This window comes from Urocitellus parryii, chromosome 2 (assembly GCF_045843805.1).
Source record: "Urocitellus parryii isolate mUroPar1 chromosome 2, mUroPar1.hap1, whole genome shotgun sequence".
Classification (NCBI taxonomy): Eukaryota; Metazoa; Chordata; class Mammalia; order Rodentia; family Sciuridae; genus Urocitellus; species Urocitellus parryii.
The window spans coordinates 67,680,113-67,824,291 of NC_135532.1; the positions used below are offsets into that span (position 1 = coordinate 67,680,113).

At 36.0% G+C, this 144,179-nt stretch overlaps 2 protein-coding genes across 7 annotated transcripts; one reads left to right on the plus strand and one right to left on the minus strand.

Moving 5' to 3' along the window:
- Positions 1–2,309: 2,309 nt before the first annotated feature.
- Commd6 (COMM domain containing 6) lies at positions 2,310–17,513 on the minus strand. 4 transcript variants are annotated; one of them, XM_077792873.1, is made up of 6 exons: positions 17,401–17,513; positions 9,244–9,376; positions 7,305–7,579; positions 7,205–7,216; positions 4,453–4,605; positions 2,310–2,505 (listed from the first exon to the last, which is right to left on the minus strand). In XM_077792873.1, exons 3-6 carry the CDS (start codon positions 7,473–7,475, stop codon positions 2,455–2,457), a joined length of 387 nt encoding a protein of 128 aa, XP_077648999.1. In that variant the 5' UTR covers positions 7,476–7,579; positions 9,244–9,376; positions 17,401–17,513; the 3' UTR covers positions 2,310–2,454. The 4 variants fall into 4 exon arrangements, with proteins under 4 accessions (XP_077648999.1, XP_077648996.1, XP_077649002.1 ...); XM_077792870.1 differs by having other exon boundaries at positions 9,244–9,416; XM_077792876.1 differs by lacking the exons at positions 7,205–7,216; positions 7,305–7,579; positions 9,244–9,376; positions 17,401–17,513 and adding an exon at positions 7,019–7,103.
- A 293-nt stretch (positions 17,514–17,806) lies between these two features.
- On the plus strand, positions 17,807–76,554 carry Uchl3 (ubiquitin C-terminal hydrolase L3). Of its 3 annotated transcripts, XM_077795214.1 has the most exons (9): positions 17,807–17,904; positions 29,353–29,481; positions 35,175–35,331; positions 35,696–35,781; positions 37,843–37,890; positions 59,768–59,959; positions 64,925–65,000; positions 72,955–73,013; positions 73,774–76,554. In XM_077795214.1, exons 1-9 carry the CDS (start codon positions 17,863–17,865, stop codon positions 73,855–73,857), a joined length of 873 nt encoding a protein of 290 aa, XP_077651340.1. In that variant the 5' UTR covers positions 17,807–17,862; the 3' UTR covers positions 73,858–76,554. The 3 variants fall into 3 exon arrangements, with proteins under 3 accessions (XP_077651340.1, XP_077651338.1, XP_077651339.1); XM_077795212.1 differs by lacking the exon at positions 59,768–59,959 and having other exon boundaries at positions 17,814–17,904; XM_077795213.1 differs by lacking the exons at positions 17,807–17,904; positions 59,768–59,959 and adding an exon at positions 18,023–18,030.
- Positions 76,555–144,179: the final 67,625 nt, after the last annotated feature.

Sequence of the window (144,179 nt, forward strand, 5' to 3'; positions counted from 1 at the left end):
ACATATCCAGCCCTTTATAAACTTTAAAACAAGATCTTACATTGCCCAGGCTGGCCTTGAACTTGGGATTCTCCTGCCTCAGTCTCAAAAATAACTGAAACTAGGAGCCAGGTGCAATGGGGCAGGCCTGTAATCCCAGCGGCTCTGGAGGCTGAGGCAGCAGGATCACGAGTTCAAAGCCATCCTCAGTAACTCAGTGAGGCACTAAGCAACTCAGTGAGACGCTGTCTCTAAATAAAATACAATAGGGTTGGGGATGTGGCTAAGTGGTTGAGTGCACAAAAAGCTGACTAAAATGGGGAGTCACTACTTTTTCTGCAACTGGAAATATCACAGTAAAAATCTCCATATTATAGGCTATTGTTTATGCTTACTTGCTGTTGTAAACTTCCAAAATCTCTCCAGCTCACCCCAACAGAAGTTTGTTTCTAGGGGCTGGGGATGTGGCTCAAGCGGTAGCGCGCTCGCCTGGCATGCGTGCGGCCCGGGTTCGATCCTCAGCACCACATACCAACAAAGATGTTGTGTCCGCCGAGAACTAAAAAATAAATATTAAAAAATTCTCTCTCTCTCTCTCTCTCTCCCCTCTCTCACTCTCTCTTTAAAAAAAAAAAAAAAAAAAAAAAAAAGTTTGTTTCTAGTTTACACTGCTGGATGATGCAAATTAGGCTAATCTTGTGGGGAATCCACCTCCAACAGTGATTTAGGGAACCATCTTTTAGTTTGCTTTAGAGGGTTTTTGTTGTTTTGATACTATAAGTTGAACCCAGGGGTGCTCTACCACTGAACTACATCCTCGGTCTTTTTTTTGAAGGTTTTGAAGTTCTTAATTGCAACACTTAAGCATAGGAGAAAACTTGGAAGATGTGAAGGAACAATTTATGACTAAGACTGGAAATGGCTTAGGATATTTCTATCCAGATCTTACTGGCTTCAACCTCACTATGTGGTTCCAGTCTAATTGCAAGGGAAGCTGGGAAATAGTCTTCCTGTATGCTCAAAGAAACTGGATAACATTAGGCATTTTTTTTAAATATTACATTTCAAAGGATATACTCCTATGTACAAGTGTTTTGCAGAAGAACTTTAATATTTCCTATTTCTACCAACAGAACAAAACTACTCAGCAAAAAATTCTTGCTTTTCTGAAGCCCAACTGACCAGATTCCTGTGTCAAATGGTTCTCATTTTCTCCCAATGCTTGTGTGAAATTAGGAAAGACCAGGAAAGCAAGCAGCCTTTATACTGCTGCATACACTTGACAGAAAGATGACTGAAGGTAGACATGGCATGTACAGGGGCTTCCAGGTGACATCCTGCTTTGTGCTACAAAAACCAGAATATCTGCAGTGGACTTTCTAAAAATACAGAATCAACTGAATCTAGGCTAATATAAAAGAAAGATGATCAATCTTAAACCAATTACAAATATTAGAGAAAATAAACCGTGCTCTTCTTTGCCTACGTGAATGCTATAAAATCGTATTTGTAACTTTTTACCTTAATGAAATCCTACTTTTCTGCTTTATACCTATTGATAGGACTCCATATAAGATTTTATTTAGAAAGCGAATTCCATTGCCAATAAGTTTCAAAACAGTGTTCTAATACATAAATTTGTGCCACCTTCAATTATGGTTTTGACTTTTTAAATATATATATATATATATATATATATATTTTTTTTTTTTAAAGAGAGAGAGAGGAGAGAGAGAGAATTTCAATATTTATTTTTCAGTTATCAGCAGACACAACATCTTTGCTTGTATGTGGTGCTGAGGATCAAACCCGGGCCGCACGCATGCCATGCTAGCGCGCTACCGCTTGAGCCACATCCCCAGCCCCAACTTTTTAACTATTTAACTCATATACTAGAGCACCCATTAGAGTGTGCAGTTCAAGCCAGGTGTGGTGGTGCACTCTTAAATTTCCAGTGGCTCAGGAGGCTGAGGCAGGAGGATTGCCAAATTCAAAGCCAGCCTCAGCAACTTAGCAAGGCCCTAAGCAACTTAGACCCTAAAAAATAAGGGGACTATAGCTCAGTGGTAGAGCTCCTGCCTTGCACACGTAAAACACTGGGTTTGATCCTCAGCACCACAGAATAATAAATATATTGTGTTCATCTATAACTAAAAATTATTTTAAAAATGACAATCATTTATTATTTTTAAAAAATAAAATGGGCTGGGGATGTGGCTTAGTGGTTAAGTGCCCTTAGGTTCAATCCCTGGTACCATAAAACAAATCATGAAGTGTGCAATTCAATAGCTTCTAGTACACTGACAAACTTATACATCAATTACCACTAATTCCTATTTATCTCACTTTTTATTTAGAAAAATGAAAGTATAATTTTCATTCAATAAATATTTGATCCTTATGTAGTTTTTTTGCAGAAGATGAAATCCATTATTTTAGATGATGATAGCAATTTATTAGTCAAATAACCAGTTTTCACACAGTTTCAATAATGGCAGCAATGTCCTTGAACTGTCTGTAGAAATTCTGGAAAGAAAGGGGAAAATATTAATTTTGTTTTTAGAGAAAATTTAAGTAGTTCCTTTAATTACATCTGACTAGTAGGGGCTGTCTAACATTGTTTACATTTTAATGTTACATACTCAACTAATAAAGACTGCTGTGAAACAAACAAGTGCAACTAGTTACTACACACAAAAACATTATTGTAGAATCAGATTAGTTTACTACTAAACTTTTTTAGAAAGCAGGAGAAAGTTTATGAAGATCACACCAGAAAGATTTATTAAATACCCAATACTATCCTAGACACTTAAGATAAAAACAAAATTGACAGATTCATTATGGGTCCCTAACCATTTTCAACCATTTCAGGGTCACAGGGGCTATTTTAAGATTGAGTTCAATTTCAATAAAAGAGACCCAACATTGACAATATCTTAAATGGTAGAAGTTTATTTCTCTATCATTTAAAAAAATGGTTGTGGTTTGGTTGATCTTTTGTAGAATTCTCTTTTAAAAAATCGCATTTAGGATCAAATTCTGTTTTCCTTTTTCTTCAGTACCTGCTAGAAACCTGGGAGGCAAATGTGAAACATAACTGCAGCAACTGGATACCCTCTGATTTACACATTTGCATTTTCATTATTATCTTGGCCTTAATTTGTGACTATTCTTTAAAAATACATATTGATGGTCAAAATCACTGCTAACAAAAGCCCAAAGATGGGGCTGGGTATGTAGCTTAATGGTAGAGCTATCATATGCCAAGGCTCTGGGTTCAATTCCCAGCACCAATAGGGAATGGGGGATGGAGGGGAGAAGCTGAAAGACTATTCCTTAGCTCTGTTATGTATTTGCCTGGTTACCTTTAGACCACATAAAGAATGTCTTAAAAACAGCTGTCCCCTCCTGGCAGCATGGGAGGCTGAGGCAGGAGGATCACAAATTCAAAGATAGCCTCCGCAACTTAGTGAGGACCTAAGCAACTTAGTGAGACTCTGTCTCAAAAAAATAAATAACAAGAAGGGATGGGGATGTGGCTCAATGGTTAACATTCCTGGGTATAATACTCAGTACCAAAATAAATAAATTTGTCCCCTAAATAAAATGTTATATATACCCACACCCCAGTGGTCCCACAGTATTCATGGGGGATTGGTTCCAGGAAGGATTGCCTATAGACTCCAAAATCTGGATGCTTAATTCCCTTATATAAAATTTACTATTTGAAATATAATGTTTATGCCACCAATATATGTATGTATTATGTATCATATTATACACAAACACACACTCAATGAAATATTATTTTGCCATAAAAAATCTTGCCATTCGTAAAAATTTGCATAAATTGGGAGGACATTATGCTAAGTAATATAAGATAGACACAGAAAGACAAATACTACATGATTTCACTTATATAAAATCTAAAAGAGTTGAAGTCAAATCAGAGTAGAATGGCAGTTGTGAGAGGTTATGGGGAACAAAGAGATGTTGATCAAAGAGTATATACTTTCAGTTATAAAAGTTCTAGGAATCTAATGTACAGTTATGGTGGGTATAGTTAATAACAGTATTTTATCTAGTTGAGGTTGGTAAGAGTAGATTTTAAGTGTCTTCACACACACACACACAAGTTAACTATTTGTGTTAATGGATATGTTCATTAGCTTCACTATAATAATCCTTATACCATGTATATTTTTATTAAATCACGACATTGTTCTTGAAATTTCCTAATTATACTAACAAAGGATACTGTCAAAAGTAATTAAATGGCACAACACATAAATTTAGCAATTTTATTGAAAATAATTTATTAAATTTTCAAAGAACAAAATCTACATCTTTTGTTTCTGCTAATACATGTAAAACACATCAATTTCCAAATATTGAAAATTTCCCTTAAGAAAGATTTTATACATTCGTAAGCAATAATTATACTAAAATTCAATGAGTTAAACTACAAACCTGAAACTGTGGAATTGTCATTTCAAAGGACTTGTTCTTTACTTGGCCAGAATGATCTGCCACTTTTAGCATCACTGCAACATAAGGATACTTAAGAGATCTGCAACTGTCGGAGCTCACAGCCATACCCAGTTTCCACTGAAAATCGACAAGCTTTAACAAAACAGTATAAAACAATAAATTAGTAACATCATTGCCTTGAATGCAAATATTATTCAATTTTACTGCTCTCAACTCAACTTTTAGTTTCAATGCAGGTCATAAAATACAGTATCTTCATTTAAGATCATTTCAGAAACAATTAACAAGGGACACAAATAGAGTTATAAAACAACATTGTCATATTTACAAAAGAAAAAAGCAAAAAGTGAAAAAAAAAAAAACCTCTACAGAATGGATAATATAAGTAGATGACACTGAAGTATTGGTTTTCCTTAAAAGGTTTAAATTTTGTTCTGGCAATTCAAAACACTTTGAAGCATCTTTTACCTCACTTTCCTGTTCCAGATGCTTCCTCATTCCACAAACAAAAAATCCTCAAATGCAAGATGGGTTACCTGATCTTCATAATTAGTTGAGGCACATGTGAGAATCATTCCGGTTTCTTTCCTCACCATAGTCCTCAAGCTCAAACCTTACATTAGCATAAATAATGATGTAGTTTTAAGATTTCATCAGTGTTCGTGATGGTCAGGTGATGTGCTCTGTAATTTACATGTATTAAATGCCTCAGTGAGTCAGCATAACATTATGGATTATTTCCATTTTGTAAATGACAAATCCCAATTTCAGAGAGCTAAGGTAATGTGTGCCAGGTCACACAGTTCTGGAATCAGAAGAGAAACCAATGTCTGCATGACTCCAAAGACTACATGCTTATAAACTACTAGCTGCTTCAATACTTTATCTAGTTCCTGTCAATGATTGTTCAGTGTTGTTATGGCATAAATCAGGACTGGACAAATGCAGCTCTTAATATTGACTTTAAAACATAAGGCTGTGGGTGGAAGAATTTTGTCTGTCTTATTTTGAAAGATTAGACAGGCGCATGACATATAGTAGGCATTCTAAAAACTCATGTCTGCTACCAAACTAACATTTGCCCTGTGTTCTTACTTCTCTGACAGATCTGAGAATCGTTGATTTTTCAGTAAGCTCAGCTTTTAGTTTCTACTAAAAGTTAATACTGTGTCCTAAAAGGGTAAATTTCTTATATACTGGTCCAGAAACTAGAAGCTCTGATTTCTTTTAATAGATTTATTGCAAGGTACTTTATAATTTATTTGTTTAAAATTATATTTCCAACTTTGTTTCTGAACTTTAAAAAAAAAACAATGGTGGGCTGAGGATATGGCTCAAGCAGCAGCGCGCTCGCCTGGCATGCATGGTGTGCTGGGTTCGATCCTCAGCACCATATAAAAAAATAAATAAAGATATTGTGTCCACCAAAAACTAAAAAATAAATATTAAAAAATTCTCTCTCTCTCTCTCTTAAAAAAAAGGAATCTCTTGATAAACTCATTATAAATCAAATGATGTTTGTATATTATCTTGGCTTTTCCTGCATAGAAAAAAAATCAGATAACCTATGAATGAATGTATGGATGGGATGTATAGCAGACTTAATGGTCACACAAACATGTTCATGTCCTAATCCCTGAACACTGAGTTACCCTATGTGATAAAACAAATATTAAAGACTTAACAAAATCAAGGATCTTGAGATGGGAAGGCTTTTCTGGATTATCCAGGGAAGCTCAATGTGATCACAGCGTCTTTGTAAAAGGGAATAAAGAAGGTCAGTCAGAGAAGAAAGCAGGGGTTGAAATGATGTGTTTTGAAGATGAAAGTAGAGTCCATAAGCCAAGAAAAGGAGGCAGTTTCTAAGAGCAGGAAAAGACAAGAGATTCCCGTACAACCTTGAAAAAAGAGCCATGTCAACATCTTAATTTTAGTTCTAGAATACTATGTAACTGAGCAAAGCCAGGTAGAGGACTGATTACTATCTCCCTGAGTTCCCCTATCTCTCAAGTATCCTCAAAAGCAACCGCAAGATCAGAGGGAGACAAAAGACAGAGCAGTCAATGGACACCTCTCTTGGCTCCTGTATTTGCATTATTTCTTATCTCAGCCCTTTTTCATATTTTATATGGATCTGGATAACTCTTGACCCCAAACCTTCTAGTTTTAGGACTCTTCTTCAAGGAGCATTGTAAGTAATTTGTCCAAAAATAGTTTATTAGCTGCAAACACTTGAAACAGAAACGGAACTAAGATGTTCTTGACAAAACTATTGTTTTTCAACATACATCACACACACACTCTGAAAGGTTAAAAAGTTATACTCCATCTTCAAAATAACCTTTCTCAAGTGCAAGAAACGTCCTCGGTGCTACCTTTGTAAATTTTAGTAATTTCTTATGTGCCCATCACATTCTAAAATAGTGTATTCCTACCTTCCAATACAGGTCGCCTAATTAAAGAAGAACAAGACTTTGTACACTTTGCACTAGCGCTGGCTGGAGAAGCTTAAATTGCAATGGCAGCGGCATCACCTCGCGCGCACCGGGGAAAGAGCAATGCAGGGTTGCGGGCTGGAGAACACCGGCTTGAGGACACAGGTTATGAAACGCAAGGACAGGGCACCGCACGCTGAGACGCCGTTCTCCAGCTGCAGGCCGGCCGGGAGCGGCCCCCAGCCCTTGACCAGCAAAGGCCGGCTGAGGACAAGGCAGGAGGGCCATTCACTCACCTGGTTGGTGACCTGAAACGGAAGCAGAAAACACAATTTATGAGACGATCTTGCTTGCTCAGGGGTCCTCTGCCCCTTCCCCTTCCGGGCAGAGTCTCACCTGCGATTTAGCATCCAGGATCGGCTCCTGAGACCCAGACGCCTCCATGGCAAAGGCGAAGAGTTGGTCCTGCAGCCTCAGGCGGAGGCTCTCTCGGGCCAACACTTCCGCTTCCGGCCCTTCGCGGACCAGCGCACGCAGCGGACGGTGGGTAGGGATGGAAAGAAACATCTTTGCGGAACTCAACTTTTGTCTCAAGTAAGCATCAGTTTTAAGTAAAGATTCAGTAATATGGAGGTTGATATGGATAAAAATGCCGAAGACTTAGGAGACATCTAGCGAGGGGAAGGATTAATTACATTCAGGACGCTCTTTCCCCATCCTAGGCTGCAGTTATGGGCTCTTCCAGTCGGGGGCGGGGCACAGAGTAGTCTCTAGGCTAGCGCGAACTCGAGACCGTCTCTTCTAGCCTAACCTAACTTGAAATCTGCACGACCACACCCACTACCTTCGATTTTTGTCCCGCGAAGGAGTTGATTATGGGAACCTTGTGCTTTCAACCCTGGGATTTACTTCACTGGAGGGAGAGACTGGAGGATGCGATTCTTCATCCTTCCTGTCATTAAACTCCAGGGCACAACATAACTACAGCAATACCTTCTCATCCGGTCTTGCCTCTTTCTCTTACTGAATTTGAATGAATTCTACACAAAATATACAGAGGGGTTTCTTTCCCCTGCCAACTTATTTTTAAAAACTTGAAACATATTTTTTCGAATGTTTCGAAAATAGTTCTATGAACATCCCTATATCCTTCATCCACATTCACTGTCAAGAATTTACACTCTTGTTTTATCACTGCTTATGTACACAGTAATGAGGCTGCTTCATTCCCCAATACTTGAGTGCATATCTCCTAAAACAAAGGCATTCTCCTAAATAATAACAATTCAGGAAATTTAGCATTGATAAAATAGGATTATCTAATAAATGGGCTAAGTTAAAATTCCCAATCATTTCAACACTATTCTTGAAAGTTATTCCTTCCCCCAACCAGAATCTAATCAAGTGCTGTGGTTGAAGTTAGTAATCAGGACTCTCTGGTTTCTAATCTAGAAATGTACTGGTGAGATGATGGAGGGAAATTCCTCTCTGGAGGCTAGAGGGGCGAATATGCTTTCAGATTCAAATTGTTATTTAAAAAGAAAGAAAGAAAAGAACCAGGTCTGGTGACACACTCCTGTTAATCTCAGTGCCTTGGGAAGCTGAGGCAGGAGAATCTCAAGTTTCAGGCCACTTAAGGCAATTTAGCAAGACCCTGTCTTAAAAAAAAAAAAAAAAAGCTAGGGATGTAGTTTAGTAGTAGAGTTCCCCTGGGCTCAATCTCCAGTACCAAAAAAAAAAAAAAAAAAAAATTGTTAGAAAAATTCAGTTTTGTACATTTGTTTTCTTGCTGGTTTTAGATGAGGATTCTCAGCTTTCTTGACATGTACTCCCTGCCTCTATCTTCAAAGCCAAAAAAACCTCTCCATGTTTTCTGATCTCTCCCTCTGCAGCATTTCTCCTCTGCCTTTTTTTTTTTTTTTTTTACCACATCTGATTCCAGCCAGAGAAAGTTCTCTATGTTTAAGGGTTGAAATGTTTAGTTCAGACATACACAAATAATCTAGAATAACCTTCCTAATGAAGCCAGATTTAAAGTTAGGTAGTCAGTTAAATTAGGTAAATCGGGTCTAATATTGAGTAAGATCCAAAATGGAGACCATGTTTAGAATGAATTCTGGGAAACATTGAACAACTCTTGGAATGTTAATGAAGTCCGGGAAAAGTCCAAGGCCCATCCCAAAGAAGTGTTAAGGAACAGCCCCCAGCAAACTTGAAGATGCTGACTCAGAAATCCTTCCTGACCAGATTACTTCTTTGGCCCACCTGTGTCCCATCCCTCGGGCCTTCCCACCTACATTCCATCACTGAAAGAACTATAAAAAGGGGAGACAACCTCACTTCTACGGATTCCATCTCTTGGGTCCCCTTCTTCCTCCGGGAGAAGTCTTTTCTGCTGTCCTTTAATAAACTTCTAATTTCCACTCTGACCTGGCCTCCGCGTGCTTCTCTGGTGTTATTCTTCAACACTGGGGAAGCAAGGACTCGTCGCGGTCAACAGCTGTAACACTAAGATACATGACTTTAATTACATCTGAAAAGTTCCTTCAGAGAAGTACCTAGATTAGTATTCATTGAAATAATCAGGGGAGGGTTCATGGCTCGGTGGTGGGGCGCTTGCCTAGCATGTGTGAGGCACTGGGTTCGATTCTCAGTACCACATATAAATAAAATAAAATAAAGGTCCATCAACAACTAAAAAAAAAGAAAGAATCAGAGGATGAGAATTATTGAGAGTTGAGCATTTCTGGAATCCTGCCTACTACAAACACCACTCATAGTGTTGTTGGAGAATTATGTTGGTTAATTCACGTAAAACAACTGAAACTATATCTGGAATGAAGCTCTCATTAAACGTACTAATTAGCTTGAGAACATAGTCCCTGAAATAATCAAAAGATTTTCTTCCTATGGAATTCAGATGAAAAGATAGAACGCTATTGCACATCCAGTTGGTCAGTGAATTTGTTCTATTTGTCAAGAAATCTTTCCCCTTAGCTCTTGGCTGCCATCATATTTATGCTCCACAGGGCGTGTGCATATAACACACAATACAAATTTTGACTGTAAAAATGTTCTAAAAAAGATAAAAAGATATTTTAAAAATTAATATTTATTATTTCTCTATTTTTCATTCATTCATTTAAAACTGTTGATTATTTTATTATTCAGTGTGAGTGTCCCTTTCCTAAAACCATGGATCTAATTTAGGGAGAATAAAATATCAGTAGTATTTAAGGAAATCTCTGCCAATTCTTACTCTTCATCTTGTGTTCTGGACATTCCAGCAACATATCTGATAAACTGTTTACTTTTAAGACCTTGGTCTTACCAGAGATCAGAACTTATACAAGTTTCACACTTGGAAAATATGAATTTTATGAATAGTGTTAAGGAAAATGCTAAAATTTAAGGTGCATGAGTATAACTTTTGTCTTATATTTAATACATATTTTGCCTTATATTTAATGTCATCTCATGATATGTAAGTAGGACACATAAATCAGAAAATATGGTGGTCTTGCAGTAAACCTAGTACTATTATATGCATAGGAGGAAGTCTACAGAACTATGTCATGAACTTTTTTGATCCAGAGGTTACAGTGTAATAGGGAAAACAAAATTGACACATGTGAAGCAAGAAATACTTCAATTTAAGCTTTTATCTTAGGGGTTTAAAAAAATTTTTTTTAGTTGTAAATGGAGACAATACCTTTATTTTATTTATTATTTTATGTGGTGCTGAGGATTGAACCCAGTGCCTCACACATATGAGGCAAGCGCTCTACTACTGAGCCATAACCCCAGCCCTCTTAGGGCTTTTTAATGCCAAGCGATAGAAATCCAATTCAAGCTAGTATAAGCAAAATAGCAGGAATTATTGTCTCATAGCTTCCATCTCTGAAATATAAGGGTGGAACGTGCTGCAGAGACAACAGAATTGTGAGATTTGAATAGCAAAGGGCCCAGTCTCTGTTTCTCAGCTATCATCTGCTTATCTTGTGGCTGCATTTTCTTAGATTTTTCCATGAGCTGCTGGGGAAGGGGAACAGTGCATATAAACATATGACCACCAGCATCTTTGGGATCAAATTACAGTTCATGATCCAAGGGAAAAGAAGCAGCCACCTACCCTTCAATCTCAATTTTCAGAGAAAGACTGATTAACCAGCTTGGGTCATATGCACAAGCCTAGGACAACTATTTGTTCTAGGGTGATGCATTACTATTTTTGCTCCATGGCTCCTATTGTCTGTAAGGGGTTGATCTGTGTCATTGGTAAAGTCACTAGCACCAGTAGAGGTGAAAGATATACCTATAGGAAATATAGGTAAGGATGAGGTAACACAACTTAGATTAAAAATGCTAAGGAAACAAAAACAAATATTCGCTAAACATATTTACATATTACTATACTATATGATACTATACTATCAATGAACACAGTAAGCAGAATAATAGCCTTCCAAAGATGTCTGCTTCTCAATCCCCAGAATCTATGAATATATTATGTTGCATAGTATTGAATACAAAAGGATACCAAGAGCCAAAGAATGCAGACAGCCTGTGGAAGTTGGAATAGGAAAGAAAACAGAGTCTTCCACATAGATGCCAAAAGAAGCACAGTCCTGTCCAACTTTAAGTATAGCCCAGTGTTAGCCATTTAAGAAGTCTGAACTTCAGATTGTAGAATGATACTTTTTTTTTTTTTTTTTGGTATCAGGGATTGAACTCAGAGGCACTTAACCACTGAGTCACATTCCCACTCTTTTTTTTTTTAATATTTATTTTTTAGTTGTAGTTGGATACAATACCTTTATTTTATTTTATTTTTTTAATGTAGTGCTGAGGTTTGAACCCAGGGCCTCACATGTGCTAGGCGAGTGCTCTACCACTGAGCCACAATTCCAGCCCACCCCTTCTTTGTATTTTATTTAGAGACAGGGTCTCCCTGAGTTGTTTAGCGCCTCGATTATTTGCTGAGGCTGGCTTTGAACTCACAATCCTTCTACCTCAGCCTCCCCAGCTGCTGGAATTATAGGTGTGTGCCACTGTGCACATTTATCTTGTTTTAAGTAAGTAGAGTTGTGGTAATTTTTCACAGTAGCACCATAAAACTAAGAGAGTGGAGAGAGTATCAGTGAAGTGCTAGGAGCTTTACAGGCCCAAATCTAAGTCCCTCTTTCATCACTTCTCTGTGTGACTACAGTAGTTAGTCTTTCGGAGCATCATCTTTTCATCTGTAAAAATAGAGCTATTATTATTTGTCTCAAGAGGTTTTTATATAGCATAAATATGATTATGTATGTAAAGCAAATAGCCAAGTTTCTGAACAAATACTGGCTGCTTTATCATCATCGTGATATTCAATCCTCCAAAGAAGCCCATAAGTTATCTAGATCATATATTCTAGCTATTTTAAAGATAAGAAAATTGGAGTTCAGGAGTGCTACATGACATCGGTTAGCTAAAAGCTAACTAGCACTTCAATGGTCTGGTTTAATTTTGTTTGCAATCTTATTTCAGAGAGATCCCAGATTCCTAGTGTACCTACTGAAACCCTTTTCAGCTGCTTTCTTTTTTTAAAAAATATCTTTATTTTACTTATTTATTTTTATGTGGTGCTAAGGATTGAACCCAGGGCCTCACACATGCTAGGTGAGCGCTCTACCGCTGAGCTACAACCCCAGCCCTTTCAGTTGCTTTCTGCTGACCGAATATGTTGTACACCAGGCTATTCAAGAACATGAGTGCTTGATAGGAGCAGTGATACATGCCTGTAATCTCAACTACTCAGAGGCTGAGGCAGGAGGATCACAAGTGCGAAGCCAGCCTGGGCAAATTTAGCAAGACCCTGTCTCAAAAAAAAAAAAAAAAAAAAAGACTGAGGTGCAGCTCAGTAGTAAAACACTCCTAGGTTTGATCCCCAGTATCACACACAAAAAAAATTTTGAGTGCTTGTGTGTGTTTTGTGATGGCGATAATAGTGATGGTGGTGGGATGGTAATGGCAATCAATGGACAGTATATGCAAAGATGTACAACTGGGAATAAACATGATCACTTATATTGCATCCTAAGGGTTTAAAGAGCTTAAAGTAAGGCTTAAAATTCTTAGCTTTTGGGCAAAGTCTGGCCTACTCACATATTAATAACAATAAAGAAAGCAAAATAGTTATATTAGAACCTCTAATGAAAATGCATTTAGAAAACTTTCACATGAAATTCATACTGCATTTCACCAATTCTTAAACGTTCTTGTTTTCACATTAACACGTCAAGAAATTTTACTGCATGTTGCATCAGATGGCTTCTTCACCCAAGCAGCACTTGTGACTCAGTTGTTTTTGCAGGTGTGCCTGAATGTGGTCATAGCTCTTCAACACTTCTACTAAGTCATGATTATTACTGCCTCTATACTTATTATGTATAATTGCCATTCAAATTATCTTTTAAAAGATTATGCTGTGATTTGGTATAACAAAAGGATCCATTGTAGAAATAGGCAAGAAAACAGAACAGTGTGCTTTAAATTGTATTGATGAAACAGATATGGATTATTGGAGGAAGGATCACAATTCTATGTTTTCTTGCAAAGCAACCAAATAATTTACAATTTTCAAAAGAAGTGGGTAATGGCTGGGGTTTTGCTGGTAGAGTGCTTGTCTAGCATGTGTGAGGCACTGGGTTTGATTCTCAGCATCACATATAAATAAATACAATAAAGGTCCATTGACAACTAAAAAACATTTTTAAAAAAGAAGTGGATAGCTTTGAGTAGTGTTAAACTCAGTTTAAGTTGGGCCTCAATTTGTCTCCATGCTTGGGTGATAAAGTTTGACCTAAAGTGGCCTCTGTAAATAGTGAACTATACTCTAGCTTGACCTGTAGACAAATTGTAACCTAAGAGTGTACCCTTGTAACCAAGCAATCAAGTATTAGCCAACCACAGGTGGCAAAATTATAAAACTATGTCCAAATAAAGCAAACGTCTCATCATCCTATAAGTCAAATGCCGATTGCAGCTAATCAGGTTGTTTTGGTATGTCACTTTGATTTTTCTTACAAAAAAATGTAATGTGCACATATGGTGATATGGGGCATTCTGAACCAACTGGTCCAGAATGCCTCCTGGTTGTAGAATCTTTTCTTGTTTAAATGAACTTTGTTAAATTTAACTAATCTCAGATTTTTGCTTTAATAATAGATAAAGCAAAATAGTTGCTCATTTCAGTTTAAGAGTGAAGAAATTACCAAATCCTTCAGAAAATAAAAAGTGAATTTATAAGGATGAGATAGCAGTTTCTAAGTTTCAAGTACTCTTGTTAAGGCATCAAACATTAATATGTCAAAACTTCTTTCTGTCTTTGAATGGAAACTACTGAATTCTGAGGTTGTATGTTTTATCAGTTACTGAAAAAAAATGAAACTGTGTGATAAAATGATGATAAATCCTGATGTTCTTTGGCAACCATTAGAATTATATTGCTACTGTCAGGTGTGGTAGCATACACCTATAATTCCAGCAACTCAGGAGGCTGAAACAGGAGGAGTGCAAGTTTGATCTTGCAATCAAACTTGCCATCCTCAGCAACTTAACAAGGCTCTCAATAACTTACTGAGATCCTGTCTCAAAATAAGGAAGAAAAAGTTTGGGGATGTTACTTAGTGGTAAAGCACCCCTGGCTTAAATTCCCAGTTTCCCCCCTTAAAATTATACTCCTAAGGCAACTGAAAGTGCATGGATTTATATAAATAAATGGCAAGTCTCAATGACAGTATGTATAGGCATGCCACAATATTTATTATAAAATTGTAAAATATTTAATTAAAAATTCCATTATGATGATATTATGCATACCAACAGAACCATTGTTCCTAAGGAAATAGTTTAGATTCTGGGAGCCTCTGTCCACATTTCATTAGCTGATCAATACATAACCTTATTTTATGGGCATTTCCCTTTAAAGTTACAATATATATTGTTGATTCATTAACACCAAACTATGGCTGGCAGCACCATAACTCAAAGCCTATAATAAGCTTATCTAAACAAACTTATTTTCTCTGCAAGGAACATCATAGTTTTCTTATACTTTGAAACAGTAGGCAATACTTCATCGTTATGCTTGGGAACTACAAGCAGGGACTTTATAAACATTGAAATCACTTACAAAAAGCAGAAAAATGAGGAAAATGTAACACTAAATAGATAAAAAAAATGGGCACTAGTTTCCGGTATGAAAAGTGCAACAAGAAGGCAGAGTATGGCCTTGCTTAACCTCAATTTTCATTTGCCACTCTGTGCATGTGTGGTTGACTGCAGAAGTTCTGGGAATGTTGATTCCTGAGTTTTAGATATATTTTAACAAGACAAATTCAAAAAGCAGACTCCACTAATAATGAATTTGTCCCCTAGTAGAAAAAATTCCAAAGTTATATGGCAAGGACTATGAACAAAGGGAGGGTTAAAAAATTGGCACTAATAATGGCAAATCTTGGGCCCCATCTCAGACTTATTGAATCTGAAACTTGCATTTCAGGCTCCCCAGGTGTTTGCATGTACATTCAAGTTGAAGAAACACTGCCCTTCATGTTATGGTAGGTACTTCAATGCCAGAAGGTGGAAGTTAAAGCATATTAAGATTAGAGGCTTGCTACATTTGTAAAGTTTTAGGTGTCCAAAGTTCTGGGGCATGCTAGGACAACCTCTCTAACCTATTTCTTTATTAATAGGAAAATGGCAGAGTACTTGGTGGGTCTCTTTGGCTTTTAGAGACCATGTATACCACTTTTGGGAAGATAGCTCCAACACATTCATTGTGTGACTTAGAAGATTGCCAGTTTCAGAAGGTTCCTGAGCAGGACAATCCATACTGAGATGAAAGTTGCCTCCCTATTTGACCCTTTGTCTCACTCCTTTGACTCAATAGTGTGAGAGATGTCTATAGTAGATAAGGATATTATGTGGAATCTTAGGCAAATCCTGATAAAAGAGTCATATAGTAGAACCTCAGCATTCTGGAGCAAAGCTTTTCTTATGATACCAAGTCATTTGAAAATTTAGCCCCTGATATGTTACTGGGCCCCAGTAGAGACCAAGAGCCTGACCATGCAACTCAAATGATCATGAGCTGGACATTGCCAGGTTTACCAAGTCACAGTGTTAAATGGATACAGCAGCAATCTATCAGATAGAAAAGGAGAAAGAGGAGCCGAGGACTGGAAATGCCAGTGAATGGAAGAACAGTAGTTATAGGAACATGAATGGGAGAGTTGGAAGTTCCTCAAGGAAGGCAAGCTCAATATAATAAAATTATCTTTATCCTTTTCCCTTGCTCCTTTCTCCCTGAATTCTCTCTTCTGGGTACAGAGTGGTAATATTCACTCAATCCCAGGCCAAATTTCTGGAATCATCACTGAGGGAGGACTCCTTCTCAACCAAGAAGTAGAACAAGAGCTTTGTAATATGCATCTGCTACTTTATAGCTCCATGACTACTGCCTTTATTCTCTCAGCATTAATCTTTTGCAAAATTTCACATTATTGACAAAAAATGTCAATATATCTAATTATGCTATTCATCCCTACATATATATGAATATATTACATAAATTCATATATATGTAATATATGTGTGTATATATACGTATATATGTATATATATAAGCACTGGGTTAAGTCCTGAGGAAATAACATGAAGAACAAAAAAGACATTACAGTTCACCTTCGGAATTTACAGTTCCATGGAGAAGAGACATTAAAAATGCTTCTTAAAATCCTTTGGTGTTTCCTGGCTGGGGCTGTAGCTCAGAGGCAGAGCGTTCTCCTGGCATACATGGGGCACTGGGTTTGATTCTCAGCATTACATAAAATAAAGTTATTGTGTCCACCTATAAAAAAAATTTTTTTTTTTTTAAAAATCCTTTGGCGTTTCCCTGCTGTTATAAGGATGTCTTGTTTCAGTTGCCCTTGCTTATTTCTCTAGCATCACCAATATCATTTATTTTAGCAGGCTCTGCAACCACAATGCCAATTCCCTTCTTCAGAGTACCCTCTTCTCTGCTGGGCTACTGTCTATTATTTTTTTAAGGATTCAGTCCAGGAATTCACTGTGTCCAGGATAGTTTTCTGGACACTCCTTTTCCCCTTTAACTGCACTTCTACCTGTAGGGCTAGCGAACTTTGTGCTATCATTGCCTTGTATTATCACGCTTTATTGTGACAATTTTCTTGTCCACCTACTCTACACTGTAGCATACTCAGTTCTGTGTCCCAACACTTAGTATAATGTCTGATTGAGTATGGTATTCCAACATTTTTTGTCAAGCCTAAGAGGATACACACACACACACACACACACACACACACACACACACCACTCTGCGTAGCAGAAAAGGCCAATGCATTACTTCTGTACCCTCACAAACAACAGCAACAGCAACCAGGCCACGACTCCAGGGCTCAAGGGCGTCGTCCTCTAGCCTACCTACCTTCAGATTCCTTGTGACCTGGTCCGGCCCTGGCAGAATAAGACTCATCGGCGCGCCCCCTAGCGCCTCTGGTAGACCCAGCAAGAATGGGAGGGCACCCGCGAACACGCGGTCCCAGGCCAGCACGTGGCGCATGCGTATAACACGAGCGCTCGGTTGGGATAAGGAGAATCCAAGTTTGAGGGGAGTACTCAGTGGACTCAGATTATGATTTTTTTCAAATAGGGATATAACACCTTTTAAAGAAATTAATTTTATACTGTATACCATTTTAAAATATAGTGCTTGGGCTTTTGCTCTTCCGGGAGTGATAAAGTCGCGAGAAGGTTGTCGAGCTTTTCTTCGTCCTTCGGCACTCCCCGGCGGGGCGGCGGATTGGACAGTCCCAGGTCAAGGCGCGCGGGGGCGGAAGCGGCGGCGGCGGTGGCTGTCAGAACTGGAGAGGGGCCGGGCAGAGCGGCCATGGAGGGCCAACGCTGGCTGCCGCTGGAGGCCAATCCTGAGGTGAGCACGGCTGGGGTCCAAGCCGGGGGGTCTCGGGAAGAGAAGAGGGAGGCGGGCTGCTGCAGCTAGTCCGCGCCAGTTTGTCTCTAAGTCGTGTTGTCTGTTTCGTTTCAGGTCACCAACCAGGTGAGTGAGGTGTCTGTCGCCCTGGACCTCGGAGTCCTTTCTGTTTTCTCGGCCAGCTTAGCTGCTAGACTTCACCTCCACGTTCCCCAGGATGCTGGGATTGAATTCCGCGAAGCCCCTCGTACTCGGCTGCGGGCGGGTCCTCCCCTTCAGGCCGTCTCCCTGCCACCTGGCTCCTGGAGATGCTCCTGGCGTCTCAGCCCCTCCGCTAGTCCTTTTCCCGGGCATCTGGTTTCCTGGGGCCTCGGGCTCAGGTTTGAGGGACTCACCTTGTTTTCCAATTGCTCTTCCTCCTCGTTTCGCCTCCTGCTAGTGCCGATTCCATAATTGTCCTACTCCGGTACTTTCTGGGTGACTAATTTGCCAACACTTCCTAACTCCAAGCTCTGTAAACTCGCCCACCCAGTCCTTGTAATTTCATCCACCTCCTGCACTATGAAATCATCTTCCAATCATCTTCTCTTGCCCCATCAGGTCACTTCTCTTTCCTGCCACGCCCCCTTTCCCTTCCAAGCTTTTGAACTGGACATTTAGTTACTTTTCATGCCTTTGGAAGCACAGTTCAATAGTTCCCACACCATTATTTGCCATCTGCCACTCTTGTTGAAGTCTGTTTTGGGTATTGATGAGTGGGGGTTAGGGAGGAAGAGGAAACATCTTCCAGCCACTCAATTAAAAGAATAAGTGCTATAAGGTAAAAAATTTTGATTTACTCAGATGTGTCTTCTCTTTTCCTATTTATTTCATTCTCCACAGCTTGTTTACTTTATATTACCCTCTTAGTTTATCATGTGCTATACTCTTCTTTACCCTTAATTTTTCTTATCACCAAGGAATAAAGATTCATCATGTACTTTAATAATTATTTCTTGTTTTTCAAAGCTTGCAGAAAATTCTTTATATAAGGAAAGTAGATAGGCTTTAACATAATATAAGCAGCAACCCTCTTTATCTTCTTATTTAGGTTTATTATACTCCTTTGAAGTGAGTATTACCACAATTTTTATCTTGTTAGTAACCTAGAAATATTGAAAACTTAAAATCTAGCAAATATTCTTTTAGTATCTTTTCCTATTGATGTTAATTTTCATTTGTCCCCCCAGCCCTCATTGAAATTTGTTGATCATTTTTTCACTAATACACTTTGTCCCCTTTGCCAAGAGAAAAATCCAAAACTTTTTTTACATCTTTGTGAAAAATTAGTTTACCGTGTATCTGGACATTTTTCTGCGCCATTTATATATGTATCTGTTCTTTTACCATTACCACACTGTTTTGATTTATAGCAAGTGTTCAAATCAAATATTATGAATCCAGCTTTGTTCTTTTTCTAAATTGTTCAGGCTTCTAGTTACTTCTCCTTTCCATATAAATCTTAGAATCAGATTGTCAATTTCTGTAAGAAGTCCTATAAAAAAATTTTGATGGTGATTGTGTCAAATCTATAGATGTATTTTGGGAGAAGTTAATGTCTTAATAATATTGAGTCTTGTAATCCATAAAGGAGGTGCATCTCATCTTTTATTTAGGTCATCTTTGATTTCTATCAGTGTTTTTTAGTTTCAACATGTTAGATTTATACTTATGCAATTAGTGATTTTTGTTGCTGCTGTTAATGGTACTGTTTAGAATTTCTATTTTGAATTGTCCATTGTTATATGTAGACATTAATTTTTTAAAATATCTTAGTATCCTGCTCCCTTGATAAATACACTTATTAGTTCAACCCTCCCGCCGCCCTTCCACTTTTATAACTGCCTTGGGATTTTTATGTAGATAATCATGTTGTCTATGAAAAGATTTTTTGTTTGGGGTGGTATTTGTGCTACTGAGCTACACCCCAGCCCATTTTATTTTTTGAGGCAGGGTCTCACTTAGGCTAGCCTGTAACTTGTGATCCCCTTGCTCATTCTCCCAAGTTGCTGGGATTATAGTCATGTGCCATCATGCCCAGGTAATAGATGATTTTATTTCTTCCTTTTCTGTATGTCTTTCTTTTTCTTGCCCTGTTCCATTGGTTAGGACTGCATGTACAAAGCTGAATACGATGGAGAAAGACACGTCCCTGATCTTACTTAAAAAACATTTAAACATTCATTAAATATGCCAGCTGTAAGTATTTAGTAGGTGCTTTTTATTAGATAGTGATGTTCCCAATTTTTCCTATATTGTTGAGATTTTTATTATGAATCAATGAATGTTCATTTTTTTCCAAATAATTTTTATGCTTTTCTTGGGATGATCATTTAAAGGAACAAATAATACTAATTCTACATGAACGTGAAAGTGGGGAGACACTTTTCAACCCATTTATGGCCAGCACTATCCTGACACTAAAATTAGATATTCCATAAGAAAAAAGTATACACCAATATCACTCATGAACATGGGTATAAAAGTTTTCAACAAAATGTTCCCAGACTCTCAAAATAATTACCAAGAGCATATCATCAGCAATAAAAAAGGATAATATATTACAACTAAGAGTAGCTTATCCTTATATTTCCAAGCCATTCAAAAGTCAATCAATTAATCGATTAAAAAACTATTAATAGATTAAATGACTGTTTCTAAATAGTGTTGTCAATTGTTTTAATGACATAAGCTTATATAACTGAAAACTCATTCTGTGATTTTAGTGCTAATGGGCCTTATTCCTAGATGACCTTCATATAACTATAAAATACATCTAAATGGCTAGTTTTAACCCAAATCTTTGTGATTCCTTATTCTCAAAATGTCCTGTGCAAAACAGAGAATAGAAAGTGAATAGAAATTGAATTAACTGACTTAAGATTTGAAGAATTAATAAACTCCAATAACAATATTCATCCCCATTCTTATTTTCTCAGCCTAATGGGATCAGGAAACTTACTTGATCTTACCCTATTACCTCTGGTAGTTGCATGTATTACTAACTCTTAGTTTCAGCAAATACTGTTTTATACTGTATTAATGCCTGGTGTTATATAGGAATGGCCATCACTTGTCAACATGTTAATTGTTAGACATGAGCTAGTAATCATGTATCTCAGTAGATGTGGTAAGCAGTGACTTCTCTTATTCTTTAGTATGCTCACAACCCCTTTTGAGGATATTTTGTCATGCCACATATGGGAACTTACTTAGAAGAAAATCAGTAAAGTGATAAAAAATTATAAACATTTTAAGTTCTACCTTATTTACATATGTATTTAAAGGGGTAAAAGCAGCTCGATGCTAACAAAAAATTACAAATGATTAAGCATCAAGAATTGTAACTCTTGGGGCTGGGGTTATGGTTCAGTGGCAGAGTGCTTGTTTTGCACATGTGAGGCACTGGGTTCGATCCTTAACACCACATAAAAAATAAATAAAAATAAACAAGATAAAGATATTGGGTTCATCTATAACTAAATTTTTTAAATATAAAAAAAAAATTGTAACTCTTTTTAGAAGTAGACTCTATTGTATGGACTATCATATGTCAGATACGGCCATACTAGATTTTCCATGTGATTTTTTTGTGTGTGATTTATGTATAGCGTAGCAAATTATATATAGTATATATCACATTTGTGTGTGTGTTCATATATATATATATAAAATACTGTTGTTTTAGAAATAATTATTTTTAGTATTGAATAATTTCTAGAATAATTTCTAATTGTGATTTTATTGAGAGGGTAACATTTCCTAGCATAATATCCAAAGGAAGATAAATGTATTTTATAGCACAATAATTTTATTTAGGGTAGAATAGAGGTCATTTCTTGGATTATTACCATAAACATATAGAATTCTCTAGTTTGTGGGTTCAATCTTTGGAAAAAAATTCTTGGTTGTCTTCTAGTTCCTGCTTGATCTCTGTTTCCCTGCTTTGTAACTTTCAACAAAGAATTGTTCAGGCTGTTGTTATTCCTCATCTCTCTCTCTTTTTTCCCCTCTGTATTCACTCTTATCTAGCTTCCTTCTATTCCCATCATTTCATAGTCACTACTGTTATCAGATTTACTAGTGATCACCACTTTGTCAGATCCAGTGGTCACTGTTCTGTCATCTTATTTCTTGGTTTATCAGCAGCATTTGGTAGAGTATAGCTCACTCCATTCATCTTGAATTAGCATCCTTTTTTTTTTTTGGCTTTTCTAATAATTCTGTTTTGCCTAATTCTCTTACTGCTTCCTATCTTCTTTTTTTAAATTATTTTTTTTAGTTGTTGATGGACCTTTATTTCATTAATTTATTTATATGCGGTGCTGAGAATAGAACCCAGGGCCTCACACATGCAACTCTACCAACTGAGCACGATCCCAGCCCTGCTTCCTATCTTCTTTACTAGATCATTTCCCTTCTACCTTTTGAGGAGCTACTCAGGACTTCAACCTTGACTACTAATCTTTTATATGTGCACTTTTTCCTTAGTGATGTTTTGTGTTATATAGCTTTAATACCATCAGTTATCACATTGACTCCATGTTCCTCTAAACCCTGACCTCCTCATTGAATTGGAAGCTGTGTATTTAACTACCTCTTTGATATCTCCATCAGGATGCTTTATAGACATCTCAAATTTAATATGGAAAAAAAAATCAGGATTTTAATCTTCCTACCTCCCTCTAAATCCATTTCTTCCTCAATCTTTTAAGTGTACTATCATCTCTTCAGTGTTCCAGTTGATGTCACTGATTCTTCTGTGACTGTGCTATTTTGAAGAGATCATAGTATATTGATTTGATTTCTTGGATTAAAATCTCTGCCTTATACTAATTCTGAGATGATAGATAGTTATTTAACCTCTTTGTACCTCAGTTTTTAAATTTCTAACAATCTCTCCTAATCTTGTAAGATTGTTATAAGGATTAAACATACTACTAAATATAAAATGTGCAAAACATTGTCTGGGTACAAAACATGCACTCCATGAATGTTAGCTGTTTTTAATTGTTTCCTTTAATTCTTCAGATCCAATTGATCTGTTGGTCGTATAGACTCTTCTTTCAAAATCTATCCCAAATCTGTCCATTCTCATTTCAGCTACCATAATGCAAGCCATCGTTATCCTTAGCTTAGACAATTATGGTAGCCTTTTTACTAGTTCTGCTTTTCCTTTTGCCTCCCTGTTCTCTGTACACATTTAAAACACACACATGGATTTAAAACACCCAAAATGGCTATTTAAAAATGCAAATTACATCTTGTGGTTCCCAGCTTAAAATACTTGAATGGTCTTCCCCACTGCTTATCCTTAGAATACAATGCAAGCTTATCGTGTGATGGGATGAAGTGGTACTCTCCATCTCTGCCAATGCTGTGTCGCTTGACTGAGGAGCTTGTTCCTGTTTCAGAGTCTGCACATCCTCATTCTTTTCTTGAATCATTGTAGTCTAGACTGATTCATGGTTGGTTCTTTTCTGACATCTGTGGCTCAACTTTATCTCCTCAGTGTTCTTTTCCTGATAACACATTTAAAGTATCCCCCTCAAATTTGTACTATCATCCATTTTTTATTTTCTTCAAAATGCTTTCTACTTTGTGAAATTATCTTGTTTGTTTATATATTTACTTGTTTATCTTGTTTACCACCAGAATACAGGGTCTTTGAGAGCAGGGACATTTCTGAAGTACCAAGAATAGTGCCTGGTTCATAGGGGGTTCTCAACAGGTAGATCTCATAAAGCTGCTTTCCTGCTCTAGAAAATCTTTCCCAGAATTATCTTAAAAAAATTTTTTTTTTGTAATTGTAGATGGACAGAATGCCTTTATTTTATTTGTTTATTTTTATATGGTGCAGAGGACCGAACCCAGTACCTCATGCATTCTAGGTAAGCACTCTACCACTGAGCTACAGCCCCAGCCTCCCAGAATTATTTTTAATGTATGAATTTTTGGTTGAATATTTTAATGAGCAGCATTCTATCTCCTAAGGTGGTTTAATTTTTTATTATAGTAATGAAAATAATATATAATTAGAAGAATTATATATTTTTTTTCTTATACTTAAACAAAATCTGCTTTACCATAAATTCCTCTAGTTGATAATCAGTTCTCCCGTTGAAACCATACAGAGTTAATCTAATTGCTCTTCTTTGATATTGCTAAAAATATCTGGTGTTATGGATCACAATAATTTAAGTGATGTCTGAACATGCCTATAATTTTCAACTCTGATGTCTTTCAAAACCTTTTTCCTGGTCAGCTTTCTTAGGGCTGCCTTCTCTTGGTCACTGACCTTTATAAAGTATGCCTCCCAGAACTGATATCATAGTTCATGCTGCATCATCTTTGTTCAGTATAGTAGGCTATTATTACATTTCCTTGAATGAAGCTTCTTTTAAAGCAGACTAGCAATGCATCATTCTTGTTGACAATTTGTAGTTATTCCATTGTAGCAGTAAACCTTTTTTCTTAATTCCCTCATAAAATATTTACAGTATTTCCTCATTCTGGGCTTAAATAATTTCCTTTTGTGTGTGTGTGTGTGTGTGTGTGTGTGTGTGTGTCTGTGTGTTTTACTCAGTCCATTAAAATTATTTTTTTGGGGGAAAGTGCTGGCAAGTGATATCAGCCAAATTATATTGTTATATTATATGCATGTACAAATATGCAGAAAACCCTGTTATATGTACAATGATTACATGCCAATAACAAAACGTGTGTGTGTGTGTGGGGGGTGCTAGTTTCCAAGCTGCAATTCCTTATTTAACTATTAGTTATTCTTCTTGTTCTACACTCAGCAGTTACTACTAGTATATTCTTACTGGTAGAAATATGAAACAGTTATTATATAAGTATAATTTTTGTCATAATTTAAATCATTAATGAATTAGTAGCAAGGAAGAATCTATGAGTAGACTAATAAAGACCAAAGAAGAGCAGAGGGTGAGTTCTGTGGTAGAAATGTGCTTAGTATGTGGGAGGCCCTGGGTTCAATCTCTAGCACACACAAAAAAGAAAAAAAAAAACCCTCCCTCCCCAAAAAAGCACACAAATAAAGTGGCTTTTGGATAAATTGGAAAGGAAAGTGAATTTTATTCTTCTACTTTTTAAAATTTTAAAAATCAGTTTTTGTTATTTAAATTTCACCCCCAAAATGAGGGGGGGGGACTAACAATTTTTTGATAGGTTGCATGTAAAAACCTGGAGGAAATTGATAATTCTTATAGAACTCTTAAGAGTTCATTGTGACTAAAGTTAGAAAATAGGGTACTGCTGTGCGTGGTGGCACACGTCTGTAATCCCAGTGGTTCTGGAGACTGAGGGAGGAGGATCACAAATTCAAAGCCAGCCTCAGCAAAAGCAAGAAGGTACTGAGCAACCTAGTGTGACCCTGTCTATAAATAAAATACAAAATAGGGCTGGGGATGTGGCTCAATGGTCAAGTGTCCCTGAGTTCAATCCCTGGTACCCTTCTCCACAAAATATATAGATGTCCTTCTATTTATTTTTTTGCAAACTGGTATTATTTTGTAAATTAAAATAGTTGTTAAAAAAAATACGGCTGGGGAATGTAGCTCAGTGGTAGAGCACTTGCTTACAATGCACAAGACCCTGCATTTAATCTTTATACCACAAGGGGAAGAAAAGTGGACTAAAAAAATTCCTCAGTGACACATGTTGTATTTTATTAATTATGTTTCTCAATTGGCTATAATTGTGGAAACATGAAAATTCAGTGAGCTAATCAGTCAAATTTTCTTATTTTATTACCCAGTATTTCAGACAGAAAATCCAGAAGACTAGTGTCATATATAGATATATAACTTACAAATTACATATAATTATTATGAAATAAAAATAGCACATTTTTAAAATATTAGAAAATAAAAAGTTGGGTTCACACCATTTTAGAAAATTTCCTTTCTTAAATTTTCACATGATAATTTTAAACACATGTTTCCTTTTAAATAACACAGGTTTTCAAGGCTGGGGCTGTAGCTCAGTGGCAGAGCACTTGGCTAGCATGTGTGAGGCACTGGGTTTTGATCTTTCGAACCACATAAAAATAAACAAAGGCAGGCTGATAAAAGTATAACATTTTCATGATTTTTTTTTTTTTTTAATGAGAAGTAAAAGTTGAATACTCTTCTCTACCTTTTCTTTCCAATTCCAGGGACAGTTAGTCTTGATAGTGCTTTTATTTTTTATTTTCATGATGACTTCCAATGTGTCTAACTTAAGGCATTCTGGAGCCTGAGGATGTAACTAATGTACTTAATAGATATTTATTGAATTGAATTTCTTTGATTGGTGATAGAAATAAAAAGTTTTTAAAAAGGTTAAAATTTATGATAAATATGCTAAGTAATTATTCATTGTGTCCTCAGTTTGATACTAATCAGTCTCACTGCAGTTGCTTTCTTTAGATCCTGAATCTTGCATACTTGTTATCTTTGGCTGATATTGAGTAGATTTATAGTGAAGACCCTTTGTTGTTCAATAATTGAACCAGTTTTTTCCAGGCTACTTTTTCACTAAAATGTTTGTTGTTTTTAATTTGCACCACAGATGTTAAATTATGCTGTCATGTGAACAATATTGTTTTATAACTTTATAATTGTATGACTTTGTGCATACAAAAAAATTAGCAAATAAATTTAAATTCTCTAATCAGGGTTTGTGATATTTTTCTTTAATGGTACCTTTTAGAGCCACTGCTCCTTTGTTGGTAGTATTCAGAGTTGATTAAATGAATGCTAAGTTTTAGATTAAGAGCCAAGTGTGTCTTGTTTACCTCTTTAATTAACATAAAATAAACAAATATATTAAAAATTAGTTATTAACATAAGCCTAACTGACACATGTTCAGAGATGACTAGCTAGGTTATCTATATTAAAATAGACATATATACTTTTTAGTTTAGTTCAAGAAATATAGTTTCAGTATCTCTGGTTTGTCCAGGTACATTATTAAGCAGTGGGATTAAAAAGAGTTCTTTCCCTTGAGTTGAAATCAGCTTTTATTCTTTTTGGTTACTAGATAAAATTGACTATTGAAAAGGACTTTAAGTAGGAAATTTGGAGAAGGGAAAGGAAAATAGTTTGGAGTGTGTTAGTGAACTTTATTAAATCTGAAGACATGAATAGGAATCAGGTGAAGAATGAATATAATATAGGTTATCCATTGATTTCCAGGGCCCAGACTATTGTATGTGACTTGATGCAATTATGAACGTAATAGATGTTGAGCATATTCTGCCAAGAGAGGTTCTTAAATTTTTTTTATTAGAGCATTACAGTTATACATAGTAGTTGGGTTCATTTTGACAAAATCTTATATACATGGAATTTGATTTCAGTCCCTGCTTCCCACCCCTTTCTTTCCTGGCTCCCTCTGCCTAGTCTCCTTTCTCTACTCTACTGATCTTCCATTTGCTCCTTTATTTATTTTTAATTGGTATTCTATACATATACATGAAGGTGAAATTTCCTGTGGTATATTTACAGAAGCATATAATGGGATTTTGTTATTCATTCCATATTTCTTCCCCTTTCCCATTCCTCCTCCTCCTTTCTTGATCTCCTCCTTCTCCATTGAGCGCTCTACTGCTGAGCCACAATCCTAGCCCCAAATTCTCTTGATTTTTTATTGGTTGGCTTGTTTGTTTTTTTGGTGGTAAATTTTTTTAGTTATTCATGTATATTGATGATATCCAGTCCCCTACCCCTTTCCTCCTGCCATCTTCTTTCCCTTATTTTGTTCTAGCTGTCATATATGAGAGGGAACATTTGACCCTTGATTTTCTGAGTCTGGCTTATTTCACTTAGCATGATGTTCTCCATCTCTTATTTACTGACAGATGCCATAATTTCATTATTCTTTTGAGACTGAGTAGAACTCCATTGTGTTTTTATATCACATTTTCTTGATCCATTCATCTATTGACGTGCATCTGGAGTGATCACATAATCTGGCTGTTGTGAATTATGCTGCTATAAACATTAAAGTGGCTGTATCACTATAGTATACTGATTTTGGTTCTTTTGAGTTGGACATTTGGGTCATATGATGTTTCCATACCTAGTTTTTGAGGAATCTCCATACTCCTTTCTAGAGTGGTTATACTCATTTGTAGTCCCACCAGTGATGTATGAGTGCACCTTTCCCCCCCTACATTCTCATCAGCATTTATTATTATTTGTGTTCTTGATAATTGATATTCTGACTGGAGATGAAATCAGTGTAGTTTTGATTTGCATTTCTCTAATTGCTAGAGATGTTGAACATTTTTTTCATATATTTGTTGGCTGTGTTTCTTCTTTGGGAAACTATCTGTTAAATTCTCTTGTTTTTTTTTTAAATATTGTTTTTAGTTGTAGTTGGACACATCTTTATTTTTATTTATTTATTTTTTAAATATTCATTTTTTAGTTGTAATTGAACACAATATCTTTATTGTATTTATTTTATTTTTATATGGTGCTGAGGATCGAACCCAGGGCCTTGCACATGCTAGACGAGCCACAATCCTAGCCTCCTTTATTTTGTTTTTATGTGGTGCTGAGGATTGAATTCGGGGCCTCGCACATGCTAGGTGAGCACTCTACTGCTGAGCCACAATCCTAGCTCCAAATTCTCTTGCTTTTTTATTGGTTGGGTTGTTTGTTTTTTTGGTGGTAAAGTTTTTGAGTTATTCATATATTCTGGATATCAATCTCTTGTCAGAGGAGCAGCTGGCAAAGATTTTCTCTCATTCTGTAAGTTCTTTCATGCTCAGAGAGATTCTTTAATTGACTACATTGCTTGTTAAGCTTATCTAGAGCTTGGTGTGGTGGTATGAGACCCTGTCTCAAAATAGAAAATAACAAGGGCTCGAGATGTATTCAGTGGTAGAGTGCCCTTGAGTTCAATTCCCGATATTGGGGGGAAAATAATCAGGGATTGAAAATGAGTTTAACATATCAGTCAAGCCAACTTGTACGTATTTGGTTAAGATTTGGCTTATTATATTCAATTTCAAAGTAATAGATTTTGAAAAGAAGTTTGTTTCATATTCTATGAATTTTAAATGTTTGTTATGTGATAAATAAATTGCTGTCTCATCCCACTCTACTCATGGAAAGAATGATTTACTGCTTTTTCCCCCCCTCACATTTGATATGGTATAATTGATAAGTAGAGACTACATGTATTTATGATGTATACTTGGTATTTTGATATATGCTGCTTTACCACATCCTTATTGGGCATCATTAATATTTGTATTACGTTCCCTTTTATGTATTTGATATGTAGTATGTACGTGTTGATCATTTCACTTCCCCGTTAATGCTATGCTGGTTTTTCTTTTACCAGTTAACATTTTAATGCTTGTTTGTTTTTTTACCCCTTTCTTTTATTAGTTTCTCAAACAATTAGGTCTACATCCTGACTGGCAGTTTGTCGATGTTTACGGAATGGATCCTGAACTCCTTAGCATGGTACCAAGACCAGTCTGTGCAGTGTTACTTCTCTTCCCTATTACAGAAAAGGTAATTGTTAAGTAACATACTAAGTTTCTGATAAATATAAAGATATAAAGGGTTTTTATTAATTGATGAAAGTCTTTTAAGTGTTGCCCTTCTTGCATACTACTGAGCTAAATCCCCAGCCCTTTTTTATTTTTGAGACTGGGTCTTGTTAAGTGCCCAGGTTGGCCTCAAATTTATGATTCGTCTCAGCCTCTCAAGTAGCTGGGATTACAGGTGTATGCCACAGTGCCCAGCTCAATTGTGTTTTGATGTATTATCTAATCACATTTTGATGTATGTACTTTAGAAATTTTAAGTGTTAGAGAAATCTTAAATCTGTGTAAAACAGTATGACAGCAGAATGCATTTTGATTCATTGTACAATTTTTTTTAGTTGTCTTCAAGTTTTTGATATATAAAATACATGATTTTTTCAGTATATTTTAAAGAAGAAACCTCCTTTGTTTCTTTTTTCTTTGCTTTTTTTGGTGGGGTGCGAGGAACCAGGGATTGAACTCTGGGGCAGTTGACCACTGAGTCACATCCACAGTCCTATTTTGTATTTTATTTAGAGACAGGATCTTACTGAGTTGCTTAGTACCCCGCTTTTTGCTAAGGCTGGCTTTGAACTCACAATCCTCCTGCCTCAGCCTCCTGAGCCGATGGGATTACAGGATATGCCTGGCTTCCTTTTTTTTTTTTTTTTTTTTTAAGGTGATAGGGGAAATTGATGACATATTCTTCTTTATTTTCAAAATAAACTTTATTTGGGAGGGCATTGCTAAGGTTAAATAGCTTAATCAGCAGACTTAGGATGTGTTGGGGATTATAAACAGATATTCTTAGATCTTTGTATTGAAATTCAAATCTCCATATTGCAGTCTTCCTAGAATGATGTCATGTGTCTGTGTAGGTGTGTCTATAGTGGAGTTAAAACTTTAAAGTGCAGTTTAAAACAATTTTTGCGTTTGTATTCTTCTGATATTTATTTTTAAACTTAGAAACAATCAGATGAACTTTGTAGTTATAAAAATATGAAGACATAAATATTTGGGAAAATGTGGAAGAAATGAAATGTTAATGATTTGGCATGTGCATGCTTAAGGAATCTTTTTCTCAGAAACAAATAGATCCAAATCTCACAGAAATTAAGAATTAAACTTTGCTCAATCCTAGAAATTCCTGAATCATTTTCTTTGTGCCATAAACTAATTAGCCTCAGTTTAAGATAAACATTGAATAAATTTTTTTCTGCATAAACATTTTACAAAACAAATTACTTAATAAAAGAAAGGCTATTTGTTCATATTATTATTTGTAATATCTGTAGGAATTTAGAGTAAAGAGTTTCTTAGTAATTATCTAGTGTTAGACCAAACTCTTGACTTTTTAGTTTTAGTCCAATGTGATTTCTTCCTTTTCTGATGACTAAAATAAATCAACAGATAAGTATCCCAGGGGCCCAATTGTAAAGAGCAGTAAAAAATTACAAAAAATATCAGATGCTTGAATCTTAGGCTTCCTTAGTTGGTGTGATATGAGCTCAAAATGAGTTTTGTCTAATTAGAAATTTCTCAGACCAGTGATTTTTTTTTTTTATTTGTCAATGGACATTTATTTACTTATTTATATATGGTGCTGAGAATTGAACCCAGTGTATCATACATGATAGGTAAGTGCTGTACTACTGAGCCACAACCCCAGCCCCCAGACTGGTGATTTTTATTAGCTACTATTTTGGAAAAAAGTAAACAAAAATTAGAGCTGGGGCTGTAGATCAGTGACAGGTGCTTGCCTCGCATGTGTGAGGCACTGGGTTTGATTCTTAACAACACATAAAAATAAATAAATAAACTAATTATTTTTTTCTTAAAAGCAAGATTTGATTTCCTTCATTTGGTTGAGTCATCAGTATTAAAAAACTGTATTATCCTTATCAACCCATTTTAGTGGGTTATCAAAACTGCAAAAATTAGTGCCTTATTCTAAAATATGTAAGGAAGTGATTTATATGTGAGTGTACTTTGCTGACATACTGATATAGAGAATATATGTTGTATTTGCCACTTTTAAAAAAAATCAATTTATTTATTTTAACTAGGCATATATGACAGCAGAAAGCATTTTGATTCATTGTACACAATTGCAGCACATTGTATACAATTGTAGCACCGCACCTTACATGCAGTCATACATGTATCTAGGGAATAATGTCCTTTGCATTTCCTTTTCTTTCCTGCCCCCATACTTCCTCCCTTTTGCCCTCCCCTATTATGGATCAGCATCAGCTTATCAGAGAGAACATTGGGCATTTGCCACTTTTGCCACTCTTTTTTTTTTTTTTTTTTTTGCTTTGTTATTGGGAATTAGAACCAAGAGTGCTTTACCACTGAACTATATCCCCAGTCCTTTTTTGTTTTTTATTTTGAGACAGTGTTTTGCCTAATTGCTAAGAGTCTCACTAAATTGGTGAGGCTGGCCTCAAACTTGTAATCCTCCTGCCTCAGCCTCTGGAGTTGCTAGAATTACAGGCCTGAGCCACTGTGCCTAGCTTTGATGCTTCTTAAAATTTTGTAGGGAATAACTAAAACATACTCATAGCAGGGGAATTGTCATGGATATTTCTTGCCCTTTAAATAAAGTCAGTTATGGTGTTTAAATGTGTGTGTGTGTGTGTGTGTGTGTGTGTGTGTGTGTGTGTGTATATATATATATATCTTTATTTTATTTATTTATTTTTAAGTGGTGCTGAGGATTGAACCCAGTGCCTCACACATGCAAGACGAGTGTGCTACCACTGAGCTACAACTCAGCCCTTGAATATGTTCTTTATAATATTGCTTGCCAGGCAGTGAATCATAAAGAAGTCATAAATTTATTTCTCCGTAGTATTTATGTCTCTTGCCTCTTTCCCCTATGTGTTCTTTTTCCTTTGGTCTATGATAACTTCTTTCTTTCTTTCTTTCTTTTTTTGTACTTTTTTATTATTTTAGGATTTTTTTCTAAACATTTAATATTTAGAAATTATCAGATCTTATTTTGTTTTGTCAGTAAAGAACATTATTAATCAACAAACTAAACTGTAGGACCGTATAAACATTTTGGTATTAAGACTTTAATATATGGAACCTTTCCACAGTTCTTGTCAATTCATTTCCTTTCAGTAAATTAAGGTTTACTTATTCTGAAAATGTAGCTTAAATCTTTTATTTAAAAACACATTCATCGGGGCTGGGATAGTGGCTCAGTGGTAGCACACTTGCCTAGCATGTGTGAGGCACTGGGTTTGATTCTCAGCACTGCATATAAATAAATAAAATAAAGGTCTATCAACAATTTAAAAAAATATTAAAAAAAATAAAAGCACATTCATGAAATTATATATATATATGTGTGTGTGTGTATATATATATAGTGTGTGTGTGTGTGTGTGTGTGTGTTGCTAGGGATTAAACCCAGGGCCTTGTGTATGCAAGGCAAGCACTTTACTAACTAAGCCATATCCCCAGCCCATGAAATTCATATTTTTAAAGCATACATACATTTGTCTTTAGAACCAGTTTTAATTTTATTTATTTATTTATTTATTTTTAATTTATTTATTTAGGTGTAGATGGACACAACACAATGCCTTTATTTTTATTTGGTGCTGAGGATTGAACCCAGGTCCTGCCCATGCTAGGTGAGCGCTCTACCGCTGAGCCACAATCCCAGCCTCTCAGAACCAGTTTTTAATATTTTTTAGTTATAGTTGGACACAATACCTTTATTTATTTATTTTTATGTGATGCTGAAGATTGAAACCAGGGCCTTGCATGTGGTAAGCGAGTACTCTACTGCTGAGCCCCAACCCCAGCCCAGAACCAGTTTTTAAATTCTTGGTTTTCTATAGATACCATTTGTGTCCTTTATTACAGGGATCATCAAAATTTTTCTATAAAGGACCAAATAATAATTATTTTGGCTTTGGAAGCTTTAGAATCTCTGTTCCAGCTATTAAACTTTGCCTTGAAAATAGCTACAGAACAGGCAGTGGGCAGATTTAGCATTTGTTTTGTAATTTGCCGACTCCTACCTTATTGAAATCTGAAAATTATAGAAACACAATAAATACAACAATAAAATTATCTTTATATTCTCTGCCTTTTTCTTCTCCTCTCCCATTTTTTCATTCTCTTTTATTATTTTTAAACCCTTTTTTGCAATCAGGAAATTGAGTTTCAGAGACATTAAGTAATTTGCTGAAATTGCATAGCTAAGAATGGCTGAGCCAGGTTTTGGGCCCAGGTACCATAAGCTGTAGAGTCCACAGTTTTGATATTTATCATTATGTGAGATTGCTTTTATAACCAGTTATTGTAGATCTCTGAGAATGTTAATTATGGATAGTGTATGATTGTTCATATAGTATGGTTATCAAAAAAGGGAATATGGTTTTGCTGGTGGTGAACAATAAAAAAATGTAAAAATTAGAAAGTAAAAAGTCTTTTAGTATTTTTTTTTTTTTGGCCTAAAGATAACCTCTTAAGTTTTTTATACCTTTCAGACTTTTTTTTTTGTAGTTGTTACCAGGGATTGAACTCAGGAACACTCGACCACTGAGCATATCCCCTGTACTATTTTGTATTTTTATTTAGAGACAGGGTCTCACCTTGCTAAGTTGCTGTGGCAGGCATTGAATTCATGATCCTCTTGCCTCATTCTCCTGAGCTACTGGGATTATAGGCGGATGCTACCACTCCTGGCCCCTTTCAGACTTTTTAATGCACATATAAAGTAAATATTTTAAAAATATAAATGGAAATCACATTAATATATTGACTGATAACATTATAATTATATATAGATTTTTGATCAGACTATGTAGATCTATAATTTATTCATCTTAAAATGCTTTATAGTATTCTATTAATATATACTATAATATATTAACCAAAGCTATAATTAGAATTTTTCTACTTTATGTTCTTAAAACTGTGTAACACACACAATTATATATGTACATACATATAATTGTACAAAGACATCTTAAAGTAATACAACATATATATGTTTCTTATGTAGAACTGGGGATCCAACCTAGGTCCTTGCACATGCTAGGCAAGCATCAAGTATTGAGCTACATTGCCACCCTTAATTGTACATTTGAAAGATTATGTCTTGAACCAAACTTCTATAAAGGAAATTGCTTGTTGGAGAATGTGTATACTTAATCCTCAAGCATGGCTGTACAAATGTCTTCTAATAATGGCATATGAGAATGCCTTTTCCCCATGTCCTATCATTACTGGATATTATCTGCATATTGTTATTCAATCTTTTGTTAGTCTGGTAGATGATAAATTAATTCTTTTACTTTAAACCTTTTATTTTATTTTACTGTATTTTTTTTTGTTCCAGAGATTGAACCCAGGAATGCTTTACCATGGCATGGGGTCACATCCCAGCCCGTTTTTCCCCCCCAGCCCCTTTTTTATTTGTTATTTAGAGACAAGATCTCTCTAAGTTGCTTAGGGCCTTGTTAAATTGCTGAGACTGGCTTTGAATTTGCAATCCTGCCTCAGCCTCCTAAGTAGCTAGGATTACAGGTGTGCACCACTGTGCTGGCCCTTTTCTTCCTTTAAAATAAGTTTCATCATTTCTATTTTTCCTTTATAGAGTCCTTTTTAATGTGTTCTTTCTTACATGTACACTATTGACCTTTTTAAAAATAGTATGAAGTTTTCAGAACAGAAGAGGAGGAAAAAATAAAATCTCAGGGACAGGATGTTACATCATCAGTATATTTCATGAAGCAAACAATCAGCAATGCCTGTGGAACAATTGGACTGATCCATGCTATTGCGAACAATAAAGACAAGATGCACTTTGGTAAATACTTTTCATTACTGCTGTTTTTCTCCCTTAAGATAGGTTAATTTCATTGAGCAGTAGAGGGTGCTCTAATTCTGTTTTTTCAAACTATAGAATAAAACATTTCCCTTCTCTCTTTTGTAATGGGAATTTATTATAGTGTTAGAAGAAATATTAGTCTTTGCTATTCTTTTATTTTATTAATCGAGGCTTTTAGCAAATGAACATATGACTTAGGCCCTATCATTTATCCCAAGATTCTTATATTCCTAACTTACCAATGAAAGGATTTTCCCTGAATGATAGCAAATTTCTATTATCTTTATTTACCAGTGTCTGTGATATCAAACATTTTCAATTTTATCTTTTTTGATATTCTCAGAATCTGGATCAACCTTGAAAAAATTCTTGGAGGAGTCAGTGTCAATGAGCCCTGAAGAACGAGCCAGATACCTCGAGAACTATGACGTCGGTACCTTCTTTCTGTCTTGATCTTATATATGGGCAAAGTTTTGTGGGATTATAGATTCTGTTGAGGGATTTGTCTTGAAACCACAGTGCTGACAAAGTATGAATTTATCATATCAGTTAAAAAAGTTTTGGGGGCTGGGGATGTGGCTCAAGTGGTAGCGCGCTCGCCTGGCATGCAAGCGGCCCAGGTTCGATCCTCAGCACCACATACAAACAAAGATGTTGTGTCCGCCAAAAAATTAAAAAATAAATTTTTTTTTTTTTAAAGAGAGAGTGAGAGAGGGGAGAGAGACAGAGAGAATTTTTTTTAATATTTATTTTTTAGTTCTCGGCGGACACAACATCTTTGTTTGTATGTGGTGCTGAGGATCGAACCCGGGCCGCACGCATGCCAGGCGAGCGCGCTACCGCTTGAGCCACATCCCCAGCCCCAAAAAAATAAATATTAAAAAAAAAAAGTTTTGGTATATTTCAGGTAACTGAAATATCCATAAGTATTGATAAATTGCCACTTCTGTGTCTAAAATTCAATAAATAAATAGAGTTTGCAAATTAATAAAGCATTTTAAGATTGAATATTCCTTACCTTTCCATGATTATCATAAATACATGCTTGGCAATATCCTATGTGTCTTTCACTGAGAATTTGGAAGAAGGCTAAACATGAAAGGAAAAAACAGGTTCCATGTTTTGTTTTAGAATAGCCAGGCCATATAATCTAGTTTAAATAACTATATCATTTCATAGATAGCATTATAATAGTGTTAGAAGAAATATCAGTTCTTGTCATTCTTTTATTTTATCAATGAAGGCTGAAGCAAATGAACAAGTTGGTTCTGGGAGTCAGTCCCTAGGACCAAAAATAAAAAATAAAAATAAATGAACAACATGAAAGTTATCAGTAATCCCTCCAAAGATAGGTACCATTAGTAATTTTTATAGGGAGCATATATGTATATATACAATATTTTTTTAAAAAATTTGAGGGCTGGTTGTGGCTCCGTGGTAGAGTGCTCACCTAGCATGCGTGAGGCCCTGGGTTTGATCCTCAGCACCACATAAAAATAAGTGAATGAAATAGAGGTATTGTGTCCAACTACAACTAAAAAATAAATATGTAAAAAAATTTGATCACACTGTGATATTGTTTTATAACTTGCTTTTTTAACTTATTAAAAATATATTACATACCAGTAAATATGTATTTGGCACTATCATTTAATTGTGCATATCTTTCCATTATATAGCTTTTTTTTTAAACCAGTTAAATATTCTTAGAAATTTAATAGTTTTCCCCCTCTTTTTCAGTATCTAAAAAAATATTATAAGGTACATCATTATAACTAAATCTTTGTAAACATCCTTAATTATATATTATAATGTATAATGTAAATATATAAATTCCTGCAAGAAAAATTGCTGGAGCATACAGTTTGCATATTTTTAAGGCTTTGATACTTGTTGCCAAATTGCCATTCATAAAGATTGTACTTTCACTTACAGTTTACTATTGTACCCATTTTCTCTGCATTTTTGCTGATCATAGGTATTACAAGAGCATTTTTTGTTTTTTAAAGGTCAGGGAACCAAATTCTCTAGCTTCTGATAAATGCATGCTTTTTACTCCACATTTCTAAGTTGTCAACTGAAAACTGCACGTTTAAGCATATACAGCTAGAGCTGCATGGAACTTGGAGAAATAGATAAGCTTCTTCAGATTCTGTCTGAGATGCTCACTTTATTCTCTCTCAAGTGAATAAAGTGTTAGGTGTTCCAACAAATAAGTTCAATAAACCCTGCTTACACCAAGGAAATTATACATAATCATACATTCTGTTTTCTAAGTCTTCAGAGATCTGTGGGTAAAAAGTTCAGCAGTTCATTTCTTTGCTCAGTTATCATTCTGAAATATCTAGTAATAAGCTATTCTTAAATTTCCTCCAATTTTTTGTTTCTTTAAAAGACTTTCAGTGTTAACCTTTAGCTTTGTTATTGTTTTCATTTTAAAAAGTGGATACAGTCATTTGTTTCTATAAATACCTTGTATTTTTATTACAGGCTATTCGAGTTACTCATGAGACCAGTGCCCATGAAGGTCAGACTGAGGTATTTCACATTTAAAAAAAATTTTTTTTTGCTCTGTTTAAATTTAATTGTAGTGTTATTGTGCAGTATGTAATTTTAAAATGTTACTTGATTTTTTTTTCCTTTTAGAGAATCTGCTAATGCAAAATCAGTCATATAGTAGTAACACAAGAAATGTTTTGACAAGCTGTTAACATGATACTTCAATATCTGTCTTCTCAGTTCATACAAGCATTTATACAGAATACAGATTGTGTGCTGTTTACTTTGGCTAATGGGTAGTCTGCTTCTTCCTTATCAGATTCCTTTAGCATTCATATATTTTGAAAAAATATATGTACAGTTAGACAGGCCATATGATATTCAACAGTCTCTGTCATGGTAGCTTCCATTACAAACCCATTTCCTTCCTTGTCTTTGCTTAGTGAATCTGTTTTGGGGCACCAGGATGGTATTCACCGCCTATACACTGTTAGCTAGCTCTACTGAGTTGCTTCGCCTTCCCTTTTCTTCCTTCCATTTCTTCTTTTCTACCTTTTTTCTTTCCTTTCCTTCAACCCTCACTCTATCACTCTTGAGGACAGTTTGTCAAAAAATATTTTAGTCAAAATGAATAGAATTTAATTGAAGCCCCTTGGTGTGTTTGCAGTGTAATTAAGTTCTAACACCATAGACTTATAGATTTTTCTTCTTATTCTGTGTGTGACTTGAGACCTTACTTTTGTGTGTACAGGATGGCATTGCCTTTATGCTTTAAAAATACTTGAAAAATTGCCTAATTTAAAAATGCTGATTTTCAAATATGCTGTTTTCAAAACAAATTTTTTTAGATAGTTTGATAGTATAACTACAATTATTCTTAGATCAACCTGAATAACTGAATGTTCATGCTAAAACTGCTTAGGAAATGAAATATTAATTCTCTATAATTACATCAATACCTTTATTATTTTCAGCTGCTTTCATACATGTGGATTATTATTTTTACTAAGCTTATAAATGCGTACACATAAGTGGGAAGTTGAAAATTAATGAAATGCCTTGTTTTTTGTATTGCTTTTTATAATTCTGTGCATGTTTGTGTTGCAGATTTACAGTGTTCAAATTAGCAATAAAGAGTCAATGTAAGATTATTGTAAGATATGAAAACAACTACTTGTAATAAGGCAATTAAGTGCTTTAAATGCATGCTCACCTCAAAAATATTTACTTGTACCTTCTTTTGACTCCTTTTTGGAGTTTCATCTAAATTATGAGTTTACCTCTTTTTGGATGATGGTCTCTTTCTAGACTTCAACTTCTTCATTCTTTACCATCTTGGATCCCTGTTGGACATCACCTGAGTGACTCACCAATATAACAAGAATGCACTTGTTCTTGTTTGAGCGTAAACTTTTTCATTCCTTTATTTTTTCTGTTTGTTAAAATAGTTCCACCATATCTTTTTCCCAGTGTAACTAATCAAATCTAGATATGTTTTATTTGGAGGGTCAGTTTCTTATGCAGATTCTTGGTCTTTATTCTAATTCTCATTTATTTTTGTACAATTCTACTGAATTATCTTTCCTAAAATATAACCTGAATCAATTGCTTTATATATATTATTGCCCTAAAATGTATTAGGTTGAAAAAAAGAGTTTGACAGAGATTCCTCCAACCTAATGTGCCAATTTCAGCCTCTTTAGCCTACCTACATTCAAGGTTCCCCTAATCCTGGTCATTCTGGCTTTTAACAGTGTATCTCTATAAATATTTCTCTGTAGCAATCTCTCATTTTATTCCTTCTAATCCTTACTGCTGGCATTTCCCTCATTCTGAAAATATTCCTTCCTTCAATCTCTGTCTTTCCATCTTTTTCAAAAGTGGACTTAAATATGCCCTACTACATGAAGTGCTCCCTGGTTATTAGACCTGGATATATTTTATCCTTTCTGTGAGCTCCTGTGTGACTTCTCCAACTCTTTCCATTTTAGCTATTTATTTTCATATTCTTTTTCATTTATTTAAGATGTATATTTTAAACCACTCATAGTGGCATATGCCTGTAATCCCAACAACATGGGAGGCTGAGGCAGGAGGATCACAAGTTTGAGGACAGCCTCAGCAACTTGGTGACACCCTGTTTCAAAATAAGAAATATAAAGCGCTAGGGATGTAGGTCAGTTTCAGAGCACTCCTGGCTTCAATCCCCAGTATCAATACACACACATGTATATTTTCCCCCTCCATATTTTAAGGTTTAATTATATCTTAAAATTGATGTCATAGTCTACTTGGTGTTATTCCATCTTAGTGGTATATAAAATGATGCCTTTAAAATGGTTAGTACTTTAATTTGATGAAATATGGTATCATGCTGGGCACAGTGGCACACTCCTATAATTCCAACATCTCAGGGGGCTGAGGTAGGTAGATTTCGAGTTCAAAGCCAGCCTTAGCAATGGTGAGGTGCTGAGCAACTTAGTGAGAACCTGTTTCTCAATAAAATACAAAATAGAGCTGGGATGTGGCTTAGTGGTCAAGTGCCCTGAGTTCAATCCCTGGTACTCCCCCACCCTCCCCCCCCCCCAAAAAAAATAGAAAGAAATGTGGTATCATATCTCTCCACTGTGACTCTTAGGCCTAGGATTAGTGTCTGATTCAATTGCATATGCTCCATATCCAACATCATTTCTTGCACATAGGCATTAATACATATTTAATTACCAGGATTAGGTCAGAACCATCTTTGGTTGTATAAGAACCACTAAAAAGAACTGAGGCTGTGGCTCAGTGGTAGAGCACTCAGGTAGCATGTGTGAGATCCTGGGTTCAATCCTCAGCCCCACATAAAAATAAATAAAAGTATTGCACCAACTACAGCTAAAAAATAAAAATGAAGTTAAAAAAAGACCACTAAAAAGGGCCAAATCTTACTGTTCTGTACTTTCCTGAATAAATAGCATATGTATTAGCCATTATTTTTCATTCAGTAGGGCACATTTAACAATTTTATTAACAGTTATTTGTTGTGTGGTACTGTTCATACATTCCATGGTGGACTATAGTGGCCTCTGTAACTGTGTTATTGACTTTCAGTCACTGGGAAAAAAAAACTCACACCAAATATTTTCAAGTCCATTTATCCATGAACTCAAACCTTCCTACCAGGAACTATTTTTTTATTATTTTATTTCAGGTTTATCTATCATTTGTGGGCTTGAGAGTCTTTGATGTATTATTATCTCCATTGCTCTTTACATTTCAGCATACTGGTTTTTATCAGTTCCTACAAAACACCTAGGTTGGGCTGTGATGGTGGCTCAGGGGAAGAGTGCTTGCCTAGTATGAATGAGGCACTGGGTTTGAGCCTTAGCACCACATAAAAATAAACAAATAAAGGTATTGTGTCTATTACAACTTAAACAAACAAAAAACTTGGGGTTTTCCAATTTATTCGGTGGCCTAAACAATAGAAATTTGTTTTCCCTCACAGTTGTGGTGGCTAGCAGGTGCTAGCAAGATTGTCTTCTTCTGAGGCATGTTTTCCTGGCTTGTGAACAGATTCCTTCTCACTGCATCCTCATATGGCCTTTTCTCTTTGTGTGTTGGGGGCAGAGAGTCAGATAGACATATGGACAGGAGCTCTGGTGTCTCTTTGTAAAAACTCCAGTCCTGTTGGATTAGGGTCCCATCCATATGATATAATCCAAATACAGTCACATTGGTGATTAGGGCATCAATACATGAATTTTGGGGAAACACAAATTCAGCCAATTATACTGTCTTTATGCTTTTTTATAACCCAATAGCCTTCTGGGTATATTTTTCCTCTTTATAGAATTGGTGCCTTCTGATCTTTTAGGTCTTACCTTATAAATCATTTTTCAAGGAAGTCACCTTTCAATATCATTGTTAGTAGGTCTCCCTGTCTTATTTTCTATAATAAAATCTTGTTTATTTTCTTCCTGGCCCTTTTTAATAGTCTATATAAGAAGCTTTGTCTTTGTTTTATTTATTCTGCTCACTTACTAGACTCCAAGTTCCATGTGAATGTGGACTTGTTTGTCATGTTCACTTTCTGTCTCCATAATAATGAATGTATGTAGCTTTCAGTAGGAAATTTCATGGCAAGAGCACAATATGTTATGTTTTAAACTGACTCTACCATTTATTAGCTTACGCAAGATATTTTCTTCAGTGTGAAATAGAGATAATACTCGACTTCCACGTGAAATTACTGTGAAGATTAGGGAGTTAATTGTAAAAACTGTGCCTGGCATTTAATAGGCATTCAATAAATATCAGGTGCTAATTTCATTTTATTAGGCATTGAGAAAAATTAATCTGAATGACAGGCAAGAATGAAGGCAGACAAGAAAAGCTTGGTCTTTATAGGGAATGTAAAGCCACCAAAGATAATAGGTTTAGTTTTCAGCATATTGAGTTTCTGGTTAGTTTATTGCATCATCTGTATCGGAGTCTAAAACTCAGGGGACATATCTGTAGTCTTTTGTGCTGGGGTAGTAGTTACATCCTTGAGAACACTATAGAAGAATAGTGGTAAAGTAACTTAATTCTTGGGTCTTACAGGACTAAAGAATGAGTAAAAGAAGAGGAGCCATTGATAATATAGTGTAATAGTAACAATATAACTTGTTGACCTCATTGACGACATCATTGGTACGTTGTCAGAACGTTTTCATGGAAGGGAGGCAGGTGCCTTATTGCTTGCTGCGACTTGTAGTCTAAATGAGAAATCAGTAAGTTGAGCCACAAAAATATAATAATCTTTTCAGAAAATTGATTATGGTATGCTGCCATAGAGTAACTACTTACTATATGTTTTTCCTGGTTACACTATCGCACCATGATTGTCTGGCAGACATTAGTAATCTAGAAATTTGGACAGAAGTCCTACTTCACTTATCTTTCATTATTTTATACTTAAGGAGATATTGCTTTTGGGCTGGGGCTATAGCTCAGCGGCAGAGTACTTGTCCAGCATGTGTGAGGCACTGGGTTCGATCCTCAGCATCATAGATAGATAGATAGATAGATAGATATGTTGTGTCCATTTACTACTAAAAAATTTAAAAAGAAATAGGTATTGGTTTTATCTTTCAATAACCTTGGGAAGATTAAAAAAACAATAGAGTCAGGCATGGTGGTGCACTCCTGTAATCGCCTGTAATCCCAGTGCTCTGGAGGCTAAGGTAGGAGAACCCTGTGTTCAAAGCCAGCCTCAGCCAAAGTGAGGTGCTAAGCCACTGAGTGAGACCCTGTCTCTAAGTAAAATGCAAAATAGGGCTGGGGATATGGCTCAGTGGCCGAGTGACCCCAAGTTCAATCCTCGGTACCAAAAACAAAACAAAAAAAAATTGGCTATGAAGAAATTAGTTTATTGGTGGAGGAGAGACTTTTTTTCCCTTTGATTTTTACTTGCTACAATCACCTTTTGTACTCTTCTAAATAATGAGAATAAAGATTGTTATTGGATTTGCTTTTCTTTAATAATGCTATGGAGATGGTTGAGATTATATGCCATTTAATTCCTATAACAGCTTTATGAGGAATAGGTATTTCTATTATCCTTCTTTTACAGATTAAGCAGTTTAGGCATAGAAAAGTTTAGTGACTTGCCCAAGGCTACATAAGTGTGGAGTATTAGAACCAGAATTTGAGTTCCGGTCCTCGCCCTGTAGATACCAGTTCTAGTCCCTCTTAGCTCGTACCGCCTATGTTCACACAGACACAGATAAAAGTTTGACAAGCTTATTTTGTAGTGCTTTGTAGCAGTTTGTTGTTTTTTTTTTTTTTTTCCTTGGTATTGGGGATTGAGCTCTGGAGCACTTGACCACTGAGCCATATCCCCAGCTCTATTTTCTATTTAATCTCTAAATTAAATAGAGTCTCACTGAGTCGCTTAGTGCCTCGCTTTTGCTGAGGCTGGTTTGAACTTGGGATCCTCCTGCTTCAGCCTCCTGAGCCAATGGGATTACAGGCATGCCCGATGCCCAGCTGTAGTAGTTTTAAGTGATCTTTATATCCCTTCTTGGGACAAGAAACAGATTGGTGAGAAACAGTAAATTGATAGCTTTTTGTTTACTCTCAAATTTCATCTCTCTTTAGTGGTTTCATTATTTGATTTACAACTGCTTTGTTAGAAAATTGATAATGTATAAGCTTCCATCAATTATGATGTTGATCTACATGTATGTTATGGAACTGTGTGGCCCTGCACTCTATACAGTTGAATGTCTTAATGGAAAGAAAGCTAATTGCTGATTTTAAAATTACTATAATTGTATATATGCATACTCAGTTAAGCAATCTAAAAGTGAATATCTGTATCCATTCAAACTAAGTCCTTTCAGAATGACATAGAGTAATAGGTTGACAGGAAGTTCCAAGCTGATATGATTTGGCCTTCTAAATTATCTAATAGATTAAAAGATCTTATATGAAGGCTTTTCTATTTAGAGAAGAAGATTCTGATAATAGGAGTGTTTTTAATCTGGCTATGGGTAGTGTATTTCCATAATCCTAGGGGCTCTGGAGCCTGAGGCAGGAGGATCAAGGGTTCAAAGCCAGGTTGAGCAACTTAGCAATGCTGTAAACAACTTAGTGAGACCCTGTCTCAAAGTAAAAAATATGGGAGGAATAGACGAACTCTAGATACGGCAGAGAGGTTAGAGGGGAACGGAGGGGGCATGGGGTTAGAAATGATGGTGGAACGTGATAATCATTATTTTCCAAAGTACATGTGTGAAGACACGAATTGGTGTGAATATACTTTGTATATAACCAGAGATATGAAAAATGGTGCTCTGTATGTGTAATAAGAATTATAATGCATTCCACTATCATGTAGGAATAAAAAATAAATTAATAAAAAAGAATCATATAATGACAAAAAAAAAAAGTCTGGGGATGTGGCTCCGTGGTTAAGTGCCCTTGGTTCAGTCCCTGGTACCAAAAAAAAAAAAAAAAAAAAAAAGGTGTTTTTTAAGTTGTGAATAAATGTCCATGATACAATAATGGGAAAAAAAAATCAGCAAGTCAAATGTGAAGAAAGGAGGAAAAAATCCAAAAATATATTTTATTTGCCTTCAGTTTCACTTTCACTTCATTGTTGCTTATCTAAAAAGTAATTATTCTAAGTGCTGGGTGTGGTGGCACATGCCCATAATCCCACTGTTTTGGGAGGATGAGGCAAGATAGTCATTAGTTCAAAGCCAGCAGCAACAATTTAGTGAGACCCTGTCTCAAAATAAAAAATAAAAAGGGCTGGGGATGTAGCTCAGTGGTTAAGCACCCCTGGGTTCAATCCATGGTTCCAGAAAGTAATAATAAAAATTTTAAAAGTAATTATTATAAAGTTTGTGATTTAAACTTCTTATCTGGAGTCAACCCAGAGATGAGTAGAAATCTCCTGATCATTTATTGTCTAACTTTTTATAAAAAGAATAAGATTTTTATCTGTGTAGAACTCTTCATGTAAATTTATAGTAATAATAATTATTTTAAAAAACCAACAGAAAGGACTATTTGTTTTTAAATGAATATACCAGTATTAGCAAGTATAGCAAAAAAAATAAGCATTTAATTGTAGTATTCAATTCCAATCTTTTTAAAGAATATTATAAACATTTGAGAGCAAGCGATTTTTCTTAACATTTTATCATGATCTTATTCCTATTTCATTAAAATCTTTTCATGAATTTTTTTGTGACCATGAATCACTCTCATGTTAAATAGAACCATAACTTACTTATATTTCCTTAACTTTTGATGTTTAGATTATTTTCAGTTTTTCACCTTAAAAATATAACTTCATATTATCTTTGTTTATTCAAGTATGCATTCCAGGATCCTTCTTTAAAAATAGGTGAAATTACTGAGTTAAAGTTAGAAGGCTTTTTAATTTTTTGTTATTATATTGTGAAATTGTCTTTCTTTAATTTGATCAATTAAACAACCTACTTGAGCACCTTTTGTGTCAGGCACTGTGCTAGGCGCTGTACATTACACAGTTTGTGTCTTCAAAGATCTATTCTAGAGGAGATGACTGCTTCATAAATTGCCATTGCCAGTGTTGAAGTTTTATTTTTAGATATTTGCTTGTTTGGTATATAGTAATGTTTGTGTGCTTAATTACACTTCAGATATCTTTAGTAAAAATTTATGAATTGAAAGCATGAATAAAATTGTATCTAATTTACAGTGGAATATGCAATTTATTTTAGTGTTGTTAACCTATAAAAGAAGGCTTAGTGGTCACTGGGTAAGCAATGGTTAACTTCTGACTTTAAGAATATAATTATAAAAGTCGGTTCTTTGAAAAAATAAATAAAATTGACAGACTCTTAGCCATCCTAACAAAGAGAAGGAGAGAGAAAACTCAAATCACTAACATACTCGATGAAAAAGGCATATCACAATGGACACTACAGAAATACAGAAGATAATTAGAAATTATTTTGAAAAACCCGTATTCCAGGGCTGGGGATGTGGCTCAAGCGGTAGTGCGCTTACCTGGCATGCGTGGGGCGCTGGGTTCAATTTTCAGCATCACATAAAAATAAAAAAAAATAAAGATGTTGTGTCCACCGAAAACTAAAAAATAACTATTAAAAAAAGAAAGAAAACCTGTACTCCAATGAAATAGAAAATATGGAAGGCATCGACAAATTTCTAGAGTCATATAATTTGCCCAAATTGAATCAGGATGATATACACAATTTAAACAGATCTATTTCAAACGCCATCAAAATTCTACCAACCAAGAAAAGCCTAGGACCAGATGGATACACAGCCTAGTTCTACAAGACCTTTAAAGAAGAACTAATCCCAATACTCTCCAGTTTATTTCAGGAAATAGAAAAAGAGGTAGCACTTCCAAACTTTCTATGGCCAACATAATTCTGATTCCAAAACCAGGCAAAGACACATCATAAAAAGAAAACTTCAGACCAGTATCTCTAATGAACATAGATGCAAAGATTCTCAATATGATTCTGGCAAATTGAATACAAAAACATATCAAAAATATCGTGCGCCATGAACAAGTGAGATTCATTCCAGGGATGTAAGGTTGGTTCAACATATGGAAATTCAAGAAATATATTCATCACATCAATAGACTTGAAGAATCAGATGATCATCTCAACAGATGCAGAAAAAGCATTTGATAAAATATAGCACCCCTTTATGTTCAAAACTCTAGAAAAACTAGGGCTAACAGGAACATATCTCAACATCATAAAGGCTATCTATGCTAAGCCCCAGACCAACATCATTCTAAATGGAGAAAAATTGAAGGAATTCCCACTAAAAACTGGAACAAGACAGGGATGTCCTCTTTCACCACTTCTATTTAACATAGTGCTTGAAACACTGGCCAGAGCAATTAGACAGACGAAAGAAATTAAAGGGATATACATAGGAAAAGAAGAATTCAAATTGGCACTATTTGCCGATGAGATGATTCTATACCTAGAAGACCCAAAAAGCTCCACCAGAAATCTTCTAGAACAAGTAAACTAATTCAGCAAAGTAGCAGGATATAAAATCAACACCCATAAATGAAAGGCATTTCTATATATCAGTGATAATTCCTCAGAAAGCGAAATGAGGAAAACTACCCCATTCTCAATAGCCTCAAAAAAGTACAATAAAATACTTAGGAATCAACAAAAGAGGTGAAAGATCTATATAATGAAAACTACAGAACCCTCAAGAAAGAAATCAAAGAAGACCTTAGAAGATGGAAAGATCTACCTTGCTTTTGGAGGGTCAGAATTAATATTATCAAGATGACCATACTACCAAAAGCATTATATAGATTTAATGCAATTCTGATCAAAATCTCAATGGCATTCCTCATAGAAATGGAAAAGCTGTCATGAAATTCATCTGGAAAAATAAGAGACCCAGAATAGCTAAAGCAATCCTTAGCAGGAAGAGTGAAGCAGGTGGCATCAGTGTACCAGACCTTGAACTATACTACAGAGCAATAAATAACAAAACCAGCATAATATTGGCACCAAAACAGACTGGTAGACCAATGGTACAGAATAGAGAACACAGAGACTAACCCACAAAACTACAATTATTTTATATTAGACAAAGGTGCCAAGAACATGCATTGGAGAAAAGATAGCCTCTTCAACAAATGGTGCTGAGAAAACTGAAAATTCTTATGCAACAAAATGAAATGAAACCCCTATCACCATGCACAAAACTCAATTCAAAATGGATTAAGGACCTAGGAATACAACCAGAGACCCTGCGTCTAATAGAAGAAAAAGTAGGCCCTAATTTTCATCATGTGGGATTAGGCCCCAACTTCCTTAATAAGACTCCTGTGGCATAAGAATTAAAATCAAGAATCAATAAATGGGATGGACTCAAACTAAAAGGTTTCTTCTCAGCAAAAGAAACAATCTGTGAGTTAGAGAAGATAATGCTGAGTGAAGTTCGCGAATCCCCAAAAAACCAAATGCTGAATGTTTTCTTTGATATAAGGAGGCTAATTCATAGTGGAATAGGGAGAGGAGCATGGGAGGAATAGATGAACTCTAGATAGGGCAGAGAGGTTGGAGTGGTAGGGAGGGGGCATGGGGTAATTAATGATGGTGGAATATGATGGTCATTATTATCCAAAGTACATGTATGAAGACATGATTTGGTGTGACTATACTGTGTATACAACCAGAGATATGAAAAATTGTGCTCTATATATGTAATAAAAATTGTAATGCATTCTGCTGTTTTTAAAAAAGAATATAATCATGTATACTTAAATATTCCTCATGACAGTTGTCCCTCAGAATCCTTTTAGGGTGGGGGCTGGTTGAGGGACCTACATAGATACTAAATCCCTTTATAAAGGTTATTTAACTTTTACCGAGGCACTCATTTTATACAAGTCCTTTGTGTAAAGTGGCTTAATATTTGCATGAAGCTCATTTAACAAGAAAAAAAAAAGTCCGTATATATTCAGTACAGATTTAATTTTTTTGAAAAATATTTTTTTGATTGTTAGTTATTTGAATCCCCAGATATGGAATCTATGGAAGCAGGACAAGTGTGTGTGTGTATGTGTGAGTGAGAGAGAGAGAGAAAGAGAGAGAATTTCAGAAAAATCCTTTTAGAGTTGTCGAAAATGGAGTTTCATCTTCATTGGCTGTGTAACTATAGTTTGTATGGCTTCAGTTTACTCTGAAGGGTAATTTTTAGTTACTTCATTATGTTGGCATTAAAAAACAGCAGAAATTATTTTAATAACCCAAAAATGATTTGCATACACATAAATTAAAGGACTCACATAGTTATATCCCTTTTTTAGGGATTTATTTCTACTTTCACTTTGAAAGACTCAGGCAATTAGGAAGAACTTAGTTCTTATAAAATATAAAATTTAAGTTCTTGATTATCTTGGAGAGTCAAATGGAAACAGTAAATGGAACTCTGAAATGTATCTTGCTGTTTAAGCTATGTAAGTCTAGTTTTGTCAAGAAGTTTGAAAATAACTTTCTGGTCATTTTTTGTTTTGTTTTGTTTTCCTTTACTCTCTATACCCCATTTTGTTTCATTTTTAAAACAGAAATTCTCTAGAACTTTTGTACTAGATCCTTACATTTTGACTTGTATTTCTCTTCTTTTTTTGTTTTTATTTCTTTGCATCTCATTCCCTCAACAGATGTTTTGCCCTTTTTCTGTTTTCTTCCTCTACTTCTTTCTGTTTCTTTTTTCCCGTTCTCAGTTTTAGAAATGGAGATACTAAACTGTTAATTATTTTAAAAGAAAATTCTTAGACTGAATTTACCAGATCTGATTAGATTAGATGTTATTCTTCTATTTAAAAATGCCTTCAATGATCAAAATAGAATTGAGGTTATGTTTGGGGATGGTGAAGTTTTTCTGTTTTGTTTTAAACCAGAATTTTCCGTAATAGAGAATAATGTTATTAGAATTTAAGATTTTTGCATTTGTAATAAATGAGAACATGATTTGGGGGTGCTCTCAAATTGTAACGAAATAATTTTGGGGATTTAATTTAGATGACTTAACAATAGTAAGTTTGAATTTGATATAACATGTAGATATAAGTCATTATATTAATAGACTTTTAACATGGGGAATTATAAACCAAAGTGAGAATATCTTGAAATCTGTGGGCATCTTGATTTATTAGGTAAGCAAAATGAAGAGACTTGCCATTTTCTAGATTTTCCATGAAATATGTAGTGGTATTTTGTGTACTTTGATATCCAACTCATGTTTGACTGCCAACTGAACATGGAATAGTTTGCATCTTTTGCATGGATTTGGTTTCACTTTTCTGTTTTAAACATAAACTTTGAATTTACTCTAATTCAGTATATTGTACTGAAATTAAATAAAAAGCCTACAGAAATCTATTTAGAATTAATTTATAATTTTGATTTTAAATTTTTAAAGTTTTATATGTACATACATATTCTCATGCATGTGCTCATAAGTGTCCTTACATATATGTTCGTGCATATTTATAATATTTTTGTACAATTTGGCAGCCCTAGAAACATTGTCCATTGTTTTCCTTTCTGGGGTTTATTTTTCAGACTCAGTGATATTTCTGAAGTCTGAAAGGACACCATATTCAGGAAATAACTGTTAAATTGTCATGATCAGTGCGAATTTTGTCAATAGGTCAATAAAAGCACCTATGATTTCTTTTTTTTTTTTTTAGAGAATTTTAATATTTATTTTTTTTAGTTATTGGCGGACACAACATCTTTGTTTTTGTATGTGGTGCTGAGGATCGAACCTGGGCCGCACGCATGCCAGGTGAGCGCACTACCACTTGAGCCACATCCCCAGCCCTGGTACCTATGATTTCTAATGATAGTGTAATAAGAAAGTGAAATTTGGGCTGGTGTTGTGACTCAGTGGTAGAGCACTTGCCTAGCACGTGAGGCACTGGATAAAAAATAAATAAAATAAAGTATTGTGTCCATCTACAACTAACAGTATTTAAAAAAAATAAAAGTAACTAAAATTCTTAAAAAATAAAGGAATTGGTTTTTATTCTTTCAGTTATTTTATTCTTGTTTCTTGTTTCAAAAAAGCCAGTTCTAGATTTTCTTGGAATTATAATGGAGAAAGATGTTTACAGGCTACCTTGTTTTATTGCTCTTTGCATATATTGTGTTTTTTACAAATTGAAGGTTTGTGGTAACATTGCCTCAAACAAGTCTAACAGCACCATTTTTTCAACAATTTAGATGATTATTAGCATTTTTAGCAATAAATTATTATTAAATTTTTTTTTTTTAGTTGTAGGTAGGCACAATACCTTTATTTTATTTATGTGTGGTATTGAGTATCAAACCCAGGGCCTCACACATGTTAGATGAGCACTCTATCATCGAGCCACATCCTCGATCCGAGCAATAACTTATTTTTAAAGTAATATTTACATTGTGTTTTTAAGCATAATGCTGTTGTATACCTTAATATACTATAATATAAACATAACTTTTACATGTACTGGAGAAAAATTCATGCTATTTGCTTTATTGCAGTATTCATTTTATTGCAGTAATCGGGAACTAAAACCACAATGTCTTTGAGGTATGCCTATATATTACATGTAAAGTGATGTATGTGAAATCACATTTTGCTTTTACAATACCCATACAGTCAGCTGAGGGGGCACAGTTCAGTGTTAAAGTCTTGGAAAATACTGTGTCAATAGTACTTTCAAAGTTTGTTTTGGAGTTGCTGAGGATTGAACCCATTCATAGTTTTTTTTGGTTTGTTTTGGTACCAGGAATTGAACTCGACCACTGAACCACATCCTCAGCCCTATTTTGTATTTTTTATTTAGACAGGATTTCACTGAGTTGCTGAGTGCCTTGCTTTTGCTGAGGTTGGCTTCGAACTACAGAACCTCCTACCTCACTCAGCCTCCCATGCCACTAGGATTACAGGGTGTGCTGCTTCACTCAGCCCATTAGTAGTTTTAATGAAATAGTAATTGTTAGTAATTTTGGACCCCTTACTAAAACCAAAAATGTGAAGAAGTGAGTTATAGAAAATAAGAAAGCTTACAAGAAAGACAGCTTTCTGAAAGACTTAACTGTAGATATTTTATCTTTTCTAGTAAGTATGGAAGACTTCTAGTTAATTTGAAAAATTAAATATTTGGTCCAAGATTAAGTCTATGGCTTCAATTTTCATATTTAAAAGCAAGGTTAATTTAAATTAGGTTAATTGTTTAAATTGCATTCCAGCCAAAATTATGAAGATTTAAAAGTTGGTGTGTGTCTGTCTAATCTTTCTTATTCTAAAAAGCAAATCTAAGAGTATAAAGATTCCATACCAAATAAAAGATATTGCTTGGAAATCTTTTTCTGGATGGTCAAATAAATTAAGCTTTATTTGGACTTGAAAATGTATATGATGTACAGACAGTCTATATTATGAATTATCTTTAGAAATTATAGAGTTGCAGACTGTACATATTTCCTTTAGCAGAAGAAGGTAGGAATGAGTATGATTAGATTAAAATTTTAGCCTACTGTTTCTAATGGTTATTAACATTCATTTAATAAATGCTTAATATGCCGGCACTGTGGCAATAAGTGATTAAAAGTTTCACAGTTCAAGAGCTATACATAGTACAGGCTTGAGCATCCCTAATCCAAAAAACCCAGAATATGAAATGGATTAAGATGCTCAGCTGGTGAAATCTATGCTGATATTCCCAAGTTCAGTAAACTCTGAAATCTGTCTGAAATGTTCTCAAATGTTTTGGATAAAGAACATTCCACTAATAGTTACAAAAAAACAGTCATGATATAGTAATGTGCCATCCTATTTTTAATGTAGCCAAATAAACACATGCAGACACAGTCCTTGATGTATGAAACTTACTTTATAGGGTGTACTTTTGGACCTATCTTCTGTTCTTATTTCATTCTCTCCTCTGTTATGTAAGCTTATACTAGAAAATATGATGAGCAAAAAGAAGGCTAAAATCACACATAGATAATCTGATAAGAGTTTTGTCAAAAATATATCTTCATCTTTAGAAATGATAGTAATTTTTACTTATAGGATTATTGTGAGGCTCTATAGCATCTATATTTTAGAATTTCTGGTAGGCAATAGTAAATACTCATTGTTAGTTATTGACTGATGAACATATAAAGATACTTGTGTGAATGTTTTCACTGAAGCATTGTTTATAATTGTAGAAATCCAAAAACAATCTAAAGATGCAAAAATGTCTTTCTGGTGCAATAATGTCTTTATAGTACCTCTATGTAATATGCCATGAAAAATTACCTAGAGCTATATTTATTGAGATAGATGACAAAATACATGGATAATGAAAAAGGCAGCATGAAGAATCTAATCATCTGTTGTAAACAACAAAATAGCTAGAAATTTGAACATATTGTGAAAGACCAACTACAGGCCATCATAAGACTTTAAAAATCCCTGTAAGTAGCCCCATGGGGAGAGCTCACACCCATTTTCCACATACCTCACTGGGTACTCATGAGATACGTGGAGTCTATCATGGAGATAGACTGTGGAAAAGGCAGGAAAGAGACTTATGGTGTAGGCCTGAGGGAGAAGAGCAGCAGCCACTGTGGGAAAGGTACCTAGCCTGGATTCTAATCTCCTGTAGAACAAAGCCTAAGGATCCTGGGACAGAAAGTCCTTCCTGGGAATTGATCTACTTCCTAGAAATCTCTGTATGAGATATCTTCTACCACTGGAGAGGATCCCTCAGAAAGCTTTGTCCTTGATATTCAGGGACAAAGGAAATGCCTGTGACAGAGGCTGAACCAGAAGAATAAAGAAGGCTTCCATATCTCCATCATTAGACTATAAGCACCATAGACAAGTATCAAAAGTATGGATATAAGTCAATAACATGAAGAAAGACCTCTTCTGAGGCATTAGCTTTAAGGAATATCCCAAAACTATTGATGAAACAAGAGCATTGAAAAAGAATCCAGCAACCCATATCCCACCATAAATACAAGGTAATGATAGATAAATTTTAAGGCAGTGCTGGGCTAAGGGTAACCATAGCAGCAGTGAAATTCAACTCCTGAATACATTGAATTGTCCTCCATACTAAAGTCCTAGCAGAAGATGAGGCATGCCTATTCTTAGGCTTATTAAATAAATTAGTATCAATGCTCAACGCCCAATTACCCAACCTTTAACCAGAAAATTATAAGACAAATAAGAAAACAAAAACATAAGCATACTGTCAAGAGACAAAGCAATCAACAGAACCAAACTTAAATATGATCCAGATGTTGGAACTATCAGACAGAATTTAAAATAAATAACTATGTTGAAGGCTCATGTGGAAAAGGTGGACATTATGTACCAACATATAACATCAGCAGAGTTGGAAACAATAAGAATCAAATGGAAATGGTAGCAATGAAAAACATAATACCAGAGATGAAGAATGCCTTTAAGAAGTTCACCAGTAGGTGCCACAAAATTGAGAAAACAATCAGTGAATATGATGATAAATCACTAGAAGGTACCAGAATGAGTGACAATAAAAAAGAAACAGTGAAAAATGAAGAAAAAAAAACAGAAAAACAGAATATATAAGAACTGTGGGGCAGTTTCAACTGATCTAATACATGAAAGTGGAATCTCAGAAGGAGAGAGAGGGGTGACAGGAAGTGGATAGAGGAATGACGTCTTGGTATAGAAAAAAAATATTTGGAGAATCAATGGCCAACTATTTTTCCATAAATAATTGAGTACAACCAACCATGTATTCAAGAATCTCAGACACACTAGGTAGAATAAATACCCCTAACCTCAAACATATACATATGTGTGCATACACACACACACACACACACACACACACACACACAAACACATCACAACACATTTAGTTTTCACACTGCTGAAAACTGAAGATAATTTAAAAAAACATTCAAGGCAGCCAGAAGAAAGAGATATATTGGATTCAGAAAAACAAAGATAAGGATTAGAGCAATCTTTTCTTCAGAAATTTGCAAACTGGGACAGTGGGATAATATTTTTTAAGTGCTGAAATGAAACTTTTTTAAGACAAGCAAAAACTAAGAGAATTTATTACCTGCAATACAAGAAATATAAAGGAATTTCTTCGTGCAGAAGCAGAATAATACCAGAAAGAAACTTGTATCTATGCAAAGATTTGGAAAGTACTGGAATTGGAACAAGTGAAGGTAAATATAAAATAAATTTTATTCTCGTTTTTAATTGCTCTAAAAGAAAATTGTCTATAAAATACGTAACCATGTATTATGGGTTTATAGCACATATAAAAATGTTTAAGCATAAGCCAGGAGTGGTGGTGCATGCTTGTAATCCCAGTGTTTCAAGAGGCTGAGGCAGGAGAATCTTGAGTTCAAAGCCAGTCTTAGCAAAAGTGAGGCCCTAAGCAACTCTGCAAGACCCTGTCTCTAAATAAAATACAAACAAAGGGCTGGGAATGTGGCTTAGTAGTTCAATCTTCAGTAACCTGCCCACCCCTCACACACAAAAAATATTTTGACAATAGCACAAATGAGAGAGAGATAATATAATAATACTATCATGAGGTTTTTATACTACATGTAAGGTGATATAAGATTACTTGAAGGTATACTGACTTTTAAAAAGGCAAAAAGAGCAACAAAGAACAGATGGAGAAAATAGCGAACTGACAATGTTGATTTTAATTCAACCATAGAAAACAATACTATGAAAATGATAAAATGTAAGTGATAAAAACGTAGACATGCAAGTTAAAACAGATGGTCAGTTTAGTAACAAAACACTCAACTGCTGTCTATAAGAAAGTCACTTTATTTATTTATTTATTTATTTAACAACACTAGGGATTGAACCCAGAACTTTGCACACACTAGGCAAGTGTTGTACTACTGAGCTGCATCTGTAGCCCTAGAAAGTCACTTTAAATAAAAGGCATAGAACGGGAAAAGATGTGTATTACAAATATTAATCAATGGAGTGGCCACATTAACATTAGGTGATGTAGACTTCAGAACATGGAATACTACCAGTGATAAAGAAAGACATAAGGATAAAGATGTTACCTCACCAAGAAGACATGATATTCACATAACATAGTAGGTATATGCAGCTTAAAATCAGAATCTCTACATATATGAGGCAAATAACTGATAAAAATGAAGGGAGAAATAGTATTTATCCCCATTTATAGTTGAATATTTCAGTACCCATCTCATGAACAATAGACAAAGAAAACTAGTAAGGGCATAGATGTCCTGAACAACATTGTCATGTAGCTTGGCAACTTAACCCTTTGAATATTTATGGAATACATAAACAGCAACAGCTGAATGTATTTTTTTTTTTTTTTTGTACATGGGATATTCTCCAGAATAGACCATATTCTGTTTCAGGAAATAAATCACAAAAAATTTTAAATTGTACAAAGAATTTTTGTTGTTTAACCATGATGGGATTAAGAAATAAATAAAAAAAGAAATACCCAAAATAATTGAAAGTCTCCAAATATATAAAAATTTAAATTCTTCTGAAAAACTCATAGATCAAAAAGGAATTCATAAAGGAAATTGGGAAACATTTTGAATTGAAGGACAGTTTTTAAAATGTCAGAATTTCTAGGATATAGCTAAAGTACAAATTAGACAGAAATCCATAGCAAGAAATGCTTATAGTAGAAAAGAAAAAACAGGTTAGAGAGAAGCTATATCATTACATGCTTGGAAAAGAAAAATGACTTCAAGTCAGTGACTTGACGTTTTACCTTACAGTAGCAAAAAAAGAACAAATTAAACCCAAAGAAAGCAGAAAGAAGAAATAAAGATAAAAGAAATCAATGAAATTCATTGTGGTACTAGAAGTCCTAGCCAATACAATAGAACAAGAAATGGAAATAAAGTCACAGAGTATGACTTTTTACTCTTCATTTTTATTTTAAAAAATGAAGAAGGATATTTAAAAGTTCATAAAATACAAAGAAATCTGTTAGAAATGTTCCAGGCTAAAAGATATAAATGAACATGACAAGTAAATTCTCTATCTGCTTATATATTAGACCCTGGGAAAGGGGTGGAGGGTATGGTGGAGGAGTACTATAAAGGACATGGCTAGGTTAATTGACAAAATTAAAATATGAATGGAATCTCAGATGAAAGTATTATATCAATATTAAAACTTGGGAGTGATAACTTCACTCCAGTTACTCTAAGAGAATTCTTTAGACATAGGGAATACTGAAGTTTTGTTGTCCCTCCATATACATTTTGCATTTGTAGATTTAATCAACCCTGTATTGAAAATATTCTTTGAAATATTGAACACACTGAATGTGTGAAGATTTTTCTTGTTATTATTCTTTAAAAATATGTTTAAAAACTTTATATGTAGATATATATTTTATTAAGTATTATAATAGGTAATCTAGAGGTGTTTTAAAGTATATGGGAGGATATGCATAGGTTTTGTGGAAATTTTATATAAGGAATTTGAGCTTCAAGGGGAAAATTATGTAGAGAGAGGAGGAGAGTATAAGTAATAAAGCACATGGTGGTAAAAAGTCAGATCTGAGTATTTCCTGTACTGTTTTGTTTTTGTAACTCTTTGTATGAAATTATTTTTTTTAAGTTTTAAACTTTTTCTTAAAAAATGGCAGAAGAAGGAGGCCTCACTGCTTGAAGTTGGAAATACCACGTTTCACAAGTGTGTTAGTAGTAAACAAATTAAACTATGAGAGACGATGTCTTCGCTTCCAGGACAAATGTGGGTTTGCTGGGTTTCCCCAGCTCCATGTTCCTCTCCTGTCGTGTAGCCTGCTGCATGTGCAGCCATCCATCTGGGCCCTCTGCATTGTCCTCATGTGAATTGACACAGGCATATTTATGATCATGTACCTTGTACTATGAATTATAAAGTTCTTTTTCTCTGATCCAGGAGTCTCATGTCTTGCTAACACCTATGAAAAAGTAATAGCCAGTTTGCTAGCCTGAAAGAGTAAAATGAAATCCAGACCTGACAATCTAGTCTTCTGAACATGTTCTACTATTTCTCTTTTCATTCCTTTTCTCACATTAAATTCTTGGCCAGAGCTACCTTTCCAATTTTACCTGTGCCATTCACATTCTTTCATTTTATAATTCTCTTTTAGTAATGTGTCTTCCTCAGATTCTTAGAAAAATTTTTTTTCTGTTCTTCATCATCAACTCTACCTTCCTGTCTCTTTCTACTCCATTTCTTTTTTCCTTTTATTAACTTCCCTTTCCCTCTTCCTCCTATTTAAATGTAGATTGAATATAACAAATTTCTGATTAGACTATGTCTGTGAGAGTAGACATTTTGTTATATGTACCTTTATTTCAACGTAGAACCATGTATAGGATCATTTATGTGTTTCTAATTGATTCTTATGAGCAGCTGTTCACAAACTTTTTAAAACCCCCATCAAAATGATAGTTTTATTTTAGGTTAATGTATTGTTTATGTAGATCAAAAGTACCAACTTAAAAAGAGTTGCAGAGAGCTGGGGCTGTAGTTCAGTGGTCAAGCACTTGCCTTGCAAGTGTGAGGCACTGGGTTCAATCCTCAGCATCACGTTAAAAATAAAGATGTGTCCATCTTCAACTAAAAAAAAAAGATTAAAAAAAGTTTTAGAATCATTCAGAGCAAACTCAGACTACACCATGGTTAGTGAAATTTATTATCAAAGCCTTATGACTATTCTTTTTTATTCTCACTATGATTTTACTGATTATAATTTCACCATATTGCTTTAAATCATTTTTAATTTAATGTAGTGGTGTTATTGATTCAAGGTGACATTTGTAAGATTATCTGGATTACCACTATTATTAGTTTTTGTATCCATGTACATTTTGTGGAAAACTATTGGGCCAGATTTGGCTTTGGTATAAATAGTGTTTGAAAAGGTTATTCCCCATACATCTAATTTTATTAGAATCACTCTTCTGCTCAGTAGACTCTAATCTCATAAATTAGTATTAAAAAATCTTTCTCTTGATCAGAGTCTGTACGCCATACTGAGTAAGATCATTGAATCTAGAACCTGATATCCTGGGATTTAGTCCCAGCCCTACTACTTGCAGCAGTGTGACCTTGGTTGGGTCACTAAGACTACTTGTGCACTGATTTCTCATTTGTAAAATGGGAATAGTTATATCTATGTCACAGGCCATTGGAGAATAAATGAATTGATGTGTGTAAAGTGCTTAAAACAGTGCCTGGCTTAAAATAAGTGACACATATTTTAACTGATACTATTGTTTACTAAAAGATGATTAATAGGCCATGATAATTTCCATGGTAGCTTGTCAGCCTAAATAAGAGGTTAGTTCAGGTCATCATATTTAGAGAAGTTCATTTCATTCTTATTTAGATTTTAAAGTCCCGCCGCCACCTTGGTTTCTACCCTTTAAGGAATTTTACCAATGCCTATTGACTTATGGTTTTCTTCTGCCCATTATTCTTTTTATGTTTTGTATGTGTTATGTGTTTGTGTTTGTGTGTGTGTGTATGTGTGTTACAGTTTTAAAAACAATCTAATATAATGATTCCATTTTAGTGGCTTTAAAATAACTCAGTTCCATGAATCTGTGCTGTATAGCAGATGAGGATATGCCAGTATTTAAAATGTACATATAAGAAACTATGGCATATAACCTGATACTTGATTATATATTTCCACTTTACCCATTTTTAAACAATATTCATATGTGATCCTTTACTATATGATTGTTACTAGATCATATGAATACAAGTATGACCATACGTTGCTTTTAAGAAAAAAATGATCACCCAGTAACGTGGTCTAAGTAAAATATTCTCTTTTTTAATTATGTAGTCCTCCTCGCCATCCTCATCACAGCCTCATTCTAGCCACTGCAGAACGAAGTCCTCATCATTGTGTCACCATGCATCCCTGCCCTGGGTCAAACGTAACCATGTAGGCCCTGCAAAGGCTACCAGTCCATCTCTCCGTCTTCGTCGCTGGCGACCCTTCTTACGCCTACCATCTTTGGGTCTCCATTCTGTTGTAAGTGTAGTCAATCTTCCATCTCTTCTTCCAGTGGCAAGGGCAGTCCTTTTATTTCCCCCCCTTAAACATCTTCAGTCTTCAAAGGGCTTTTCTCTTGGTTCACTCAACCATTAGCTTCCCCCCCCCCCACCCCCCAGTAAGATTGCAAGCATAACTCTGTGCTTTGCAGTCTAGCTTGACTTTCACCACTGCCTTGGTGAACATTCATCTTTCCACTCCATACCCTGCAAAAATAAAGGCTCCTGCCTGTTGATGAGTTCTGATCAACATTTGTGATAATGTTTAAGTTCCTATCAGTTGTTAAAGTGAATGTGTGTTTTCTTACCCTTCAGCTTTCTGGTTTCATTTAGTTGACTTGGGTCAACAAATGCTGTGTTCCTTCTGAGTTCTTTGCCATCTGTTGCTTTATTTATTTATTTTTCATGTTTCTGAGTACAGCATTAGTCTCTTGCCATGCTCTGGGGTCACTTTACTTACTTTATCCTTAATCTAAATCCTTCATGGTGTAGGGTATTTCATCTAAGCTGTTTTATTCCCTGAGGTGGCTCAGGTACTTGGTTTAATCTTGATCTGATCTTCCCTGCCTATTTAATTTCTGAAGATCTTTTCCAAGTAGGAGGTGAAGATTTTTCTCCTGTGTATCAATATAGGCCTCCTGCAAATTTTATGGTTTCACTTTTATAGGCTAAAAAGATTAGCAAACTATTAAAAAGTACATTTGTTCTTGTAATCTTCCTAATTATCTTAAATATTGAGATTGACAATGGAATTCTAATAATTCTGACAATGGAAATAAACTGCAGAATTAAGCAAGTACAGTTCTTGTCTTTCTGATGTTCTATACTTTTAAAGGCAATAACTGTGGTTTGGCAGAGTCTATCTAAAAATGAAGTATCTGAAATCTTTGATGTGTGCCATACATTTATAAGAAACTTGACATTTCTATAAATCATCCTGACTTTTGAAGCTAGTATAAGCTTATGCGTGTATTTTAGCTCTTAAAACAATTAAAATATGACGTCAAAGATTCTTTCTTCCCCCTATTTACCCTTCTAGAGCTGTACTCAAACTGCAAAGTGGAGTCTTGACACTTTTCCTTAAACATTTGCTTCCACCAATTATCAGCAAAATCATCAAATAGCCTTCCATTTGTGATGAGTATCAACAAACGGTGTCTCTATTTCATTACACTCATTGGGTTACCGTACTCATTTTTTTATTCATTCATCCATTTGATATTTGTTGCTTCGTTATTATGCTATATGTTGTTTAACACAGTGAGATTACAAGGTGAACTTGATAAATAGAATAAAATCATAATTTTGTAAATTCCCACTGGGGCACAATTAATTTAATTCTACATAGGAATAATTTATTTTGTACTAAAACCATTCTAAATGTAAATGAGCACATGATAAAATTTGGTATTTCCAGTTTTATGGTTTTATGTAATGTTGATCTTTGTACATATTAATTTTATTTCTTTATAGCTTTGTAAGTATTTTCATAGCATAGTGGCTAAGAACATAGATTTTGAAGTCACATTGCCTGGATTTTATCCTAAATCCCATCATTTACTAGCAATGTAACCTAGAACACTTAATGTTTCTCTTAGTTTTTTTGAGAGTAAGATGGATAAAATCATATTACCTACCTTATTGGGTTTGTATGATGATTCATTGGTCAATAAAACATAAAAGCACTTAGAACAGTGCTTGGTATATATTAAATACCATTAAATTTAAACTGCATTTTTATAATGTGAAATTTATACTTAGTGTTTGATTTCTAATTGATTTGTTATATCACTTTTTAACCAAGACAAGTATTATATTCTAAACTAGGAAACTTAAAGTTATATAAATAGAAACTTAAAGTTATATAAATATAGGCAAATGATCCAATCTGTAGCCTCTGTTTTATGATTTTTGTATAGTTATATGTTGGTCTTTTTTTTTTTGCAACAGAAGACTTGTTGGGATTTTCTTTTATTCTTGGTTTTAGTGGAATAATTTTTAAGCAGTTGAATAATTGCAAATTTTAGATTAATTGAAGTTGATTAAAGGAAAAGTCTTAAAATGAAGATTTAGGTTTTGTAGAGGCTTAAACATTTTGAGCTTTACTAATCTTTTATAATAGTTTGAAGGCTTTTCATATCCACTGTAGAGTTTTATATTTTTAGTATTCATTTTGGAGAAAAGGAACAATGTCACAAAATTTTGAGTCACTACTTTGATAACTACTCATATTTGTGAAAATGTTTGTATTAATATTGTAATATTATGTAAGATTTATAACACACTTAACAGATTACACACTTAACAGTTATATCTTGCTTAAACCTCTAAATGGATAGAAACCCAAGCAAGGCTCCTGGATTTGGGCACATATTTAGTTCTCTGACTCCAAGTATACTGTCTTTACCACTAGCATGGTTATATTTACTGGCAAAACATAAAAAACAAAAGCTATGTAATATATAATTCTTAAGATGTTAAAATAATTTATGAAAACACAATAGTTCAAAAGATTTTAAAACCTTTATACTGTCATTGTAAAATTATCTTAAAATGAATAAAAGAAGATTTTTTCCCTAGTTAAATAAGGAATTATTTTTAGCATTTTTCTTACAGAAATGAATTTGTAATTTGTAGATTGCCTAGGTTTGGACTTGAAAAATTGGATTCTCCTGTATTTATGAATGAAATGAAGGTATTGGATTAAGTGATTACTAATTTTTTTTTATTCCCTAACCAGGAAAGTAAGGGAACTCACTATCACTGACTTTACACATTTGAAAACAATTTATTGTATTAAAGAAGGATTAGATCTTTTTCCAAGATGATTGAAAATACCTGGAGACCTTTTTTTTTGAGAGAGAGAATTTTTTAATATTTATTTAGTTAGTTAGTTAGTTAGTTCTCGGCAGACACAACATCTTTGTTGGTATGTGGTGCTGTGGATCGAACCCAGGCCGCACGCATGCCAGGCGAGCGCGCTACCGCTTGAGCCACATCCCCAGCCCCACCTGGAGACCTTTTGTAGTCTCATTGTAATAAAACTCTTAACAAAAATGTGTTAACTATAGAATGGACTATCAAAACTTTGTTGCATTTCCCAGGCATTTGAGGAGCAACCTCAATAGCCGACCACACTAGAGAGGAGTCTTATGTTGGTGCAATAGTAAAACAAAAATAAAAACTTTGATTTCTGCTGTGTAATTCTTTAGTTCTTGATGAATTTAGGAGGAGCTAGTTTGCCATATTTGCCAATTTCTTCCATTTATAATTTGAGAGAAATAATCTCAGTAGAACACTGAGAGATTAGATGAGACACTGTATTGGCAAATATTTTAGAAGCATTCTATAAATCTTAGAAAATAAAATACAGTAATGAATAAAATAGTAACATTTAATCTCTACCTTTTCTGCATCAGAAAATTCCACATTATAATTAATAGAAAATATATAATTATTGAGCATGAGAAAAGTGTATTTTTTGAGTCAAGATACTACTATGTTATTTAAAACCTTTTAAGGTGATATAAGATAAAATTTATGCCTTTTGAAAACTTATCTCTAAAATTTTTGTTCCACCTGTATTTAACAGTGATTGTATTTCATTTCGAATCACTTAGATTTGATGTATAGCTAACATATATTAGTACTAGTTGTACATATCATAGAAAGTATCAGTTAATCAATGTATCAATTTTACATTAGTTATTTGAATGTATAAGATATGTAAATATTACTTATGCAAATTAAATTTGGTAAATTAAAAAAAAACTTAGGTATAGTTTAAATTTCAAATTGTTAAAAGAGTCCAAAAAATGGGGCTGGGGTATAGCCAGTTGGTAGAGTGCTTGTTTCTCAAACATAAGACCCTGGATTCAATCACTAGCACCAAAAAAAAAAAAAAAAAAAAAAAGAGTCAAAAAAAGCAAGAGAAAAGTCCTGGCTACAGTTCATTGTACATTTCTTTAAATTTCATTTCTCTCTTCTTATTTTATAATTCCTTTTTTAATACCTTTATTTGTTAGATTTCTTAATGTGATGCTTAGGGTCAAACCCAGTTCCTCACACATGTGAGGCAACTGCTCTACCACTGAGCTACAACCCCAGCCCAGTTCATTGCATCTTTTTTTTCTTAATGTATTTTTTAGTTGTATTTGGTGCTGAGGATTGAATGCAGGGCCTCACATCTGCTAGGCAAGCACTTTACCACTGAACCACAACCCCAGCTCCTTGTTGTATCTTAATTTGTTCTTATCCTCTTCTTCTCCCCTTTTAATCTTCAAGGCTATTTCCCTGCATTTATTCATTTTTAAGCTTTTTAATCTAGAATGAGCTCAGATACTTATTTTATAATTATTTACTCTACATTGTTCAAAAAATGATATTATTAAATTCAAGTCATTAAGGAAACCAGCTAGCTTTTTTTTTTGTTGTTTTTGTTTCCTAGTCTTTTTATTTTTGTATTAGATGTCTTATTTTATTTTTAACATTTATTTATTCTAATTTGTTAAATATGACAGCCCAACTAGCTTTCTTGATGTCTTAAATTTTAACTTGTGTTGCTTTAGTTGTTTATGAATTATTAAAACCCAAGGCTTTTAAATTTTAAAAATTACACAATTCATTCATACATTCATTTTACTCAAACAAGTATGTATTGTGTATATACAATATACCAGGCATTGTGCTGACAGTAGGGCTTCTAAGGTAAACAAGACTTAGATCAATTGAGACTAAGAGAAATATGCTTTTAGTTTGTGTTTTCCTTATTGATGGATGAACACATTGTCACAAACATGGTCACTCTGTCCATCATATCAAGGATTAAGCCTTGAGTTATATTGGATAAATGTTCAGTCACTTGGTATTATTTGTGTACGTATATATGTCCTTGAAGTGATTGACTACTAATGTATATAATACGTATTTTTCCCTCCTATTCCAGGCACCAAGTATAGATGAAAAAGTAGATCTTCATTTTATTGCATTAGTTCATGTAGATGGGCACCTCTATGAATTAGGTAAGAACTATTTTAATTTATCTTGGGGATAAAAATGGTAAATGGGAAAGTTTCTATTTATGATAAACAGGACTGCTGATATATATTGTGTTTACTTAAATTAATTGATTATCCTATAAAATTGAGTTTACATAATGGCAGTTTTTTTAAAAATATTTTTTAAGAAAAAATAATTGTTTTGATGTTCAGGTATCTTATAATTCAAGAAAGTTTACATACTGTCTTTGCATTTTAGCAAAGCAGAAAAGTAATCATTACAGGAAACTTCTGGAAATCATCCTTATTAAATTATTGAGTTACTTGTTGAAAATATCTGGGTGAACTGCCTTTATTTTTGAAAGATATGTGTAATATTCTTCAAGACCAGGTTTTGTATTCAATAACAAATATTACTAGTTTTCAATCCATTATACTGTCCCTATGGTAGGCTATCTGATTTTTAAAAAGATTTTACAGGTCTCTGGTTTCTGGTAATGGTTCCTTTGGATTTATGTCAAAGTACCATAATTAGTTACTTGATGTTTTGTCCTATGTCTGAACTTTTTTTTTTTTCTTTTAATGTTACTGTTATTTGGACTATTTCAGGGCATATGCCAGGAAATACTCATAATTTTAACTGAGTTATTCAGATGGAAGAAACTCCTTATATATGTTTCATGATTGGTGTACATGATCTTATAATTATGAGTCTTATGCTTCTCTATAGGACCTTCTGAGTTAAAAAAAAATCCAAATAAAGAAACAAAAAGGGGATGTTCTTTTCAGTAATTCTGCATACTGTGATCTTTAGTTTTCTTACCTCTCATTTGCTGTGTATGTATTAACTTGTCACTTTTTGTTTTTCTTGTTTTGCCCATATTTTTATTGGTACATATGGGTTGTAAATAATGGTGGGATTTGTTGTTACATATTGGTACATGCACACAATCTTAACAATACAATTTGGCCAATTTCATTTCCTAGTATTTCCCCTTTCCCTGCCTTTTCCCTATTCCTGGTTTCTTTCTTCTACTCTACTGGTCTCCCTTCAGTGAGATCCATCCCCACCTTTCTTTTCCTTTTTCCTCTTTAGTTGCCACATATGAGAGTAAACATATAACTCTTGGCTTTCTGAGTTTGGCTTATTTTGCTTAGCATAATGTTCTCCAAGTTACATTCATTTTCCTGCAAATGACATAATTTCATTTCATTCTTTTTATGGCTGAATAAAACTCCATTATGTGTAGATATCACATTTTCTTTATTCATTCAACCATTGATGAACACCTAGGTTTGTTCCGTAGTTTGGCTATTATGAATTATGCTGCTATAAACATGGATGTGCATGTTTTGCTATAGTATGATGACTTTAATTCTCTAAGAATTAAACAGGAGTGAGCAGCAGGGTCATATCCTATTCTTTTTTCTTTTTTTGGTACTGAGGATTGAACCCAGTGGTGCTTAACACAGCCACACCCTTTTTAAATTTTGATACTGGGTCTTGCTAAATTGCTTAGGCCTCACCAAGTTGCTGAGGCTTTGAACTGGTGTTCCTCCTGCCTTGGCTTCTGGGATTACAGGTGTGCCACCACATCTGACTTATTGCTAATATTTTTAGGAACTTCTATGCCAGTTTCCATAGTGGTTGTGCTAATTAATAATCCTATGGGCTGGGGATGTGGCTCAAGCGGTAGGTACCGCGCTTGCCTGGCATGCATGCAGCCCGGGTTCGATCCTCAGCACCACATACAAAGATGTTGTGTCCACCATAAAATAAAAAAATAAATATTAAAAAATTCTCTCTCTCTCTCTCTCTCTCTCTCTAAAAAAAAAAAAAAAAATCCTATGAGTAGTGTAAAATAGTTTCTTTTCTCCACATCCTCTCCACTATTGTTTGTATTCTTTATGGTGGCCATTTTGATTGGAATGAGATGAAATCTCAGGGTAGTTTTGATTTCCATTTCCCTAATTACTAATGGTGTATATTTGTTGGCCATTTGTATATATTCTTTTGAAAAGTGTGTTTAATTGGGTTATTTGTTTTTTTGGTATTCTGCATATTAATCCTCTGTCAAAATAGTAGCTAGCCAGAATTTTCTCCCATTCTGTAAGCTCTTTCTTTATATTCTTGTTTCCTTCCTAAGGTGATTTTTAAAATACATTCCTCCAGGGGCTGGGGACGTGGCTCAAGTGGTAGCACGCTCGCCTAGCATGCATGGGGGCACTGGGTTCGATTCTCAGCATCACATAAAAATGAAGTAAAGATATTATGTCCACCTAAAAGTAAAAAATAAATATTTTTAAAAAATACATTTCTCCAACGTCATTTTTTCTCATTCATTCATTCACTCATCTATGTCAGAATGAACTCACACTTTTTTTTTTTTTTAGAAAGAGAGAGAATTTTTTTAATATTTATTTTTTAGTTTTCGGTGGACACAACATCTTTATTTATTTTTATTTATTTATTTTTATGTGGTGCTGAGGATCGAACCCAGCGCCCTGCGCATGCCAGGCGAGCGCGTTACCGCTTGAGCCACATTCCCAGCCCCCGAACTCACACTTTACTTAAAAAGTTACAGCCCATTACATTCCATGTGCATATATATGTGTGTGTGTGTGTGTGTGTGTGTGTGTGTATTTTAATGTGGAAAAGATATTTAATTGTAAAATAGAAAAGTAGGCCAGAGTGCAGTTTAAGGGCAATTGCTTCTTTATATAGTATAGGTCATCTAGAGGGTTATTAGGGTTAAACATTTTCTTTTTTTTTTTTTTTTTTTTTTTTTTAAAGAGAGAGTGAGAGAGGAGAGAGAGAGAGAGAGAGAGAGAGAGAGAGAATTTTTAATATTTATTTTTTAGTTCTCGGCGGACACAACATCTTTGTTGGTATGTGGTGCTGAGGATCGAACCCCGGCCGCACGCATGCCAGGCGAGCGCGCTACCGCTTGAGCCACATCCCCAGGCCCAGGGTTAAACATTTTCATAAAGCAATAAAACATTAAAAAATAAAGCAAGAAAAAAGGGCTTGAAGATATTACATTTCATATTTTGATGCTGAATTCATCCCAGACTTGGCCTTTGAAGAGAAGCTGAGTCTTGCATCTTGTTGATATGTCATTGTTACTCTTTGAGTAGTTTCTTTCATTTGAAACAGAATGCTCCAGGCTCTTATTTTCTGTTCTGTTTGTCCCATATTTAGCCTCTTCTCTAAGGAACCTGTGTTCCTTTTAATGTAAAATAGTGATTAGAACCAAGATTAGCATACTGGATGTGCTCACTGCTACTAAGGTATCAATACTTCTGAGCTCTCCCAGAGAATACAGCTAGAAATATGTTTATGTACTATATATAAATATATGCCTATGTGAATGTGAGTATGCATGCACACAATTACATGTATTTCTAGCCTGTGTATATTAACAATTATTCATTTATATTAATACTTCTCATTCTTTGCTGAATTTGTAGCTCAGTAATGGTGGAGTGCTTGCCTAGCATGCGGCCCAGGGTTTGAGTCCTCAACATCACAAAATAAACAAAAAACACTAAAACACTTCCAATTCTAATCTAATGCCATAGATTTATTCTTTTGTTCTTCTCCACATTTGTGACTGTTTTCTGAAGCTGAAAAATCTTGTCCCCATGACCCTTGTGTATTTTCTGGTTTATCCATTCATCCTTTATGTAAACAACCTCTTGGCCACACCAGTCGCAAGCTTAGTTCCAGTCCCACTGCTTACCACCTTCATCTGCCTCACCAATCCTGGCCTGGCCCAGAGAAATCAAGAGCTCTCCAGAACTTGCTTTCTGGTCATTTGCAAATTTCAGCTGCCTTAGCCTCCTTGAAATCCATTCTCTTTCTCTTTATCTCATTGAAATAGTTGTGCTGTGCTTGAGTGTCTCTTTTCTGCAGTGGTGTTCAGTAAATGTTTCCTAGAAGAAAGCTAGTATTATTGTAGGATGTACTTATAGTTATGGGCAACTTGTTACCCATTGTCTAATAATAAGTCTAGGCTTATTTTTTGCCTAGGCTTTTAGTTGTTTCCAGTGGGAGCCCTATCTAACACCAATAGTTCCATAATGGCTGGAGGTAGAAGTTGCCTAATTTTTATTTCTTGAATTCTCCAAATGGAAGATAAGGATTTAGCTTTCTTTTATTGTCCTCTTTAGTTATTTCTCTTTCTTAATCACAAAAAAAAAAAAATGCATTACTTTTCTTTTTACTCTTCTCCCAGGATACTTAGGGTTGTTGTTTATTTTTACCACAGAAACATTATTCTCAGCTGAGCCAAACATACTTTTTTTCCTTTTTATTTCTCCAGTTAATAATGGTTTTATTTTGCTGTGTGTGTGTGTGTGTGTGTGTGTGTGTGTGTGTGTGTATGTGTATGTATTACTCGACTATTGAACTACATCCCAACCCCTTTTATATTTTATTTTGAGAGATGGTTTCACTAAATTCACCAGGCTGGCCTTAAACTTGGGATCCTCCTGATTTAGCCTTCCAAGTTGCTGGAATTATTGGTGCCACTATGCCTGTCTTTTTAATTTTTATTTATTTATTTTAATGTACTTAATGCTAAGTTTCTCCTGGGCTCTTTTTCATTGGTCTGAGTTTCTCAATACTTGGAACATCTGGCGTTCTATTAACTTTCCCTTCTTGGCGATACCTCTCTCAGTGCTCTCTTTTCTGTTCCATGCCTTGTATACATTTTCATCATGGTATTTCTCTTTATTGATGATATGTCTTGCTTGGGTCTGTTTATATCAATAATTTTGGGCTTCAGGGGATCTTTTCAATCTAGAAACTCTTGTGTTTCAATGTGGGAATTATTTGTTTTTTCCATTGGATTTCTCTTTTCCATTATTCTGTCTTTCTGGAATTCCTTAATTTTTCTTTCCTGTATATCATAGTCTCTTGTTTTGGTCTCTGGAACTTTTCTTCCAATCTGTTATAAATTTCTAAATCCTTTTATCATTTCTAATTTTAAAGAACTCTTTAGTTTTCTGATTTTTTAAAAAACTTAAATGAATTAATTTATTATCTATTTTTGGTGCAGGGCCTCATGCATGCTAGGCATACACTCTACTGCTGGGCTATACTTTCAGCCCACTGTTCTCTGAATTTATGGTACTGGGGATTGAACCCAGGAGCCTTTTACTACTGAGCTACATCCCCAATCTATTTTAGTTTTTATTTTGAGACAGGAGCTCACTAAATTACTGAGAGTCTTGTAGAGTTCCTGAGGCTTACTAAACTTGTGATCCTCCTGCCTCAGCCTCCAGGGTCCCTGGGATTATAGGCATCCACCACCACACCTAGCTATTCTCTGAACTTTTATGTTTTAAAATATCACATTCCATTTTAACACTTAGGCAGTATTTTTCAAAGTTTTTATTTTTTGTATAGTTTTATGAGCTCCATCACTGATGGCTATCCTTGGATATCTGAGATTAGCCTTGGATATCTTGGCTATCTGAGGATATTTTATACTAGGCTTTCTCATTTGTTTTATGGTGTTTATAAGATCTTTTGTACAGTTTGTACATGTTTGAAAGTAATTCTACATTAAACAACATCTGCATATGAAAGAAAATCACTCAGTAGGTTCTAATGAATGAAGAAATGAGTGATGAGAACCAGGAAAAATAAATAATTAAAATACATACATAAAAAATTTTGTTAAGAAAGGGAAACCAGCTGGCATACTGGCTCACACTTGTAATCCTAGCAACTTGGGAGGCTGAGGCAGGAGAATTGCAAGTAAGGTCTGGGGATGTAGCTCAGTGGTAAAACACCCCTGAGTTTAGTCCTCAGTATCAAAAAGAAAAAAAAGAAAGGAGGGAAAACCTGTAGCTTACAATGTTTATTATACTTTTGCTTTTATGTAAAAATTAAAAGATAAAACAATATAAAATGAAGGTAGCACATAAAGAATGTAATAGAGTCTTATAACTTTAGAATAAATGAGCTACTGAGGAATAAGCTTTTGCTAGAAAAGGATATTTTAAGGAGTTGTTCCATGATGTATTATTAAGAAATATATAATGCAATTAATAAAGAGAATATGTTTTGTAGAAATATGGATAACTAAGCATTCATATGTAATATTTACTTAGAGGAAAGTATTTCCTTTTGGTTTTTACAGACTTTAAGGATTAAGGGCTGGGGTTGTGGCTCAGTGGTAGAGCACTGGTCTAGCACATGTGAAGCACTGGTTTCAATCCTCACCACCACATAAAAGTAAATAAAATAAGGTATTGTGTTCAACTACAATTTTAAAAACTTAAGAAAAAAAGAAGAAGAAGAAGAAGAATTAAGTCCCAGGCACTGTAATGTAAGGATATTACTTATTTAGCATTTTGAAACTACATGTCTTAGTCCAAAAATATGCAGCATGTATTCTGATGATATGATTAAATTAATGTCACTTTACATGGAAATTTATATCTGTTCATTTTCACTCTTGTTTTTCTTTAATAGTAGTATCTGTTAATCCAAGTCTATCATTGTGCATATTGATTCAGAAATTTTCAAAATATACACATATATATTTAGTTGTAAATCATGAATACAATACCTTGTTTTTTTAAAACTCTTTTTTTTTAATATTTATTTTTAGGTGTAGATGGACACAACACAATGCCTTTTTATTTATTTATTTTCTATGTGGTGCTGAGAATCGAACCTGGGTCCTGCCCATGCTAGGCGAACGCTCTACCACTGAGCCACAATCCCAGCCCCAATACCTTTGTTTTATTTATTTATTTTTATGTGGTGCTGAGGATCGAATCCAGTGCCTCACACGTGCTAGGCAAGCTTTCTACCACTAAGCCACAATCCCAGTCCTGATTCAGAAATTTTTATTGTTCAGAAACCATGGTATTATAAGGAAGTACTGTGTTTTGTGGATTGAACTTGATTAAGTACCAATTAAATTAGACATCTAAGATTATACATTTGCATAAAAAGTAATATCATTTAACTTTGGGTTAACAAGAATTTTTATGATTCTGGATTTTTTATTTTTTTCATAATATTAAAAAAGTACCAGCTTATTCAAGATGATTGTCAATTTGGTTAGTTGTTTTGGTGGTCAGTAAAATAATTGTAGGTTATTTAAATTGTTGCTTTATATTACTGTATTTGTGGTACATAGTTAGTAATAATACATAAGCTATGACAATATAACTCCCTTCATTGAAAAAAAACTTGACAGTCTTATTTAAGATCTTCTGATTTAGTTTTAAAGCAAAAATACATATCTTTTATATTTCTGAGGATAAAAACTGAGTTCATAACTTCCCCAAAAATTACTAATTTTATATATTTTCAGGAAGTTAAAACCAATATTCATTTATAATAAATTCTACTCATAAAAATAATTTAGGCTTTTAAATGTGGAAACAAGGTGCTAAGAATATTCTTGGTCAGGCATGGTGGCACATACCTATAAACCCAGCCACTCAGGAAGCTAAGGAAGGAGGATTGAAAGTTTGAGGCCACCCCCAACAACTTGGTGAGACCCTGCCTCAAAATAAAAAACTTTAGGGCTGGGGATGTGGCTCAAGCGGTAGCGCGCTCGTCTGGCATGCATGCAGCCTGGGTTCGATCCCACAGCACCACATACAAACAAAGATGTTGTGTCCGCCAATAACTAATAAATAAATAAATATTTAAAAAAAATAAAATAAAAAATAAAAAACTTTAAAAAGGACCGGGGATTTAAATCATTAGTAGAATACTTGCATAGCCTGTGTGAGGCCCTGGGTTCCATACCCAGTACTGCAAAATTAATGAATGAGTATTCTGTTAACCTTTAATGTTAAAAAATATTCATGGTTACACATTTAAAATATTTGTTTTAGGATGTATCTTTTAACTTTTCTTGTCTCGGGAAGAGGAAAGTGTGAGGTAAAGTCCATTATCTTGTAAAAACAGCTAAGCATTCAACTTTTTGTCTATTTTCCACAGATGGACGGAAACCATTTCCAATTAACCATGGGAAAACTAGTGATGAAACTTTATTAGAGGTAATGATAAAACATGTTGGCCTATTTTGAGTATAAATTATATTCCTGTCATCTTTAAGACATCTCTAAAGATTATTTGTATAATATTTTCTCTGAATCTGGATGTTTGTTTGTCCTTGCTCTTTTCAGAAAATCTAAAAAACAAAAATTTGAATTAGTATTTAAAATCTACAACAGATAAGGAGGTTGCTTGTGTTCTTTATGTGAACAATTGTTAAATTTAAAAAAGACAAGAATAGTATTGAAAGAGTCACTCACTATATCCTATATTTGAGTCCCAAGATACCATGAGTTGTATCATGATCCAAATTTTAGAGATTTTAAATCTCTAAGATTTTAAATCCCTTTCTTTCTTGTGAAGGACTTATCTTGTTTGATTACTAGCAATAGCTTTTTTTATCCTTTTTAGATCCCAGGAGAGATTATGTACTGGGAAACCAGGCATAATTTCCATTTGTATAGTATGAATATATATCATATATATTCACTCTTCTCTAAAGTTGCTTAGAATCAGTGAAATATGTAATTTTCAGGTTAAAAGGTAAAAATTTTAAGAAAGAATACTTGCTATATCTTACACTTTTGTACTAAGCAAGTTGGGCCACCAACTGTTCCATCTTTTGGTGTTTTGTGTTTTTCATTTGGAAAAATAAGTCTGCAGTATAAAATTAGTACCAGAAAAATGTGAAATTCTTATTTATCATTCATAAGTAAAACATATATTTAAAAACTGAAAAGTTATACTTTTTTTTCCCCATAGGATGCCATAGAAGTTTGCAAGAAGTTTATGGAACGTGACCCTGATGAATTAAGATTTAATGCAATTGCTCTTTCTGCAGCATAGCTTGTTGATGATGGAAATACCAAATACTGTATTATTTGCAACAAAAGTTAAACTTCCGCTGCCATACACTAACTCAGAAATTTTGATATTTTCATTAACTTGACTGATTAAAAATTTATGTGAATTAAAATTTGATTTAACCTGTGTTTTATTTTTGCAACAAGTTAAAACAGTAATTCTTTCCTTCCCTTTCTTTCTTGTGAAGGACTTATCTTGTTGGATTACTAGCAAAGCTTTTTATCCTTTTTAGATCCCATGAGAGATTATGTATTGGAAAACCAGGCACAATTTCCATCTTCATAGTATGAATATATATCATACATGTTCACATATTTATGTAGAAAACATTTGTTGAAGATCTACTTATAATGAGATGGACAGTGTTCTAGATGCAGGAGTTATAGCAGTGAGCATATTAATAAGTCCTGTAGTCATGGAATTTATGCTTTTTTTTTTTTTTTTTGGTGTTGGGGATCAAACCTAGGACCTTGTGCATGCAAGGCAAGCACTCTACCAACTGAGCCATATCCCCAGCTAGAGTTTATACTAGGGATATAGCTCAGAGTTTGAGAAAAGATAATAACAAACACATAAAGAACATATATACCAATGATAGATGCTGTGTGGAGAATTAAAGTAGGATTTTTTTTAAAGTAACTGAGTATATACTTGAGATTTTTTGTCAGGGAAGCCTCCTGTGAAGGTATGACTTTGAAGTTGAGAACTGAATGACAAAAAGTAGCCAGTCATAAAAGTGATGGGTACAATAGGGAGGATAATAATTCATGCACAGTCTCTAAGGTAGGAAAATCTTGCTGTATTGTAGGACCAGGAGGAAGTTCCATATGACCAGGGCATAGAAAGAAATCAGGAAAGCAGCAGGATATGAAGTTAGAGGAGGAAAAGGTGTTTGAATTTATTGCAAGTGTGACAGTAAGCCATTGGAGGTTTTAAACAGGAGAGTGACCCGATTTGACTTAAAATTTTAAAAGATCACTCTGACAACTCTGTGGATAAAATACTGGGAAAGAGGGCTGGGGTTGTAATGGCTTAGTGGTAGAGCGCTGGCCCTGCATGTGTGAGGCATTAGGTTTGATCCTCAACACCACATAAAAACAAACAAAATAAAAGTATTGTGTCCATCCACAACTAAAAAATATAAAAAAAATATGGGGAGAGAGGGGCACAAGAATAGAGACACAGATGTAGATGTTTGGGCCTTAAAAGTGATAATCATTTAGATGAGGGTATGAGAGTGAATTTGGGGGTGTGCTTTGAAGAAAGGAAAGAAGTCTTCATGGAAAGGTATTTATAGCATTGGGTCAAAACATGGGACTGGTTTTGTATTTTTTGAGGGGATAGTGGTTACTTGGATGTTCATTTATCAAAACGGATTGAATTCTACATTTAAAATCTGTACTGTGCTGGACTGGGATTGTGGCTCAGTGGTAGAGCACTTGCCTAGTATGTGTGAGGCACTGAGTTCGATTATCAGAACAACATGTAAATAAATAAAGTCCATTGACAACTAAAAAAAATTTTTAAAAAACACATACAGTGCCATATGTATATTTTATCTCAAAAACAAAATAGCAACTAAAAAATAGAGCTGGATTACAACAAATATAGAAGTAGGAAAGTCAGGTTTGTCCAGATGAAATTCTGGACTAGTATTGAGTATAAAGGTTTATACATAATTCACAGAGTAAAAGTGGATTCTTGAGGCAGTAATATGTGAGCAGTGACTTTTAGGAACAATAAAGTGGCAGTGGCTTGTAGAATGAGTTAGATCTTTGTTACTCAAAATTCTTCATTTCTAACAAGTTCCCAGGTAATAGTGATGGAATTACCACTGTTACCTGGGAACTTGTTAGAAATGAAGAATTTCAGACCCTAACTCCAAAGACTGAATTTTTAACAAGATCCCTATCTGATTCATATAAATACTAAGTTTAGGAAGCACTAGATGAGAAAAAAATAGACATAATAAGGAAGGTTGCTTTAGGAGAGATTTACACTTAGCACCATTCTAGTGAAAAGGGTCTGGGTGAAGTGGTGGCAGAGGAATGAAGAAATTATCTAATGAGCTGAGGATGTAGCCCAGTGGTAAAGTGCTTACCTAGCATGCATGAGACACTGGGTTTGATTCCCCCCCCCCCACACACACACACACAAGCACACAATTCTCAAACAAAATTTTTTTTTAAAGAGAGAATTTTTTAGTATTTATTTTTTAGTTTTTGGTGGACACAACATCTTTATTTTTATATGGTGCTGAGGATCGAACCCAGCGCCCCCCACATGCCAGGGGAGCGGGCTAGAGCCACATCCCCAGCCCTCAAACAAATTTGATAAACTGTATATGTGCATTATGCTTTTGTCAGGCCAGTAAAAATAACTAAGTGTCCTCTTGTGTTAACATTGTTTGCATTTTCTATACATATATATGTTATATAGTAAATATCATCTGACCAGTTTTCTGCCTGTTGCCTTGATGGATTTCTCCTACTACATAATTTTTTAATAGATTCTAAAGCAATGGCACATTACCCAGAATTTACATGGTTTCTCAGTTAACTATGAGAAACATTAACTTTGCAGACTATTAGTGGGCCAGAAGGATTGTGAAGTCAAATATTAAACAATTTTATTAAAGTTACAAATATATTGGGTATGGGGGGGACAATTGTAGAATCCCTCAGCTTTTAAAAAATATTCTACATATCATGAATAATATTTCCTACACATTTTGTGGAACAACACTTAGGACTAGCATTCTTTGGTATACCCTATAGGGTGAATTTTGTCCTGTGAGAAGACAAAATTCTGGCAGTATCAAACCCCTGTAAACCCAGGAAGCTGATGCAGAAAGATTGCAAGTTCAAGGCTAGCCTAGGCAACTTAGCAACACCCTGTCTCAAAATTAGTTCAAGACCTCAGTACCACCATTTAAAAAAATAATAAGAAGAACTAATTTAATTATAATTGATTTTTAACTTTTTTACTTGAGAATCATGAATTGGGGCAGCCTCCATGCTATAAGATAGAATGAGAGCTCCAACTGCGCAATAAATAGCCGAAGAGTGGGTTGTTAAGATGGGAACAAAGAAACAACAATGGAAAACACCTGGCCAACATCACCTTAGTTCAGGGTTGTTGTTGTTTTGTTTTGTTTTTGTACCAGTGATTGAACCCAGGGGCACTGGGTTACTACATCCCAGACATTTTGTCATGTTGTTTGGAGACAGTGTCTTGCTAAGTTGCTGAAGCTGCCATCCCCCACCCCTGCCTCAGCCTCTTGAATTCCTGGGATTACAGGCATGCACCACCATGTCTGGTCAGGCTATTTATTTTTTTAAAAAGGCTAAACAGAGACCTTCCTTATCAGTCACTCAGGTAAACTGAAATCTTGCTGAAATCTTGTTTTTAGGAAAAACTGATCTGTTTTGGGATCTCTCTGCTTCCTTAACATTTCAGTTTGATTATGCTATATTTAAATGATTCTGTTTTGGTTTGGTCTGTTGAGGCCTCATGCAGGAGTTCAATCCAAACAATTGGCCTCCCATAATTTTGTTTAACAGTCCCTTGTGAAACACACAACTTGAAAATTACTCTTGCCTGTCACTTAGGTTCATGTCCAGGACGTTTTTTATTTCTTAGCTCAACTCCCTGCAATAGTTGATTTAGTCACTTTCTTAAAACTTGGCACTTACAGAAGAGATTGTAGTTGACTTTGTATGGAAACTTGTGGAGACACTAAGGCTGATGAAGTTGTGGATCATTTCTGTATAATGCTGTTAATGACTATGGTAGATTGGGGGAAAGGAATTATAACAGGAACTGAAACTAAATGTTTTTGCTTGGTAGACTTTTGAAAACTAACTAAACAAAGATTTGCTTTTAATTACTGAAACACAGAAAGGTGCCTTTATGATTTCCATAATAACCTCTAATATCTTCCATATTCACTTGAAACTAAAATGGAAGTTCTGGGCTGGGATTGCACCTCAGTTGTAGAGTGCTTGCCTAGCACAGATGGGGCACTGGGTTCTATCCTCAGCACCACATAAAAATAAATAAAATAAAGGTATTGTGTTTATATACAACTAAAAAATAATAAAATGGAAGTTCTCTGTATTTTGTGGTGAATCAAACTTTAGAATACCTGAAAAGAAAATTACAATTCCTTATAAATGTTAATTTATTTTCATTCCATCTTGGACTGGTGCACATGCTTATTAGATAAGATTTATCACCAGGATATATATAACATACACCTGATTGCTTAATGAAAATAATATAATTTATGATGTATTTTCAGACATTGGTTTTGTCTAATTTCTATAGGTTTTATAGGAAGCATCTACAGGCTTAATATTCCTTTGTTGAGCCATGTGTGGTCACACACCTGAAATCCTAGTGACTTAGGAGGCTAAGGCAAAAAGATCAAAAGTTTGAGGCCAGAGGCCAGCCTCAGTAACTTAGCAAGGCCCTAAGCAACTGAGTAAGACCCTATCTTAAATTAAAAAATAAAAAGGGCTGGGGATGTGTCTCAGTGGTTAAGCATTTTAGAGTTCAATCCCCAGTACCAAAACAACAACAACAACAACAACAAAAACTATCGACTAATAAAAACATTAAAAAAAAAAAAAGGTTTCTAGGCGCTCAGTTGGTAGAGTATTTGCCTTCACATGCACAAGGCTCTGAGTTCAATCCCCAGCACCAAAAAAAAAAAAAAAAAAAAAAATGCATCCATACAAAGACTTTTTTCTTGTCATTTCCTCCTAAACAATAGTGTAACAACTATTTACTTAGCATTTATATTATATTAGATATTAGAAGTAATCTGGAGATGACTTGAGGTATACAGGAGGATGTGTGCAGGTCATATGCAAATACCATGCCATGTTGTATAAGGACTTGAGTAGATTTTGGTGTTTCAGATGGTGGGAAGCTGGAACCAATCCCCCACAGATATGGTGGGATGGCTGTACATAGTCTTACTCACACATTCAAATGTACCTTGAAAAGGAAAATAACTCGTCTAAATTCTCTATTAATTAAATCCTTGACTAAAGTAAAATCACATTGTAAAAGTTTTTTAACACTAATTTAGAGGACTTTATACATAAATAATAGTTAATTTTTTGTAAGATTCTCTAAGATTGTAAAATGAAGTTCCTGTTCTTTCAATAAAATTATTACTAAAAGCCAATTGTGAAATACACTGTTTTGGGATAGGAAATGTTTCATCATTTCTTTTGTTTCTTTGGATTTTGAATTTTGACTTTCTTAAGTACATAAAATATTGTACATAAAATATTGTACATTAGGAAGAACATTTATTTTCTTGGTGCCAGTGGTACCAGTGGGTTAGACCAGTCTTCTTTGCCTCTGTTTTATGCATATTCTCACTTGTTTCTGCTTTTGAATAAACTTACTCATAAGTCTTTTTCTTCACTTCTTTGTTTCGTATAGAGATTCTGAACCATTACTTCTACCCACTTGATAGGTGAAAGTGCTCAGTATAACATTTACAGAGTCTATAGCCAGCCATTATAAGAAAATATAAAAACAGTATAAAGGCTGTGTGTTTTTAGCAATTCTTACAGTGTAATTGACAGGGTGGTTGAGAAGCCCTACTTTAGGTGCACTGAATGTACACAACCTATTCCAAAATTTGTTTTGCAAGGTGAATTAATTAAAGTTGCTTAGAAATATATCAAGAGGGGGCTGGGATTGTGGCTCAGCAGTAGAGCGCTCGCCTAGCATGGGCGGGACCCAGGTTCGATTCTCAGCACCACATAAAAATAAAGGCATTGTGTTGTGTCCATCTACACCTAAAAAATAAATATTTTTTAAAAAGTAATATATCATGAATCTCATATAATCTACAAGGTATTGAGCATAAATTGATTTATTTAAAGTAATAATTGAAGTCATTAAATAGAAATCCCTCTGAGTGACACATTTTAACTGGTTGATTCAAAACTGCCTTTTATCAACGTGAACAGCTGGTATTACAACAAGTTATGTTTAACAGTATTTTCTTTTAAAAGTTTTTATTTGTTCTTTTTAGTTATATATGACAGTAGAATGTATTTTGACATATTATACATACATGGAGTACAACTTCCCATTCATCTGGTTGTACATGATGTGGAATTACGTTGGTCATGTATTCATATATGAACATAGGAAATTAATGTCCTATTTATTCTTTCCTATTCCCATTCACCCTCCCTTTCCTTCATTTCCCTCTGTCTAATCCAAAGTACTTCTATTTCCCCTCCCCCTTATTGTAAGTTAGCATCCACATATCAGAGAGAACATTTGACCTTTGGGTTTTGGGGATTGGCTTAGTTCACTTAGCCTGATAGTCTTCAGTACCTTTCATTTACCAGTACATGCCATAGTTTCATTTCTCTTTATGGCTGAGTAATATTCCATTGTGTATACATTTTCTTTATCCATTCATCTATTGAAGGTCAGCTAGGTTGGATCCATAGCTTCACTATTGTGAATTTGAGCTGCTATGAACATTGATGTGGCTGTGTCAATGTAGTATGCTGATTTTAATAAGTCCTTTGGGTATAAACCTAGAAGTGGGATAGCTGGGTCAAATGGTGGTTGTATTCCAAATTTTCTGAGGAATCTCCATGCTGCTTTCCAGAGTGGTTGCACCAATTTGCAGTCTTACCAGCACTGTATGAGTGTACCTTTCCCCTAACATACTTGCCAGCATTTATTGTTACTGTATTATTGATAATTTCTATTCTTTTCAATCTAAGCATTTTTATTTGTTCTAATTTAGTGATACATGACAGTCAAATGCATTTTGACACTTCATACATAGATAGAGTATGACTTCTCATTCTTCTTGTTGTATATGATATAGGATCACACTGATCGTGTAATCATATATACACACAGGGTAATAATATACCTTTTCCCCCACATCCTCACCAACATTTATTGTTGCTTGTTTTCTTTATAGTTGACATTCTTTTTTTAACTTTTTTTTGTAACTTCTTTTTTTTAGTGTTGTTAGACCTTTATTTATTTATACGTGGTGCTGAGAATCAAACCCAGTGCCTCACATATGCCAGGCAAGTGCGCTACTGCTGAGCCATAGCCACAGCCCTATAATTGACATTCTTAACAGTATTTTCACTAGGAGCTAAAGAATGAAATCTCTGTGTCCTACACATGTTTTGTGACTACAATATGAAAGCAAATTCCTTGAGCCTTATTTGTACCCTTACCATGAAAGATTGGAAGCATTTTATTTAGACTATTCTTTAAGGGTGTAGTAAAAACCTGCCAGATGAAAAGTTGTATCACTTACTGAGGATTTAACTACCTGTGATAAAAGATGTCAAGAAAGATTGCATCTCAATTTTCCTTTAAGGTTAGGCAGTAGAAATTATTTTTTCAAGAGTGGCACTTTCTTTTTTTCTCCCTGAACCAAGTATCTGAAGCCAGAGGCTCTCCCTGCTCCACCACCACTTAGAAGCATATGCATTTGACCATAATGATGTGCACAACTAATGTGAATGTTACACTATATATATATATATATATATATATATATATATATTTTAACCATCAAGACAAAACAGTATTTCATGGTCTGGGACAAAAGATAGTAATCATGCTCTGGATATAATTTAAAAGATGTTTTTCCTGGGCTGGAGTGGTAGAGCACTTGCCTAGCATGTGTGAGGCACAGAGTTCAATTCTCAGCACCACGTACAAATAAATTAATAAAATGAAGGTTCATTAACAACTAAAAAAAATTTTTTTTAAAAAAAGACTTTCTTGGGCTGGGGTTGTAGCTCAGTGGTAGAGCGCTTGCCTTACATGTGTGAGGCACAGAGTTCAATTCTCAGCACCACGTACAAATAAATTAATAAAATGAAGGTTCATTAACAACTAAAAAAAATTTTTTTTAAAAAAAGACTTTCTTGGGCTGGGGTTGTAGCTCAGTGGTAGAGCGCTTGCCTTACATGTGTGAGGCCCCCGGGTTTGATCCTCAGCACCACATAAAAATAAATAAATAAAGATATTCTGTGTCCATCTACAACTAAAAAAAATATTTTTAAAAAGAGGCTTTCTTATGAGGAATCAGTTTTTTTAAAAGAATTTATTTATTAGTTGTAGGTGGACATAATACCTTTATTTTATTTTTACGTGGTGCTGAGGATTGAACCCAGTGCTTCATGCATGCTAGGCGAGAGTGTTCTATCTCTGAGCCACAACCCCAGCCCAGGAATCCATTATTTTTTTTAATAAACAAAATGCAAAACCCTTAACTATTTCTTTAATATGATGAAGATATTTGCTCTTATAGCCATTTATGGTATAGCTTAATAATCAGATATGTATAAAATATTCAAGGTAAGAGTCCAACAGTACTAGTATTAAGAACTTTAAAGTACATGACTTGTGGGCAAAATAAACTCATAGAAAAAATCTTAAAAGCCAACTATTCAACTTACTTTTTTAATTTTTGCATTGCTTTTTCCATTTCACAAAACTAAAGCATTAGAGATTAAAACAAATTTGAAAAATATTTTTTAAATCAAAATGAATTCACACACATTAATATAAATATTATTTTTTACTTAAAAAACAACTATTTTCTTTATTTTTAAAATTTTTTTCTTTTTTTATTGTTGGTTGTTCAAAACATTACATAGTTCTTGATATATCATATTTCACACTTTGATTCAAGTGGGTTATGAACTCCCATTTTTACCCCGTATACAGATAACTATTTTCTTTAAAAAGTGGAATACATTGTTTTACATTTTTACAAAACCTCTGACTTAGGGTAGACAGCTAGAGTCTCCTATCTGATAATAAATGAAAGTGTTTATTGGAACTGGCAATTTAGGAACTCAGAGTACTATCTCCATGAGCATATTCAGTGATAGTCATTCAAGGACTAGGACCACACTATTTTATCTTCATAGTACAGTATTTGGTATATAATAGCAGCCAGATAATGTGTGGTAGGTGATTTTACTGTATTCTGGGTTGAGAAGCAAACAGAAGAAGCTATGGATTTAGGAGTACAGAAAACCTCCTTTAATTGCTTGAGCAAAGAGGGCTTTTTGCAAGGGCCTTTCTAAGCCAGGCCCAGTGGTGATACCCCTGTGTAGTCCCAGAGACTTGGGAGGCTAAGACAGAAGGGTCAAAAGTTCAAGGCCACCCTGGGAAACTTAACAAGACTGTCTCAAAATAAAAAATAAAAAGGATTGTAGGTAACTGAGTGGAGCACGCCCTGGGTTCAATCTCTGGTACTGCAAAAAAGAAAGAAGAAATTAAGAGAAATGGAATCATTGAGAGACTTAGGATAGAGGTATTATCTAGCTGAACATTTTAAACTTTATTGAACAGATGAAAGATCTCAGTTATTAAAATGCAAATTCTGATGCAGCAGAACCTGTGATTGTCATTTATATCAAGTTCTCAAATGATTCTAAGACTACTGGAGATCCTAGCAGATGGATTTTTTGTTGTTGTTGTTGTTGTTTTTTGGTACTGAAGATTTAACCCAGGGGCATGTTACTCCTGAGCTACATCCTCAGTCCTTTCTATTTTTTTTAATTCGAGACAGGGTCTCATTAAATTGCTGAGGGCCTTGCTAAATTGCTGAGGCTGGCCTTGAATTTACAATCCTCCTGTCTCAGCCTCCCAAAATCTGGGATTACAGGCATACACCACCACTTCTGGAGATGATGGAACTTTTTAAGAGAGAAATTTAATTTTTTCTATATACAGTTACAACCCTTTCCCAATATATTGGTCTTTTTTTTTTTTTTTTTTTAACCAATAAAGCCATGGACTGGGTAAGTTTTAATGAAAACAGGGCTGTTTTGGCTTCATAGTTCTGGTGTTCTCAGCCTTCCAGCTGGCAGCATTCCAAGGCGATGCAGGGCATGGCATGTCAAAAACAGGGTATATGCGAGAATGGATCTTGTCCTATCTCTCTCCCTCTTACAAAGCCAGCAGGATCCAGTCATGGGGGATTTTAATCCTGATCATTTCACAAAGGCTCCATCTCTAAACACTACAGTCAGATTAAGTTTCCCTGAAACATAACATCTCACAATGGAGATTAAATTTCAACAAACCTTACGGGACACATTTAAACTATAGCATTCACTATGTGGCTGCAAATTTCATCATTACAAATCTTCTGGCATTAGCCTGGTACAGTGGTGCAAGTCTGTAATCTCAGCAATTTATCTGAGAGGTGGAGGCAGGAGGATGACAAATTTAAGGCCAGCCTCAGCAATTTAGCAGGACTGTCTCAAGAAAAAAAATACAAAGGACTGGGAATGTAACTCAGTGGTAAAGTGTTCCTGGTTTCAATCCCTTGTACAAAAAAAAAAAAAAAAAAAAAATCAAAAAAATCTGGTCTTGATAATAGAGAATTTTCTGTGTTCTCACACAGTACTTGTTTGATAGCATGATTCTGAAAATATGGCATAAACTATAGTGGGGGGAGATCAGGTAAGTTAACAGTAAAAGAAACGTTATCAGGATCTATAACAATTAGCTAAAAGTCATTGCACGTTGAACAGAGCTGACTTTGGAGTATGACATGGTTTTATTCTTGGCTCTGATTGAATAATCTTGGTTAAAGTTTAACCCCTTAAACAAAAGTACTCTCATGTAGGTTTTATATTATAAATGAAGTACATAATGACAAGTACTCACAAATGGCAGCTATTATTATGACTATTACCCCAATACTGCAATAAGCTATTTTGAAAATAGTTTCAAAGTTTATGTCCTGAAACACCAGATTTATCTATTTTTTAAGAGAATTTAAAGGAGGAGATGGAATGAATAGATAACATTTCATTTCCATGCACAAAGAAACTGTGCATATTTCTTCTCTTACTTGGAAATGGTTTAACTTTTAAAAATCCCAAAATAGCTGAAGTTAGCAGACATGCAATTTAGCAAGGATGATTGGAATTTTGCTCTTTCCTGTAATAATACTATACCTAAGCACACTGCTTATTAGGAAAACATTTTTATCTGAATCTTTTACTCTTTCAGGCCAAGAATGCTATTTTTCTTTTTGATAGCTATGTTTACAGAATTTAAATCACCTTGAGCAATTATTTCAACATTTCAAGTTATTGTTATTATTCATGCTTCATTTATGGGTATTTGAATTTTGATGAGTTTCAGTATTATGCTAGAGTGACAGAACAAGGTCAAATAAATTCAATATAGATATGGTGGAAAGCTATTTTAATTTTTATTATAACTGTTTTGAAGAAAATTAGAATATACAATATTTCCATTCTTTCAGTTGGCCTTCTTATTCTGAGAACAGAGCTCTGAGCTTTAGAAATTTGGAAACTGTTCCTCAGTGCCCATGTCTGCATCTGTGTGGGTTGGCTGTGTCTCAAGGAAGGTGTTGGCACCAGAGAAGGTAATAACAGTCCTTGGCATACTTCTATATCATTGCTTTGAAAGAACTAAGGCGAAGTGTCTCCATTTGGCTTTTCTTGAGGAACACATGTAAGTGTAAAGGAAGAGGTCAGTAGGAGAGCAAGAAGTAAATTCTGCAACTGAAATAAAATCAAGTCAACTTTGTAGACTTCTTCAATCTGCATTTTTATTGTTGGTAAACACAGGATTGCAAATTTTTAAACCCCTGTTATTAATTTGGTAATCATTGTTCATTCTTTGCAATTGAGGTCGAATTGCCTAGGTGGTAGAAGATATTATTAGATAATAGAAGGCATGCTGTAGTTTGTAAAGTGGTTTCCTAACAATTTAGGAAGGATGAAATACAGAAATGTCAACCAGGCTACTCACAGTCAGTGTTTGTATGCCTGTTATTATTAAGATCCTACTGGATTTTGCTCTGAAAATTTTTTCTCATTCTTTCTCTAAATCTTGTAATTTTCTGAAAACACTACCTTCATAATTAAAATGTTCCTACTGTAATTATGCTTTTAAGAGCTTTAAGAATTATTAGAGCTTCTTTCAAGGGATCAAACCACAAATGGACGCTTAAGGCAGGGACCACATTGATTTACACCCAATGCCCTAACCTGCAATGATCCTATTTAACAGATAAGGCAATAAATATAGAAAATATCCCTGCAAAAATTCATCACTGGGAAAGCCTTTTTTAAAAGACAAGCTGGTGGTGCACACCTATACTCCTAATGACTCGGGAGGCTGAGGCTGGAGGATTGCAAGATTGAGGACAGCCTCAGCAATTTATGGAGTCCCTAAGCAATTTAGCAAGAACCTGTTTCAAAGTAAAAAATTTAAAAGGCTGGGATGTACTTCAGGGTAAAGCCTCTCCTGGGCTCAATCCCAGCACAAAGAAAACAAAACAAATCAATATGTGAAAATTTGTTGAAAATGAATCAACTCATCTGAGCAACAAAAAGTATTTCACTGAGTTTAAAGCACCATACTAATTAGTGAAATGTGAAGATAAATGTCAGCCCCTAAAAAAGAATTACGTACCCAAAAGAATGCTAAGTATATTTTAAGTTTAACTTACATTTTAGAGAAACTCGAACTTGAACTATTTTTGCTTTGTAATGGATTGAATAATTTTTAAAAAATGTAGTGTAAAATTTTTTATTATCATTTCTACAATTTTTTTTGAGATGGGGTGTCTCTAGATTTCCATGGTGGCCTGGAACTCTTGGGCTCAAGTGGTTCCCCTACCTCAGCCTCTCAAGTAGCTGGGATCACATACCCAGCTTACAACAAAATAATTTTTACAGACTAGTCCATTATAGCAAAATTCTTTGCCAAAGAGGTATGTTATTAATTAAGCCCTAGTGGTTAGAGAAAAATTTATTGGATGCTAAATTTAAAAGGGTGGAGGAATTATGTTTTTAAATATTTTTTTTTAGTTAGATATCTAAGTCAAAAAGATTAGGCATTTACAGGTATATGGCTTCCTAATCTTTATGTGATACATCAAGATCCACCTGATCTCAGTTTTGGAGAGAGTACGTTTCATAAATGTTTTATAAGACCAATGTCCACCTTAGTTTAAGAATATTACACTGGGCACAGTGGCACACGCTGTAATCCCAGTAGCTCAGGAGGCTGAGGCAGGAGAGTTGTGAGTTCAAAGCCAACAATGGTGGGGTACTAAGCAATTCAATGATACCCTGTCTCTAAATAAAATACAAAATAGGGCTGGGGATGTGATTCCATGGTTGAGTGCCCCTGAGTTCCATCCCAGTACTACCCCTCCCCCCTAAAAACAAAAGAGAGAGAGAAAAGAACATTCCACTCACTACCTACAGGATTTGATTTCATTCTAAAACTTGTTAGACAGACTTACACAAATCTACTCAGGAGCCTATATTCTGGAGTGTGAGTTGTGACTGTAGGGATGACAGTGAATAGCTATAGCAAAAGAATATGGGATCATTGTTGACATGACAAGTGCTGTCTATGTTGATGTTTTGGGACCAGTGGGAAGTAAACTTGACCTTTCTTTTTCTTCCTGAGTTCTTTTGATCTTTTCTGAATATGATATAGATAAAACACTCTCTCACTCACATAAGGTTTCCCATGATCAAAATAATAATTTTCAAGGATTGGACAGTCTAAGTCCATGTTAAGAGAAGGAAATATTTCTCTTAAGTCAACATGCCTATTAAAGAAATTGGGCACTGGGATTGTGGCTCAGCGGTAGAGTTCTCATCCAGCATGGGCGGGATCCGGGTTTGATCCTCAGCACCACATAAAAAATAAAGGCATTGTGTTGTGTCCATCTACACCAGAAAAATAAATATTTTAAAAAAAGAAATTGTCCTGTGCACAATAAATGCAACACAATTTCAAGTCTTTCTCTTCATGTTCTTGGGATTATATATGCCCAGAGACCTACTTCTGCAGAAATGAAATGGAGGTCATTATAGTACTTCTTTAAATAATAGAGTTATATAGCCTTGACTGTTACCTTTATCTATGCACAGATCAGCAGAAGATGGAGCATCTGCTGTGTGTGCATGTGTAGTCTTGATCTATATTAAAGTTTTAGGCAGAGCTTCCTTCCTGTTGCCTGTTTTACTGAGGTGTTTTTGTTGTTGTTGTTGTTGCTGTTTGTTTGTTTTTTGTTTTGTGACCGAAAGACCTTATAAGAGCAAAGATTATTTTGCCTCATAGTTTCAGAGATCTCATTCCATAGACAGTGGACTCCATAGCTCTGGGCCCACAATGAGGCAGAAAGACATGGCACAGAAAAGTAGCTCAGGACATGGCCACCAGAGGCAGGGCAGTGGGGAGGGAGAGAACTCTGCTCACCACCGGCAAAATATACATGTCAAAGGTACATCCCCAGTAGTTTACCTCCTCCAACCATACCTTACCTGTCTATTATCAATCTAAACCATAATACTTCCCAATTAATTGTCTATATAAGCAGAAACAGAGCAATAGATAGATACATGTCTTTGTTAGGGAAAGCCTCAGGGCCATGGATTTTTTTAAAAATTTAGTAACATTAAATTAGACAAGTTTGGCCTGACTGGTCTATTTTTGTGCATAGGGGCCAAAATCATTTATAGTAGTCATGGACTAGAACATTCCTAGTCCAAGAGCTTATGGGGGACTTTGATGGTTTACTTCAGAGACCAACATCTCATGAATAGATAACCACTGAAAGCATTTCCTTGAAAATCCAGAACAAGACAAGGATGTTCACACTGATCACTCCTATTCAATACAGTACTAGAAATTCCAGCCAGAACAATAAGGCAAGAGAAGGAAATAAAAGAGATAAAAATAGAAATGGAAGAAGTCAAATTATCACTGTTCACAGATCCTATATGTAGACGATTCAAAAAGTTCCTCCAAAAGACTGCTAGAGCTAATAAGCAAATTCAGCAAAGTAACAGGATACAAAATCAATATGCAAAAATCAGTAGCTTTCCTATATACCAATAATAACCTATTGAGAAAAGAATCACAAAATCAGTTGTATTCACAATAGTTTCATAAAACAAAAGCAAACCAGGAATAAATGTAATCAAGGCAATGAGAAACTTCTACAATGAAAATTATAGAATGCTGAAGAAAAAAAATTGAAGAAGATATTAGAAGATGGAAAGACTTCCCATGTTCATGGATAGGCAAAATTAATGGTGTCAAAATGGCCACATTATCAAAAGAAATCTACAATGCAATCCCTATCAAAATGCCAATGACATTCTTTACATAACTAGAAAGAAACAGTCTGAAAATTCATTTGGAAGAGTGAAAAGACATGGAATAGCCAAACCAATTCTAAACCAAAAAACAATGCTGGAGGCATCAAAATACCTGACTTCAAATTATAACTATGGAGCTATATAGTAACAAAATCTGCTAGGTACTGATATTAAAAACACACACATAGACCAATGGAACAGAACGGAAAACACAGAGACGAACCCATACAGATAGACAGTGGACTCCATAGGTCTAGGCCAGATATAGCTACAGATACAATCATGTAATCTGTGACAAAATGTGCCAAAATCACACATTAGAGAAATGACAACCTTTTAAACAAATGATGCTTGGAAAACTGGTTATCTATATGTAGAATTAAACTAGATCCTTATCTCTTAACCTACACAAAAGTCAACTGAGGGGCTGGGGATATAGCTCAGTTGGTAGAGTGCTTACCTTGCATGCATAAGGCCCTGGGTTCAATTCCCAATTCCACCAAAAAAAAAAAAAAAAAAAGTCAATTGAAAATGCATCAAAAACTTAGGACTTAGACCAGAAACTATGAAACTCCTAGAGAAAAAATATTGGATCAGCATTTCAACACATAGGTATAGGTAGCAACTATTTCAAGTTCGGAAATAATACCAAGAATTAATAAATGGAGTGGCATCTAATTAAAAAATCTCCATAGCAAAGCAATCAATTAAGACTATGAAGAAAGAACCTACAGAATGGGAGAAAATCTTGACTAGCTACTCTTCTGGCAGAGGATTAATATCCAGAATAGATAAAGAACTCAAAAAAGTTACCAACAGAAAATCAAATATCCCAATCAATAAGTAAGCAAATGCTCAGATACTAAAAGAAGAAATGAAAATAGTCAAAAATGTATGAAAAAATATTCAACAACTTTAGCAATAAGGGAAATGCAAATAAAAACTGAGGTTTCATTTTACTCTTGTCAGGATGGTAATTATCAACAACACAAATAATAATAAATGCTGGTGAGGATGTTGGGGAGAAAGTTACACTCATACATTGTTGATGGGACTGCAAATTATTATAGTCCCTCTGGAAAGCAGTATGGAGATTCTTCAAAAGACTAGGAATGGAACCATTATATGACCCAAATATTCCACTTCTTGGTATTTATCCCAAAGAATTAAAGTCATCAATAGTGATACATTTATACCCATGTTTATAGCACCTATTTTGGAACTTCACAATAGCCAAATTATGGAACCAGCCTAGGTGTCTGGGAACCAGTAAATGGTTAAAGAAAATGTATATATACACAGTGGAGTTTCAATCAGCCATAAAGCCATAAAGAAGAATGAAATTATGACATTTGCAGGAAAATGGACCAAACTTGAGAACATCATGCTAAGCAAAATAAAGCAAACTAGAAAGGTCATATATTTTCTCTTAAATGTGGAAGTGAGAGAGAGAAAAAAGGGGGAAAAGAGGTGGTGGTTGGGATCTCATGAAAATACAAGGCTATCAGTAGAATAGAGGAAGGGGATCAGGGGATGGAAAAGGAGAGGGAAAGGGGAAATACTGGAGATTGATGTTGACCAAATTATATTGTTATATTGTGTATGTGTGAATGTGCAACAACAGATCCCACCATTACTTATATTATAATGCGCCAATAAAAATACAAACAAAAATTTTTCATTAAAAAATTTTATTGTGAGGGCTGGGGCTGGGGCTCAGTGGTAGCACACTTCCCTGGCATATGTGAGGCACTGGGTTCGATTGTCAGCACTGCGTATAAATAAATAAAGGTCTATCAACAACTAAAAAAATTTAAAAAATTTATTGTGTTAAGCATGAGATCTACCCTCTTAACAGTTTTTTTAAATGTACAATACATTATTGTTGACTGAAATTACTATTCTTTTTGAAGCTAAAATATTAATGATATGCACCTAGTAGTTACAGGGTAGGGAGAATAATTGGAAAAATAGAGAGCTTTTACAAATTTCCTATAATGGATGGGCTGTTTCCTATCTGGGTCCAATTTCAGAATATAAACAAAAACCGATATTACAATTCTAAAGTATTAATAATACAGTATGTATGGAGTTTCAGTGTTTCCCCTGTCATTTTACCAGAAAAAAAATTGAGTCAATAATACAGTTATTTCTCTTATTAAATGAAGCCGAGGAGAGATCACATAGAAATTCTCTACCCAAATACGGAAAACACAAAGAAAATAATAAATGTGTTTTAGGGACAACTGAACTTGACTATTTTTAATCTTTGATTATTCTTACCAAAAATAACCATCCAGACTTTATTCATTTCACTGAACTTCAGGAAGAGAAGTTTAGTAAACACACATTCTTTCCTTCTCTTTCCCAGAAGCCCTGGTAGTTTCTTTTAAAGCTAATTCTTGGGTAAGTCCTTTTGATCTCACTGCTATCACTTAAAGAATTATAATGTAGTTTTACAATTCTGGCTCGAATGAGGAATGAGTGACCTTCAAAATAGAAGGTCTTAGATTTATGTTAATAATTTGAGTTTAATGATGGGAAACTCCTTACATGTTGCAAAAGCAAAAAAGAAAAAAGAAAAAAAAAAAAAACCCTCTTAAGATCTTTACTGTTGGAAGAAAATAACCAACTGCTCTTTAAATTACGGGGTTGGCCCTGTGTTTTGAAAGTTCCCATGTCAGTGGATCTCTTAATGAGATGTCTGTGCATCCAGGGGGAAGGCCGATAAGAACTGAGGGCTTCTCATCTCCTCCCTATTCATCTCATCTCTCCTTACTTGGTTAACCATCCAGCAGCTTCCAAAGACAAATTTAGGACCCCTTCCCTTGTCCACTGGTCCACTGGGCAAAGCACTTCCTAAAACTGTTCTGAAAATTTTCTCAAGGTTTGTCTGTCTTTTCTCAAGGGATGCAATGTGGAATTCACCTTGTGTGTTTGTTTCTCCTTTTACTTTCTGGCACATCCACACTTCCCCTCTTATGTTCATTTCTTCATCATTATCTGCAAGATTTTGGCTTCTTTTTTTCTCTTTGGTTTCTATTTCCAAACACAAAATTGGATTTACCTGTCTGAATACCAGTATGTAAGCACTGACGACATGACAATTCTATCATTACTAACTCTGAAGGTGTTATTTGGAGGGTAGACATAGAATAGAGATGCACTAAATATAATTATTATTATGTTTAACATTTTTTATCTACCTTCTAGTAGTGATTCTTCCTGCTAATTAGGGAGTCATAAAAACACAAGAAAAATACATGTAATTCAGATGTTCCTTATCTGTGAATCCATAAGGACAGACACTATTTTGAACAATGACCAAGCATAGTGCAAAATTCAATTCTTTGGTTAGAATAATTCACACTGTACCTGTCTCTTTTTTTCACTTCTCTCTAGCTTCCAGGTCCATCCTGCTTTATTATCTTTGTCCCAAGCATCAATCAGCACCCTCCTTTCCTCCTTTACAACACAGAGTAACCCTTTTGGCCCAATTTATCCTAATTTCTTTCCACCCTACTCAGTTCATTTGTTGCAAGAAACTTGGGCCTAAAGTACACTTCCTTTGAAACAAGGCATTTTCTAACAAAGCCAATCTCTCCTTGTAGAATAATGGCCCTCAATAGGGGGTGATTTTGCCCCCCAAGGAACATTTGGCAATATCTGGAGAAAGTTTTGGTTGCACATCTATGGGGGCACTATTAGCATCTAGTTGGGAGAGGCCAGGACAGTCCCAACATGACAAAGATTTATCCCACCAAATTAATCAATTGTATTTCTGTTGAAAAGTTGAGTTATAAAGAAATTGTTGTATTAGCTGCAATAGTCAATGATGTTTATTACTTTGCTACCATCAATGCTTTACTCTGTACAGTGAGTTTAATTTATTCCCTCTCTCTTTCTCTCTCCCTCCCACTCCAATCAATACACAGTTACTGAACACCATATAAGTGACAGGAACCAAGCCATGAGCTTGATTCAATGAGGAAAACAGATAATATAAATACCTTGGGAAACGGGCTAGAATTGCATAAAGAAGATATACTTAACCTAGCCCAGGATATCTGCCAATCTTGTTGTTTTGTTTTGTTTTTTTAAACACATTTTAGTTGTAAATGGACACAATACCTTTATTTTACTTATTTATTTTTATATGGTGCTGAGGTTGTAAATTCTGTTTCAAAATCAATTCATTTACTTCAATGTTGCAAGTTTGTAACTCAGAAGACCCAAATATAATACTTTGCCTCCTAAAATCAGTCATCAGAGTGTTTTATCCTTCTGGGAAGATTTATATAGATCTATAATGAAAGGCACTTGCCTACAGTGCTGAGGATCAGCCCCAGTGCCTCACACGTGCTAGGCAAGCACACCACCACTGAGATGCAAGAAGAATTCTGAATTGAGCCTGGAAGAATAGGCAGGTGAAAGCCAGGCAAAGAGAGGGAGAGAAACACATTTCTGAAAAAAGAGAAGTATCAGTCAAGATGTGGTTAGAGATGTGGGCAGAAGCAGATCATGAAGGCCACCACTTACTGTGCAGACATCCATCCCAGGTCTTAAGAATAAGCTGTGAGTCTTATAAGCAAGGGTTAATTGGTGGGGCAGGGAGTGTTGGTGGAATGATAAAATTTACGTATCAGGAAGGTCATATGATTTCTCAAATCTACCTGAGAACTAATGATGGCCTGAACTAAGGAAGTAGAAAAGGTGATGGAAAATAACATCAATTGGAGAAATAATTAAGACATAGAATTGATGGGACTTGGGATGAAGTGGACATGTGGGTGAGAGATGAAGTCCAGCATGAATCTCAAATTTTAGATATGATGCCATTTACCATGTCAGGGAAGGGGGAGGAAGTTTAAACTTGTAAGATGAAATACAAAGTCAAATTTGGAGATATGTTTATGTGTCATATAAGTTTTATTATTTATAAAACTAATATACACATTTGCAAAAAAATCTTGGAAAATATGTATACACTTGTAAAAAAATCTCCATTTAGAAATAGCCACCATCAAAAATTTCCAATTTGTTTTATGTGGCAAAAATTATAAATTTTAAAAATACTATCCCAAAATGAAGGTGCCTTATATACGTCTTAAATAGTTTGTAATATATTTTAATTAATTAATTTGAGAAGGGATCTCACTATGTTAACCAGGCTGGCTTTGAACTTGTGGGCTCAGGTGACCTTCCTGCCCCAAACATGTGGGACTACAGCTGTGTGCCATTGTGCGTGACTCTTTGCAATATATTAAATTAATTTACTCATTGCAGTGCTGGGGGATCAAACCTAGGGTCTTGTGCATGTTAGGCAAGTTCTGTATCACTGAGCTGCATCCCCAGCCCTCCAATGTATTTTAAATCTCTGTCCTTGATTATCCTTTTACATTTAAAAAAAATGAGAGTATCTTACTCAATGGAAGAACCATAATTTACACAACTATCTCTTGTTGGAGGTTTTAATTGCTTAGGATTCTCATTTTTAACAAATCATGCTTGATTTCATCACAGTTTGAATATTTCAGAAACTAAAGCAAATAGTGTTTGAAATGCATGTTAATTAGAGATGCTCCCATGTGAAGGGAAGAGTGAAGAAGCAGAGACAGGCAAGGACGAGGCTGAACAGAAGCTTCAACAGATTGCAGGACCACTGAGAAGGCCCAAGTCACTGGGTGGAATGGCTGGGCTTTTATACCACAGGTCACTCATTGTCAGAGGATAGTTGCTCTGGGAGGGTCATATCCTTAAGGGAGGCTGCTTCTAATGTTAAGGTCAACTTTGAAGGGGCTGACCATTGTGGGTGTCCACTAATCACATTCCCCAATGCTGGGCAGCAAGTCTTCTGATGAATAAATTTGGATGACAACTGTATTGTTTTACGTCTTTAAAAATGAAAAGGTACCTCAAATTATTTTGGAAGATATTGGTTTTTGATGTTTTATCATAGTGAATTTTATTTCAAACTCCATATGCACATGCCTTTCATTATAGATCTATATAAATCTTCCCAGAAGGATACAACACTCTAATGACTGATTTTAGGAGGCAAAGTATTATATTTGAATCTTCTGAGTTACAAACTTGCAACATTGAAGTGACTGAATTGATTTTGAAACAGAATTTACAACCCTCTATAGCCCTTTCCACTTAAGTAGTTGAACAAATAAATTATTTGTTAGGAAAAATTTGATATACTACTGTTAGAGAAAGAGACCAAAGGGAAATCATGATCTTTTATTGAATGCCTCCTCCACAATAAGCAATACCCTGGACCTTTACATCTGCCATCACATTTAAATCTCACAAAAATTATTTGAAATAGTTATTATCACCCCACTTTTCAGATGAGGAAATTAAAGCTCATAGATTCTGGTGACTTGGTGACATAACATGTTCAGACATAACAATTCTGAAGCCTATGTACTTAACATGTTGGGATGCTGCCCTGAGACTACACATCAAGCCACATAACAATGCTTCAATTAGTATAATATATGTATTTATTTACTTTTTAAAAATTGTGTTATACTTTTATTTTATTTATTTGGTTTTTGGTGCTAAGGATTGAACCCAGTGCCTCACACATGCTAGGCAAACGTTCTACAACTGAGCTACAACCATAGTCCCAATATATGTATTTATTAACTATAGTAACATTAAGCTTCATGAAGTTTGTAGAATGTCTTTCTACTGGGATGGAAATGTGTAGGACTTGAGTCCATAACTTTTAAATTTTTGTATCACTTGTAACTTCTAGCACTTCACATAAGGTATACACTAAATATTTAGCAAATATTGGTAGCCGGAAAAGAAGAAATATATTCCTGGGTTCTTTTATTATTCCATCTTCTTCTTGGGTTTGGCCTAATCAGAGTCTAGGTAGTATGCAGAGATGGTTCAATCAATGGCCTCCACTTCAGCAGGAATGACTGTATTCCTGAAGCTCATAAAGTCTTATAAACAGACACACTGATTACATAAAAAAAAAAGTTGAACAGAAATAAATCTACCAAGTAAACAGAAACCATTAGCCTGATCCAGATGGTCTTCATTCAGAAGAGTAAATGGGTTCAATTCCAGCTTTAGATCTAACTTCCAGAGGATAGGAAAGATAAAGGAAGGAGGAAAATGTTGAAGACACCACAAAGGAGCCATAGTACAAATTTCTTCAACAAGATAGTCATTCAAAACAAATCAAATGCAATATATGGTCATTGATTGGATCCTGGTCTGAGTAAGTCAGCTGTAAAACTTATTTTGGAATGAGTTGGGAAAATTCAAGCCTGGATTGGGTATGATCTGGCAATTATTGTTAGCTTTAGCTAGGTGTAAATTTGGTATTATGGTAATGAAGTGTCTTTTTAAAGACAAGATGCATTTCGAAACTTTTAGGGGTGAAAAATGATATCTAACCTTAACACTTTTCTGCAGAAAAGGTGATGAAGTAAATAAGGCAGAGCGCAAACCTTTGTTAAATACAGATGCAAGGTTTTAGGTATTCATTATACCAGTCCCTCTGCTCTATCTTTGACGTTTTTCATCACAAAAAGTAAACACCCAACGAAGAAAACCAATAAGAATAAAGGGTTGCTTCCTTTTTAGGATAGAGGAACCAATCTTTATCTTCCTCCAAAGGTCAAGACATCAACTGGATGGCCTGGATAGGGCTTCCGGAGCCTGGAACCAGGTCCCAGGGAGTCTACACAGATGAGCTGGTGGCTTTTGGATCTGATTTAGCCACAGGCAAGGAAAGGACCCTGGTTAACCAACCCGTGCACCTTTCACTCTCTGGACCCGAGCACCGACGAGGGTCGCTGAGGATTCTAAACAATCTGTCACTCGGCTGCCTATCCTCCTGAGTGTACCCACATCAAGAAATGTGGTAGTATTGACGCTCCACCTGTGAGAGTGGTCAAACGGCCTGAATTCGGGTGAGTGGGCGGGACGGGGGGAAATGCAAAGCTTTTTGCTAGCTGGAACCCTTGATGGCCAGCAGCAGGTCCCTTCCACCTTTACGCACCTGGAAGCAGGGCTGAGAAGAGTAGGCCCTGAGCTGGAGTGTGGGGTGTTGGGGGAATACTCTGCGCGTGCCAAGGCCACTACCCTCACCTGCCGCCAGGAGGGCCCAGGTGGCCTGGAGGGGCGGAGAGCTTGGGGGCGGGGCCGCGGGCTCGGCGGGAGCTGCGCGCCACCCGCCCCAGCCGCAGGTGAGGGAGGATGGCCAGGCCAGGCTCCGCTGCTACAAGTCCCAGAGTCCTCGGGGGAGTTTTTTGGCCGGGAAAGGTGCAATTGTGTGCAGCTATTCCTGGTATGTCAGCGGGCTCTGCGGCCGCGAGCCTAGGGCGCCGCTTTCAGGGGCCCCGGGAGAGGGAAGGCGGGCAGAGCAGGAAGGATGCGGGCGCGTGGGCTTATCCCTTCTGGGCGGAGTCGCTGTCCGAACCCCCAGCTCCGGAGCGGAGGGTCCCTCCCCCCCACGGCCCCTTGGCGGGAGGTGGCATCTCCCAGCCCAGACTGTCTGACCACAGAGGCGGCCGCGGCCGGGAACTCCCAGGAGCCGCGGGGGTGGGGGGGACGGAAGCGGCGACCCGGCTGGCCCGGGGGTGGGCGTTGGGGTGGGGCGGGGCGGGGCCACTGCGAGGAGGGCGGCGGCTTCGCTGCGACTTTTGAAGTCTAAACTGTGGACCGGGCTGGTGCTGCTTGTGGTCCGCTCCTGACGCTCCCGCGCCTGCTCGGGTCCCCTTGGACTTGGGTCTCTTTCAGGAGTTTTGCGACAGCAACGTCTACAAGTTCTTGTAGATTTCGAAAACTTAAAACTACAAAGCCGAACAAAGGGGCAAAGAACCGGGAGTTTCGCAGCCGGAGCAGAGGCTGGGACGCCAGTTCGCGTCCCCTCCCAGACGCTGGGCCGAGACACGTGAGGGCACCCCAGCCACTCCACGCACCCACTGAATCTCTCCCTCTTTTGCCCTAGCCCTGGAAGGGATGGAGGATGCAGAGGCCGACTGCTCTGTAGCGTTCGCGGAGGCTCAGAGATGGGTGGAGGTGAGTGACTTTGAATGCTCTTCTTTGCAAAAGAGTTTGCCATCTCCTGTTCAGCGGCGACCGCCGCTCTTATGAGCATTGGCCTCCTCCAGTGACTTAGCTGAGCGAAGAAGTGGCAGTTTGGAGGAATTGTTAAGTTTTGCCTGTCTTGCCTCTTAATGCCTAATTTAGGTTAGCGCTGCCCTGCCCTGGCACTCTCGCTGACGTCCCCAGAACTCCTTGGCGCGCGCCCACCCGGTTTGGGGACTGCCCATCCCAGAGGACCAGCCTACGTCGGCTGCGGCTGGCGGGGGATGTCTCTGCAGGCACAGCCCAGAGCGCCGGGCGCTGAGCTGGGCCAGGTCCTCTGGTACATTTCTTTGGGGGTGCGCTACACATACCTGGACAGCCAGTGTAGTGTGTGTGTGTGTGTGTGTAGGAAGGGCAAGTGGAGGAGAAAAAGCTCACCTGGAGGGATACTTTCTCTGGGCAGCATCCAGCCCAGGAGTGCAGTTGGGACACGTAGTATTTTCCGCGGGGATGATATTCTGAGGTCCCAAGATATAGTGAGGTCATTCACTGAAGGGATGTTGCTTTTCCAGCTGCGCCTCTCAGACAAGTAGACAGGATTTTCTGTTCCATTCTTTCTTGCTGAAAAGGAGATCATCTCCAGGCCACGTGTATCTGTAGAATTGACCGAGACTCTTAGCTCTTATTCTCCTGGATGAAAGTGTTTGATTTTGGGGGGTCCTGGGGATGGAACCCAGGGCCGTACTCATCTGCGCTCCACCACAAAACTACACCCCCAACCCCAATTTGACTTTTAAAATGGGACAAAAGAAAAGAAGTCTTTCAAGCCAAGTCCATCAGATACAAACACTTGTTAGAAAATTGCTGCATTTTGCAGTCATTTTGGAGTTATTGATACCACATGCCCGTTTATTCAAGGTATATTAAAAATTACATTTCACTTTAAAGATTATTTCATGAGAAAAACAATATATTCAAGGATACCAGAGTAAATAGTATTTTTAAATAAAATCTTCCCTTAAAGAAACACACATATGTAGGAAAAATGGAAAGAATAAACTTTAAATGTCACTTTTCTGACACTAACTAAAGGAATGTGAAATGTGAGTAGCATTGCCCACTAAGACAATGGCTAGGTCTAAGAAATCAGCTTTTGGTAACTTTTTGGACTGAAACCTTGAACTGGTCTGAAGGTGACTTTAGGTGTGAGGGGAGGGCACTGGATGTTGGCAGAAGAATAAACACTGCAACTTTGAATTGAAATGAGAGTGGAAAAATTCCAGCAGTGTAGTTAAGAGAAGTAACTTCCCTCATTCATAAACTTTGAAAAGTCAAGTCATCCAACTGTAATTTTCCATCAGTGGTGTTTGTTCCACATAATTTTCTGAAACAAATTAAACTCAGCATTTTCTATTTGAATGTTGAGGATGGAAGGAGGATGAAGGGAAGAAATATGGGGACATTCTGTGTGGAGTTTGTGTCTGCTTTAGGAAATCTGTGAATGTGGATCATTTCATACCATTTTCTTTTTAGTATATAGGTTTTAGAAAACTGAGAATTCCTTGTTTGTCCTTGCTTGCTCATAATGTATAGGGGTTCTGTGAGAAATTTGTATATATTAAACCCCTGGAAAGCATAGTGTGATTCAAGATAATCATTGAGCTTGGAAATGTGCTCATCTTTCCACTCCCATCTTTTGTATCCTACACAAAGGTATTTATCAGCAATGATTTTGTAACTCTGTATTGTGTTTGGCTCTATATTAGAAGAAGGCTGAGTCTTGTCTAATGGTATTGCCACATCTTTGTGGTATAATTAATGAAATTAAGTGATTATTTTCTCATGGTACTTGAACAACTGTAGAAGGATTGTTGAAGGTAGTGAATAATTTACATATTCACATATTTCTTGAGAATCTTCTTGGGCACTTGAAGTGATAGCAATGGGCCAACACTGAGGGTTATTTTATTTCTCCAGTTTGTGTCCACATTTCTTTTCTCTTGTTAGCTATGTCTTTACAACCAAAGCACATATTTTAAAATATTGTTCTTGCCAAAAAAGGCAGAGTGAATAACTTTCTCATTGCTACAACCTATTAATTTTCAGAACCCCTAATTTGAAGATGAAATGTTGATTCCAAAGTATTTTTTAAAGTATTTTGGCAAGTGAGGAAGATTATAGAGTGAATCTTTCTCCTGATTGCAAAGGCTCTTGCTCCATTTTACCCTGTCACTTTCCTCTGCATATACTACAGCATAAGAGGGTCATTCACATGCATGCGTGTATGTACACATACACACACACACACAGACATAATATATACTATGTGTGCTACATATAATATCTACTGCCTTTATTTTCAACTACAGTTTTAAATATCCCAAGGTCAAGAGATTCCAATAACTTTGTAAAACTTTGCATGATGACCAGATTCCATGTCATTATGTCCTTGCCACTTCCATTTTTCTACTCTGATTTTATTTTATTTTACTATTATTATTATTATTATTATTTTTATTGCTGGAGATTGAACCCAGGACCTCATACATACTGGGCAAGTAGTCTACCCCTGAGCTACATACATCCCCTGCCCTTTTAAAATTATATAATAATAAAATGTATATTATCTTATATAAGTTGTCCAGAGTCTGGCCTTGAAATTGAGATCCTCTTGCTTCAGCCTCCTGAGTAGCTGGGTTTACAGGCATGGGCCTCTATACTCTGCCTTCCACCTGTCATCTTAAAGAGCTAGTATGTTGTTTTTGTAATGAGTTAAAGTTCTTAAAATTAATTTCTTGGAGATAGGGAAAAGAATGAGGTATCAGGGCTAGTGGTTGTTATTCTGTCGATTGTTATCATTTTGTTGATTTCTTTTTTATTGACTTCAAATTGTACTTAGAGTGTTAAATTTATATATATATATATTCATACATACATAAGCATACACATACAACACACACATACACAAAATTGTATGGCTGCTCAGGGGCTAATTTTGCAGCCAGAACAAATTCAGGAATGCTGCCTTTTATGATAACCCAGCATAATGATACTGGATTATTATCTGGTTGGAAATGATGTTTGGAATATTAATAATGTAGCAGGGCTGGTTTGTGATTAAACATTGGTTTAAAACCAAGTTATGTAATGACTTTGAGGGGAAAAGCCAAGGGGAAGCTTGATTCTAGCAAGGTCAAGAGTGGGTGATGAAGTGGTAGAAAATACAGCCTGGACTCTTCTAATTTTAGTTCTTGTCTGCAGCACCTTTTAATCTTTTCTAGCTAATAGTTGCCTTTGTCTCTTTGTTTTGAGACATTGAAAAGTCTTATAGTGAACAGACAAAATACTGATGAGATTAAAAACTGGATAGGGGGCTGGGGTTGTGGCTCAGTAGTACAGCACTTGCCTAGCACACATGAAGCAATGGGTTCAATTCTCAGCACCACATAGGGTAAATAAATAAATAAATAAATAAAATAAAGGCATTGTGTAAAACAAAACAAAAACCAAACTGGGTATGGTTGATCACCAGTTTCTAGTCTGTAAGTTAATGTTGCTATCTGGGTTGGAGTTTAAACACAATAGTCATTTTTACGACTGGAGCAGAACAGGCTAGCTTAATTCACCTCCTTCCTGCTCACCTGTCCTTCTTGTTATCTCTGGGTTTGACTGTTTCAGTATCACTGTCATCCTGTAAAGAACCTAAGAGATGCCAAGCTGAGTTCATTGTCAAGTCTGGCACCACAATATGAGCCCTAATTCTGTTTACTTCCAATTGGTCTGGTTCCCCATCTGCCCCAATTTATAACCTTCAGGGATGTGCAGATCACCCTCTGTTGACTTATTTTGTTTGCCTTTGGTGCTAAAGAATTTAAGGAATGTAGTGAATGAATTCTTAGGTTTTAAAGCATTGTACTTTCTGGGTCCCCTAGAATCCTTCTAAATGGTTTCCCTCTTTCTCCATGAACTGCATCCTTTCTACTGGTGGTTGCCAGACTCTGGTGTGAAAGAGTTTTCCAGGGGTACAGGAATGCTCAGTGCAGATTAGCATTCATTGTAGGCTAAATGAAGTTGTCACAAATATGTAGTATAGCTTTTCAAATGTAGATGGAGTGGCAAAAACATTTATTTGAAAATGTTACTAAATTCCTAGAAGTATTTTTGGTAATTATATGTAACTTTAATTGTTAAGTTGAATTAAGTTTGCCCTAAAAGTTTCTCAGTACATAGTGCATTGTAACCTAACTTGATGTATAAACAAATTGTAACCTAAACTTGTAACAAATAGCTGAGTCTCAGCCAATCACAAGCTTCCTACTGTTCCAACCATGTTCAAATAAGACAGCTGTAACCAATCAGGCTCCTCAGCATCTCACTTCTGTTTCTGTATGTTACTTCGTTTTCTTTGGCTAAATGTAATCTGCCTCTGTGGTGGGGAGAACATTCTGAACCCATTTTTGGTCCAGACTATTGCACAAATAAAGCTTGTTAATGTCTGCAAAACTAGATTTGTTTTAATTTTGTCTTTTAACACAATCAACAGATATTAAACTTGAAGATGCTATAATGGTAAAAATTTGTTATAAAATCCTAATGGGACCCGAAAGTGTAGCTTAATGGTAGAATGGTTGCATAGCATGTATAAGCATGGTTCTATCCCCAGCTTGAAGGTGTGGGGGAATCATAGTGTTAGAAAATAATTCTTTTACCAGTTCTTGAAGCCAAAACCATTTTTTTTTTGAGTCCAGAGTGTTAACCATTACACCATGGAACACTTCTTCAAAATAATTATTCAAAATATAAACCTGAATTTGATAATTCCTTGTTTCCTGAGCAGCCATGAAAGCATTTTTATTTTTATTAAATTTTTGGTGAAAAGACTTTAAGACTTTTTTTGATACTTAACTTTATTTTGGGTCAAAATTATCTTAATGTGAAAAGATGCTTCTGGGAGAATGTATGGTGAAAAGATTTTGAAGTTCTCAATCCTTAGTGTAGCATCATGGTCCTTTACAATCTGGTCCTATATATATATCTGTAGTTTTGATTATTTTCTCCATACTTGTGCAGGTGCCAGATAATGTAGTGATGAAGAACACAGTTTTGAAATCACTGTTCACATTCTGTGTCTGCTACTTAAATTCTGTAGTCCTCAGTTTTCTTTCTTCTCCCAACCTCTCATAGTGGTTATGCAGTTAAATAAAATGCTGACTACAAAGCAGTTAGTACCCCCTAATTGTTGCTTCTGTTGCCCATACATAGAATGCAGCACCCCCCCCAAGTGCTGCAACAGGTTGTTGAGTATGGTATATCTCATTAATTCCCTATTTATCATGGGAACTCCTCTCATTCTTCCACACTTGGGCTAAAATCAACCCAATGTGAAGTCTTTTCTGGACAGTCAAACCTCCACCCTCATCCATTCCTTCCTGTCCTCTGTTGCTCACAGAGATCTCTCTTTTTGCACTTGGTGGTGTAATTCTTCCCATTCCCCCTCCCTCCACCCCCCATGAGACTAGTAGCTTAGGGCACAAATAGTATCCTTTGCTTGAATATTTGGCATGTGCCTGGAAAATGCTTGTTGAGTCAAAGTGAAATCTCAAGGCCATAACCTTAACACAATTTAAAACTAGGGTTTTGAGGGCCAGAACTCATTTCTTCTCCCAGTGGAAACTTGCATCAGGGTTTAATGGAGAGTATGTTCCAGTTATTTGGTTGGGTCCTGCTATAAGACATGTCTTCGTCAGAGTGCTGGTGTGGAATTTGACGTTTAGTCAGTATTTCCTTTTCTGTCCCAGTGCAGTTCCTCAGTCACATCACTGTACCTCTGATTTATACTTGATGGGTTCCCTTAAGGGGACTTGCATTAAAAAAAAAAAATTCCATTATTTGCCAACAGTGTGCCAGGCACTTTCAATTGCCAAATGCTTAGCCCTTTACCTGGACCTTCAGAGAGAGGCGCATCCCATGAGGAGCAGACATAGAAATAAACCCAACAATACCTCCAGGCTCTAATGAGAGTTGCTCAGTGTGTAGGGGTGGTCTTGAGGAGGTGGTCTGAGTCTTCCTGATGAGTCTGAGAAGGCAGCATTTGAGACGAGGCTGCAGGGAGTTGAACATATTTGTCTAATGGGCAGGGGCATGGCAAGCTTTTTAACTTGCTGTGAGATCTTGAGGTTGTATACAACATAACTTCCAGGAGTAGCTCAGAATGGTTTATTCTTACTTAGGAAATGTTTACATGCAGTGAAGTACACAGACTTTAAGTGTATAGTTGCAAGAGTTATGTCAAATATATCTATCCATGGAACCAGCACACTAATCAATATGTAGATGTGTGTGTGTGTGTGTGTGTGTGTGTGAGAGAGAGAGAGAGAGAGAGAGAGAGAGAGAGAGAGAGAGAGAGAGAGAGAGATAGATAGATTCAGGAATGTTTCCTTCCAGAAAGACACATCCATCTCCATCCATTCCATTTAACAAGTACTCTTCTGATTTCTAGCAGAATATATATATATATCTCCTCTATTTGGCAAATAAGAAAGGACCTAGGAAAGGGAGGGGAGGCAAGGGAGTTCCTAAAGTCCCCTTGGGAAGGGACTGATTCACACAAATAGGAACCAGGGCAGCAATGTTGCTAGAACAGCCTGACTCCGGGAAGTATAAGCAGATATGTCGAGGTATTTCCTGAGGAACTGGGAGGGATCCAGCACAATGCCAGTCATTATGGATCCTTTCAATGTACTGATGCCTTGAAAGCTAGAAATGGACTTCTTTCGTAAAGTAAGGGAACAGCTAATTTATCCCTTTAATAAAAAAGTATTATTGAACTAGTTGGAGATGTGGACGCCCTGTGTCCAAGGGAATGAATGAATTATGATTGTTCATACACATCAACATGTTACCCTCTGGCAACTTGGAGCCAATTTGCAACCATGAGCAGGAATTGAGAGCACCAATTTTTTTTTCTCATTCTGGCCAGAATTAAAAATTCTCGTTTGTGTTTTCTCCTAAATAAGTACATGAAAGAGGCATGTTGTTTCACTTTTTCTCAGAATATTAATGATATTAAACATTTATGTAACAGATGACTCATTGAGTTTCCCCCAGTGAGAAGGAAGGTGAAGCGGAGACAAGGAGAGTTCTGTTCCTTCAGTGAAGTCACAGGAGGCCAACTAAGTCACAAGTGGCCACTGTGAGGAAGCAGAGCTTGGTGTTTCTTCAGCCATTTGTAAAGCCCAGGAAGCCTGGAAGCTTCTCCTAGCTGAGAGAGCCATCCCTCTGTGTGTGGCAGGGAGTGTGCTGGGTTATCCAGTCTGCTTTGGTTCTCATCCTTCTGTGCAGAGCTCCAGCTCTTCCTCTGGATGCCAGGAGTGCTGTGGGTAGGAAGGGCCTGCTATTTTGTTAACTGGCTCCTTTCACCTCCTCCATTTAAAAACTGCTTCTTGCCAGGCATGCTGGTGCACGCCTATAATCCCAGCAGCTTGGGAGGCTGAGGCAGGAGGACTGCAAGGTCAAAGCCATCTTCAGCAAAAGCAAGGTGCCAAGGAACTCAGTGAGACCCTGTCTCCAAATAAAATACAAAAGAGGGCTGGGGATATGGTTCAGTGGTCAAGGGCCCCTGATCAATCCCCATACCAAAACCAAACCAACAAACAAACAAAACCTCCTGAACATGACAGCATTTGAGTTATAGAAAATCACTAGCTTTGTGAATGCTAGCTATGAAAAAAAAAAAGCAACAATATCTATAAATTTGCCCAACCCTTTTAAGTTTGGAGAAGAGGCATTTGTGGTGAACTGTTCTTCTAGTTACCAAGTACAACTGAGTTGTTGATATTATTCCATTACCCTCTCGTTTCTGACAGACAGATCTCAAATGATTGTTGAATGAATGCATGTTTGTGTCCAGTCAAAAGGTTGGCTTATTTAATGGTCATCTGCAGATCTCCATGAGCCATGTAACTATCAAAAATGTGTTGGAGCCTGAGGAAATAATAAATTATGCATATCTGTGCTCACTCTTTAGTTTACAAAGGTAATTATTGGGTGTATTTCTTTAAAAACACGTTTGATGTACTCAAAGCTCTTAATAAGGATAATGACTGTCATATCTATACAACTTTGAAACAGAGGTTTAACTTAATCTGCTGCTTTGCTCTTAAGAGATGGTCATTAGTAAATCCTAGAAGTGAATCACAACAGCTGTGTAAATAGCCTTTCCAAAGATTATAAAATATCCCCAATGGCATGCTCAAAGACTGGTTCTAGTTCCCGGGTACTTAAGTGTATTTGATAATGATTCACAGTGCCAGACATTATGTCTGTCTTCAAGCCTGAGGAGGATGGTCTCATGAAGACAGGTTGGAAAAATCTTGTCTGTGTTCATGGTAAAGAATTGGTGATAACTAATTTTGACTCAATGCATTGAAGATCCTTCTATAAATCAAGAACTCTGTCCTATACCGGAGTGAGCTAACTTGAATCCTAAGTTACCCATCAGTGACAATCTTACCAGAAAAGGTGAATAACTGACAATTAAATGAACTAGTATTTTTGAGTTTCTACCATGGGTAAGACCTGTGGCCAGTGCATTATACTCACATAGTGTTATAATGAAGGACTAGTATTGCCTGAGGATGTTTTTCTCAGATGTGGATAATGGGGGGTCAGGGGAAATAATTTACTCGAGGAAATTCTAGAACTAGCAAGTGGTGGTTGGAAATTCAAATTCAGGCAATTTGACTCCACAGCCTGTCCTCCTAACCCCTCAGCTGCTGGAGACTGACACTGGCCAGTATGTGATGGTAAAGGGTATCTTAGTCTGGAAAAGAGTGTGTTCCCACCCTTCATTGTATCTAAAGCTGTAAGGTTTTTTTTTTTTTTTTTTTTTTTTTTTGGGAGTGGGTACTAGTGATTGAACCCAAGGGTGATTAACCACTGAGCCACATCCCCAGCCCTTTTTAATATTCGTTTTGAGATAGGGTCTTGCTAAGTTTCTCAGACTGGCCTCAAACTTGTGATCCTCCTGCCTCAGTTTTGAGTTGCTGAGATTACAGGCATGCTTATAAAAGCTGTAAGGTTTTATGTGTTACAAACCCCATTCAACAGCACAGGTTCTATCTTGTGATACTAGTGTGGAGAAAGTACATGATAATCAAATGTTACGTGTTCCAGAATTGCTGATGGACACTCTTGAGCAATTACAGATTCATCTAAGTGAATTGGTTAGTGCCCAGTAAGCCATTTAAAGTATTACACAAGAGGAACAATTTTATATGGTGGCCTTGAGTTATACTTTGAGTTAGAATGGGAGATAGATTGTGTCTAACTAGTTAAAAAAAATATATATAAAATATTATGTGGTGCTGATGATTGAACCTAGTACCTCAAGCATGCTAGGTAGGCTCTCTACCATTGAAATATAACCCTAGCCCCTAACTATTTTTTTTTCTATAAAACAATTAATGAAAATATCAGGTTCTTAAGTGGACTCCAGTCCAGTAGTTCATACATACCCAAAGTTGTACACACTCATTGTATAATGCTTTGTGATATAGGTCGTGTTTTTGATGATATATTCTAGTTTGTGTTCTAGACTTGTAAACATTGAACCTGAGACAGTGATAGAAGATTATGCCTACCTGACCAGAATGGGATGTGATCCAGATGTGGGAAGTGGGAAACAAGTACCTGAACTATTCATTGTATCATTGTTTCGTTAACACTTAGTGGAAGTGTTATTGCCAACCTCATTATAAACTTTGATTCTGGAAATGGTTTTTCTCATGCATTGAAGATCCTTCTTGTTTTCCACCCAGTGAAAGGGAAATAAGCAAACATGTTGTCTTTGCTTCTTTGGCAGGAATCAATTTGGAATTGACGTTATTGACTGAAGAAAATCTTGACAATCTATCAAAAGCACCAGACACATCGGCTGGTCATAACTTCCCTCTTAAAACATTCTCTTCCATTGTCCTTTGCACTCTTCTCCGTTTCCCCTTAACATTTCTTGTCCTTTGTGGGATCCTCTTCATTATTGTCATCAGTAAAGGCAAGAACATTCAAGGGTTCATCCTCCCCTGTGTCCTGTCCTCTGGCCATAGTCTCACCCTGGCAGATGTTACCAAGTCCATAGTTTCATAGTTCCTCTCTGTGCTGAAGACTTACCTATTTATATTACTGACCTTGACCTTGTCCCTAACCTCTGGACTTGTATATCTGATTGGCTACTCAAGATTTTTCACATAAGCCAGACAGGCTTATCACACTTACTATGTTCAAAACAAGACTCTTAGTTCCTTCCCTCCCATTACCTGTCTGTTCCCATGTCCTAGCAAAAGACTCTGCCTTTTGCCCACCAGTTGCTCAGCCCCCATTGTTAAAGTCATTATTACTTTTTGTTCTTATTTAAGAAATCACACCACTCATTCAGTCTTCTAGTGTGTGAAGAAACCAACTGGTGATATCTCCGGATAGCTCCAGAGTCTGACCCCTTCTTGCCATATCCACCATCACCACTCCCGCTTTCAGAGGGATTCCTGGTTTTAAAACAGCATCCAGATTCCTCTTTAAGAAAGTGCCTTTGAGATTGTATGTCCAATTCTGCCATCTCCCCAGGCAGTGGTTTTTCCATTACATTAACTGGAAAATTTAAAGGGCATTGTGTCAGCCCGTCATGTCCTCTTCCTTGCCATCTGTCTCGTTTCTGCCCCTGCTCTTCATCTTGCCTGCTGTGTCCTGTCATGCTGGCTTCCTGCTGTCCCTCAAGTGTGGCAAGATGGCTTTTACTTTAGGGACTTTGTGTACTGTTCTTCTCATGAAGACATTTTCCTCACTTGTTAAGGCACTGGATAAAGGGATGTGTCCTCACCCTGACCCTTCCCTTGTCAAATAGCCCCTGTCAAGCCATACTCTCCTATGGATGACATTCAGCATTACTGGCCTTCACAGGATATATAGATCCAGGATATGCATACATAATGTATGTGTGTATTTGTGTGTGTATGTGTGTGTGTATGTGTGTGTTTGGTTGTTTGTCCCACTTGAACACAGGTACCTTATTTGCAAGGACAGTTTGTTTTCAGGCCTTGGAGAATGCCAGGCATTTAGTAGGTACTCAGTAAGTATTTACTGGGTAAGTAAACGGATGAATGAACAAATATCTTTATTTTATGTACTTGAAATCTTTTTAGCCCCGTGACATGACTTGCTTCCTGGATATGCTTCACTTAACAAGAGAAGTTGGTTTTGTTGTATTAGGCTCCCCCCCCCTTTACTTTCATCAGATTCAGTTCAAGATTGAGCAAGTTCCAAGCATGTTGTTTCATAAAGCAAGTTTAAACCATGAGATATTGACTTTGTTCCATCAGTTCTACCTGCAGGAAAACAAGTATCTTAAGGTAAACATTCAAGAATGTTGGAGGTGAGGGTGAGCCTTCTTAACCAAGTACCCTGTGCCGGGGGCAATGCACCATCAGGAGACTGCAGGAAGTCACAGCTCACTGATACTTTGTGTCCTGCAGTTTGAGCATGGGTCCTACCCATCACTCGTCCGAGACAGAAGCAGAAAATAGCTTTACAAATAAAAGAAAATAATAAAAAATTAGAGAACAGAAAGTTATTTTCCAACTCAGACGTGAGAGGCCCATCTTATCTTTCAGAGTGCTGCACTTTATACCTATCTTTTCGTAATCTTTCTGTAATAGCATGTAAAACTGAGGGTGGAGGCTTTCAGTAGCTTGCTCAGAAGTGTGGGGAACAGGAAATTGGACTGGATGATGCTCCTTGGCTGAATTTGTATTTAGTTGACTTCTCTTCACTTACCTTTTCATTATTTTCCCATGCTTACACATAAATTGATATTATTATTATTATTTATTAACAGAAGAGAGAGGTTTAGAGAAGTTAAGTTTCTTCCTAATGCCACACAGCTGGTACTGGTAGATCCAGTATTTGAACATAGATTTGTCAATAGAAAAACTCAAGCTGTCAACCACTTGTGTTTCTCTTCCTCTTTTGACTCTACCTGCTGAGTGGGCCCATGTATAACTTATTGTGCTATTAGCTGCCTCATATATCTGTCATTGTCTTGCATATTTTTCTTATTTCATAATTGGAGCTAAATTAAAAAGCATAGAAAAAGCTGGATGTGGTGGTGCACACTTGTAATTCCAGCAACTTGGGAGGCTGAGGCAGAGGGATTGCAAGTTCAAAGCCAGCCTCAGCAATTTAGGAAGGTCCTAAGCAACTTAGTGAGACCTTGTCTCAAAAAATAAAAAGGACTGAGAATGTGGATCAGTGGTACCGTGCTGTGGGTTCATTCTCCTGTACCAAAAGACAACAACACAAAACAAAACAAAACAAAACAACAACAAAACATAGAAATACTTTGACTTAATATAGGGTGTATTATAAATTGACACAGAAGTTGAAGTAGGTGCTATTAAGTAACTTGATGCTGGGATAGGACAGGGGCTTTGAGACAGTGTGTGCAGTGAGGAAGGGCATGGAGGACACTTGTCATTGTGGTTCTTTCTGGGACTCATCCTGACAGGAGACAGTCACAGGGCAGCATAGGGAGAATGTGAATGTGTTGGATGCAAATATGCAGGAAGTTTGAGGGTGGGGAAAACATTTTGGGGTGCTAGGGAAGGTTTTTCTTGACCAGATGCCTGAAGACATTTGAGCTGGGTAGGGATGGGACTAGCCTGAGTGGGAGCCATTGGATTGTTCTTTTGGCAGGACAGTGGTGCTAGGAATCTTCTTAGTGTGGAAGATGCTGTTCTGAAGACAGAATTACAAGACAAAATTGTGGATAAAGACTTTGAATTCTGTGTGTGTGTGTGTGTGTGTGTGTGTGTGTAAATGCTGCATCAGGTGGTATCAGAATCCATGGAACACAATGTCAGGGGATGGGCAAGACCGTATTGCATGGAGGATCAAGGACTAAGCCTTGGGAAATGCCTTCTGTTAAAAGAACAGGAAAAGGAAGGGGAGTTGGTGGCCAAAAACTGGGCAGAAAACCAGGAACCTGTTAGGGATCCTAAGGGAAGCATTGGCCTCATGAGAGATAAGAAGAAAGGCAGAGGATTATCAGCAATGTTCAGGGCTAGAAAAAGTGATCAAGGAAAAAGCAAAAGGGAACAAGACTATTAGATTTTGCAAGAAAGTAATCTCTCACTTATTGAAAGTGTACCTTTGGAGTATGGCTAGGAACCAAACCACGTTCAGAAAATCCTTGTGGAGCGTTATGATCTAGGGGCAGGTATTTTATGAAAGAAGAGATAGGAAGAGCTAAGACATCAGTATTCTCTCCAACAATCTTAGTTTGTGTTAACAAAATCATTCCCTACCCTCAGACTACCTTATTGGATATGTTAGAGGTACAAACCCTTCATATTTAAGGGAATTATATTGTAAGGCAGTAGATCTAAAAGAATTTTCATGGTGTACTGCATAAGGTATTAAAGTTGAAGCACACTGTTCTATTGAAGTGACCTTGTTACATTGAAGAGTATGTGGAAGTCTCCTTATAATCTTTTTCTGACATTATTTCTCTTTTCCTAACCAGGGGAACATATCCTTCTCTTCCTGAGGATTTGCAATGTAGAACAATTTGGTGAACATATTTTGTTTTCAAAATTTAGAATCGGTGTATGTGAATGGTTGTGGTTTAGTGACTTTTAAAAGCCTAAAATCATATTTATCAAATGTAACAAAGAAAGGAAATGAAACCTTTCTAACTTTTAAATATAGACCCACATAGTTGCCTTGTAACTGAAAATATACCCTTTTGGTATGTTATGTCCTTGTTTCTTTTCTGAGTTCTAGCATACTACAGGGGCAAGATTGGCATGGACCCCAGAGCAAAATATGTGACCATGGATAAGACAGGTAGCATCCCTAAGCCCAAGTTCTCACAGCCATAAAATGGGAATTGCAAGATGGTAATAAGGTAAAGGTGGGGGGAAAAAAGCATGTGAAATACAGGTAGGCACTAAATAGATGGTAAGTGCCATTATTATTATTATTATTCTACTTGAATCTGGATAAAATAAAAAATAGTTCATTAAATGATTTTTCCCCCTTTCCTAGAATGGTTACTTTTCAAGTGTATTTGTGTGTCTCATAAGGCATTTAAGTAACTTTGTTTATTCTAACCTTAGATTTGTAAGTATAGGTTTTCATTAAGTACTGTATTTTTTTGTTATTATTATTATTTTGTGGTCCTGGGGATTGAACATAGGGGCATTTTACCACTGAGCCACATTCCCAGCTCCCCTTTTAATCTTTATTTTATTTATTTTTATGTGGTGCTGAGGATCGAACCCAGGGCCTCACATGTGCTAGGAGAGCACTCTGCTGCTGAGCCACCATCCCAGCCCTTTTATATTTTATTTTGAGATAGGGTCTTGCTAAATTGTTAAGGCTGGCCTTGAAGTTGCAATCCTTCTGTCTCAGACTCCTGAGGTGCTTGGATTACAGGTGTGCACCACTGTACTTAGCTCTTATCTTATATTTTCTAAAGTTGTGATGAAAATTCCTTTCATCTATGAGAATCTGAGGTCAGAATGGACATATGCCTTGAGAGTAGTGGATTTTCCTTCTTGATGGTACTTCTGCCATCTTCCTCTCCTTAGAGATCCTTCTTTGCTGAAGATTCTTTTATTGCCATTGGACTTACAAGAAGAGACCTTAGGCTAGTTGACTTGCCTTATATACTTTACACTGCAAGAAAAGAATTCCATGTTTACTACACTGCTGAAAACATTATCATGTATTCTTGTAGTCATGTCCCCTTTATTTTAACTGCTATCTATTTGAAGTTTCCCATGAGAGAGTTGGGTATATAGATTCCATGTATTAAGTTTCCCCTTTTCAAATAAATTGTTTTTTAAGGCTTTATACATTTCTGTACAGACATTTATATGTCTTTGTCTCAGCTAGTCTTTGTTCTTTATGTGTATTTTTTTAAAATTTAAATTACTTTTCATGTTTTTTGGTCTATGTCTTTGAGTCATCTTATTAGTAACTTTTCTGTTGTATTCAGTTTGGAAGAGGTATCTGTAAGATCTTTCCATGAAGGGACATTTTATGATGTCTTATTAATGAGCTGTTTTAGAAAATAGAAGTGTTTATAGTCCATGAAGAAAGGAAGCATTTTTAGATATTTTATTCAAAGGATTAAGTTTATACAACTGCCTGTTTTTAAGCCAATTTGCAAACATTTTTAGAATTGGAAAATGCTTGTAAGACCTGAAAGGTATAACTTGCCAAGTAGTGATACTTTTGAAATTTGGCCTTAGTTCTGGTTTAAAAAAAAAATGTGGTTGACAGCCACACTACAATTTACAGTAATCCTTTTTGTGTAAGGAAATGAATCTACTTGGCTTAATAAATTCCAGATGAGTTTCTGGCTCCTTGATTATTGCCAAGTTATTTAAAATTCAGGTTTTATTATTTCAGTTTAGTTATGGCATCCCTCTCTGCACTTGTGATGGCTAGCACTATGTTAAACTACTTGGTAAGACTGAGCACTTTGGGGGGAAAATTGCTTTTTGGTTGGGTCACTTTGAGACACAAGCTTATGATGTGGCCAGTGCCTCAGCATTTGGCATGCTCTGGGATGTAGAAGTGTCCAGCATCCTTGGCTTGGGACTAGTCCAGGCTTTAAAGGCAAGTGACATAAAGAACTTTCTTAGAAGCCCACCCAGGTATTTCTACTTACTTCTTCTTGATTAGCTCTGTCTCCAAGGGAGTCTGGAAAATGTTTTTTGCTGGGTACATCATTGCTTCCAACAGTACAGAGCTTCATTATGAATGAAGAAGGGATTGACAATGTTGGGTTGATGATTAGTGTCTACCGTGCTCATTTTCGTGGTGCTTTGCTATATTATGATTACAATTACTGTCTTGGCTCTCTGAAAATATATTTATAAGTTTGTTTGTTCCCCCACCCCTTCCTGAGCTTCCCCCCACCGCTTTTGGCTTTGGACTCAAATTTTAAGTTGAAATTTTCTTTTAAACTTCTAGCAATCTTTCTGGATTATCTACCAAGTTCTGTATACCTAGCCACATTCCTCATTCCTTCTCCCCATACCTGAAGAACCCGTTGCTGCTGGACTCCGAGTCTTTCCTGGGAGAACTTGTACTTTGCTTCTGTAGTATACCTTTGTGGGGCCTGAAGTTTAATCTTCCTTCCTTCTGTTCAGTCAGGGCCACTTGTTCAGCTAATTTGCATCTTAGAAAAGTTTCTTCTACTGTTCTCTTTTCTGTCTCTTTGTCCTTGTGGGTTAATGCCTTAAATACCCATGCTGTCATTTTGGTGCTGAAGAGAAATGTGTAGGCAGTTCATTGCCTTTAAGCAGAAGTCGTATGCTTTGTGTGTTGTGGGTATTTTAGATGTACATAGAATGGAAAATATGTGGACTGAATGAGGGTGGCAATCATTGCTGAGTTGGAATTTCATTTAGGTTAAATACATGTCACTGCCAGGAGTGGTGGCGCATGCCTATAATCCAGCCTGTAGTCCAGTGACTTGGGTGGCTGAGGCAGGAATATCCTAAGTTTGAGGCCAGCCGGGGCAATTTGGTGAGACCCTGTCTCAAAGCAAAAAATAAAAAGGGCTGGCTCTGTAGCTCATTTATAGAACACCTGTGGATTCATTTCCAAGTCCCCAAACAAAAAAGTCATTGTAGTTTAAAATTTTTAAAAAAATATTACTTCATTAAAAAAATTTTAAAAAATTGGGATACATATATATCAGGATTCTAGCAGGAAATGGACCACAACTTGTATGATTCATGTGAAGTGACTTTAAAGAAGGGCACTCTTTCTAATATGTAGGACGAGATTAGAGAGCCCATAAGGGATTCAAGAAATAGAAGATGGCAATGGTGGGATGGCCTCTCCCTGACTGGTGGGAAGGTTTGACAAAGAAGTAGTGTTGCTGAAAACCAGAAATCCAAATCTGGGCCATAAGATATCAGGGTAGTCTGTGATCTCAAACTTCTGTAACCAGGTAAGAAATCTTTCACCTCTCAGGTGATGGTTTTTAGATATATGCTGATGGACAAGTACTCTGAAATTTTGTTAGCTAAAAAGAGACTTAAGGAAATATTTTAGAAATAAGTTTATGCATCTATCAATTTTGAGAGAGAAGATGAAGAAGAGAAGGTGCAATGATAGACCAAGATCCTGGGTAATGAAACTGGGACATAAAACAAAGACATGTTTAGAGTTTTTCCCATTGTCTTCTTACTTCCAACATTGTAGATAGGAAGTCTGCTGTGACCTGTTCTTTTCTGGATTCTTGTTACATTTTTCCTCCCTCTCTCCCTTCCTTTCTTCCTTCCTTCCTTCCTTTTCTCCTTCCTTCCTTCCTTCCTTCTTTCCTTCCTTCCTTCCTTCCTTTCCTCCCTCCTTCCTTCCTTCCTTCCTTCCTTCCTTCCTTCCTTCCTTCCTTCCTTCCTTCCTTCCACATTGTGCCAAGAACTGGCTATTTTTTTAAAAAAAGTATACAAGTTAATGTCTTTTTTTTCCTTCCACATTTTTATTGGTACATTACTGTTGTACATTATGATGGGATTTGTTGTTACATTTTCGTACATGCACACATTATAACAATATAATTTGACTGGGGTTGGGATTGTGGCTCAGCAGCAGAGCGTGCACCTTACACATGCAAGGCCCTGGGTTCTATCCTCAGCACCACATAAAAATAAATAAATAAAGTAAAGGTATTGTGTCCAACCACAACTAAAAAAATAAATATAAAAAATATGTAATTTGACTGATATCAACATTCTCCCTTTTGTCCCCTTCATGTATCCCCTAATTCTTTTCCTCTACTGAACTCCCTTTGATTTTAATGAGATCTCCACATCCCCTGCCTCATTCCCCCCCCTACCCCCCAGCTTCTGCATATGAGAGAAAGTATAACTTCTGAGTTTGGCTTATTTCACTTAAATAATGGTCTCAAGTTCCATAAATTTTTCTGCAAATGATATAATTTCATTTTTCTTTATGTCTGAATAAAACTCCATTGTGTATATATGCACCACATTTTCTTTATCTGTTCATCTGTTGATGGAAACCCTAGCTGGTTCCATAGTTTGGCTATTGTGAATTGTTCTGCCATAAACTTGGGTATGCATGTATTACTATAGTATGATGATTTTAACACTTTAGAATAAATACTGAAGGGTGGTATGGCTGAGTCATATATGGTGGTTCCATTCCTAGTCTTTTGAGGAACCTCCATACTGATTTCCATAGTGGTTGTACTAATTAACATTCCTACCAGTAGTGTAAAAGGGTTACTTTTTCTCCACATCCTCTCTGCTGTTGTTTGTATTCTTTATGGTGGCCATTCTGAGTGGTATGAGATAAAAATCTCAGGGTTGTTTTGATTTGCACTTCTCTAATTGCTAATGATGCTGAACATTTTTTCATGTATTTGTTGGCTATTTTAATTTCTTTTTTGAGAAGTATCAATTCACTTCATTTGCCCATTTATTGATTAGGATATTTGGTTTTCTAATGGTAAGTTTTTTGAGTTCTTTATATAGTCTAAATATTAATCTTATGTCAAAAGAGGAGCTGGCAAATTTTCTCCTACTCTGTAGGTTCTCTCTTCACATTCCTAATTGTTTCCTTTGCTATGCAGAAGCCTTCTAATTTGATACTGTCCTGTTTATTAACTCTTGGCATCATTTCCTGAGCTTTAGGGGTTCTATTGAGTTAGTTGCCTGTGCTTAAAAGCTGGAGTGTTGACTCCACATTTTGTTCTAGGGATTACATAGTTTCTAGTCTACTTCCTAGATCTTTGGTCCATTTTGTGTTTATTTTTGTGTAGGTGAGAGATAACAGTCTAGTTTAATTCTTCTACATGTGGATAACCAGTTTTCCTAGCACCATTTGTTAAAAAAGACTGTCTTTTCTCCAACATTTGTTTTTGTCACCTTTGTCAAGATTCAGATGACTGTAAATATGCGGGTTTGTCTTTATATCTTCTATTTTGTACCATTGGTCTATGTCTGTTTTTATGCCAGTACCATGCAGTTTTGTTACTAAAGCTCTGCAGTGTAATCTGAAGTTGGCTATTATGATACTTCCAGCATTGCTTTTTTGACTTAGAATCACTTTGGCTATTCTGGGTATTTTATTCTTCCAAATGAATTTTAGGACCGTTTTTTCTAGTTTTGTGAAGAATGTCATTGGTATCTTGATTGCATCAAATCTGTATATTGCTCTTGGTAGTATGGCCATTTTAACAATATTGATTTTGCCTGTCTATTGTCACATGATTTCTTGTAATATTTCTCATCATCAGAAAATAGTCAGGTTTTCCTGACTTTCCTGATTTTTATTCCTGTCTAATAAAACAGACCTTTTATTCTATTTAATTATCGTCTCATGTTTTCTTTCTTTCTTTTTTTAAAGTATTTTTTTAGTTGAAGTTGACACAAAACCTTTATTTTATTTATTTATTTTTATGTGGTGCTGCGGATAGAACCCAGGGGTTCGCACGTGCTAGGCCACAACACAACCCCGGCCCCGTCATCTCATGTTTTCTTGCATCTCCTTTTGTTTATTTTTATGTCAGTTCTTCCCAAAGTGTTTTCATGGTTTCTGTCTCTTTGTTGTTTTGCTCTGTGGCTGATACTTCTTTGATATTTCCAATCTTGGTATCCATCTATATGTAGATAGATATGGTTTTGAAAGACTTTTTTCTTTTGATACCAGCTTGTATGTCTTGCAGTGCTTGTGTTTTGCTCAAGTTGTTATCATTGTCCTCCAGTATCTGATTCAGTAAGAGTTTGGAAGACATTTCTTGTTCTTTCTTCTACTGCTGGATCCTCTCAAGTATGTGGTTATTTTCCTTGTTTCATCACTAGCAACTCAGGTTATGGGCTACCTTGTGTGGTGGAAGCTTGGTGGTTTCTACCCATGTGGCTGGCAGCAACTCTGCAGATGGGTCTTTGTCCCATCATGGGACAACAGAAGGAAAGTCCTGTGCTCCTGAGTGTCTCTATGCTCTTCAACTTTGTGAAGAGGAGAAATATCCCCCTCTGCTATCACCTTGGAGATCATGGAAACTGATGCCATTCCCCTAGGTATTAAGTTCTAGTGTGGGTCCCATCTCCCTAGAAACCACTGTGGTCTGAGTCTTATCCTGGGCCCTTCCTCTGTCTTTCTCCGCCCCCACCAGTTCCCTCTTGCTGATGGGTGACAGTCCTGCCTGTAAGCAAGTTCCAACACTGTGCCTGGAACCATCAGCTCAGGGGAGGTCCTTCTCTTGAATTTGGAGTTGGGAGAGGAAGAATGGCTACATCTAATATGCTACTACTACCTATTATACTTAAAGATGCTTTAGGCCTTTTATTGGTATATAGTTTCATATTATCACATTTTTGACCATCTACTTAGCAATTTAGATTGCTCACATTTACCTTTGAAATAGATTTAAAAATTTTTTAACATCAGCATTTTCTTAGTATATAGAGATATTTTTATATTTTAAAACTTGGCTTATGACATTAAATTATGACTTTGGAATAAATGAGTGTATATTTTTTCATTACTAAAGGGTTGTCATAGTTATGGTTTCTGTGGTTAGTGGACTATAGAAGGTTTATAGTTAGAACCAGTGAAGAGATAAATCTAGCCAACAAATTTCATTTGGATATAAAATATGTGGCTCTTGGAAAGGTCACTTCAATCCTGTTGGCTTTGAAAAAGCTTAGTTGAGGACTGGCACATTGGCAGTCTCTATGAGGACTCCACCCTGTGAAGAGGATTAGACTTCGGGATCCTCCTATCCTTTTCCCTTTCCCTTGTGGTAGCAACAGTCCAAGAATGAGCCACATATCACTGTCTAATACTGCACTGCTCAGTGCTCTCCCAAAGAGGTGTGTTCAAGTTTTAACCTTCAGTACTTCAGAATGTGACCTATTTGGAAATAGAATCTTTGTAATGGTAATCCAGTTATAATAAAGTCAGTAGTGTGGACATTAATCCAGTATGACTGGTCTTCTTATAAAAAGGATGAATTTGGGTGCAAAGATAGGCGCACACCAGTGAAATGGTCACGTGAAGATGAGGAATTGAGGTGGTTCATCTACAAGCAAAGGAATATCAAAGATTGCCAGCAAACCATCAGAAAGTTGGGGGAGGCAAGGAAAGATCCTTCACCTGTAGGTTTCAGAGGGAACATGGCCCTGCTGACATCATGATTTTAGACTTCTAGACTTTAAACTATAAAACAGTAAATTTCTAAGTCAATCAGTTGTAGTGTTCTGTTTGAACAGCCCTAGCAAGTGCATCCATTACCTTCACTAATATTGATTTGATAATTTTTTACAAATCCTGTGGGTATAAAGTATTGTGTGTGTGTGTGTGTGTGTGTAGTATGTGGGTACACATGTATTTTGGTGACATCAGGGTCTATTTAATGGGTCAGCAAAGACCCACCTGATACATAGTTCTGATATTTCCATCCTTTAGTCTTTGAATTAAACAAGAACTCTTAGATTTTATGATCCAGATTCCTGCAGGGTAGAAGAGAGAAAGAATACTAACCTATACAGTGTGTCATATTTCCCTTATTAGTGGCATAGCATCCCCCAGGCACTATCTCATGTTGTTTTAATTGGCATTTTCTCTAATTAAAGGTAAAGTTTGAACATCTCTTTATTTACTTTTTGTGTTCCCCTTCAATGAATACCTTTCTTGTATCATTTTTCTGTTGGTTACTGGGTTTCTTATTGATATGGAGACATGCTTTGTGTATCTTAGGCATAATTTCTTGTTAAATTTGCTTTAAGGCCTTCACTTGCCTATAATTTTTATTCTTTTTTTTTAAAAAATTTTTAGTTCAATCAATGGAAGGGTAAATGATGTGATACAGCAATCTGTATACTGGGTAAAATTGGGAGTTCATAACCCACTTGAATCAAACTGTGAAATATGATGTATTAAGAACTATGTAATGTTTTGAATGACCAACAATAAAAAAAATAAAAAAATAAAAAATTAAAAAAAAATTTTTAGTTATACATGGACACAATATTTTTATTTTGCTTATTTATTTTTATGTGGTGCTGAGGATCGAACCCAGGGTCTCACACTCGCGAGGCTAGCGCTCTACCGCTGAGCCATAACCCCAGTCCCTATAATTTTTTTTAAATTTTTTAAAATTTTTTATTGGTTGTTCAAAACATTACAAAGCTCATGATATATCATCTTTCATACATTTGACTCAATTGGGTTATGAACTCCCATTTTTACCCCAAATACAAATTGCAGAATCACATCGGTTACACACTCACGTTTTTACATAATGGCATATTAGTGACTGTTGTATTCTGCTACCTTTTCTATCCCCTACTATCCCCCCTCCCCTCCCCTCCCATCATTCCTCTCTACCTCATCTGCTGTTGTTCAATTCTCTCCCTTGTTTCCCCCCCCTTTCCCCTCACATCCTCTTCTATGTAATATTGTGTAACATTGAGGGTCTCCTACCATTTCCATATCCTTTCCCTTCTCTCTCCCTTTCTCTCCCCCCACTCCTCTTTGTTTAATGTTAATCTTTTCCCCATGCTCTTCCTCCCTGTTCTGTTCTTAGTTACTCTCTTTATATCAAAGAAGACTTTTGGCATTTGTTTTTTAAGGATTGGCTAGCTTCGCTTAGCATAATCTGCTCTAATGCCATCCATTTCCCTGCAAATTCTATGATTTTGTCATTTTTTATTGCTGCTTAGTACTCCATTGTGTATAGATGCCACATTTTTTTATCCATTCATCTATTGAAGGGCATCTAGGTTGGTTCCACAGTCTAGCTATTGTGAATTGTGCCGCTATGATCATTGATGTGGCCGTATCCCTATAGTACGCTCTTTTAAGATCCTCAGGGAATAGTCCGAGGAGGGCGATAGCTGGGTCAAATGGTGGTTCCATTCCCAGCTTTCCCAGGTATCTCCATACTGCTTTCCAAATTGGCCTTACCAATTTGCAGTTCCACCAGCAGTGTACAAGTGTACCCTTTTTCCCACATCCTTGCCAACACTTATTGTTGTTTGACTTCATAATGGCTGCCAATCTTACTGGAGTGAGATGGTATCTTAGGGTGGTTTTGATTTGCATTTCTCTGACTGCTAGAGATGGTGAGCATTTTTTCATGTACTTGTTGATTGATTGTATGTCCTCTTCTGTGAAGAGTTTGTTCAGGTCCTTGGCCCATTTGTTGATTGGGTTATTTGTTATCTTATTGTTTAATTTTTTTGAGTTCTTTGTATATTCTGGATATTAGGGCTTTATCTGAAGTGTGAGGGCTAAAAATTTGTTCCCAGGATGTAGGCTCCCTATTTACCTCTCTTATTGTTTCTCTTGCTGAGAAAAAAACTTTTTAGTTTAAGTAAGTCCCATTTATTTATTCTTGTTATTAACTCTTGTGCTATGGGTGTCCTATTAAGGAATTTGGAGCCCGACCCCACAGTATGTAGATCGTAGCCAACTTTTTCTTCTATCAGACGCAGTGTCTCTGATTTGATATCTAGCTCCTTGATCCATTTTGAGTTAACTTTTGTGCATGGTGAGAGAAAGGGATTCAGTTTCATTTTGTTGCATATGGATTTCCAATTTTCCCAGCACCATTTGTTGAAGATGCTATCCTTCCTCCATTGTATGCTTTTAGCCCCTTTATCAACTATAAGAAAGTTGTAATTTTGTGGATTGGCTTCTGTGTCCTCTATTCTGTACCATTGGTCCACCTGCCTGTTTTGGTACCAGTACCATGCTGTTTTTGTTACTATTGCTGTGTAGTACAGTTTGAACTCTGGTATCGCTGTACCTCCAGACTCACACTTCCTGCTTAGAATTGCTTTTGCTATTCTGGGTCTTTTGTTTTTCCATATGAATTTCATGATTGCTTTATCTATTTCTACAAGAAATGCCGTTGGGATTTTAATTGGCATCGCATTAAACCTGTAGAGAACTTTGGGTAATATCGCCATTTTGATGATGTTAGTTCTGCCTATCCATGAACAGGGTACATTTTTCCATCTTCTAAGATCTTTTTCTATCTCTCTCTTTAGGGTTCTGTAGTTTTCATTGTATAAATCTTTCACCTCTTTTGTTAGGTTGATTCCCAAGTATTTTATTTTCTTTGAGGATATTGTGAATGGAGTGGTTTTCCTCATTTCCATTTCAGAAGTTTTGTTGCTGATATACAGGAATGCCTTTGATTTATGCATGTTGATTTTATATCCTGCCACTTTGCTGAATTCATTTATTAACTCTAGCACTTTCTTTGTAGACCCTTTTGGGTGTGTTAAATATATTATCATGTCATCCGCAAATAGCGATAATTTAAGTTCTTCTTTTCCTTTTTATGCCTTTAATTTCTTTTGTCTGTCTAATTGCTCTGGCTAGTATTTCAAGAACTAAATTGAATAGAAGTGGTGATAGAGGGCATCCCTGTCTTGTTCCAGATTTTAGAGGGAATGCCTTCAGTTTTTCTCCATTTAGGATGATGGTAGCCTGAGGTTTAGCATATATAGCTTTTACAATGTTGAGGTATGATCCTGTTATCCCTAGTTTTTCTAGTATTTTGAACATAAAGGGATGCTGTACTTTGTCAAATGCTTTTTCTGCATCTATTCAGATGATCATATGGTTCTTGTCTTTAAGTCTATTGATGTGGTGAATAGTATTTATTGATTTCCCTATATTGAACCAGCGTTGCATCCCAGGGGTGAATCCTACTTGATCATGGTGCACAATTTTTTTGATATGCTTTTGTATTCGATTCACCAGGATTTTATTGAGAATTTTTGCATCCAAGTTCATTAGAGATATTGGTCTGTAGTTTTCTTTCTTTGAAGTGTGTTTGTCTGGTTTCGGGATCAGGGTGATGTTGGCCTCATAGAATGAATTTGGAAGAGCTCCCTCTTTTTCTATTTCTTGAAATAGCTTGAAAAGTATTGGTATTAATTCTTCTTTGAAGGTTTTGTAAAACTCCGCTGTATACCCATCCGGTCCTGGGCTTTTTTTGGTTGGTAGTCTTTTGATTGCTTCTTCAATTTCATCCATTGATATTGGTCTGTTCAAATTGTGTGTATCCTCCTGACTCAGTCTGGTCAGATTGTATGACTTAAGAAATTTATCGATATCTTCACTATCTTCTATTTTATTGGAATATAGGGTTTCAAAATACTTTCTAATTATCTTCTGTATTTCTGTAGTGTCTGTTGTGATATTGCCTTTTTCATCCCGTATGTTAGTAATTTGAGTTCTCTCTCTTCTTCTCTTCATTAGCATGGCTAAGGGCCTGTCGATCTTATTTATTTTTTCAAAGAACCAACTCTTAGTTTTTTCAATTTTTTCAATGGTTTTTTTTGTTTCAATTTCGTTGATTTCTGCTCTAATTTTAATTATTTCTTGTCTTCTACTACATTTGCTGTTGTTTTGCCCTTCCTTTTCTAGGTTTTTGAGGTGTAGTGTGAGTTCATTTATTTGTTGGTTTTTTCTTTTTTTGAGGAAAGAACTCCAAGAAATGAATTTCCCTCTTAAAACTGCTTTCATTGTGTCCCATAGATTCCGATATGTTGTGTCTGTATTGTCATTTGTCTCTATGAATTTTTTTATCTCCTCCTTTATGTCTTCCGTAACCCATTGATCATTCATATTTTTCATTTTCCATGTGATGTAGGATTTTTCCTTCCTTCTTTTATCATTGATTTCCAGTTTCATTCCATTATGATCAGATATGGTGCATGGTATTATCTCCATGCCTTTATTTTTACTAAGAGTTGCCCTATGGCATAATATATGGTCTATGTTTGAGTACGATCCATGTGCTGCTGAGAAGAACGTGTATCCAATTGATGATGGTTGATATATTCTATATATGTCGGTTAAGTCTAGGTTATTGATTGTGCTATTGAGTTCAATAGTTTCTTTATTCAGCTTTTGTCTAGAGGATCTGTCTAATGGTGAGAGCGGTGTGTTGAAGTCACCCATAATTATTGTGTTGTAGTCTATTTGACTCTTGAACTTGAGGAGAGTTTGTTTTATGAATGTTGCAGCTCCATTGTTTGGTGCATACAAATTGATAATTGTTATGTCTTGTTGGTGGATGGTTCCTTTTAACAGTATATAGTGTCCTTCTTCATCCCTTTTTATTAACTTAGGTTTGAAGTTGATTTTATTTGATATGAGTATGGCCACTCCTGCTTGCTTCCGAGGGCCATGTGAGTGATATGATTTTTCCCAACCTTTTACCTTCAGCCTGTGTATGTCTTTTCCTATCATATGAGTCTCCTGAAGGCAGCATATTGTTGGATTTGTTTTTTTGATCCAGGTTACTAGCCTATGTCTCTTGATTGGTGAGTTTAGGCCATTAACATTTAAGGTTACAATTGAAATATGATTTGTACTTCCAGTTATGTTTATTTATTTATTTATTTTAGTTTGGCTAGTTTTTACTTTTTGGTTATTTTCCTCCCCCTTTACTGAGATATCTCCTGCTGTTAGTTTTGGGCACTATTTTTCAATTCCTCTTCTTGTAGTATTTTGCTCAAAATGCTTTTTAGTGCTGGTTTTCTGGCTGCGAATTCTTTTAGCTTTTGTTTATTGTGAAAGATTTTAATTTCATTGTCAAATCTGAGGCTTAATTTTGCTGGATACAGTATTCTTGGTTGGAATCCATTATTTTTCAGCATTTGAAATACATTGTTGGGCTGGGGATGTGGCTCAAGCGGTAGCGTGCTCGCCTAGTGTGCATGCGGCCTGGGTTCGATCCTCAGCACCACATACCAACAAAGATGTTGTGTCCGCCGAGAACTAAAAAATAAATATTAAAAATTCTCTCTCTCTCTCTCTCTCTCTCTCTCTCCTCTCTCACTCTCTCTTTTTTTTTTTTTTAAAGAGAGAGTGAGAGAGGAGAGACAGAGAGAGAGAAATTTTAATATTTCTCGGCGGACACAACATCTTTGTTGGTATGTGGTGCTGAGGATCGAACCCGGGCCGCACGCATGCCAGGCGAGCGCGCTACCGCTGAGCCACATCTCCAGCCCTCTCACTCTCTCTTAAAAAAAAAAAAAAAATGAAATACATTGTTCCAGGATCTTCTGGCTTTCAAAGTCTATGATTAAAAATCAGTCGTTAACCTAATTGGTTTACCCCTGAATGTAATCTGCCTCCTTTCTCTCGTAGCTTTTAATATTCTCTCCTTGTTCTGTATGTTGGCTATCTTCATAATTATGTGTCTTGGAGTTGGTCTATTACGGTTTTGAATGTTTGGGGTCCTGAGGGCTTCCAGGATGTGGCAATCCATTCCATCTTTCATCTCTGGGAAGTTTTCTAGAATTATTTCATTTAATAGGTTGTCCATTCCTTTGGTTTGATTCTCTATGCCTTCTTCTATCCTGATGACTCTCAAATTTGGTTTTTTATGACATCCCATATCTCTTGAATAGATTGCTCGTGGGATTTAAGCATCTTTTCTGTGTTGACTATATTCTTTTCAAGTTGATAAACTTTGTCTTCATTAACTGATGTTCTGACTTCTACTTGATCTAGTGTATTTGTAATATTCTCGTTTGAGTTCTTAATTTGGTTTATAGTTTCCTACATTTCTAGGATTACTGTTTGATTTTTTTAAGATCTCTATCTCCTGGTAAAGCTCGTTCTTTGCCATTTGAATTTGTTTAATTCATTTTTAAAATATACTTTTATTGCTTGGACTTGCTGTCTCATGTCTTCTCTAATATTCCTTTCCATCTGAGTTAGGTATGCCTTGAGTTCTTTCCCTATCCCTGTTTCTGATGCTTCTAGGTCCTCCTGTAGATTTAAGTTGTCCTGCATTGTTTGTACTCATTTTTTCCCTTGTTTTTTTCATGATGTTCACGCTATTTTCCAGCTCTATTTGATTGCTGTGTTTCTGCTCTCTTCTATAAATTTGTTTTGGTTTTTTATATCTCTGTTGTCTCTCCTTTGTGTTGGTAGACTATGGTTGCTAAAGTGGATTCCGCTGGGAAGGAATTCCCACGGCCGAGCTTCAGTGAGGTCACCTCTCTGCTATGGCGGGCCCCAGGCTCCTTACTGGGGTGTCCGAATGGAGGGGTGGGACTGGACTGTCTCTGGTTGGTTTCAGCTCCCGGACGCTGGCGGCCGGTTGGTCTCCAGTCACCCAGTCGCGCTGGCAGCCGGGTGATTGGTAGCCGGCTGGCAGGCGGTCTCCAGCCGCCCAGTCGCGCAGATAGCGGGTGGGCTGTCGCTGGTGGGAGGGTGATCTCTAGCCGCCCAGTCTTGGGGTCGGTTGCCAGTGGGCGGGCGGTTTCCAGCCGCCCAGTCACGCAGGCATCGGGTGGATGATCAGTTGCCAGTGGGCGTCGGTCTTCAGCTGCCTATTCCCATGGGCAGCCCCAGTCCCTATAATTTTCATTCTGCAGTGTCCTTTCTTGATCAGAAAGTTTTTACTTTGATGTCACACTCATTCTTTTTTTTTATAGTTATAAATTTTGTGGTTCTTTAAACCATGAAGATATTCTTCTGTATGTCTATATGATACTTTTATAATTTTACATTTACATTTGGGGAGTCAATTTGGCTTTTGTGTTTGGCTAGGATATGGGGTAGTGGTCAACTTTTACCAATAGTTTTTTTTTTCTGGCACCATATACTGAATGAGCTATTCCTCTCCTCTTTGCTGCTTCCTTAGACATATGTCAAAGTCCAAATATAATGCAAGTGTGCTTTTGAGTACTCCATTGCTGCAGCAGTGTCACTTTCTGTTGTCTCTGAGGTATGTCATATATCAGGTAGCATAAATCTCTTCTTTAGTAAATTTGTAATTTTCCATGTAAACATTAAAATTAGTTTGTTAAGCTCTTCATATAATCCTGCTAGCATTTGATTCAAATTGCTTGGTTTTCTATATGAATTTTGGGAGAATACTAACATATTTACAATGTTTTATCCCATCTGCAAACAGGAACAATTCTTTATTTTTTTAGTCTTTTAAATTATTTAATATCTTTAAAAAATTCTGGCAAGTTTTTATTTAGGAGCTTCATGATTTTTGCTGTTGCTGTGAATGTTATCTTATTAAATTACATCTTCTAATAGTTAGAAGAATTTTATTGAGAGTTTTATCTTCTGTTTAGGAACTCAACTCTTATTAGGTTTAAGAATTGATTGCTTTTTCTCTGTAATCACAGTTTTATCTCTTTCCTTCCATTCTCTCATATATATATATATATATATATATATATATATATATATATATGTATATATATATATTATTACATATCCAGTATTATGTGACTTCTAAGACTTACTCCCATTTCAATAGGAATAGGTTTCTATTTTCTATTATGCTACTGAGTGCTGTGGTTTTAGATATATGCCATTTAAAAGCAAATTTATGGTATTTTTTCCCTATTCTTGGTTTTGAGAATATCACAATTAGATGTTGAAGTACATCACATTAATTTTTGGTCTTTATTAGAATTATGTGAGTTCTCTAATCCATTAATGTGTTGAAATTTATAGACAGATGTTTTATTTTTATTTATTTATTTATTGGCCTCTGAAAATCCTCACAGTTTATGGGAAAACCAGTAATCTTTTTTGGTACTGGGGCACTTAACTACTGAGCTATATCCCCAGCCCCCAGCCTTTTAATTTTTTTATTTTGCATTTTATTTAGAGACAGGGTCTCACTGAATTGCTTAGAGCCTCATTAAGTTTCTGAGGCTGTCTTTGAAGTCAAGATCTTCCTGCCTCAGCCTCCTGAGGTGCTTAGATTACAGGTGTGCGTAGATAGATGTTTTAATATCAAGGTATCCTTCGTTTCTTGAAATATACCCTTTTTCATTATGCATTTAAAAAATATTCTGTGTCTTTGTTATTTGATATTTTTCTGAAATTTTTTTTTACATATTTTTGAATAAATTATCACTGTATTTTCATTTTGGGTTTTATTTAGGTCTGGAATCAAGATTTTTTTTTTTACCCTTATAAAATGAGTTGTGTTGCTTTCTCTCTGTCATGTGTAAAAACTTAAGTCTGGAACATATTTTAGGGTAGTGCTGATTAAAAGTGTTTCTAATGGACTTTATTTTGCTATTTTATGAGACTGGAGACCTTTCTGTTTAGATTCTTAAATTTTAGTTACTAGTTTATTGTGTTCTTATAAAAATAAAACTTTTTGTGAATTTTTAAAAAAAATGCTTATTGAGACAATGTATTTTTTTAAAAAATGCTTATTTGAGACAATGTAGATGCTAGGGATATAGCAGAGAACAAGTAGAGAGAAAAGTCCCTAGTGCTGGGATCTTGTATTATTTGGGGGAGATTAAAAAATAAACACCTAAGTGACGTTATATGTGGTACTTGTTTGTTGCCCCATTTTATTCTGTATTTTGTTCTATTGTAGTTTATCTTTTATGTTTAATTTTTTTTTAAAGAGAGAGTGAGAGAGAGAGAGAGAGAATTTTAATATTTATTTTTTAGTTATTGGCGGACACAACATCTTTGTTTGTGTGTGGTGCTGAGGATCGAACCCGGGCCGCACGCATGCCAGGTGAGCGCGCTACCACTTGAGCCACATCCCCAGCCCTTTATGTTTAATTTTTAATCTCACCAGATTCTTTTCCAGAGATGTACTTATAGTCATTTCAAAAAGCCAATTTTGGTTTAATTTTACTTGTTTTTTTGTATGCATGCAACAAGGAATCTCATTTCATTGTTTCTGTGCTTCTTGTTAATATCAGTTAATGTCAAATCTTCCTTCTTTTTGGTCTTTATTCTTTCTCTTTCCAGTTTTTTGATTGACTGCTGGCACAGCACTTCCAGTTACTGTGTGGGAGACTCACTGTCTTGCTCCTTCTATCCTCTCAGTGTCTTTTTCTTAGTACTTCAGCTTCTTCCATAGCCCAGTGGGTAGGAACACCCTGCTGTGCCATGAGGAGAAGCCACCCTTGTTCTCAAATGTCACTTCTGTAGTTTGTCATGGTTTTTCCCCTTAGGAGTCTAGTCTCTCCATCTTTTGAGATTTTGTTTCTGAGTTTTCCTCCTGAGTAGTTAGAGAACTGAGATGACTTATCCCCTTGTCAGGAGTTTCAGGTGGGAAATAGAGTTGACTGGTAACAGGAGCTTTGGCAGTGGAAATTAGAATGTCTGGAAAATAGTGTGCAGTCACCACAAATGGATTTAAATGATGCAAGTCCACAGCCAGTTTTGCAAAATTGATTTTGGCATTTAGTTTTCTGTTTGCTTTAGTTATCTTATCCTAAGAACGTTTGATAATTCTCTCCAGCAATAACTCTTCCTTCTATATATTACCTTGATAATTTTTACCTCTATTGTATGTATTCTTCTTTCAAACAGTGACTTTTGCATGATTTGCCTTCCATCCTAATGGGAGAATGGTTGCAGGTTGAGACTAGTTTTTTTTTTTCATCTTTGAGCACTGTATATATTTGGTAGATGAGAAAGGCAGGTTGCGATGTTTTAAACCAAATATTGTCAAACACTACTTTTGAACAAACTGAAGGTAGCTGCTTGACACTGGAAAGCCAACAATAAGACACATCTATTTTTTTTTTTATTTTATTTTTTTATTTATTTTTTTTTTATTGGTCGTTCATAACATTACATAGTTCTTAATACATCATATTACACGGTTTGATTCAAGTGGATTATGAACTCCCGCTTTTACCCCATATACAAATTGCTGTATCACATCAGTTACCCTTCCATTGATTGACATATTGCCTTTCTAGTGTCTGATGTATTCTGCTGTCTGTCCTATTCTCTACTATCCCCCCTCCCCTCCCCTCCCCTCCCCTCCCCTTTTCTCTCTCTACCCCTTCTACTGTAAATCATTTCTTCCATTTGTATTCTCTTGACTTACCCCTCCTTTCCTCTTATATGACATTTTGTATAACCCTGAGGATCGCCTTCCATTTCCATGCGATTTCACTTCTCACTCCCTTTCCCTCCCACCTCTCATCCCTGTTTACTGTAAATATTCTTCTCAAGCTCTTCGTCCCTACCCTGTCCTTGTTTACACCCCTTATATCAAAGGGGTCATTTGGTATTTGTTTTTTAAAGATTGACTAGCTTCACTTAGCATAATCTGCTCTAATGCCATCCATTTCCCTCCAAATTCTATGATTTTTGTCATTTTTTAATGCAGAGTAATACTCCATAGTGTATAAATGCCACATTTTTTTTATCCATTCATCTATTGAAGGGCATCTAGGCTGGTTCCACAGTCTTGCTATCGTGAATTGAGCTGCTATGAACATCGATGTAGCAGTGTCCCTGTAGCATGCTCTTGTTAGGGCTTTAGGGAATAGACCGAGAAGGGGAATAGCTGGGTCAAATGGTGGTTCCATTCCCAGCTTTCCAAGAAATCTCCATACTGCTTTCCAAATTGGCTGCACCAATTTGCAGTCCCACCAGCAATGAACAAGAGTGCCCTTTTCCCCGCATCCTCTCCAGCACTTATTGTTGTTTGACTTCCTAATGGCTGCCAGTCTTACTGGAGTGAGATGGTATCTTAGGGTAGTTTTGATTTGCATTTCTCTGACTGCTAGCGATGGTGAGCATTGTTTCATGTACTTGTAGATTGATTGTATGTCCTCCTCTGAGAAGTGTCTGTTCAGGTCCTTGGCCCATTTATTGATTGGGTTATTTGTAATCTTATTGTCTAATTTTTTGAGTTCTTTGTATATTCTGGTTATTAGGGCTCTATCTGAAGTGTGTGGAGTAAAGATTTGTTCCCAGGATGTAGGCTCCCTGTTTATCTCTCTTATTGTTTCTTTTGCTGAGAAGAAACTTTTTAGTTTGAGTAAGTCCCATTTGTTGATTCTAGTTGTTAACTCTAGCGCTATGGGTGTCCTATTGAGGAATTTGGAGCCCGATCCCACAGCGTGTAGATCATAACCAACTTTTTCTTCTATCAGATGCCGTGTCTCTGATTTAATATCAAGCTCCTTGATCCATTTTGAGTTAACTTTTGTGCACGGCAAGAGATAGGGATTCAGCTTCTTTTTGGTGCAAATGGATTTCCAGTTTTCCCAGCACCATTTGTTGAAGATGCTATCCTTCCTCCATTGCATGCTTTTAGCCCCTTTATCAAATATAAGATAGTTGTAGTTTTGTGGATTGGTTACTGTGTCCTCTATTCTGTACCATTGGTCCACCCGCCTGTTTTGGTACCAGTACCATGCTGTTTTTATTACTATTGCTCTGTAGTATAGTTTGAAGTCTGGTATCCCTATACCGCCTGATTCACACTTCCTGCTTAGCATTGTTTTTGCTATTCTGGGTCTTTTATTATTCCATATGAATTTCACGATTCTTTTATCTATTTCTACAAGAAATGCTGTTGGGATTTTGATTGGCATTGCATTGAACTTATAGAGAACTTTTGGTAATATCGCCATTTTGATGATGTTGGTTCTGCCTATCCATGAGCAGGGTATGTTTTTCCATCTTCTAAGGTCTTCTTCTATATCTTTCTTTAGTGTTCTGTAATTTTCATTGTATAAATCTTTCACCTCTTTTGTTAGGTTGATTCCCAAGTATTTTATTTTTTGGGGGGATATTGTGAATGGAGTGGTTGTCCTCATTTCCATTTCAGAGGATTTGTCGCTGATATACAGGAATGCCTTAGATTTATGCGTGTTGATCTTATATCCTGCCACTTTGCTGAATTCATTTATTAGCTCTAATAGCTTCTTTGTAGACCCTTTTGGGTCTGCTAGGTATAGAATCATATCATCTGCAAATAGTGATAATTTAAGTTCTTCTTTTCCTATTTTTATGCCTTTAATTTCTTTTGACTGTCTAATTGCTCTGGCCAGTGTTTCGAGGACTATGTTGAACAGAAGTGGTGAGAGAGGGCATCCCTGTCTTGTACCAGATCTTAGAGGGAAAGCCTTCAATTTTTCTCCATTCAGAATGATGCTGGCCTGTGGCTTATCATAGATTGCTTTTACAATGTTGAGGTATGATCCTGTTATCCCTAATTTTTCTAGCGTTTTGAACATAAAGGGATGCTGTACTTTGTCGAATGCTTTTTCTGCATCTATTGAGATGATCATATGGTTCTTATTTTTAAGTCTATTGATGTGGTGAATAACATTTATTGATTTCCGTATATTGAACCAGCCTTGCATCCCAGGGATGAAGCCTACTTGATCATGATGTATAATTTTTTTGATATGTATTTGAATACGATTCGCCAGAATTTTATTGAGGATTTTTGCGTCAAGGTTCATTAGAGAAATTGGTCTGTAGTTTTCTTTCTTTGAAGTGTCTTTGTCTGGTTTCGGAATCAGGGTGATGTTGGCCTCGTAGAATGAATTTGGAAGTTCTCCCTCTTTTTCTATTTCCTGAAATAGCTTGAAAAGTATTGGTGTTAGTTCCTCTTTAAAGGTTTTGTAAAACTCTGCTGTATACCCATCCGGTCCTGGGCTTTTCTTAGTTGGTAGTCTTTTGATGGTTTCTTCTATTTCCTCTATTGTTATTGGTCTGTTTAGGTTGTCTATATCCTCCTGGCTCAATCTGGGCAGATCATAGGACTCAAGGAATTTATCTATGCCTTCACTATCTTCTATTTTATTGGAGTACAAGGATTCAAAGTAATTTCTGATTATCTTCTGTATTTCTGAAGTGTCTGTTGTGATATTGCCTTTCTCATCCCGTATGCTAGTAATTTGGGTTCTCTCTCTTCTTCTCTTCGTTAGCATGGCTAAGGGTCTGTCAATTTTACTTATTTTTTCAAAGAACCAGCTTTTAGTTTTGTCAATTTTTTCAATTGTTTCTTTTGTTTCAATTTCATTAATTTCAGCTCTGATTTTAATTATTTCTTGCCTTCTACTTCTTTTTTTTTTTTTAAATTTTTTTTTTTATTGTTGGTCGTTCAAAACATTACATAGTTCTTAATACATCATATTTCACAATTTGATTCAAGTGGGTTATGAACTCCCAATTATACCCCGTATAGAGATTGCTGAATCACATCAGTTACCCTTCCATTGATTGACAAATTGCCTTTCTAGTGTCTGATGTATTCTGCTGTCTGTCCTATTCTCTACTATCCCCCCTCCCCTCCCCTCCCCTCCCCTCCCCTTTTCTCTCTCTACCCCTTCTACTGTAAATCATTTCTTCCATTTGTATTCTCTTGTCTTACCCCTCCTTTCCTCTTATATGTCCTTATGTATAATCCTGAGGATCGCCTTCCATTTCCATGCGATTTCCCTTCTCACTCCCTTTCCCTCCCACCTCTCATCCCTGTTTAATGTACATCTTCTTCTCAAGCTCTTCGTCCCTACCCTGTCCTTGTTTACTCCCCTTATATCAAAGGGGTCATTTGGTATTTGTTTTTTAAAGATTGGCTAGCTTCACTTAGCATAATCTGCTCTAATGCCATCCATTTCCCTCCAAATTCTATGATTTTGTCATTTTTTAATGCAGAGTAATACTCCATAGTGTATAAATGCCACATTTTTTTTATCCATTCATCTATTGAAGGGCATCTAGGCTGATTCCACAATCTTGCTATCGTGAATTGTGCTGCTATGAACATTGATGTAGCAGTGTCCCTGTAGCATGCTCTTATTAGGTCTTTAGGGAATAGACCGAGAAGGGGAATAGCTGGGTCAAATGGTGGTTCCATTCCCAGCTTTCCAAGAAATCTCCATACTGCTTTCCAAATTGGCTGCACCATTTTGCAGTCCCACCAGCAATGAACAAGAGTGCCCTTTTCCCCGCATCCTCTCCAGCACTTATTGTTGTTTGACTTCCTAATGGCTGCCAATCTTACTGGAGTGAGATGGTATCTTAGGGTAGTTTTGATTTGCATTTCTCTGACTGCTAGAGATGGTGAGCATTTTTTCATGTACTTATTGATTGATTGCATGTCCTCCTCTGAGAAGTGTCTGTTCAGGTCCTTGGCCCATTTATTGATTGGGTTATTTGTAATCTTATTGTCTAATTTTTTGAGTTCTTTGTATATTCTGGTTATTAGGGCTCTATCTGAAGTGTGTGGAGTAAAGATTTGTTCCCAGGATGTAGGCTCCCTGTTTATCTCTCTTATTGTTTCTTTTGCTGAGAAGAAACTTTTTAGTTTGAGTAAGTCCCATTTGTTGATTCTAGTTGTTAACTCTAGCGCTATGGGTGTCCTATTGAGGAATTTGGGGCCCGATCCCACAGTATGTAGATCATAACCAACTTTTTTTTCTATCAGATGCCGTGTCTCTGATTTAATATCAAGCTCCTTGATCCATTTTGAGTTAACTTTTGTGCATGGCGAGAGATAGTGGTTCAGCTTCTTTTTGGTGCAAATGGATTTCCAGTTTTCCCAGCACCATTTGTTGAAGATGCTATCCTTCCTCCATTGCATGCTTTTAGCCCCTTTATCAAATATAAGATAGTTGTAGTTTTGTGGATTGGTTACTGTGTCCTCTATTCTGTACCATTGGTCCACCCGCCTGTTTTGGTACCAGTACCATGCTGTTTTTGTAACTATTGCTCTGTAGTATAATTTGAAGTCTGGTATCGCTATACCGCCTGATTCACACTTCCTGCTTAGCATTGTTTTTGCTATTCTGGGTCTTTTATTATTCCATATGAATTTCACGATTCTTTTATCTATTTCTACAAGAAATGCTGTTGGGATTTTGATTGGCATTGCATTGAACTTATAGAGAACTTTTGGTAATATCGCCATTTTGATGATGTTGGTTCTGCCTATCCATGAGCAGGGTATGTTTTTCCATCTTCTAAGGTCTTCTTCTATATCTTTCTTTAGTGTTCTGTAATTTTCATTGTATAAATCTTTCACCTCTTTTGTTAGGTTGATTCCCAAGTATTTTATTTTTTGGGGGGATATTGTGAACGGAGTTGTTTTCCTCATTTCCGTTTCAGAGGATTTGTCGCTGATATACAGGAATGCCTTTGATTTATGCGTGTTGATCTTATATCCTGCCACTTTGCTGAATTCATTTATTAGCTCTAATAGCTTCTTTGTAGACCCTTTTGGGTCTGCTAGGTATAGAATCATATCATCTGCAAATAGTGATAATTTAAGTTCTTCTTTTCCTATTTTTATGCCTTTAATTTCTTTCATCTGTCTAATTGCTCTGGCCAGTGTTTCGAGGACTATGTTGAACAGAAGTGGTGAGAGAGGGCATCCCTGTCTTGTACCAGATCTTAGAGGGAATGCCTTCAATTTTTCTCCATTCAGAATGATGCTGGCCTGTGGCTTATCATAGATTGCTTTTACAATGTTGAGGTATGATCCTGTTATCCCTAATTTTTCTAGCGTTTTGAACATAAAGGGATGCTGTACTTTGTTGAATGCTTTTTCTGCATCTATCGAGATGATCATATGGTTTTTATTTTTAAGTCTATTGATGTGGTGAATAACATTTATTGATTTCCGTATATTGAACCAGCCTTGCATCCCAGGGATGAATCCTACTTGATCATGGTGTATAATTTTTTTGATATGTATTTGAATACGATTCGCCAGAATTTTATTGAGGATTTTTGCGTCAAGGTTCATTAGAGAAATTGGTCTGTAGTTTTCTTTCTTTGAAGTGTCTTTGTCTGGTTTCGGAATCAGGGTGATGTTGGCCTCGTAGAATGAATTTGGAAGTTCTCCCTCTTTTTCTATTTCCTGAAATAGCTTGAAAAGTATTGGTGTTAGTTCCTCTTTAAAGGTTTTGTAAAACTCTGCTGTATACCCATCCGGTCCTGGGCTTTTCTTAGTTGGTAGTCTTTTGATGGTTTCTTCTATTTCCTCTATTGTTATTGGTCTGTTTAGGTTGTCAATATCCTCCTGACTCAATCTGGGCAGATCATAAGACTTAAGGAATTTATCTATGCCTTCACTATCTTCTATTTTATTGGAGTATAAGGATTCAAAATAATTTCTGATTATCTTCTGTATTTCTGAAGTGTCTGTTGTGATATTGCCTTTCTCATCCTGTATGCTAGTAATTTGGGTTCTCTCTCTTCTTCTCTTCGTTAGCATGGCTAAGGGTCTGTCAATTTTATTTATTTTTTCCAAAGAACCAGCTTTTAGTTTTGTCAATTTTTTCATTTGTTTCTTTTGTTTCAATTTCATTAATTTCAGCTCTGATTTTAATTATTTCTTGCCTTCTACTTCTTTTGCTGTTGTTTTGCTCTTCTTTTTCTAGGATTTTGAGATGAAGTATGAGATCATTTATTTGTTGGTTTTTTCTTTTTTTGAGGAATGAACTCCAAGGAATGAATTTTCCTCTTAGAACTGCTTTCAATGTGTCCCATAGATTCCGATATGTTGTGTCTGTGTTTTCATTTAACTCTAGGAATTTTTTAATTTCCTCCTTGATGTCTTCTAAAACCCATTGATCACTCAGCAACCTATTGTTCATTCTCCAGGTGATGCTTGATTTTTCCTTTCTTCTTTTATCATTGATTTTCAGTTTCATTCCATTATGATCAGACAAGATGCATGGTATTATCTCTACCCCTTTGTATTGTCTAAGAGTTGCCCTGTGACATAGTATATGGTCTATTTTTGAGAAGGTTCCATGTGCTGCTGAGAAAAAAGTGTAGCTACTTGATGTTGGGTGGTATAGTCTATATATGTCAATTAAGTCTAGGTTGTTAATTGTGTTATTGAGTTCTATAGTTTCCTTATTTAACTTTTGTTTGGAAGATCTGTCCAGTGGTGAGAGAGGTGTGTTGAAGTCTCCCATGATTATTGTATGTTGGTCTATTAGACTCTTGAACTTGAGAAGAGTTTGCTTGATGAACACAGCTGCACCATTATTTGGGGCATATATATTTATGATTGTTATGTCTTGTTGGTGTATGGTTCCCTTGAGCAGTATGAAGTGTCCTTCTATATCCCTTTTGATTAGCTTTGGCTTGAAATCTATTTTATTAGATATGAATATGGACACTCCTGCTTGTTTCCGTGGTCCATATGAGTGATATGATTTTTCCCAACCTTTCACCTTCAGTCTATGTATATCTTTTCCTATCAAATGCGTCTCCTGTAGACAGCATATTGTTGGGTCTTGTTTTTTGATCCATTCTACTAGCCTGTGTCTCTTAATTGGTGAGTTTAAGCCATTAACATTTAGGGTTATTATTGAGATATGGTTTGTTCTTCTATCCATATTTGTTTATTGATGTTACTAACCCTGATTTGTTATCCTCTTTGACTACTTTCCCCCTTTACTGTCCTACCTCCCATTGTTGGTTTTCAATGTTATTTTCCATTTCCTCTTCCTGTAATGTTTTGCCAAGGATTTTTTGAAGAGATGGTTTTCTAGCTGCGAATTCTTTTAACTTTTGTTTATTGTGGAAGGTTTTAATTTCATCTTCTAACCTGAAGCTTAATTTCGCCGGATACACGATTCTTGGTTGGAGCCCATTGTCTTTCAGTGTTTGAAATATGTTATTCCAGGATCTTCTAGCTTTCAGAGTCTGTGTTGAGAGATCAGCTGTTATCCTGATTGGTTTACCCCTAAATGTAATCTGCTTTCTTTCTCTTGCAGCTTTTAAAATTCTCTCCTTATTCTGTATGTTGGACATCTTCATTATAATGTGTCTAGGTGTGGATCTCTTATGATTTTGCACATTTGGCGTCCTGTAGGCTTCTAGGATTTGGGATTCTGTCTCAATCTTCAATTCTGGGAAGTTTTCTCGTATTATTTCACTGAATAGACTGTTTATTCCTTTGGAATGGAGCTCTGTGCCTTCCTGTATCCCAATGACTCTTAAATTTGGTCTTTTGATATTGTCCCATAATTCTTGGATGTTCTGCTCATGGTTTCTTAGCAGACTTGCTGAGCTGTCTATGTTCTTTTCCAGTTGAAATACTTTGTCTTCATTCTAAGTGATCTACTCTGCTGGTAGTATTCTCAATTGAGTTTTTAAGTTGGTTTATTGTTTCCTGCATTTCTAGAATTTCAATTTGTTTGTTTTTTATTACCTCTATCTCCCTGTGAAATTGATCTTTTACTTCCTGGATTTGTTTGTCAATGTGATCTTTCATTGTCTGATTTTGCTGTCTCATGTCTTCCTTGAGACTCCAGATCATCTGAAGCATATATATCCTGAACTCTTTATCTGATATTCCATCTGTTGCAGCTATTACCTCTTCTAAAGTTGAGTTGACCTGCATTGCTTGTGGTCCTTTCTTTCCTTGTCTTTTCATACTGCTCGCGTTTCTTTCTGCTTGGTGCAACTGTTGTGTTTTGAAATTTACCCCCTATTTATTTATGTTGCTCTTGTATAGTTGAAAAGTCTCCCTTGCAGGTGCGGGCGGCGGCTGTGCCCCTACTCCAATTGGGGTGACGTGTCTACCACGCTGGCGGCTCTCTGGGCCTGTTCCGGGAGTGGAAGGCGGCTCTGCTCTGTCCCTATTCCAATTGGGGTGTGGTGACTACAATGCTGGCAGGTCGCTGGGCGTGTTCCGGGCGTGGGCGGTGGGCTTGGCTGGCGGGATTCCACCTAATGGCAGTCCCTAACCTCCCTGCTTGCTAATTAATGGCTTCTCTGAGGTGCCACGCCTTCTTTAGCTGCGGGGCAGGCCGCGTGAATCAGTTGGCCTGGATCTCCGGGGTCCTGCTGCTGGCTGTTTTGATGTTGCAAGCTGTTGGAGAGTGGTGGTGTATTCTTCAGCTTTCCCGGATGGTGGCCGCTGACTGCCTGGATGGAGTGTCCGCTGTTTTGATGTTGCACTCTGAAGGAGAGTGGCGGTGTATCCTTCAGCTTTCCCCGATGGTGGCCACTGACTGCCTCGGTGGAGTGTCCGCTGTGGGGGATGGGACTGTACCGCTTCCTTCCCCTTCTGAGATCCCGTGCTCGGCCCAAGGGTCCGTGTGGGCTTGGCTGGTGGGATTCCACCTAATGGCCTTCCCTAACCTCCCTGCTTGCTAATTAATGGCTTCACTGAGGCGCCACGCCTTCTGTAGCCGCAGGGCAGGCCACGCGAATCAGTTGGCCTGGATCTCCGGTGCCCTGCTGCAGGCTTCTGGGATCCCTGGCACTGTATCCAATAAGACACATCTAAAAGTATTTTGTAAATTGTTAAATGTGTCAGTGTAAGTTAGTGAACTTCTTTGTGCTTTAGCTTTCTTTTACAAAGTAAAACCTGCTTTGTGGGGTTTATAGGATGAAATGAGGCAAGTAAAAAAAGCAGTTTCAGTGGGAGCAAGGAAGGAATGTAGTAAACATGGACAACAAAAGTAAGGAAAAGGGTCAAATTCCAGAAAAAGTAGGTCACTGCGGAGGTACAGGATGGAATAAGCAGTGACAAGTAAGTCACCAGACCTTACTTTCCATTATGCCACCTGTTTCTAGTGTCCTCTTCATCTTACTGACTGATTAGAGGAGCATGAGAAATGTCCCCTGCACCAATACTGGGATGCTCTGAGTGTCTTTCTCTTGAAGTGTTCTTGTCTTGGTGCTTTATTATTTATTTATATTTTAATAACTCTATTGAGTTATAATTCATATGCCATTAGACCCTGTAATAACTTTTTTTTTTTTTTAAAGCATTGCCCCAGATAGTCTTGATTATTTAGGGGTTGCTTCTTTTAGAGTTGCAGATTTTTTTTCTTATTGTTAAATGATAGATTATTATTATCTTATGTTACTAGAAATGATAGATTATTAATGTCTTATGGAATTTGTAAAATCAGATTCTTTATTTCTTATTCTGGCCATTTAAAAATTTTATTTTTATATTAAAAATTCCTTTCCTTGGGAGGGGAAGGGAGAGGGTGGGTGGGGGGTTAGAAATGAGGGTGGAATGAGATGGACATCATTACCCTAAGAACATGTAGGAAGACATGAATGGTGTGAATATAGTTGGTATACAACCAGAGATATGAAAAGTTGTGCTTTATATGTGTAATATGAATTTTAATGCATTCTGCTGTCATATGTAACAAATTAGAATAAAAATTAAAAATAATTATTTTTTTTGGCCATTTGAATGTTAAGTAAAAAGTGATACAATTTAACTGAAAGGTGTTTTGTTTTGTTTTTTGGTACTGGGGATTGAATCCAGGGATGCTTTACCACTAAGCCATATTCCTCATTCCTTTTTATTTTTATTTTGAGACAAGGTCTGGATAAGATGTGGAGGCTGCCCTTGAACTTGCAATACTCCTATCTCAACCTCTAGACTTGATGAGAGTACAGGAGTGTGGGCTGTCAGCAAGGCTGATCACTCTTAACCTTGGTCATTCTTACGCATATTAAACAATTTATTTTTAAATATATTTTAACTTTTAGTTTTTTTCTGATAATTGAGCTTCCAATTTAATTGATTATGCAATACTCCAAATTCTTCTGAGTGATATAATTATTTTCTCCCCTAAATGAACGTAAGAACACATTTTAGACATAATTTCAGTGGTTTCACAAATCACATGAATCACATTTAGTGGAGTAAAAAACTCTCTGGAGCTGATGTTATGTCTTTTTAATTTTGAAATTAGGGGTCTTAATGTGATAAAAGTGTTTCTGTGTGGTTTTAAAGGAAATTTTAGCCAAGGTGATAGTTGTCTGCTACCTTTTAGCTTTTTCATTTACCTTTTCATTTTGACGTATTAGACCACTTTTAGTTACCCAGTGAAAGCCAGTGAATAGATAGGATTAATTTTTGAAAGAGGACCATATGACCAAAGATGCTGATTTAACTACCCAAGATTCATCTATCTCCTACTGGTGGTTTGGGGCTTCTAAAGTACTTTCCTGTGTGTTAGGAAAGGTAGCTGAAGTTCTTGTTTTGCAAATGAGGAAATTAAAGCCCACTTAAGGGACTTATTATATACCATTTCCAAATGGTAGAGCTGTGCATCTCTAATTTTAATCCTAATGTACTTTATGAATTAAACATATTTTCCCATAGTTTATTCTAGTTGCTAATTAAAAGTAAGAGTAATGTTTTTAATACTCCGTGTAACTTGGTGTCCTGCCCCCCCCTTCCCCTCCCCTTTGTGTTTTGAAGAAAGGAGAAAAATACATCCCTGTGAAGACACCACCTGGCCTTGGGGAATAAAACCAAAATTCTGTCCCTGTTTACAAAGAAAGGGTACCTCTTCCTAGTTCCCTTTAATTACCCCACCATCATTTGTTTTCCTTCTGGACATTTTCTGACTTTGATTAATGCTGAGAGTTTAAAGGAGAACCCACAGCCTCCTTTATCTAAATAATGTCTTTAAAGTAGTCAACATGCTGAGCTTTTCATTTGCTTTTGATGTTGATGATAAGTGAGATGGCTACAGGTAGGGGATAAGAAGATTGAAGATTCATGGCTTTTGGAATGTCCTTCATAGTTGCTTGTGTTTGTTACTCAGTTAAGGCAAATGTATTATATGTGTTCAAATATATAAATCAAAGACTTAAGACATTTGAGAATTTCCTCTGAGCTGTATGTTATTTTATATTTGAAATAGTGTTGTGCTTTTATTTACTTGCCCTCAGTTAATGTTTTGGTGGGGCTAGTCGTTCAGATCTTAGGGTGGCTAGGGTCAAATGCTAATTATAAGATAAAATGGGTTTAATTTTACCTTTACCATAATCTAATCATTTGCAAATTGTTTTGCTGTTGGACACGCATGATGACATTGCATGCTGTTGAAAGTCAACAACAACAAATTCTTTTTCCTGAGGGGCAGTGAGAAAGTGTGACAAATTTATTGTACTACAAACTTAATTATTACTTGTTTGTTCTTTAATAATCCAAGTAAGACTTCCAAAAGTTGAAAAGAATGCATTTTTAGTTTCAAAATCTTATAAAGCATCAATGCTAATAGTGAATACTAGTATATGTAATTTTGGGGCCGTTTCTGGTCTTTGTCAAATGTTAAAGATAAAAAACATTCATGTATCACTTTTCATAAAATTGGAACAATTACAGGAGTAGAATTAAAAAATAAAATAATCCAGTAGCATAACATCGGAAGAAAAAAATACTACAAATTTAGTTTAAAGGCCTTAATTGGCTTTTACTTGAGATTTTAGAGTCAGGCTTATCGCCTCATTCCATATAGAGTAAGTGTTCTGAAGAGCTGTTAGAGGAGTTTGCCCTTCTAGACAGAAAAATGCTGAGAGAGCAGAACAACAAAAAGTGGATTGGTCATTTCAGTTATTTTCCTTGTGAAGCTTAAAGTTGGGGACTTCGTCATTCTGACTTGCTTGGATTGGGTGCAGAGGCACACACCCATAATCCCAGGGACTCAGAGTGATGAGACAGGAGGATCACCTCAGCAACTAAGAGAGGCCGTAATGGCAACTTAGTGAGACTCTAAACTCAAAATAAAAAATAAAAGGGTCTGGGGATGTGGCTCAGGGGTAAAGTGCTCCTGGGTTCAATCCCCAGTACCCAAAACAAAACAAACAAAAACAATAACAAAAAAACTGTCTTGCTTTGGAATGTGGCTGTTATCTCTCAGAAGGTTTCTTAGGTCAGGTAAACAACATGGTTTCAGATTGGTGCTTTAGCATGGGGAATTCCATTTTGGTTGCCTCTCTTTGGCTTAGTACAGGAGCTGAGCTGAAAAATGGCTTCCTATGAATTTTATTTAACTTATTAATAACTAGGGAAAAATTAGCACCTTTCCCTCTATGTATTCAAATTTAGAACTTAGCATTAACCACATGAAAAAATTTCATTTTCTTTTTACTAACTCTGCATGATACATCTGGAATTAGATGACAAAGTTAATTTTAGAAAAATTCTGGTTCTTGGAAGTATATTTCTAAAAACCCTTATAAGGCAACAAAATTTATATTTATAGTCTCATGTTTCTGCTGAAAATTTATTGGGAAAAATTTGTGTTTTTGTGGTTGATATGGATAGCCACAAATGTATTCTTTTCAATTAGAAAAAGAATTTTTGCTTCTATTTGTGTTCAGTTACTTTGGAAATCTGAAAGTAATTTATGATTTTATTCTTAAATTAGACACATTGATAGATGTAAATTTATCTACTTTCTGTACTTTGGAGATATGTATCTATTCTACAGGGTTGAGTGTTTTTCTAGACATTTTTCTCTGGATAGCCCTCTTTCTAGAAATACTTTTGATTCTTCTGCTAAGATTCTTTTTTAATGCTCCTTTCTGAAATATTTTCTCTCTGCTTTTCAATGGTGCTTCAGTTTTATTCTTTATTTTTATAATCTGTAAATGGATTTTCGGATAGAGAAGAGTGAATGCAAGAAGTATGCCAGGAAATTCTTACTCTAAAGGGGTGCCATGATTTTAATATTATTATTCAATAGTAATTAATAATAATATTTCTTCTTTTTTTTTTCCTTTTCTTTTTGGTACTAGGGATTGAACCCAGGGGCGCTTAACCACTGAGAACATCCCAGCCCATTTTATTTATTATTTTGTAATAATAATCCTGTAATCCTCCTGTCTCAGCCTCTCAAGTTGCTGGGATTACAACCATGTGCCTAAGCACCTGGAAATACCAGTGTATTAGTCCATTTTCATTGTTGTGACAAAGTACCTGAGACTGAGTACTTTAGCTCACAATTTTGGAGAAATGGGGTTTACTTAGCTCATAATTTTGGAGGCCAAAAACCTAAGATATCCTGTTACTGACTCTGGCAAGGGCTCCCGTAGGAACATAACATCATGGGGGATGGCATCATTTAGGAACATGTGTGAGAGAGAGAGAGAGAGAAAGATGAGGTGAGGCAGAAAACCAAAGAGAGGAGAGGGCCAGTCTTGTTTATTTATAATAACCCTCTCTGGAGACCTAACCAGGGTCCCCTAATTCCATCCCAGAGCAGCACCCCTGACGATCCAGTCGTTCCACACTAGGTCCCACCTCTTCAAGACTCATACTACCTTCCAGCATTACCACATGGGGATTAAACTTCCAACACATGAATCCTTGGGCACATGTTTAATCCATAGCCAAATCATAGCATTTGGTTTTCTACCTCACTATATAGCACTACAAAGAAAAATTTTCTAGTTCTTCAA

What these genes read in the sequence shown, in the direction of transcription:
- Commd6 (XM_077792873.1), bottom strand. Translation starts at nt 7,475, where the DNA reads ATGTTTCTTTCCATCCCTACCCACCGTCCGCTGCGTGCGCTGGTCCGC. An exon ending in TGACAATTCCACAGTTTCAG is followed by an intron (nt 2,506 to 4,452) that starts GTTTGTAGTTTA and finishes CTTTCTTTCCAG; the next exon opens with AATTTCTACAGACAGTTCAA.
- Uchl3 (XM_077795214.1), top strand. Translation starts at nt 17,863, where the DNA reads ATGGAGGGCCAACGCTGGCTGCCGCTGGAGGCCAATCCTGAG. An exon ending in TCTTCCCTATTACAGAAAAG is followed by an intron (nt 29,482 to 35,174) that starts GTAATTGTTAAG and finishes TTTTAAAAATAG; the next exon opens with TATGAAGTTTTCAGAACAGA. An exon ending in CTTTGGGTCTCCATTCTGTT is followed by an intron (nt 59,960 to 64,924) that starts GTAAGTGTAGTC and finishes CTCCTATTCCAG; the next exon opens with GCACCAAGTATAGATGAAAA.